At 42.4% G+C, this 144,179-nt stretch overlaps 4 protein-coding genes across 6 annotated transcripts in view; 2 read left to right on the top strand and 2 right to left on the bottom strand.

Moving 5' to 3' along the window:
* Nucleotides 1-354, bottom strand: part of LOC137788813 (OTU domain-containing protein 1) — a 2,112-nt gene extending 1,758 nt beyond the window's left edge. The window contains exon 1 of the mRNA XM_068581921.1: nt 1-354. This exon is cut by the window's left edge and continues 1,758 nt beyond it. Within this exon, the coding sequence (XP_068438022.1) occupies nt 1-120 (120 nt within the window). The 5' untranslated portion in view covers nt 121-354.
* A 3,135-nt stretch (nt 355-3,489) lies between these two features.
* tgif1 (TGFB-induced factor homeobox 1) lies at nt 3,490-8,327 on the top strand. The gene is made up of 3 exons (XM_068581901.1): nt 3,490-3,789; nt 5,615-5,844; nt 6,661-8,327. The coding sequence occupies exons 1-3, from the start codon at nt 3,774-3,776 to the stop codon at nt 7,351-7,353; spliced, it is 939 nt and encodes a 312-aa protein (XP_068438002.1). The 5' UTR covers nt 3,490-3,773; the 3' UTR covers nt 7,354-8,327.
* A 3,237-nt stretch (nt 8,328-11,564) lies between these two features.
* On the bottom strand, nt 11,565-91,600 carry dlgap1b (discs, large (Drosophila) homolog-associated protein 1b). Of its 2 annotated transcripts, none has more exons than XM_068581449.1 (12): nt 91,444-91,600; nt 62,331-62,416; nt 48,384-49,533; nt 46,255-46,469; nt 42,260-42,437; nt 40,015-40,258; nt 19,050-19,435; nt 18,890-18,969; nt 14,877-15,292; nt 13,538-13,629; nt 12,787-12,939; nt 11,565-12,261 (listed from the first exon to the last, which is right to left on the bottom strand). In XM_068581449.1, the coding sequence occupies exons 3-12, from the start codon at nt 49,464-49,466 to the stop codon at nt 12,043-12,045; spliced, it is 3,066 nt and encodes a 1,021-aa protein (XP_068437550.1). In that variant the 5' UTR covers nt 49,467-49,533; nt 62,331-62,416; nt 91,444-91,600; the 3' UTR covers nt 11,565-12,042. The 2 variants fall into 2 exon arrangements, with proteins under 2 accessions (XP_068437550.1, XP_068437551.1); XM_068581450.1 differs by lacking the exon at nt 11,565-12,261 and adding an exon at nt 12,273-12,557.
* Nucleotides 91,601-122,096: 30,496 nt separating this feature from the next.
* On the top strand, nt 122,097-135,257 carry htr5ab (5-hydroxytryptamine (serotonin) receptor 5A, genome duplicate b). 2 transcript variants are annotated; one of them, XM_068581905.1, is made up of 4 exons: nt 122,097-122,228; nt 125,846-126,473; nt 126,561-126,626; nt 132,178-135,257. In XM_068581905.1, exons 2-4 carry the CDS (start codon nt 125,919-125,921, stop codon nt 132,508-132,510), a joined length of 954 nt encoding a protein of 317 aa, XP_068438006.1. In that variant the 5' UTR covers nt 122,097-122,228; nt 125,846-125,918; the 3' UTR covers nt 132,511-135,257. The 2 variants fall into 2 exon arrangements, with proteins under 2 accessions (XP_068438006.1, XP_068438005.1); XM_068581904.1 differs by having other exon boundaries at nt 125,846-126,626.
* The last annotated feature ends 8,922 nt before the right edge of the window (nt 135,258-144,179 follow it).

The following is a 144,179-nucleotide window of genomic DNA, read 5'->3' on the forward strand; positions in this document are numbered from 1 at the left end:
GCGAGCGTCAGAGGAGCTCAGCTGTGTCCCGTTCAAACGCTCGGGTCTGGTCGCTAAAGTTATTGTGACTTTGCGAGACGACCTCGGGTAGTGTGTCAGCACACTGTTGTACAGCTGCATTTTGAAGGAGTCCCTTTATACCGACCTGCGTAGCCGGGCTGTTGCGGAAAGATGATAACAAGGTCTAAAAATACCCGCCATGTCATCAATAAACAGCCAAGTTGTACGGGACGTTTCCATGGCCCTGACTCCGGACACCATGACACCCGGAGACGAGCACACGGCAGGTCTACTTTAGACGGCTCGCGTCATTTGCTGTTGGGGTGCCTCCCTAATTTTAGACTTTACAATGTAACGAGACACTCTGCTTGAACAATGCGAAGTCGGACCGAATGAAACCGATATATGTTTTCCGTTTGAATGCTTTCAAAATAAATGTATGTTCGACGACTATAACATAATTGAGACGTTGGAAAGAAATACAATTTACCTCTGGGAATAAAATTTGGGAATGAGATCTTCTTAAAGCTAACGTTACATACGTTGTGTATCACGTGCTGGGCTGAAACATGTTCAGCAGGTCTAAGTGTATGTTCAATATGTTACATATGCGTTACTGCATTTTTGGTGTACTTTCTTGTTGCTTATGTTTTTTTATTGCCCACTCTTACCCTAATTTTGGTTTTCACTAGCATGTCCAAAACTCTGCATGGAATTCATTAGATTTTACAGAGCCTATAAAAGTCAGTATTTGACCCCCCCACTCCCTCCCCTTTAAGGAGTGTGTGCTTTAAGTGGATTTAACCAGGCTTTTTTGACACTGCTCAGCCGAAAAAAAGGATTACAACATCTAAATGAACTACAAAATATGATATGATGTAAGAGTCCAAACAATACAAAATACATGTTCAGACTCATTCCCTTAAATTATTCAACTTTAATAGGGCACATTGAGATCACCGCTGGTTAGAAGTCACAACGGCTAATTAGTTAAATGGGAAAAACCTGTGTGGGTTATAATTGACTTTTCTTCAGCACCGTAAGGAGATTATGTGCCTGAAACACACTTGTGCACAATTTACTTGCACATCGGCATGTTGAGATTAATCTTTATGTTGACCTTTTGCATAGTTTGTTGGAAATGTTTCTGTACTTACATCAATATTATTATTGTTGTCACAATTACCTAATATAAAGTAACGTGTGCTTGGCAGAAGATGTCTCCTCATGACAATAAGATGAGAAATATTGATTGTGAACATTGGATAACTTGAGGTACAACAATAATTAAGATGTGTTTTTTTTGAAAAACTACTGTTAATAAAATAGAAACGCACAAAACTTTACTCTGATGAATGACTTTTTAAATGTTCAAAATAATGTGTACATAGAAAAACAAACTCTGGCTTTGAGCAGACAAGACCTATGCCAACTAATAAGAAGACAACCAAGATGACTAGTCTTACCGACATAATGACAACTTTATTTTGAAAGTAAGTTAGTTAACGTCCGGTGTGGTTCATGATTGTGGAATGCGTATGGACGCAGCTCCACTTTCAGGTTCTAATAGAAGAAGTGCGTCAGTGTTGAGCAGTCGACAAATGTGAAGGATGAGATGTGTATAAGCGAGGTGATCACGTGTGTGTGACAGCAACGGCATCAGAATGGGCAATTACTCTTTCTCTTTACAAAAAAACCTTACTTTTTGACACGTTTCTCCTTTATAGAGTAGTGTGACTAAAACAAAAGTCAAAGTAAAAAAGGGCACATCTTGGCTTTTATTAATAAGAAAAAACATTAAGAATCTGAATTCGCATACCACCTCTCCTTTGTACTTCCCTGTTCACTATAATTAAAAAGAAATTAGAGCTGGCAGCATCAATACAAAAGTCACCTTGAATTTGAGTTTTTTTAGTTAAATTAATAATTAAATGAATCTTTTAAGAGGCTTGTCAAATCAACACTGTATTTCATTAAGCACAATTAGGTTTTAGATGTAGCCCTTTCATTATTAAAGTGGTGATTATGATACTTATTATCATATTATTGTTTAGATTGAAGGGCGTGACACATCATATTCAATAATGGAGCTAGCTGATAATGAATTCGTGGGGGAGACACCAGGCTCATGTCTCTAATTTGAACACAGTGACTGTTCCAGCTTGTCCGGTTGAAACAGAATCACTGTGTTTAGTGCTTAGTATGGATATGAGCTCAGTGGAGTTAGTTACAGCTGTAACTGCAGCTGTAAAGTAACCTCAGAAATAAAAACTAAAACAAATAATATATTTTTTTTTGTATTTTTGTATTATTATTAGTCACTGTATTTATGTTTGAACCAAAACGTCAGGTTAAGTCGCATAGCAGCCCAACGACCACCAGAGGGAGTCCGAGGATCTTAGTTTTTTTCAAGTGACTTTGCATTGAAGTGAGGTACCACAGACTAACGCGCGGGGGCGACAATGAGCTCCACGCGGACAAAACGACCGCCTGTCTGGAACAAATGCACGCAAAGAGGCGACGCTACAGCAGCTGTCGCAGGGTTGTGCACGGCATACAAATGAGCGCTTCGGTCGTTGTAGTGTTGTCTTTATAGTAACCTGAACTGGTGTACCGACCTCCAGCTGGTACGAGGGGAGCTCAACACCCCCCTTACAACATAGACCTATACTGGTTTTACACATGTTCTCATTCCCGAGAGAAATTGGAACCACAGTCCATTAGATAATGTTAACATTTAAAAAGGAAATTAACAAAAACCACAAGGAGAGAAAAAAAAGTGAATCTGTGGCTTCAGGGATTCAGCACGATGAGCCGCATGGGGACAACGTTGGAGGGAAAAGTGCAGTAAACACAGCATTTTCTAGTATCGCTAAACAGAATATGGGTCACTTGTTGTTATACACAATAATACAGGGATACGACGTGGATTTTCATTTAAATAGCACACACACTTCTTCGCGACGTGTAACGGGCTACACAATCGCTACTGAAGTGACACCAAAAGGAGATTTAAAAAATAAAAAAAATACACAAAACGCGATAATATCAATACCAAATACCACGCGGACACACCACACGTCACAATAAGCCCTCAAAGCATAATCAATAACGTTGTGATAGTTCATCGCGGTTGTTATTTGTGTGTTACCACGAGGTCCGCAGTGCTCTCCAGCAGCCTGTTGTTGTTATTGTTGTTGTCACTCGGGCCGCCCGCCTAAACCACCGCCTTTCTGTGGTTTATCATTTAATACACAAGGTGTTGGTGTTTGTTTGGTTTTGTGTTTTGTGTATGGGGGGGGTCTGCAGCAGTAACAGCCTCGCTAGACTGTATCCATGTCAGTGGAACAAGCCATGCTGATGTCACAGATTTTTTTTTTTTCCCCCCTCTGCCCTCTCCGCGGTGGGAGGATCTCCGTGCGTTGAGTCACGCAGCTGTCAAAGATAGCTGTCACCCAGTCTCAGGATCAAACACACAGTCAATGAGAAAAGGGCTTTGAGCCGAAGGGACGCAGAGATCTCAGGTAACCCCCCCACCCCCTTCCCGTCTCCAAACAAGGACGACCAGAAGAAAAGAAAGACCTCATTTCTTGTTGTTTTTTTTAAAAAAAAAAGGGGGGGAAGAAGAAGCGAGTTTTGATGAATAAGGATTTTTCGGATATTCGGATACACGCGCTGTGGATATCTGGAGAAAAGAGGAAAAGCACCGCACTGACACAAAGGCAATTTTCTTCTGCGCTCGACGAGGAAAAAGTGGGCATTTGCTGGAGGAAATGAAGACGAAAAAGGGTAGGTTGGATGCTTGTGAGAGAAATAAAGTCGAAACGAGTTTAGATACCCAGAGACATTTATCGGAGCGATTTCCGCTCCTAAGCAAACCATGCAGTCTATTGTTTCCTCTCCAGACATGACAGGGGGCTTTTCTGCCATGTGCTGGGCGCGATATCAAAAGTCGATTAAAGCTACGTTCGCTCGTCATTTTGGAGAGGTTTTGGATTCAAGTTTCGGCACAATAACATGCAGACTGTTTCGCCATGCGCATTGTTTTCCTCGTCACGGTGGAATTGGGCTAAAACTTCAGGAGCCTCCAGGAAGAAAGGGAGGTAAAAAAAAAGAAAAAAAGAAAAAGCCGTCCAAAAGTTAATGGGAAGGCGGCTCGCTTTCAGTTTGAGCTCGAGCTCGATGGAGGCACGGCCGCTACATTTGTGTCGAAGTTTAGTGGAAAGTGATGGTTGGAGTCAAAGTTGTGGCTGTTGTTGTGACTTCAAGACTCCGAAAGTGTTGCATTTACGCCACGGCCAAGCTTGTTTTCGTATCTATGGCTAACATGTTGTATCCCTCCGCCGCGTATTTAGTTTAAACACTATATAAAACCTAACAGTGGGCTCATAACCGCCCTGACCCCATTGTGGGAAGTTGCTGTTGCCTTGTTACACTGGCGGACCTCGTGGTGCAGCGCGCACACACACACACACACAATAGAAAACCCCCTTACAAGTTCCTTCAACTTACAAAAACCAGTCCCTTTTTTTTTCGAAGTCTTTTTTTAAAAAAACCTACTCTCCACCCGCTCGGTTTAAACTTCGACATTTCGAAGGGAGCGAAGTTTGTGGCGAACTCGTAGCTTTTTGCGTGTAGAAACTTTTGAATCGCATACAAAGAAGCACGCAGGACTGGATTCTTTTGTTTAGTCTGGAGACGCTGATTTGCAACAGGTCTCCCCTCCCCCTTCCCCTCGCTCCAGCCTACGTAATTACCTCATCCTGTTGGCCGCTCAGACTTGGGAACTTTCTTGCTGCTTTCGCACCAGTTTGCCTCCGAGCAGACTTGGATTAAATGCCCCCTGACTCTCGTTTCTGCAATGTCTTAATGGAGTCTGGGCAGCCGGCGTAGCACCCATGTGTAAACAGTGCACATGGATACTACCAACAGCACAAAAAAAACAACATGTTTCTATTTATATACATGTTCTTTTGATTGAAAACTACACTAAAAACAGACACATTTCTGACCAAAAAAATCAGATCAAAGTTTTGATAGTTCATGAAGCAGATGCATTTCCCTCCCTTTCAATACAAGTCAGAGGCTTAAATCCTGTTTGATCATGACTGACTTTGATGAGACATGCTTAAAACGGCCAACTGTGTATAATCTTTGCAAAAAAAAAACAACAACAACCCACTGCTGCTTTTCTTCAAAACATAATCTCCCTTCATACTGGGATTGTTCTTGTGGTCAGCCCGGTGTGCTTCACTTATCCAAGCATGCAACGTGTGCTCCCAGTGTGCAATAGACCTGGCTTGTATTTGTTGAGGCAGGTTTTATAACTGACACAGCATCAGACCAGCCTTTGTGACGTGCCCCCTCCTCCTCTTCCCCTCTCTCGCTCCCACCTCCTCCTCCCCTCGCTCCTTATATGAATCACATGGCTGAACTTGACAGCTTGCTTCTGACACATCAGCTGCCTCCCAGACAGCTTGTGTTTATGCGAACGGATGCGGCAGAGCGGCTGGGAGACTGGCAACGGGGTGGCTGACATAAGAGGATACATATTCTTTTGTCTCGGTTTTTTTTTTTTTTTTTCACCATGCCACTTGTCTCCCCGCGTGCGCAGGTTTGATGATGCTGTCGGGCAGCGAGACGGACGACGAGGACAGCGTGGACGCCCCCCTGGATCTGTCGTCCAGCTCGGGGAGCAGCGGGAAGAGGAAACGGCGGGGAAATCTGCCCAAGGAGTCTGTTCAGATCCTGAGGGACTGGCTGTACGAGCACCGCTACAACGCTTACCCGTCTGAGCAAGAGAAAGCCCTCCTGTCAAAGCAGACTCAGCTCTCCACACTACAGGTATGGACCTAAAAGGAAGAGAAAAAAAGAAAAGATAAGATTGTCTCAGCTTTTGCCTCCACTGAGCCCTTCGAGCGTAAACACATCACTGTAAAAGTCGAGGGGAAGCAAGTGTCAGCTCGACTGAATCATTTCCTGTCTAGATGACAAACACAAGCACGGCACATCAGTGAATTGAAGGTCATCCAAAGCAGCTTGATGTTGCAACATTAAAGTCTGAGACAACGTGAGTAAACTCACTCCCTGTGTGCTGTGGGCTGAGGCACTTGGACAGGAATTTCCCTCCCTCCAGCCCCTTTCCATCCCAGCTGTCTGGGAACAATGCAGAGTCATTTACATGGTTAGAGCTGAGCTAGTTACGACTAGCCTGGAGAACTGAGGGAAAGAGAAGAGCGATGGCCGTGATTACTGCTATGACAAAGGAGATTACTTTTTATTGAAGAATCTTTTGAGTGCGGGATTACGAATTCCAAACTGGACTTTTTGTTGAAAGTTAATGATTAGCTTCTCATACTTTTGAGTTATCCGCATCTTTGGTCTGATTTTATTTATTCCTGCACTGCTGAAAATGCTAAGGGTGTAAAATATATAGCCTCTGGTATGAAGTAGAGCGGGGTGGGCGGGGGGAGGAGGGTGTTTCATTTTGATTTCCCTTTTGAAAACACAGGTGCAATCTGCACCTGGGGATAAGTGTACCAGCAGATTTTCTCTTTTTTTTAAATTGCATGGCAGAACATAAGTGAGAGATGTGAATGCAACTTTCTCACGGCATTCTCTTTTTTTTGTTTTTTTGTTGTTGTTGGTTGTCTCCTCCAGGTGTGCAACTGGTTCATCAACGCACGGCGGCGACTTCTTCCGGAGATGCTCAGGAAAGACGGCAAAGATCCAAACCAGTTCACCATATCCAGGAAAGGCAGCAAAGCAGGCGACAGCTTCTCCGACAGCTCCCAGTCCCCGAAACACAGCAGCAGCCCGGCAGGCGGTACGGAGGAGAGCTACGACAAACGCGTTCTCCATCCCTCCAGCTTCGAATCCGCTGCGCCCGGCGTCCTGAGGAAGGCGGAGTCTCCCTCCACACCCTCTCCAACCTCTCTGTGCCCCTCCCCGGGGCTCGTGCCCACCCGCCCGTCTGTCATCTGTCACACCACTGTCACCGCCGCAATGCAGGGAAGCCCGACCGCCTCCCACCCGCCGGCGCCGGGAATGAACTGTGACATGGCGGCTGAGCTGTTGCAGGCTGCACAGGTCCAGGCGCTGCTCAGGTGCCAGGATGAAGGGCAGGGCGGCAAGCCTCTCCCCACCTCCACCTCCACCACCACCACCACTACCACAATCCTCGGCGGCACCGGCATGGAGGGCAACCTGAGCCCCCGCAGCGGGCTCTTCAACACCCCTCCCCCCACCCCTCCAGACCTCACGCAAGACTTCAGCGGCTTCCAGCTCCTGGTGGATGTGGCCCTCAAGCGGGCTGCAGAGATGGAGCTGCAAGCCAAACAGCTGGTCTCCTAAAAGTGAAAGAAGAAGAAGAAGAAGAAGAAGAAGAACAGAAGAAGAAGAAGAAGAAGAAGAAGAAGAAGAGGGATTAGAGACTGACTTTGTGTCTCGACTAGGGAACTCCTCAGAGTTCAGTGACTTGTCTGCACGCGACAGAGAACAAATCCACATAAAAGCCTGATCATTTCTATTTTTGGTATACCAATCAAATTGATGAGGATGTTTTTTTATTGAAAAAAAAAACTGTATCGAGGTGCCTTGGCTGTAAGTTCTTTATTCATTTCACATACATGCGTATGTATTTACATGTGTATCTTATTTGCACACAGGGACCAAAAATGTTATCCGAGAAATGCTGCCCGTCTTATGTCTTTCCATTATACTGTATATCATTTTAGAAAGCGGAGAATGAGCTGGAATCGGCCCTCCTTCAGAGACCAATCGCACAGATTGGTCGCATCCACACACGTTTACTCTTTTACATTTCATGATTAGTCTGCCATGTTTGTTTGCACACTAAAGGCAGAGGAAGGTCATCTCAGTGTCTTAAACATATACTTTGTTCTCAGCATCTATGACAAACTTATTCACTACTGTAGTACATGTTATGCGTTTCCATGAGTATAAGTATAGTTTTGATTTTGTAATTTACTTTTAGCTATTTTAAAAGAAAAACCCCTATGCTTTTTTTTTTCTTTCTTTCTTCCCCCACCAAGGGATATTTCAGATGACCAATGTAGCAGGTTCTTAGTCTGAGCCTTCATCCCATCACTCAGCGAAAAAACGACGGCCAGTGGACTGGAAAATTAAACACTACAGATGTCTTTTCTGCAGTTGCTGTTTTACAACCTGACGAAGACAGCAATTTTGAAATCACCAAAAAAGCATTTTTCATGTATAATAGGACCATGTGTATAGTTAATGTGACAGGATGCCCAATGATGTGATTTCTTTTCATACTGTGCAATGTTTGTGGCAAATAGGGGTCACATGGGATTCAAATAAAGTTTTGTTTTTCTACATCTCAGATTTGATCTTTTGGTATCCCGCTCCCCTTCCCTGTGGATCACTCAGATCGAGCACATTCATACAGTTCTTGTAAATCCTCCTGAACTTTGGGGAGATTACTGATTCATCCCTTAAGGATACGGATAGCGTATTAAGTGAGAATGCTCTGTAAATAAAAGAAGCAGAAATAGTATAGTGTTCGTGTCTTTCCACAGGCTACCGTTGGGCATTCAGAGACATTCCTGTGTGTGAGAGGTTTACAACAGCTCTTGCCAATTAGCATAATCCTGCATAAATTAACACGAGCAAATGGCAGACGTCAACAGTTTCTTGCCAAAGGGGCTTTATGTGTGCCTGCATCTCAATAGAGTCAATGTAAGTCAGCTTACAACGGAGTGCGCTGGCTCGTTCAAGGCGAGGAGGACAGCTGTTCCCTCCTGGTCCCGCTAAAGCTTCTCCATTGGCCTCAATAGAATGTGTTGTCTTTTATTACTCTTGAAAGAAAAAGGAACCTTTGCTGAGGTTGTGTTTAGGGTTTAATTAAAAAGACCCCAGGAACTATCAGAAGCTTATTCTCACTTATTAGCAAGCTTATAGTATGTGTTTGGATCCAAAACGGCTATTTTCAAAGTGATATAATTAAAAAAACAACATGTTATACGCGAGTAAGTTCAGCTGGAGCGAGTTTTTCACTGTTCATCAGACGTTGCCTCTGTCAGAAGTGACAGCTCTTGTGGTGGAGGTTGGGTTCAAACGTGGGGATGTAATCACTAATACGGGTTTAAACAGAGCTCCGGGGCCACAGTGGGCAGTTGTAGCCCATCATGGTGGGCCCTCTGAGAGGTAGACTGACCCTGGGCCAAGCTTTACACAAATACGAAACCCATTTCCGTCCCCCCCATTCCCCCTTCTCTTGAACTCTGCCCACTGAGGTCAGGATGCCTCCCATCAGCATGACTGATGTATAAATGACGAATCACCAGAAGCTGCATGTACAGGAGCGTCAGGGCCAAGGCCAAAAGTGCTGTCTAATTATGGGGGCCCGCCCCTGCGGAAGGGGAATGCCCTAAAAACACACCAAGTCGGCCTTGTAATCTGTTTAATTATATTCCAATTGAAAACACATGTGGAGACAGTGAAAGAAACACAACAAAATGATGGCAATGATATATTTTTTTTAATGCTGATAAGAGCTCATACACGTGCCATAACATCAACAGTGTAATAACATGAATTACAAAATGTATATTTGTTTAATAGGTTATTTGTTTGGAGGGTTTTTCTTGACATTTACATAGGGAAACATTCATGTATGTACAAATGTTGATTTGAACGTTTTTCTCTGAATATAACTACATAACAAGCTTCAGGATTGCTGGAGTGTCTTTAGAGTTTAGCAATTAACCACAATCCAACATTCTGGTTTCTATCTCCCTGCTATACCAGGAGCATTATATTGATATGTTAATATCATAAATAGGTAGTCAATCATTTGACAGACAATTCAAATACAAGTTCCAAAGTAAAAAATACTAAAATAACCTTCATCTACATGAAATGGCAATAAGTTTGAATTATTACTACTTGTATGCATCCTCTCTTTACTTTATATCGACCAACTAAAGGAAATACAAATCATACTGAACAGTTACTTCATCACTTGAGTTCCTTCACAAACGTCTCCAGATGAAAACATCAGGTAGATGTTTTACTGGGACAAATAGCAGGAATATATCCATCCCTATAGTTATCCAATGGCACAAAACTTTGTCAGATCAATACAGAGAATCAAATTACACACCAACGTCTGGCTATTCTGTTATCAAAACAAGTATGTGATGGTAAACTGGCTTAGGATTGTCTCCACATTCAAGCAGCTGACATAAACACCTTGTTACGTTAAAGTAATTAGGGCTGAGATGTTCAAAAGGAGCATCGTTCAAAAAGATGGCATGGATACTAATCCCATGTTTACCATCATGGCCGATCCTGGTGACTGGGGTTTTATATACAGTAAGAGACAAAGCCAGGGGTCACATACAGTCACATGAAGTCAGTCACACTCTCTCTCTCTCTCACACACACACACACACACACATACGTACACGTCTTCCCCTGAGACTGCTGTTGTGCTCGACTATCATATTAGAAATTAAGGCTGATCACTGAAACAGAAAAGACAAAAAAAGGTGCCTGTCATGCTAAAGAATCAACATAAATAAAAAAATAAACACAGTATAAGGGCCTTGTTGTCAGTGCATAATAAGTCACAATGTCAATAAACAGTCATTGTACTCCTAATCAATAAATTAAACATGAATACAAAATATTAGAAATTGAATCTTTTTTTTGTATGACCTTCAAATAATTGCTTCATTTGGAGGCAGAGATAGTGCACACACAGTGAGGAGAAAATAGTCCCTTTTCAGTCCTTTAGTCTCACTACTGTCAATAAACCTCTCTTGTCTGAAAATGACGTAATGAAATACAGTACAACTACCAGTGTTGTGCCAAATATCCGTATTTTAGCAATGCCTGTAACACCGAATAGTTTAAAAGCAACATAAGAAAGGATTAAACCTGTTTAAAAATGACAAAAAATATCAGTTATCTTGTGTCTGCATGCGTGCCGCGTCATTATACTGTATGATCTTTATACAAACATGTTTTTGTCATGATGAGACAAGATAGGTGGTTTGTTTACAGTTTGTTGCTACTGCTAGCTTTAATGTTCAATTAAAACTAGGATTTATTAGACCTAGAAAAATAGGAAGCACTTTTGAAATGAACATCTGAATCATACCACACACAGACACTCGCACACAGAGATGAGCTTTGTGGCATTTTCAAAGAGTGATTCTTTCAGTAAATTGCAATATTTGCAGGAACCACAGGCTCATTGGCCACTTCGCCTCACCTGGAGGAGCAAAATCTGACCTCTTGACCTTTGTTACAGGGATTGGCCCGTTTGCAGACGGAGGGCGAATTGTGACACAGTAGATTTCCTTTCCCCATCATCTTATTTCATAATGTTTGCCCTCAATAACAACTCCGATCACGGGGTTTTATACAAATATCAAAACAAAATAGGCATACATAATTGATCTTAAATATGAGTCAATAGGTCAGGTCTGGTCTTACCAATAGATTTGATACATTTGATCTGAGCAGATCAGATACAATTTATCACTCGTTTAATGTGTTTGCATGTATATGCACACACACACACACCCACACACACACACACACACACACACACACACACACACACACACACACACACACACTCCACATGAACATGCATGTTCCTTCCCTGTTTATCTCTGATTTTCAGCACTTGAAACATAATAATGTGAAGCATCACTGCTGTGCTACACTTTTGTAATATCAGGCCACTTAAAAAAGGGATACGATACATATTTGTAAGTGAATAGGGACTGCTACATCAAAGCTGGGAGAAGGAAATGAAGATGGAGGGGGGGGGGGGGGGGTTGATCAATAAATAAATGAATAAATAAATGCTGTAAATGTACATTTCGTTGTTCTTCTTCCATTGTGACTAATCCCACAGTGATCTGGGAAGTCTGCAAAAAATGTGATTATGTTATGTTAGCACCCTAGCCTTACCATTCAGTGCTTTTAGTGTGTATGGAACAGTGTATCGGGCATGTGTGTGGGTACATGCATCTGTGTGTCTCATAGTCTGGTCTGAGCCTCTGGGATATAGATCTCGATACTGTCAGCGCTCTCTGTAGCAGAGCTCTGCCGAACCGACGCGGCACGTTTGGCAGCTAGCAGGCGCTTGCGAGCCTCCAGACGCTGGCGCTCAGAGCTCTCCAGCGAGCGGTCCCTAGCCAGGGAAGGGTGGTGGCCCTTCAGGGGCTTCTTTGGCACAGGAGGCGGCATCCTTCTCTCCTGGACAGGAATGACAAAGTCTTAATGAAAGACCACTGAGTCCTCATGGCCAGCTGCAGCTAAACACAGTGAGGAGCAACACAACTGCAGCCAGCTCGCGTAAGGGTTAGACAGAGCGGCGCAGCTTTTGTCGGCATAATGTGCATGCAACTTTGAATAAGGTTATGGTTCACAGTGGCAGCCATTTGTGTGGGGTAAGCACGGCGGTGGCCATTGTCTGAGGTAAAAGTGACCATTGGAGACGGACAGGCCCCAACGGTGCATGGCAGGTAGTGTGGCTTCTCAAAAGCAGCTCACTGTCGACAACAAGATAAAACAAACACAAATACAAGTGGTGACGTCAGGCAGGCAACGTGACAGTATGCAACACATGTCTGCATGCTACAACAAAGCTTAGCTGTCAATCATCCAGACTTACAATGTAAAGTATACAACAATGACAGCAGATAGCATGCGGGTTAGTAAAGCATTCCAAGACTAAATTTGACACTGGATGGATTTGATATTGGTGATGTGATGTTGCACCTGGATTTCTGGTGGGGTCAGAGGTTTCCAGTTGTTGGCTTTGAGTTGGTGGAGTTCATCAAACTTCAGGCTAATGTTCTCGATAGACAGCTGGAGCATGTCCCAAAAACCTGCCAGGTCCTGGGAGATGGGCCGTGGGTTTGCGTTTGGGTTCTGACACACAAAAATGTAATCTTAAAAAAGAACACACATAGCATACAAACAATAATATGTATATGCTTATCACAGGTTTTTGGAAAGCTACTGTTGCAATCCAACAACTCAGTTTTAGCAAAACTGCACAAATCACAGATTTGGCTTTCAAGTGAATGGATTGCATATTGAGGTAATTTGGCATATCAATTTGTCAGTCTATGTGTTAAATTATCATATTGTAATTATAGTTGTCCACTGCTTTACAAACAGTATGAATACGGACAAATTTCAGTTCACAAATTGTATTTATATTGTTGTTATAATAGATAAATTATGCATCAGAGGTAGTTAAAACATTTAGACATGCAAAAACCTATGCAATAAAAAGATTTTACCATCTTTAATACAGATAGATACACTAGACACACTGTGGTTTCCACACAGCAGGTTCCATGTTTTGTGTGTGAAGGACAGTAAGGGTGTGCAGATGCACACTCTACACTAGTTGCATAGTAAATGAGCTCTGGTTTGTCCTGTCAGGATGATTTGTGCAGGATGATGTCAGTGTTGTGGGGGGAGGGCTGGGGAAGCATGCAGAGGATGAGGTGACACATACCAGATTCTCTTCACACAGCTCCCGGAACTGCTGGAACTTCTGGGACATCAGCAGCTGGGCACTCCCCACTGCACTGCGGATCTTCCCCAGGACTGCAGACAGACACAGACGCACATGCATGCATGCACGCACAAGCACACACATACACAGACACACACACACACACACACGCGCGTGCACACACACACAATTCCCAATGCAATTACTCACAGTACCGCATACTGCAGGCATGTTGCAGCACTAGCAGAGAGGGCGCAATTGTGATGCAACAGAAAAGGATACGCTAGAGTCTTTTTGTCTGTGCGTCTCGGAAACATAAATCCTTCGGAGAAATTAAATAATTACAAAAATGCACTGAAATTCTAAATCCAAAGACGGGTAAAAAAAAGCAATCCCATATGGAAACGCAAAATAAAAATGCCTTTTTTGCGGGACATAATAATTGCTTTCATTGATGCCCTGTGTCAAAAATAATTCAATAGTAATGATAGTTCCGAAAAGAATATACTATTACAATATATTTCTCTCACTGTGCCTGTTCAGCGGACTGCTATTCGAGATAAACAAGATTGTGCTGCATAACCTGACACCATCCGTCCTATTGACTCACATATCCCTGTGGAGAGGACCTGTCAGTGCATACATTAGTGTGCGTGAAGGAAAATGGGATCAGAAACTGAGAGGAGCAGTAATGAATCTGCACTACAGATACACAGTGTTTTACTCCTTCAGGATGGGTGTGTGTGTGTGTGTGTGTGTGTGCACATGGTAGCGTGGGACTTTGGAAAACATAACCTTGAGACAGACTCCCTGTTCAGCATGTTTTGTGAGAGAATATCTTGCCTGAAACCGTAACAGCACCCTAGCTGCATAAACAATGACATTTTCGGTGAGACTGGAAATCAGCTGTGCAGGCCAGGTATAAATACAGTGCCTGCTGCCCGAGGCTTATTTGCTCAGTCCGGTATGTTCAAGTGAGTGTGTATGCATAAAACATATTCACGTGCGTTTGCAGACATACTCGGCCGTGTGCATATTTGTGTTACATCAAGATCAAATAATAGTTGCCTGCAGGGAGGAGCAGAGAGAGAGAACCCCCGTCACTGTGTTTGTGTGAGAGTTCATTATACAGTGTGTCTAAAGGACAGATGTGTGGCTGGGCCCGGCAGCGGCCTATTGATAAGTATGCACGGTATGTCAGTGCAGGCCAGAGGGCCCGAAACAGGAACAAGCAGCTATTGTGGTCCAATATCATGAATATCAGCACCCTCCAAATCAGAGGAGAGGATACAAAATATAATCTCATCATCTTGGCATTAAGCTTCATGAGTCAACTCACTCTCATCAGGCAGCTCATTCTCCATCACATCCTGCTCCATCTGTCGACACCAGCCCTCCATACGCTCCGTCTCGGCCTGCAGCAACTTGAGGAACCAGCGGCCGTCGGGGGGGCACACCGATCGGCCGACGGCCTGCAGCGCCTCCGCCTCTGGCTCCGGCACACTGTCCATCCAGGGGTCCGGAGGGGGCAGGATTGAGGGGTCGAACCCCACCTCCCCGTAGTCGTCGGCGGCACAAGCGTGGTAGTGGTTCCCCGAGCCCTGGATGCTGACTGTGGAAGAGGCGGCGTCGCGGGAAAGCTGCCGTGGCATGGTGGCGAAGTAACGCGGCGGAAGCTCCGGGGCGTCCGATGGGTCGTCGAGGTCGGCCTGCACCGCCGTGGTCACGCTGTTGGAGCGGGTCATCCTGCGGTAACTAGGATGAGGACGCAATACCACATTAGCATCCCCTTTTAGCGGTAATCATGATTGTTTACACGGAGTTCTTGGAGATGCACCCAGTAGTTGAAGTGATCACAGCCATTTCATCGCTGATAGCGATGAATAGCTTTTGTAGTGTGGAACGTCCTTTGTGTGTGTGTGTGTGTGTTTTATCACCTGGCTCATTCAGAAGCAACAGAGTATGCAGTCGTCCGTGGCACCACAAGCCCTGCTCTGGTGCTGATGCACAAACAGCACACACTCCCACACACACACACACACACACACACACACACACACGCACACACACACACACACACACACACACACACACACACACACACCTGGGAACCCTTCCTACAGCTGTGTGTGCCATGTCGTATTTGGCTCAGAGGCTTTGTGCTGCTGTCGGACAGCCTTTGCCAAGTCCCTCCACACTATGTGCAACAACAGACACACACACACACACACATACAAAGATTAAATCAACCCACACAGACAGTGTGCTATGTTCTCTATAGAGTAGCTCGCCACCCCAATAATGAATGGCACACCTAGAGGGACATTGGTGTTGGGGTTAGTGTGGGTCAGACTGGATGGTTTACAACTCAAATTAGTACACGACTCAAATCACATCTTTTATTAACACAAACAAAAATGTGCCAGGGCGCAAACAAGAGATACACTTTGCTCAGCATACATGAGGACCGGGAATCAGAGCGAATAAAAAGAAAAGCAGTCCTCCTATATGTCGTTAAAATCCTGGTTTACGAAGCATTCCTCATCTGACTGTTACCTATACATGTGTAGGTTTGCGTATTTTACTATTTTGCAGTCAATAAACGGGATAAACAATTTTGCCAAGCCAGAAAAAAAAAAAGATTGACTTGCCAGCCTGCGAGCTGTACTCTGATCCGAACCTGCCCACAGTCCTCTCACACGTGAACCTCAGCTTGACCTGCCTGCAGCGCGACAACACACAAACGATCATAGCTCCATCATGTCTGTCTCGACCCGTCTCCGGACGCACACTCCTCCTCGAAGCTACCCATTCATCTCGAACCTCCCCTTTTCTCATTCATCTCTCTTCTTCCGTGAAAAAAAAAACAGAAGAAAAAAGAGAGAGAGAGAGCGAGAACAAGGGAGTGACTTCGGCAGGATCAAACAGTGTGTGTGTGTGTGTGTGTGCTTTGTGTGTACATGCAAGCAGCCCATGAGTGTGAGTGTGTGTGGAGAGCAGTTAAAGAGTAACTCCTCTGAGCAGGTGTTCGGTTCTAATGACCTCAGCCTGCTTTCTATCAGCCTGCTAACAACTTCCTGCAGGGGCAGAGACGGGCAAGGCCAAACACAGCCCAGACAGAAAGACAGACGTATCAATAGACACAAGGCAAAAGAACAAGGAAGTGCATTTAAAGGGAAACGGCCGATGTGAGAGAGGAGACTGTAAAATGTCAAGGAGGTCTGCTGGAAGGAAATAAAAGCACACATAAAAATGCTGAAAGTCCATGTTCTCATTACATTCATGTGGCGAACATGATGGAAAGTTGTAAATCACAACATAGGTGGAGTCTCGCATTCCTCATGCCGCAGCTTTCGGAGAGCCCCGAAAACCTCAAAGTTTTTGTTTTAAATTGAATTTGCTTCCCTCTCAAGTGCACAGAACATGAGAAAATGCTGAAGTCTCCATCAACAAAAACAGCCTGATGTTTTATTTGGGAAAGATGTGCCGGAACAAGCTCAGAGAGATATGTTGGATGATAGAAAACACATTTTTGACATTTAACATCGCATATGAGAGGCTCTTTCCTTGTTTGTTTTCTTCCAGTAATGACAAACCTCCAGTGAGTTAAGATGGAAATAAAAAGACAGGGAGGTCTCGCTGTCCCTTCTGTGGATTTTTCAAGATGGTTGTGCATATGGTTTAGTCGTAGGACCATGAGCAATGTCCCACTTCTCCTGTGACCGCAAAGCCTTTTGGTGATCATTTTTGTACGTCGCAATTTATTCATTGTTATTTGAACTCTTTTTGCATGTTTGTGATCAAATGAAGTTAATCTACACAAACAGAAATATATATATATATTTTTAAAGTTGACTTTTTACATCTTTAAGAGACAAATACGATACGTAAATAGATTTGTTTCAATCTCCCAACATTTCATAATCGAAATAAGTCTGTCTCAAGATAAACATGCTGTTGCTTGTGTTCATCTCTTTAACAGCTCTCTCCCTCTCACTTAATCCTAGTTCAAACAGCGAGGTGAGGTTATGACCTGCGACTGCTGCACATAAAGACTCTCTCTCCCTTCCTCTCTCTCTCTCCCTCTCAAACACACACACACACACACACATACATACACACAAACAGACTCAGACACAAATAAGGCAGTTTGAGCACTGGAGCGAGCCTGTAGGAGTTTGGCACTCTCGCTGTCTGGGAAACTAATGTAGGGGGCAGCATGCCCAGACCTCCCAGGTACACACACACACACACACGCACATGCACGGACCAACACACACACGCACATACAGATGCAAGCGAACAGGTAGACAATCAAAACATGCACTCACAATACCCTCCCACCTACTCCAAACATTAACCAGAGAAATGCACGAGCTGCATTGCTGCATAACATCTAAGCCCCCGCAGACTCGAAGGTGTCTGGGTGAGTTAATATTTGCCTTGGCTACTCTGGGAAGTCAGAGCTTGGTCACTCAGCTGAGACCTCCCCTTTCAGAAAGCCCCTCACATTCCCTGACACTGTGTAAGTGTGTGTGTGTGTGTGTGTGTTATAAAGTGCTGGACTCAGCCCTCACTGTGACCTTTGAATAAAAGGTGATGTCTCTTTGAATTCCCGAAGCATGCCTTGGCTACGGCGGGAAAACCAGTGCCGCGGCTGAGTTTGTCACCGCGCCTCACCAAACAGAACGTCACTGTTTTGACAGCGTAAACGAAAGCAGACAAAGAAACCAAATAAATGCCGGCGTCTCCCACCACCGGAGGCCTCGGTAAGCCTAAAGTGCAACGTGAGCTCATGGAAACAGCATGCACGCGAGGCCGCTTCTCCTCCGACTGGGAACATGTCGCATGAACGAGAGAATGTATAGCGGCCAGCACAGCGGTCTCTCAGTGCGCTCAGAACTAAACAAACCCAATAAAACTCCCTCCCTTTTTTCTCTCTCTCTCCCCCTCTTCCCTCCCTCCCACACATGCGCAAAAAACACACAGCCTCAAAGTAGCCTGAATCACAATGACTGGAGCAACAGATGGCTGTCAACTCACCCCCCCTCCCCCTCCACCTCCCCAGCTCCCTGCACAACATCCTTTGGCCCAGCTGTCACTCGTGGGCCCCTGGCTGAGGGGGCTCTGACGCCAACCTCCCCTGATCTGGGGACAGCTGCTGCAGGAAAGCCAGGGCAGGGGGAATGATGGGGGGGGGGGGTGAGGGGGGCGGGCATAAGCTTCGCAGCACACTACAAACTTCTCCCTGCCTCCAAAGGTCCTCTTCCTGCTCCCGCTGTCTCGGCCTCATCCCTCCCATCAGACTCAAACACATTGACTTTTACAACCTCCTTCTCTCTCTTTACCCACCATCGCTCATCCTCCACCTGAATTCCGATCGACTGGAATTTCGACTGCTCCTCCGTCGGCCCTCCTTCCTCTGGGTCCACCTGAGATGGAGGGGAAGAGACCGTCAAACCGCAAGCCGGAGGTTTTCCCTCCGGAACCGAACACACGCTCGTCCACAAACCTGGATCCCTATGGAGAGGCACTTGCGGAGCGCTTCCCTCTGCGCCTTGCTGTCTGTGGAGACGTGCGTGACGGCAGAGGTGGTGGCGGTGGCAGTGATGGTGATTGTGCTGTTGGTGACATGCTGGCTGGCCGGGCCGTGCACCTGCGCGTTAGCCGCCTCGATGGCCGCCGTCAGGGCCTTCATGCTGTCGATGCTCTCCGTGGAGTTGGACAGGCCCGGCTGGGAGCTGATGCCCGTCCGCGCGCCGGAGCCCCCGTCCATGTAGGCGTCCTGAGCGGACTCGGTGCTGCTCTGCGCCGTGATGGATATGAAGGGTTTGGACGGGGTGGTCCGTGGTGGGACCGGGGGAGGCGTCTTCTTGTAGGTGGTGATGCATGATGACACTGCAGGGAGGAGAGAGAAAGATGAAAAGTATGAATAGAAGTATACATCTCAAAAATGTGTTCAACAAAAGATAAGTGTAACTGTCAACTATTTTCCATTAGAAGTTCAGCTCACTTATCACAGGGAGCGTAAGAGGAGGAGGAGGAGAATAGAGCCTGTTTACATTTTCTTCTGCGGTTCTGGATGAAGCGGTATAAACTCTGGGAAAATAACCCAAATAATGTCATATAGTGACATCATCAGGGTTGTCTCAGATTGGACTTGCAACTTAACAATTTTAACTGAAAACCTGTGTTACAAACTGGGCTTTTCTGAGGCAGGGTTAAGTTGCATTATAAGACATTTAGGATAAAGTGTTTTTAAAATTAGACCCACACTCAAAACTAAAAGTCTGGATATCGCAAGTGCTGCAATTTCAACCAGCTGTCTCTTGTGAGTTCCCCAACTTTATAGATGTGCAATCACTAAATTATGGAAATACGCCTTTAATGATCCTTATTGGTAATTTGGAAAGCAAATAATGGCAATAAAGATAATAATATAATTTAAAGAAAAAGATATTGAGCAAATTCTACATAATAACCGGCAACTACATGGCAGAAGTTAGGATAAATTCGTGAATTAAAGCAGTGTTATGCAACATATTGTAATTAAATAATAGATTTAATATAGATTAATGACCCTAGAGGAAAAATACAGTTGACCACAAGGTCTTAGGTCTCCGTGTTGGAGTCAAAATGGACAGTAGATTAGGGGCAACTTTAACAAATCAGAGCCTCGTCTAGTAATAGGATTAGTATGTCAGCCACTTGACCCACTGATCTAGATGGTTAAGCCCTCTACGCACTTACTGTCCACATCCAGAACAATTTAATGTTGCAGAAAGTAGCTCTGCGTGCTTGTGTGCCTTGCTGTTGCTTGTTTGAACGCATAATTGCACAGAAGTTCAATTCAATTTCTAATAAAGCACAGAAGTTCAATTCAATATCGTAGAATTCCGCGAGAGAGCTAAGTGCACTCCGAAGGCTTTGCATTAGATCCAAGCAAATAGATATTAAAAAGCATCATAGTGCTGCTCAGATACACTCTTCCTCTCAGGTTACAGCTACATGTTCTACATAAACAATGGAGCCTCTCACACACTGATTCAGGAGGCTGGATATAGAAACATGCCAGCAGGCAAAAAAACATAAAGAAAGACAAAAACAGCCACCTTCTGACTACATTATGCTTTGGAATCTCCTTCCTGGCTTGGTGCTGTCATCAAAACTAGGTCTCACTCTCTCTCTCTCTCTCTATCTCTCTCTCTCTGCTCTGCACCAAAAGTAGGACACCGGGTTTCCTGGATCTCATTTTAATCCGTACAAAAGACAAACATCCTACCGCGGAGAGATCGTTGTGTCTCTCTCTGTGTGCGGCAGACAACTGTTGCCAGACACACCCAGCACGAGCAGCCATGTCTCAAACTATTAGCACAGGATGTTGTTTGCCTTGTTTCTCGCCATCTCATTGACAGCTACAGACGGGCCCGAACAATAATAGTGGAGGTGAACAGAGGGCTGACTTCATCCTCGGGGTTTGTCAGAGTCATCCACTGCTCTGCAGCCACCCTCCTCCTGCCTCGCCAGCAGTGATTGGGTGATCTCAGACCAGATTTCTGTCAGGTTTTGACAAGCTGGAAAGTCCTCAGACAGGATGAATGCTGCGCTGAGATGAGATCACAGTTGCTTGTAGGAGTGCCTTTGATGGTGAGGTAGCATACCACAAGAAAGACAAAAGGAGGTGACTTACTGTCTCCTCTTCTACAGCTAAATGTCCTACATTTAGGGAGATACTGTATATGGAGGAATGACGCGCCGCAGACGTCCGAGCATGTCGCCATATGCAGCACTGCTTGAGCTTTTCACAGGTGTCGAGGGAACATGACCGGCATCCAGGGGTAAGCTTCAGAAAGGTCACTGAGTAAAGACCCAGAGGAGGACAAAAAATACACTAGTGAACACACATGCACTCACACAGAGGGAGACGGGGCGAGGTCCTGCCCCTATCAGGCGTGGAGGTTCAAAGGATAGAATGTCAGCCCCCTTTCAGAGCTTCTATCCCCTGAAGTCATCTAAAAGTCACGTTGTGCATCTCTGTGTGTGTGTGTGTGTGGGTGTGTGTGTGGGTGTGTGTTCCCCATCAGGCCCAGAGAAGGGTTGAAGAACAGAGGGTTTTCATCCGCTCAATAAAGCGCTGTATGCAACGGGAGACGACGCGCCGCGTCCCACCTAGCTGTCACTGCGAGAGCCAGACACGCCGAGAATGACAGGGGAGGAGGAGAAGGGGGGGGGGGTTGAACGCCAAAACAGGTTAAGTAAACAAACTCAGGAGTCGGAACATGCCCACACACAAATGTATTTGCACACTGGCCTGCAGACATGCACACGTAGGCACGGAGGAACACAAATAACATTGACACAACCCAGCTCAACGTTTCAAGCTCTCCACATCAAGGGAGACCACAGGCTTCCTGCCACTGATATGCTCTCCATTCATCAGGAGCCGTTGTCAACAGTGACTTGGCTCATGCCTGCGACTTGGATGCAAGTGTGTGTAAAGATGCGTCATCAAACATTGAGCAAAGTAGATGGATTTGAGTTCCTTTGCGAGGCAAAACTACTGTCTGTCTGTCAATAGCGAGGCGAAAGCTGACCAAAACAACTGTCCTGATAAAACAGCAGCCAAGTTTCCAGTTGCCAGAGAAATGATAAGAAAATAGTTTGATCCTCCTGCAGCCATGAACGTATTCGACAGCTACACAGCCTGGACCTCCCACGCACACAGACAGTCAAGGACAAAGTGAAGTAGAAATGTGACGCAGGATCCCAGCAGAGCCTCAAGAAGGAATGTGGAAAACTCTCTGCACCCACCACAAACACACACCGACGAGCACACCAAAAAGTTTTTTCTGTCAATCCATAATATCAGGTTAGTGGCACTTTGATCACGGAAAAAGAAAGACATCATTCATATATCTTGTGAAATGAGAACAACTTCCTCACTCAATGGAATTGTGGAATTTCATCTGTTCCCTCACAGAGGTAGGTGCAGCCTGCTGCGAGCATTGTCATCCCAAAGAGAAGAGTTTGTGAATGACAAAACTCTAGTGGCTCTCTGCCAAATCCCTCTTTTGACAAATACTTCAAAAGTCCCATGCCGACAAGTCGGTGTGAATAGCAGTTCTTCTTGGCAGGGCGCTCCCCCCACCTCTGGGCTTCATAATATCAAAGAAAGCCTCTTCCCTCCCCTGAGACAAAGCAATGGCTTCATTCACTTTGCTTGCCTTCGGAACAAAAACAGATCTGCTTTGCTACCTCTTTTTGGGGTCTGCCGATCACTGAGTCCCATTTGTGTGTCTGCATAGGTGCTTCCTTCACTGAAGCATCGTGTTGGTGTTACTGGACATATTGAAGGGAAGGCAGCTGCCTTGTAATCTCCAATCTGTCGATCTGTGTGATAGGCCACTTCAAAGAGCGGGCGGTTTGGTTTAGGAGGTTAGCTAACAGGAACGGGCTCCCCCGCGCGGGGGCCGAGAGCAAATCCACCACCGTCCAAACAAATACAAAAGGCCCGGAAAGGGGGCGGTCAGTATGGGGGAAGAGGGGGGGGGGGGCATTGACAGCTGAGCCCAGCTGCACTGTGTTTGGGATGAGGGTCTGCCAGAGGGGAGATGGCAGAGAATAGCGAACAGTGAAGAGGAGCTGAACAACACGGAGGAAGAGGAGGAAGAGGAGGAGGAGGAGGAGGAGGAGGAGGACCGTTGGGTAAATCAAGAGAGTTGCTGCCTGGCTCCGTCTGTTTGCTCTCTGTCCATTTGTCCGTCTCTCTCTCTCTCTCTCTCTCTCTCTCTCTCTCTCTCTCTCTCTCTCTCTCTCTCTCTCTCTCTCTCTCTCTCTCTCTCTCTCTCTCTCTCTCTCTCTCTCTCTCTCTCTCTCTCTCTCTCTCTCTCTTTCCCGATCCCTCTGTCACAAGCGCACAGAGAACCAGCTGGAGTCCTTTGTGGTGGCGTCGCCATGGCGACACAGCGCAACGTGAAGTTTACCGGGAGGCTTGGCGCTTTACCAGCGTCAAGCGGAGGGGCTGCTTCTGTCGGCCATTTGTTTACCTTGACAGGCTACACTACAGCTGCACTGACACGCACCCAAACACCAGCCAACAAGGAAAACACAGCAGGAGTAACGGGTCACCGCTAGCGTGAATTAAAAATCAAATAAACACCAGGATAACGGCAGAGTGGGGACCACTGGATGCCACTGTGTTGCAAATGATTTTCCGATAATGTTTTCTGGAACAGAAGCAGGAGCTGAACTTAACTTAACTCTCGCAACAAGTTTGTCTTGGATCCCTGTCAACAATAAAGCTCGTCACTGCGTTTCCATGGCAGTGTCCTGCGATGACAATGAACTGAAAGGTTCACACAAGTTGACGTGACACTGCTGTTGTGAACAACAATGCAGAAATGCAAGGTGCACTCTAAGTGACTCAACATGGCCTCCGGTAGGCTCTTGTGAGTAACTGTAAAAAAAACACACACACACACAAAAGCCTTGAGTCTCAAAGTGTAACCGAAGATAGCAGGTTTGTTGCTCATCACTGCTAATACTGCAGAGACACAACAAACGCTGCACACAGCGGATACAATGGTCCATAAAAAGTCTGTTGACAGCCTTCTGAGTCACCTGAAAGTCTCCCTGAAACCCTCATGTCAGTCTACGCCTCACAGCCACCAGAGGTCAGAGGTCACCAGAGAGGGTTTCTGCTCTCCAGATGCCTGAACTCTCTCAGACACAATAGCTCACTGTGTGCGCCTGTGTGAGCATGTGTGTGCATGTGTGTGCTGAGGGGAAGGTGGCAGTCAAACCAGGGCCTTTTAAAGAAGTATATTTAGCGTGTGTGAGTGGCTGTTGGGGAGGGAATTCTGAGTGGAAATGGTGCCACCAGTGTTGTAAACATCCTGCACTACTGCAGCTTTAAAATTGTGTGTTTTTTTCTTCTTCTTGAGTTAAACATAAGCATGCAAAGCCTATCAGCACGACACATTTGTGAAATATGCCTCCGGTGTCCTCAGACCAACAGTGCTATCAACAAAGCCGTGTGCTCAGCGTGCCCTTTTTGACAGAAACCCGTGTCAACAGCGGGTAACTGCTCTGGCAGGCTGCAGTCTCCTGAATCCTCGGATAACACTGTGTTTACAACTGTCAGCCAACGCTAAATCTGGCAGGCAGCTACTTACTGTTAGGCAATAGATTCACTTCACTTAACCCACTTTTCCCAGCTTCAAGTTCATAGAGAGCCTGGTTACCTGCATTCCTCTGTTATGCCTTGGAGTTCTACTCATAATGTCAGTCAGTGACAGGCAGGGAGAGACATGCTGAGAGTTCAAAAAAAACAACAACAACTAAAAAACATTAAAGATAATGGGGCGGGAAAACAAAAAGCGAGAGTTGACTTTCAAAACACACCTTATTCATATGTAAGATCCATACTGCCTTGAAGATGCCGTGTTTGGAAGTCAACCAATGTGACTGGGAAGTGACATCACTAACTGATTGTTTTATACTGCTCTAAAATCTCAAAATAACTAACAATTACTCTAACAGCAGTGTACTCGTCAACACTGTAAATAGCAACTAGATGACATTTGTCATACTGTTGGGTGTAATCATCTTGGATTTTGTTTAAATATGTGATCCCTAAATTCCTCCATGTACAGTACTGAAGCATGTGAGCTAATCTCCTGAAGACTTTTCTTCTGGTGGTAGTTTACTTATTAGACCTGCTCTGTGACGGCCGTGGGCCTTTTCTAGTGTTGTTCGCTCTTGGCAAGGGCTTTACCCTGACTGTTGCACAACCACGTGAAGAGACACCTTCGTCTTTTGTTTCTGTCCAAAAGATCTGCCTGCAGGGGGTTGAAAGAGCATAGTCACTCAACGTAAGAAGAGAGGGTGAGAGATAAAGCAAAAAACAATAGAGAGAGAGAGAAAAGCGGATGAGGAAGAGAAAAGGGACAGAGGATAGGTTTGCCGTGTGGTTTCCTTCAGTTCCTGTACATTCCAGCTGCTTTGTGGGGCATGAACCTGAGCATTAGCTCCAGCGCTAAAGCTAACACGCCCATACAACTCACGCATGCTTTCACTGCACCTATTTCCCACAGCATTGCTCACCGACTGACTGAGACTAAGAGTAGACTGTGCAGAGTGACACATCGTATGTGCCGACAATGACAGCAGGGGCAACTGGAATAAGCTGTCCGCATACCTATAAACAGAATCATGTAGCTAGCTAGAGATCAGTTAGTCATTTAATTAAACTGGCTTTGTGCTTGAGCATTGACTACGTCTACATAAATCGCGTTAATGTTAAAGAACACAGAGATAAAGATAGAGTAAAAGAAGACGAGAGGACAGAGTCTTAATGGTGGTATTTTGTGTTGCTAAGTGGATAATACAGCCCACTTAGGCCAGTGTCTGCAACACTAAAAATACTCTCAACAACACAGCAATGTTGCCACCACACTGTCTCCAAGTGCTAAACACAGCTCCCTGATAAAACATGACAGACTGTCCACAAGAACGGAACTTCTGTGAATTTACGGACGAGTACAGGAAAACATAACCGCAGGCATGGGCAGTGAAGTATTCTGGGACAAAATAGCAAACACACACAGCTAGATAGACAAAAAGACAAGTGGCTGACACACACACACACACACACACACACACACACACACACACACACACACACACACACACACACACACACACACACACATACAGGAATCAGTCTTAAGTGAGAGGGCTCAAACACAATGCCGATGTCATGTCATTACATGAAGGATCACTGCTTGCTGCAGCTGCTATTTACATATAAATGCAGCAGAATGTGGTTAAAAGTTCACTTCTTCTTTCCATGGTTTATATGCAACAAGCATATAAAGCACATGTGGATTAACTCCAGAGGCAAGAAGGCTCGAACTTGATTCACAAAATGACTAGGCACGAAAAGAAACAGGAAAGCTGGCTGACGCTTTTTACAAGCGTTTGAGTTTACTCTTCCAGGAATGCCGTGAAACATTAGCGTCGGGTGTTGTTTCACAGTCCTGTTTTTTTTCTTCTTCTCCCTCCCCCCCCTCGCATTCCTTCCTCCATTCGTCCTGTTTGACGTTCTTTGTCCTGACCACTTGCACATGGAGGGGAAAGGAGACACTGGCGGGCTTAATCCACCGCCAGAGGCATGCTAAAGCCATCTGGGCCCAAAACCAAATTTTGCGTCTCCTATATGAGAGGAGGAGCGGGGCAGGCGGAGGAGGAGGACGGATGGAGAGAGGGAGGTGGAAAGTTAAACGAGAGAAAGAGGAAAAGTTGAGGAAAAAAAATAGGGGGAGAGAGAGAAAAGGTAGGAGGAACAAGAGGAGCTATGGGGGGGATTTGGAACAAGAACCAGGCTACACTGACGCATACTATCTTTTGTGGTTTCCAGTCCTGACCCTCTGACCCTATACATCCTGTCGAAGGGGTGGAGGAGGGGGGGAGGGGGGGAGAAAGACGAGATGGCAGCTATAGGCACTGGCTGCATTTGTGTGTGTGTGCAGCTGTGTGTCTAAAGTAGCGAGCAATGGAGACAGCTTGTATCAGGGTAAATATGAATATCAGACTAGATGCCACAAAGCTCTATCTGTCCCTCAGGTGTGATTTTTCACACCCCTCTTCCTATGTGTTTACATCCACTCCCCTGCAGAATCTTATGGGGGAGGAACAATAGTCTCTCCAACATTCCCACTCTCCTGCCGAGAGCACTCGTTTGTCTCCTGCATTCCTTTCCCCATTCATCTCTTTCTCTCTCTCCCCTCCTGGATAGAAAAAAAAGAACTTTACATGGGGGGGGGAGGGGGTCTGTGAGTGTGTCTTAAAAACCTCTGAGTGGAGTCAGTACCCCTTGAACACAACCTTTCCCCCTCCTCCCTTTCCTCCCCGTTTTACTTGGGTAGTGAAGCAGCAAAGCTCAAAGAAAGGGAGGAGAAAGAGGAGATGCATTCTTTCTCTCCCTCTCGCTGTCTCTCAGTGTGTACCGGGGGTGAGCTGTGGCTTATTTTTAATGACTGGTTAAAAAAATAAAAAAGAGGGAGGGTTGGGTCTCTTCCCCGTCGGCCGCTTACACACAGACTCACACACACACACACATTACTGTAGCAGAGTCTGGGACTTTCACAGAGAAGTCTTTAATTTGCGCTGGGGCCTGGCCTCCCACACTGCACAGCCCAAACCACCCACTTACAGCCATGCACCATTCCTAAGAGTTACTTCAACATACTCCCTTACCCTGCTGAACAGTGAAAGCAACGTGAACCACACAATTTAGCTGTCAAGTCCAAAAACTTTCAACATCCTGTCAAAGGGAGCAGAGCGAAAAGCATGTTTGTCTTCATGCCTGCTCGGAGGATATTTAACTCCATGGCCTAACCCCTCTTGTGTTTCTCATTCGCCCCGGTGCTTTGAGTTTGCGGGCCCTGCCTTGCCCGGCTTTAGCATGCAGGAGCCATGAGGATCATCCACAGTAAACACAGAGGAAATCCTTTCGGGGCTTTGCGTTTTCCTTTGCTCCTTCTGATGCCAAAACACAGACAGGAAGAGCAAAGAGGGAGGAGTGGGACGGCCCCTACCTGACAGAGCAGCCCCTGTCCACCTGATCAGACACGCCAAACGTGCCGTTTACATCCAGGTAATCCTTGAAGTAAAACCAGCCTTCTGCTGAGCAGGAAGCTGGTGGATGTGCTCTTTCTGCAGAGTGGCGAACAGCAGGGGTCCGATGCCGCAGACATTCTTTGTGTTTGCCGTAGCCCTGTCAGTTCCTCCCTGTGCCCTTGTCTTCTGCCTTTTTTTTTATTTTTCAAACTCAGGAGCGCAGGAATCAATGACATTCCCTTCCTGTGTCAAAAGACAACCAAACGCCACTCTTCCACCCTAAATAGCTAGAATCAAAGCATTCCAGGCCGTAACAAACTGGGACCAATTAAGTCGTAAGTAAACATGGACACCTAACAGCCACCAACAAAAGCTTTGAGCGGATACTTCCTATTGACTCCTATTCTGCTTTAGAGCATGTCAAGGCAGGAAATAACTGTTGACTCAAGGTGTAGAAATGCACACTGATTTCACAATCTTTATACTATATCAATATTTCAATTGTGGCAGATATTCAACAACTTCTTCCAGGTGCAAATCATCTGCACAGGTTACTCAGGATGACATTGCACCAGAGCGTCAAGTTGTAGGCCTTATTCGGGTCCATACTCGACACTTGCAGTTGAGATTTCACAAATCTGACCGGGGGGGAAAGCAGCTGAGGCGAGGACGACATCTAGTGAAAGATTTTGTATTGCAAGTCAAGAATTCTCTCTTTCCCCTTGCTTACGTCTGGATCACAGCTCCATGATTTACTTCAACATAAATTTGACATCAGACACACTAGAATTAAATGACTGCGTTCGGCAATTCAGCGCAAGTGACACATTCAACTGCAACCGTACATACTGGAATAATAGGTAGTAAATCCACAGATCCACAAAATGTTATTGACTAAATTATATCCGTCTGCATCGGTTTATCTGATGACTAACGCCCTGAAACTGACATTGAGCCGTATAAAAGAGACGCTGAGTGTTTTTTTTTTGTTGCCCCGTGTCAATGACAGAGTGCAAGTTCCCACTGGCTCACATTCTCAGACAGCCGTGACAGGATGAAGTAATTAGTGAGTGGCTGACACACCAGCATGGTTGGGATTTATCTCCTCCAGGAAGAGAGATAGCCAAATCACAGTTTACCCACATCGAGGCCCCCAAGTTTCGGAGCTTGATCCCGCAGCTGCAAACAGAGAAGCCATACACAGACACTTTAACACTCTCCAGTCACATGCGTGCACACACGCTCAGAAGCAATCGAGGTATCGGCGCCTGCCGCTGCTGGTGTCCTACTCCTTTTTTCCTTTTTTTTTTTACTCCACATGTACGCAGTGCGTGCGCTAGTGTGTCACCGCATGCCTCGACCGAGCTCTTGCTTCCTGTCAAACACACCTACTTGCAGCATCAAAAGCGGGATGACAGCATCATGCAGGTGTGTGCGTGTGAGAGGGAACAAGAGAGAGAATTGGAGAGACAGATGACACCAGAGTGCTGTTTAATTTACATCCACTCTTTGAATAATAATTCCACCTTAGAGGATGGCAGCTTTGATCCACTGACACACAGGTGTATTTCACATGCAGCGGCATACGCTGCTAAGGCAGGGCTTTATCTGTCCCTGTAATTACCGCCAGAGCATGGAGACCTATCCTGTGTGTGTCTGTGTGTGTGTGTGGGACTGAGGAACAGACATGGCAGGAGGGATTGATGGAGCTCAAAGGAACATTCCTCCTCAATGAACAATGTTTGATCTCCATGTCTCTCAGGCATATGAACATCAAGCAAAGTATGAACGTCAGTCATGATTCACATCTCATTTCCTCTATTTCTGTCTTCTGGACTCAAAAGTGTCACTGAAACTTAAGACCCACTGCGAGTCTAAAATAAGGCCTTACAGCAATACCACAAGATGAAACTTTTGAGTTGCTGCATATTCAGAGACCACATCAGAAGGCAAGCTCGATGTATTGTAAAACTGGAGATGATGCGCCCTCTTGTGGGGATGAACCTAAATTGATTTTTTAAAAATAGGAAAGAATTACTGAAGAAAAGTCAAACATTGAGTGGCATTTATCACTAAACTAAACGTTTACCTCAATGATTTTGAGAGATGATTTTAATTTTGTTTTATATTGTTTTTCGTACTGCGAACCATCTTGTAATACTTCAGTAAGATTAAAAATTAAAAACGGATTTTTAAGATTTGGAATATGGATGATGAAGAAAAAAGGCCGTTATTAGGATTACCTTCAGCTTTTAGCATGTTTGTCTAATTTTCTAGTATTGAAATAATAAATATATTGTTATGATAATAATAATATATTTTGGTTTTGTAAGATGATCAAAAATGTTCTATTTATTCATACGTTTGATTTTGCTGGTTGAAGTGTGCTTTGCAATCTCATGTGGGATGAGTGAAATGTTTGGCACGACATCAAAAGCTAACCGCAAAATTACAAGTGAGTCTCTGAGCATTGCATCAGATATGTACAACAATTTATTTTATTTATGGTGCCGACTGATTTTATGAATCTGGTCGAGACTCTTTTTGAGCTGATACCCCAAAAAATGTTGTATAATCTCAACGCTCTCTTTTAATGCTATTGATCCACAGCGGTAGCCTCGGCTCGCCTCATGAAAGCTACTCATCATTCACAGTTATTTTCTTTTGCACTTGCCTTTGTTTCTTACAAATACTTTATTGATAATATTGAAAAGCTGGGGATTTAGTTCATGCGCTTCATCCGCATTCATTTCCCAAATGATCAACTTTGGTAAAACATTTGATGCAATATTCAGTATTGAGAGCCAGGAGAGAAAACCATGTTGTTAAGCAGTTGGTAAGTAAGGACTGGATCAGCAACACTGAGGCTCAGTGCTTCATAGCTTAGCGTGTAGCTGTTTTAATTAACAACCTTATTTTCACCTGACCTCTTTGTCTTTGTTCTTCTCACTCTGTTCTACTTTTTTAATGTGGATTATGAGAAATCTGGAGTTAACTTTGCCCACAGCACAGAGGAATTAAGAGGCTGATGAAAGAGGGAAGTTAAAAGACTTGAAGTGAGTAAAGAAAAAAGTAAGTGAGAGAGCAAAAAAAACATTAAATATGCAGGAACTTTGGTCCGTTCAGTACCCGTGGAGCCAGAGAGACTGTGTTTTGGAGTTGTCTGTCGCCACATCTCCATCCAAGGTTCCTGTAAATGTGGACACCTGATACCTTCAATGGATGACTCAAGTAAAAGTGTCTGCCTTTCCCTCGGCAAGTACTTCTGAAGCTTAACATGATAATTGCTTCTTAAAAGACAGAAAGGGGCCACCTGTTAACAGGGAGAGTTGCTGGGAAATATATATGACCGGAAAAGGGACAGTACATGATGGAGAAAGTGGGGGAAAGACTCGTGGGAGTGAGATTCAGCAAGACTGTCTCTCTCAAATAAAAGCCCACTGAAGGGAGAGGATGAGACCGAGAGAAGGAATGACACAAATACCAAGAAGAGAAATACTACAAGCTGCGGATACAATGAACCTGAGACCAACATAAAGTACAACTTTACATATTTAGCAGCTTCCACATAGAAGAGCACGAGCAACATAACATGATTACTGGTAATACTTCACCAATGCAACCGCTTTCTCTGATTATTACAAACGTCAAACAATAGTTGGGAAGTTCTGGGATTTCTCATGGAGCAATATAACAGCGATGATTTGTATTTTATGAGGGTCTGCAATACGATTTGTGTCACGTGGTTGTATTGATATATTGAGTAAATTTGAGCTTATAAACTAGTTGTTTTTAAACTTTGCTTTTTGTACAAATTAAACCGAGATGTCCGTCTAAATTTGTGAGCTTTGAATGCGCAGACAGGCAGATTTCTTTTTTTTTTTTTTTACATTTGGACAGAGCCACGGTACCGGTTTTAACCAGTTCACAGTGTTTATGCTGAGCTAACTTTCTCACAGCTGCAGATTCATATATCACGATCAGATATGTGTGTGGAATTAATCTTCTTATGCAAGTCTTGTTGTTTTCTAACATGTGAAACTATTCCTTAAAACTTAGTTCAGTCCAGAAACCACAAATGCAGCACACCTGCTTTTTCCACCTATGAAAGTCAGGCCAGAAGGTTTTAACATATCCCCCTTTTGTACTGAAATACTTCATCAAGCACTGACTTTGCTCTTTTAACAACCTTGCCTGCAGGAAGCAGTTGTTCCTCAAGCCATTTACAGCATTATCCGTTTAAACGCCAATACTTTTAAACACTTCAAAATATGTCTGTGCGACTGTGCCCTCGAGGCAACATTTATTTTCAGCATGGATTTTGAGCCATGGATTGGACCAATTCGTGAATGACACAGAGGGAAACTAATGATCCCTCAGGGTGAAATGGGTTCACTAAAGACAGCAATGTCATTCAGCTGGGAGAAAAAAAAAATGTCTGAGCACCAACCAGAATGTAAAGTAAGCCAAAAATAATAATTACAAACACAGAAAAGCAAATAAATTGAATTAAATGGTGAATTATATAACCCTTAAAGTCCCTTGTGGATTTGAAGCGTATCACAATAATTTGCATCGGTGTTATTTACAACTTGATGATTAAGAGCAAATAAGGCCTTCCTGAATCAAGGCCTCAACAGCTGATCTTTCCCTAACTTACATGATACAAACATAATCCCACATGGCTGTGCCCTGCTTTTATCCCCAGACACACGTGTGTACAGTATGTGCGTGTCCGTGGCATGTTGAGGGTCCTGGAGCCTCGTCCGAAAATAGAAAGCGGTAAGCCGGTAGGTGAGCGGGCGGGCAGCATAGGTGGTGGCATCGGCGGTGAGAATAGCGTGTGCATGACTCACTGAAACACAGATGGTCAGTTGGAGACATGGGCCCACAGACTGGTCATCTGTCACACAGTAGGGTGTCGGGGGCTCTCCATCTACTTTCGCAGCATTCAAACTGGGAAGTGGCACCGGTGATCTCTTTTCCCATAAGGCCCCGTGGCTCAGCATCTCTCGGCCCTGCCCTCTGGCCCCCGCCTGACCCAAATAACTCGACCCTGCAGAGGCATGTGCCGTGATGCTGTGCCAGGAGTTGCACGGCGTGATGTAGGCATGTAGGCCACACCTGCCGTCCTCCCATCAGAGATATCATCCCGAAATAGAGCAGAAATTTGTTCAACATTTTCTGGGAACTGCAAGTGGGGAGGGGGGCGGGGGGAGTAAGCGGCATGGAGGTTATTGCTGAGATTATGTCAGATTTGGAGGGAAAAATATAGTTGAGGGCCTGTGAGGTGAAAGGGCCTTTACTGGATGTGGCCAGTGCTTACCAGTCGACTTTGTAGCCACATATATTTTTTGTTTAAATTAGTCTTTTTTTTAATAAGTCTTTTTGTTTGTCTTCCATGACGGTGTTAATTATAATGCAAGGCCCTGTTATTGGTTGGCTCCATATTTATTAGAATTTAATATGAACAATTTCGTCCATTTTCATGTGAAGCATGAATAAGCAGAAAGAAGCACGGGATGGGCACCGACACTTACAGTGTCAAGCGCTCGACCATAAACACACGACTTCCTGTTACGGCTTTCAAAGTAAAAGCCGGTGACGCATTTTCATTGGTAGCGCTTAACCTTTTTTTTTTGTTGTTTAATCATCTGCAAAAACCTAACGGCGTGAAGTTAACTTCCATGGCTGCTACCTTTATACATGTGCTTCTCTTTAGTAAATGCCGCCACAATGTGTTTTGCGTCCCATCACTGACAAACACTTCCTTTATTTTGAAGGCTTTGCATAACACCTAACTTCCTGGCCCCTGGCTCGTCCTGACGCAGCTCGCCCTCGGGCATGTCTCGCTCTCAAACAACAGAGAAACACAGCAGCGGCGTGTACTCACAAAGGCGGATCCAGGAGTCACGCACGCCGAGCAGCGCGCTGTACAGACACTGAAGCACCGACATGACGGCGGCGCGTCCGCAACACTGAGCCGGGATGCGATGTCAGGAGGAGTCCTCTCCCCCTCTTTTCCTTCTCCACTCTGACGATATTGGATCTTATGTCAGGATGTGGACGCGCCTTGATCGCACCCCCCGCCCCACACACACACACACACACAGACACACACACACTTTATGGCTCTCCCAGCTCTGGGTGGGACAGTCCCGTCCACAGTCATCTCGAGAAAACGTTGCTATGTAACTTTATCTTTCGACTTCTTTAGCGTCTGTGTTGCTTAGTCGTGTAACACATTATATATAACTCTCAATTGAGACTTAGGGGGGTTATGGGCTATTACAATCTATAAAATGTGTCATTTTCTATGTAAAATGTATAATTACTACGATGTTTTTTGTATAAACTGATCGTTTTATGAGTTATGTTATACTTATGTGTAATGCAACAGCTCAACAAATAACACCACTACTCATACGTGGAAACTGAAAAACAGGGGAACATTTAAGTAAACACTTTACATCGAGATCCATAGACGAGGACACATTCATAATGTACCCCTATAGCTTGGCTTACAGCTGGAGTGATTGTGACTTTCACTTTAAACCCCCCCAAAACTATCACACCAAACAGAAGACAGGAGTGTAATGACTGCCCCCTTGTGGTTTGGTAAAGTGTTGAGCATTTTCACACCCAGGAGGCAATAATTCTAATCTATTTAACAATGCCATTGGTGTTTTTTGATTGATGGGGTTATGATTTTCTCACGGAGATCTAGGTGCATTTAGATCTCCATCTATGATGTGTTATCTTGTGTTCACCTAAGTGATCAATCAATCAGCAGATAGATCACACGACCCTGTGCACTAACAACTTGATGGCACAGGAATGGGTAATGTTTACCTTCCTGACCTCGCTCTGAACTCATCCCTCTCTGTAAGCAGACACAACCGGCAAGCAGATGGCCACATCTGCAGTACCTCCCAGCAGCAGCACGGAGCAAAGATCCGTGTTCTCAGGACCGAATGCTGCCACGGGGGCCTTCACCTGAAATCCTCCTCAAACCCACTTTGAGAGGGGACCCCTTTTTTTTTTTTAAAACACGTAGGGAACCCTTGAGCAGCAATTTCCTGTGATTTGATAACATGTGAGTCACCCCGACATGTGAAAAACAAATTGCGGGCTTGCTCTTGGAAATGTGCGTGGGCTGGCGAAGGTGTGGGGGAAGATCTGGACGATATGCTGGACTTCATCGCGATTCCACCGCCAGACCTTCGTCGTCGGTCTCCCTGCCACTTATATTTAGCACTCTGGGAAATCCAAAGATACTTATTCTCACAAGCTCTCGCAGAACACAACTCTTGGGAACGTGCCAGTGATGGCAACGATTGTTGTTAATTGGGTCAGGCTGTCTAGTAGTTTTACATCCACCCACGCACACAGCGACGACTGCAGGAAGACAGAACAGAGGTGCAGTGCTGTGTTACACCGAGCCCCTGGGGGCAGTGTTGGACCGGCTTTATTTGAGCATGTAGCGGCACACTGTACCGAGAATATTCCTGCAGCCGTTACCAACTTGACATTTTGAAGTTGGATTCTTCTTCCCTGTTTCCGAACAGCGTTTCCTGTTGCTCGTGATTCATAGAGGAGATCGTGTTGATCATAGATCATTGTTTTGTTTGCTTTGTTAGGTCATTTAATTTCATATTATTTTAATCTAATCCTATCGGTCCCTCCCCTTGCACGGTCCTTCATATCTTGTATTTACATACACTTTCACATTACACTTTTTCATACACCTACACGACACTTGTTTACAGTGCAGTTATCTGTTTGTCTTTGCACTTAATTACATATTTGTTTCTATTGTAAATTTAATATGTTTCTATTAGTATTGATTGTTGTTGTTTGTCTAATGTAAGCACCACCCGCCAAGACAAATTCCTCGTATGTGTAACATACCTGGCAAATAAATAGTTCTGATTCTGATCTATTTGGTGTGTATACTGTGCATGTCTTTTATTATTCTATCCTATTTCTTGTATATAGTGGGCATTTCTTTGATTTTATTGCTTACCTGTATGTATAAATGGTAAAAAGATTCCCCTTGTGAGATGAATAAAGTAACTTTCTATCTATCTATAAACCTGTTGATGCTTGAAGCAGGAGCCTAGTTGAGGCTCGAATGATAAATGCTATGACGATGCGATAAATACATATTTGACAAAACAAGAGTGTGAAGGCTTTTCTGGTTATTATTCATGCTACACAACAAATATAAAAGTGTGCCTGGAGCCGTGTCAGTGTTTGACAAGACCATCAGCAAAATGAGCCACAAGCATGCCTCAAATGCTTACTTAAGGAATGCTTTATGGAGCGCAACGCCTCTGTTTGAGGCCTTGATACAATTCACAGCCATTAAATTAAACATTGTCTTGTTGCCTATTACAAGAGCTAGGGGAGGAAAGAGGCTCTTTTCGGACAATCCCTCAGCACCTCTGAAAAATACATTCTAGATAATTGACAGCAGGTCAGCGAGGCAGGGAAACTGAGGGTGAGAGGAAGAGAAAACAGAAACACTGGCACATTTCCCAGACTTAAGATCTGAGTGTATACTCTTTCTAATTGAAGGTCAATTCGTCTTCCCCGCGAAACAACAGGTTGATTTACCCGCACACCTAAACGCTGCATGTTGTGAAAAGGCAGAGGATCCAGCTGGAAGAGGCCGAGGAAGGGCAAGACAAAGCGGAGTGAAGAGGTGATGAATATGTTAACTGGAGACGACCCGGGGTGGAGGAGCCAGGGGCTTAGAGGCAGTAAAATCCTCACATTAACCGATTGCTATGGATTTTCCCAGGCTGTAAAAGAGGATCTGCTCCAGATTGTGTTAAACTGATCCAAAGGAACTGAAGTCTAGGCCAACACGTCTGTCCGATACGGTCGTAACAGATGTGTCTGTGTGCGAGGGGTTCGCAAAAGTGTGCGCGTGTGCCAGTTTGAGCGCGCACAGAGGCAGGCAATAGCAGCCACAGCGACTTGACGTTCAAAGAGAAGAGATCAAAGGACAGCCCCTTTACTTCGGTCTCCTTCCTCAGGATTAAAACGGTCATCAATAATAATGGACTGGAGCAGCGCAGTGGGAAAACTGGAGAGGAGCCTGAGCGGAAGCTGATAGGTCTCTCACCTGTCTCTCTCTCTGTGTGTGTGTGTGTATGTATGTGTGTGTGTGTGTGCATGCGTGTGATATCTTGGTGCTTTGCCACAGGGACAAGTGGGAGCAGAGACCATAAGCGTTGGCTGTTTCTCTGGAACTGCAGCCTGAACCATCCTTCTGGAACATCACGCTATATTCACTTCTACATCGGCTTCACTTCTCACTTTGGGCTCCCTGGAGAGTCCCTGTGAAACGCAGGAATGCATGTGCGCTTGTGTGTTTGTGCACGCGAGCGTCTGCATGCGTGCCTCTCCTGCGTCATGATAAACAAACAGAAAAAGTACATCCTTTATGCCCTGTGTTTAGAGAGCAAGAGACAGTTGCAGCCCTGTTTATATTCTTTCCTTTTGGATGAATACGGAATTTGATCTTGCATAATGAAATGTTTCTTCCATATGCAAATTGTATCATAAACAAGACCTTACTTATGCAGAAGAAGAGCCGGACTGTATTCCTTAGCCTAAATTTATAGTTTGCATTAATCTATCGGGGCTTTTTGTTCACAGTTGCGGCCATAATTTGGTGTTCATTAGCTGCCTATTTACACTCACTTACACAGTCTGTGTCGCTTTTGACCTCATTACATAACAAAATAGAAAAAATATTCACATTACAGACAAATAATGAAATAATACGCCTAACATTGGCACCTCTCTACCCCAACCAAAAATTCAAATTTTCAAGGAACATTAGATAATATTGAGTGGGGGTAATGAAAGGGTCCGAGATCACTGATAACTGATAACTCCCACACGATAAACGTCGTCTCATAAACGGTCGTGCACGTGTTCCGAAAGTGAGACCTTCCTCTCCTCATCAATCGGAGCTTTTCCCCAGGAGGGGGAAAAAAAGGAGAGGGAGCTAATTAATTACAGTGACTGACGACTCGGTGGCGAAGATCTAAAGAGGTGATAAATTGTGCAGTCGCACAACTATGACAGTAATCCGAGGCAATCCCCCTACCTCCACTGTACCGACTGCTCGCCACATCGCCTCAGAATATGTCACGCCAACCCACTTTCCCTCTGAACATCTCTTGCAGCCCAGACACAAAAGAGGTTGGCAGGTAAAAAAAGGTCAACGGTCATAAGAAGTCGACAGCCCGTCACAGAGAGCGTTGCAAGCCAGCTCGAGGTTGGCTCTCAATTGGAAGCGGCAGCCTAATGTTGGATTATAAATGACCACGGAGCACTAATATCTCTGCTCTCTACTTCCACAACGGCCATTCATCATGTGACAAACTCAGGTGCCAAAAATGGATGTTCATCAAACGGCCCACAGCTGTGAGGCGGCTCCTGCAAGCGCGTGCGCGTGCGCTACAGCTACACAACACGCCTCTGCTCAGCCGCTTGTTACCTGGGAAGGGATTAAAGGGGTTATCTTTACACTATTAGTAAAAGATTACAGATTAAGATGGTTTCGTCTGCAAAGTGTGTGAGGGACACTAAACAGCTGGAAGTAACGGGCAGAGAGGCTTCCCGTATCATGTGTAGCAGCAGTGTGCGTAGCGGCAGTGTGTGTAGCGCCGCAGAGCAGCTGTCTGGCTTGAAAACCAGAGTTTAGTCTCAGCAACACCTCACCTGATAGATGGTCTTCATTATCTCTTGCTTCCTCCGGAGAAAGCGCTCCGAATGTCCCTCTCTTGATCTTATCAGTCTGCTTTTTTTTTTTTTAGATCAATAACAACCACCGCACAATATACTAATCAACTGAATCTATTGCCTTTAGTTGTGTTGTTATCTGGAATTGTCAATTGATGTGAAAGGATAAAAAATACGGGGATGCAATAGTGCATACTTTGAATATTTCATTAAGTAGAGAAATGAATTATTGCCTTGGAAGAGGTCGATTGCAGCACGTCTTAAACGACATCCAAAAAAAGTGATCTTTCAAGTCCTTTGAATTGATTGAACTAGTTGTGCGATTGTTCCGATTTGCGGCGAAGGCGCTTGATTATCTGACTGTAACCTTGTGGGCTACAGTTTGGGGAAATGCTGTCTTGTAATTGGCATAATTAAAAAAGGAATGGAGAAGAAAGCCAGTGTGCGTCAGGCGACGGTGACTCAACGTGCGCAACGTAAGGGAATGACGTTTGGATTTGCAGTGGGAAACATAGAAGCACCCAGTGCTGGGTGCCAGCACCACTCAGCATCAATACTGCATGCAGTAATGCTGGAAAGCCAAGCGCTCCAGACCATGAGGCACACAAGAGGGCTAAAATAAGATCCAGCAGCCAGTCAGCTTTACAGCTCAAATAAGCTCGGGAAAAACAGTTCTGTATGCATCATATTGTATCTGACAAGAAAACTGGGTCAGATGGATAATAATGTAAAAGGCTTGGCTCTGAAACCACTCAACTAAGTCTTTCCTTTATTAAAAATACTCAGTTCAAAATGTTTCTTCTTTTTTTTTTTTTACAGACGAGAATAAGAAATGAAAGAATTTGATTTGATGGCCTCTTGATCCAGAGTACAATCGTTACACAAGGATAAATCTCTCTTTGCGCTAACTGCAGTAATACATCATTCATTTGAGTTGCTGTTCACTCTAAACACATGCTGCACACAGCACATCTATAAAACATCACTTTCTATGCACACATATCAATTCGTAATGCACAATGGATTATGTATGTTCACACATGGTCATGAGTACATGAGCACGGCTGTGTTGAGTACATGTTCCCACCGACCTGTGCTGCTCTGGATGGTTCTGACGGTGGTGGTACGCGGGGGTGAGTTGGCGCTCCTGACGCCTCCTTCCTCCTCCTCTTCCTGCGAGCAGCCTTTCTCTATGGCACGCACGTAGCTGTGGCTCCGCATGCGGAAGCAGTTGGGTATGGGCAGGTCCAGGGCATCCACCGCCTGCGACTCCATTTCACTGAACACCGACTCACACACGGCCTCGATCTGCCCGTTCACCTCCACCTCACTCACCTGCGAAAGAGGGGACACACACGCAGACATACAGTACGTGCATCGCAAACAACCAGATGGAGACAATAACACACACACACACACACACACACACACACACACACACGGGAGCAGCGTACATGCCCGAGGATAGGGGAAAGTAAACGTGAAAAGCTAAAAATGCACAGGCGCACGCCGTCGTAGTGCAAGACAAAAGGAGAAGGGGCAATTTATCACGGAGGCAAAACCCAGGGAAGCATCTCGCTGCTGCAAGATTTAATGTACAAAGCTATTTCACTGATTACGATTTCAATCAGCAGAGGTTTTAAGAAGAAACACACTTAAATCACAATTTTGGTGCTCCAATTGAAGACAGAGTTCACATCATTTGAGGCAGGCTGATTCCCTGTACTTGCCAAAAATAAATGATGCTGTTTAATATTGATACATCTGTGCTCGCAGAAGAATAACAAACATTTGAGTTGTCTTTTAAACAAGAGCCTGAGGAACCTCCGACTCGAAACCAAAAAGAGAAAGCAATCAAAAGTTTGTCCAAGTTGAACTAACATAAGCTTCAAACCGTAAATAGGTACGTGTACTCCAAAAAAAAGGAAACATATTCTCGCAAAAAAAAATAAAAAAAGGACATTCAAGGAGTGCAGAGGGGGAGGAATCACTGTCAGATACAAAGGGTCGCACAACAGAGTGAAAGACTGGTGCGGTGTTACAGGTGAGCATTAGGAAGTGTCAAAGCTGGGACTACGCGGAGTTGAGATGTGACTCGACGAACTCTAACTACAGCTGCGTCATCATCAGCTTGTGCATTTTGGCTTTCAAAACAGGGTCAAGAGACAAGAACTAAACCCTGTAACTCTTTTAACAGACTTGTGAGATGTGAGATGGGCGTGTTGCACAGATTGGGTTGTGTGAGGGCAGATATTTGTGAGGCTCCATTCCATTCCTTGAAGATGCCCTTGTTCAGCTGAAGAGCATGGACACAGGAATTGGTTTCGCGTGTTTGTCAGTGAAGAGAGTGCACAGTCGGACAAGTGTGAGTATATTCTGTCGAGCTTGGAGTCAGAAAGGTGTAAAGACCTTGATTCAATCCACTGTCCTCCGTTTTGTGCGTCACTTCACACTCTATGCGCACACATGTCAAATATGAGAGTGAGTGAGTGAGATAGAGAGCCTACCAGCACCCCTTTCATTCAGTGGCATTTTTTGTAGATGCCAGGTCCAGTGTGACACTCTTCATGGGCCTGCTCCATGCTAGGACTTGAAGGGGCGTCTCAAGGGTCCATCATTCAGCCGAGGAGGCAAAGTGTTGCCCCTGGGCTTTGCAGGGGAGTACATATCCGCATTACCCCAGGCAAGAAGGTAAGCTACGCTTCCCTGTCACTTCAATAAAGTGAAGCTGTGCTCAAAATCCAAAATGACTAACATCATGTTTTGCAGCAGCCATGATAATAACAGACCTCCAATGTTGAGTGTTTCCTTGCCAATTCTTCAATTTTTTTTTTCCAATAACTATCAAACCAAGGCAAATGTCCATCATCATTTGGAACCAATCCCAATTTCCATGAATCCGAGGCTGCATGTTAATTCTTGTTTTTCATCTCCTACACAGCATATGCCACATTGAAGAGAACATTTTTAGCCTGTCATTTTGCATCGCAAAGTATGCCGTGGCATAAGGAGCATATTAGGGTAAAAGGGGTTTGGGGGGGGCGGGGGGGGTTTCTGCCTGCCATCCTGTTTAATTAGCCAATCTGAACACGGCTGTAATCATCTGAGCTCCAGAAAACCGCACACAGACGTATTCACTAATTGGGAGATGCGTTTTTCTTCCGTACTGTTCATGTTTTGCCGGATGGCGACCTGATTGTTAATTCAGGCCTTTAGGACAGCTACGGATGGGATTTCCCCCCCCCCCCCCCCCTCCCCCTGCGCGACCTTATTGGACATAGCAGCAGAGGTACAGGGCTGACTTTAGGGAGGCACAGGCCCCTGGGTGCCACTAACCTGGCTGATGGTGCTCATGGCTCTCATGTAGCTCTCGTTTCGTGAGCGGAATTTAGGCGAGGCCAGCAGCCCTGCCGGGTCCAAGCTGTCCAGACTTCTATTGATGGAAACCTCACTCACCGCCCGCAGGTAGCTATGACTCCGGATCTGCAGCTTGGGTGAATGCTCTGTGGAAATCCTGCCACAAAATAAGGAACGGGGGAGAGAGAGAGAGAAAAAAAAGGAGGAAGGAGAAAAAAAGTCAAAGCAAAGAAGAAGAAAAAAAGGAGCGTGGTTGAGAAGCGAAATTTGCCGATCAATTCACAGTTGCTTCAGGAGACACGCTTATCTAATCAACAAGCGCAGTCGCTTTCAGAAACGCTAGCAGTAGCTTAGGTCTGTCCTTGAAGCTCCTTGTAAGCTTGTTCTAAAACACTTAGCGGGGAGAACCGAGAACTCTTGCATACATATGTCAGAAGAGGGAAGAAAAACTATGTGTGTGTGTGAAGTATGCTTAATCTAGTGACCTTCACAGATTTCTCATAGACACATAATGAACAGAGAAAATACACACGCACACGCGCGCGCGCACACACACACACACACACACACACACACACACACACACACGCACGCACACAACTCCAGGGAAGATGAATAGGTGTCTCATTAGCTCTCACTTGCCTCCATTCTGATCGCTCAGCATGCATCACGCCTATGTGCATGTGTGTGTGTGTGTATGACGACAAGTGTGTGAGTATGTGTGTGTAGGGTGTGTAGCAGTCGGATGCCAGCAAAATAATTCATTAATCAGGGGAAATGAAACCTAAAAAGCTGACTCGCTCTCCTCTTGATGAACATCGTGGCCTAGTAAACCAACTTCTAGAAAACAAAGTGAGGGGTCTCATCTCAAATCAACTGTGAGGAGTTAGATCCAATATCCCTTTTATTTCACACTTTGTTCCTTATGTTTACTTGTGTGAATATAAAAAGGAATTATACACACACACACACACACACACGCACACACACAGATACTGTACACACAACTCTTTTGACTTTCTGCCTCCAGGTCAGGCCTGCTTTAATTATGTATTTCCTCCCAAAAATAGAGTGTGGTTACTGCAGCAAAGCAAACTGAATTACTCATTCTTGGATGGAAGAATGGAGGGGAGATGACAGTGGAGAGAGCCAGAGTAATAAAAGGACAGATGAGCTATTGAGGTGGGAATAAAAGTGAGGATTTTGGGAAAGCAGTTACTAATCTTAAAATATATCTCGATGTACAAACCATCCTCCCGGGTTTTAACTATTGAGCAGAATATACTGAAAGGTATTGTATCAAGTTACTCGGGCTCATTTCATCAATACAGTACATTCTTTTTAATCTAAGAAGTCAAAAGCATATTTAAGCCAGTGTTGAAGGTTATTTGCTGTTTTCATGCTGGGGCTCCATAATCTATCGGGTCAATTGAGAAATGAGCAAGTACATTATTCAACCGAAGGAAGAAACAAATCTATTTGCGCATCTCAAACCTCAGAGATTGGCATGAATCTTGCGTATCGGCTGCCTGTAGTCTGTGACTGCGCATGGAAGGAAGAATCTATTGCGCACCGTTATCTCCATCCACATCTTCTCTTGATTTCCCTGTGGGGCTGATTATCGGCAGAACCAATGATGTCTTTTGTGGCGACTTGAATGGCAGACCCAGCCTGTAATCAGTACCACCTGAGGGGGGGAAGTTCAGTCTGTCCCTAGGTGTTCCTCTATCGAACAAGTGACATTAATGAACACATGTTCCTCTCTGCCAGTCAAGGATCGCGACCGGCTGAAGCCGTGTGTTGATTTCGACGGCGTTACTGAGTGTTCACGCACTCCTGGATCGGCCTTTTTTTTCTCGTCCAACTTCTTCCCTTTCTTCACGACTTTGTCCCCTTGATTGCTTCACCTCATCTTTCAGGTCAGTTGGTTTCTCCTGTGTCCTCATTTGTGAAGTTTTTTCTCTGTCCAAAATTCTCTCTCTTCCATTTTTTGTATTTATTTATTTATTTTTACCTCTGCTTCTTTCCCCCACCTCACAGTCACTGCCTGAATATTGCTCTTGAGAGTGATTACTGTGGTTGGAGGGATGGGAGGACAGCAAGACGGATATGTGATTATTGCAACCCATTATTCAGCATGTCTGTTCTTGCTGCGATATAAAAAAAAAATAAAGATGATAAAAATCTAGGCCAGGAATAAATGAATTTGCGGCAAAAAGAAAGACGACTGTTAGTGACTGAGGGAGACAAACAAGGATGTCATTTTCTCCTGAACTGGTTTGTCTGCCAGGAATAATCCCAGCCATTTAAATGCAAGCTTTATCTGCGCGCTGTGTGTTTTAATAAAGGGTGAGGTTAACGTTGGGTGAGATTCAACAAATCCCAACACTCCTCAGGAGCAGTTCTTCACTAGTCAAGGACACAGTGGTCACAGAAAGGTCTCTGAAACATTATGGAGCAACAAAGCTGGTTATTTAATTATTGCGGAGTGTAACACGGACGTGTGCCAGCTCCCAAAAGCACAGTGTGAAAACAAGATGTCAGCTGCTCCCGCCTCGTTCTCTATCTCCAATGTGCAGCACTGCAGCTTGGTTTGTTCCATCAGACGATGATGGCATTCCCCGGGCCAAATTCAAGTCATTAGTGGGCCCCAAGCTGCGCCACTTGCACTTACATAAGGTTGTGTGCGCGCGCTTGTGTTTGTGCAACCAGTAACAATGACTGAGCGCCCACTGGTGTTCTTCTCATCTTTGTATATTACACAGCTAATCAGTCACAGCCGCACGCTGCACCATAGCACTTGTGTTCCCGATACTTTCAGTGTTTCAAGTTTTCATGATTAGTCATGTCCACCAATGAAAACAGGAAATATGTCACTGTGATGAATTAAAGAACAATTCAGTTTATATATATATATATATATATATATATATATATATATATATATATATATATATATATATATATATATATACATATATATATATATATATATTTATATAACTTGTGAATGTTAACAATACTCGTATGTAATAAAAACAGAGGAAAATACAAAATGTGTATGAAACCAATATTTACAATTTGTAATACTAAAAAACAAAACAATCAAAAACAATTGAACAATCTATTCCTTCCAAAAGAGATATAAAGTCAAAAAACGTAACCATTGAGCTACTTGTGTTAGCTCGAGTTAACTTGTGTTGACCTAATTAAAGATAATGTTGTTAGCTTGATGCGTTTTAAAACGTTGCTAAGTCAGAAATCTTCTTGATGGATTCTAATATTGCTGTAAAACCTTTTGAACTCACGCTGTCAAAAATAGTCTTCTGAGCTGAGAAGGCCATCTGCGACAAGAAACAACTCAACTAAAACCTTCAAATGATGAAGCTTGGCTTTCAACCTCGGATTGTTTTTTTAAAGATATAAATATCTCTCGCATGTTCTCAACCCACAATGCATTCTTGAAGAGGCTTCAGTACATCAACAGGCATCTTGTCTTTTCAATTAAGGCTCAGTCTGATTATTGTGTTTGTGTCATTGTAGAGATACAGAGGCCAGCTACGTGTCGGAGTTGTAAATACAGAAACAGGTAATTAGGCTGGGAGAGTCAGCGACACACACATAAGCCAGACTGCTGCCAGGCTGCAACCGACTGACTCCAGCTCCTTCTGTTTGTTGACTTTTCTCTTTCCATTTAATTCCCTGTATCTCTGCCGTCTGCTTCACTGATATGGACACAGTGAACTCTCGAACATGGTGTTCAGACACACACAATGTAGACACGCTCGAACATGACATACAGGCAGGCATGTCACACCAAACATAACACACATTGAAATACTGGAACGATCAGTCAATTAAGTGATCAGGTAGATGACAAACAATTCAACAGCAATCGATTAATCATTCTTCATTTTTCAAGCAAAGATGGCAAAAGATTCCGCAAAATTGTATACACACACACACACACTTACTGGAGTGTGGTCATCTCCGTGAGGGACGGCTGTGTGGCCTTCAGGTAGCTGGCTCGCCGGGCCTGGACCTTGGGCGAGGGTTTGGGACTGCAGTCCGAATCGCCGCTGTCTTCTTCCGCCATGGCCCTGATGTAGCTGCCACTGCGCATCCGGCGGCACGGGATCTCGTCATCCTTCCCCAGCGGAGAGAAACTGCTCCAGTCATCCTGAGGCACCTGTAGATGTGAAGTGAGATCCTGTAAAGAAGGAGCGAACACTCGTCCCCTTCCAGACATGAGAGCTCATACAGATGCACTTTCACATGAATAAACGCAACATTTTCGTCCCCTGACCTGACACAAATACCAGTATCAAACAAAGCACTTCATGCCTGAAAAGATTCAACAGTCGTATCAATGCAGAGTTCAGCTTGATCATACCATGAGCGTGTGAGTGCCAGAGGCCTTCTTTTGTCTGTCCTGTGATGTATGCGGCATGTCAAAAGCGTCGAAATTAATTAATTTGACAAAACGCTGCAGTGCCCCGGCCTCGGTTTCGCTCTCCTGACTTTTCACACACACTAATGGAGGTATAAAATAAAAGGGGGCAAAGCTATCTCCCATCTCTAATATAAAAGAGAGAGAGTCAAAGACAGCGGACATGGAGAGCGAGGGAAAACAAAGGGGGTTTTGTTCGGCAGAACCACTGCAGTCCCGATGTGAGTGGCTGTTTGGGCACCGGCTCTGAAGTGAAAGAAATGAGATACAGAGCGAGAATCACTCAACGGACTGGTGCGTAACTAGGAAACCGAGCTGACTTTGATGTTAGAGGGCAACTACCGACTGTGGTAACACCTTGGGAAAGACCGGGATTGTAATAACGTCGAAAGGATTTAAGTCTCTGAGAAAAAGGGAAACAAAATGAAAATAAATAAGCAGAGGCATGCCTTTGAATGTCATTGCCCTCGCAGTATATAGTGCTTTCCTTTCTTAAACGTTCTGTGAATGTTGCAGGCGTTTTGGTTTGGCTTTAATTTAAGTGTGCATGTGAGAATGATCATAAAATACGGATTACGGGATACTGCCCCGGCAGGTGAAGCAAATGGCACGTCTTGTTTTCAGGATTAGAAAAGGGTCTGCAGACTAACTTGTCCTGGCTGCTCTCCTCGAAAGTCTGTTCTTCTCTTCTGTCTCTTTCAAGAAAAAAAAGAGTCAACTGCTCTATTTAGGCTGGGAGAAACGCTGCCGTACTGCAGCGACAACATCCTTCCTTGATCTGCTTGCCCGGTTTTCCAGGTTGTTAAAATGCAAGGCCACACAGAACTTTCTCTCACTCTTTTATGCTCCTTCATTCTGGCTTTCTGCTTCTTACATTCCCCATTCACGCCCTCTTCTGTTGCCCTTACTTACTCTCTTTTGGTCCTTTTCTGACAGCGGGCGCACACACACACACACGCACACACTTCTACCATCCCTGCCTTGTTTCTCCATTTCTTTCCTCTGGCTTATATTTTACACAAGAAAGAAAAATAACTTGATATGTCTGCATGTGTGCTTGTTATCACTTTCTTTGTCTACCTCACTCTACTCTCGCTCATTGAATGAGATATACTCACTCTCACACACAACACTGCTGTGACAACCACCAGCACCTGCAAAAATATTGTCCCATGTTACAATTTGCCACGTATGCCCGAAACACAGAGTACATTAGTGTTTCTGGTCTGCTTTCCTGTTCTGGAGTACTGTGAAAAAATACATGCTGGTTCAGGGGGCTGGTACATGAACCTGACCTGCTAGACAATTAAATTGACATGCTGTGCAGTACAGAAGTCATCATGGCACCACATTACTTCCCATGTAAATATGTCCATGCACATGGAGACAAACACAGAGGAGCTGATGACATGTTATGATTTTACTCAGTGTTTTTTTTTTTTCCTGATAAAGTCAACACGAGACCAATAATGATTGAAGTGAAAGGATGGCCCCTGTCGTCCCCTCTATAAGGCACACATACAAACAAACAGAGACACATGCAGAAATACAGGAGCATGGAGGAGCAGCTGGCACCGCAGGATGCATGAAGCATGAAGCACGAAGCACGGAGCATGAAGCATGCAAGAGGTGGGGCTGTTGTAACTATCCTACCTGTAGGAAGTGGCAGGTGCGTCCCTGCTCGGCTTTCACTAGGGCTTTATCTAGGTTGACTGAGGCCTTCTGGTAGACCTCCCTCGCTCTGCTCACCGTCAGAGTAGAAGACCATGAGCTCTTCTTCAGCTGCACTTGTCCATCCAGAGCTCCCACCAGCGGCATACCTCCGCCGCTGCCCCCAGAGCACGTCGAGCACTTCACGTCGTTGTTGCTGCGCGACGTCTTGAGCGAGTGGGCGCTGATGGTGTTGTAGGACTCCATGAAGTACTGCGACTGGGATTTATCCGGGTGGCGCCCCATGGTCATGACCCCTGTCGGCAGGCCTCCACTGCTCCCCCCGTGGTGGTGATGGTGGTAGAGGCACATCTCTCGGTCGAGCGTGTCGTCTGAGCTCCAGTAGCCGGAGATGGCGGTGCGCATCTTGGGCTCTGACTTGGAGCGGTCTTTGCTCTTACTGCGCTTACTGTGCTTCAGGGTGCCCGAAGAAGAGGGTGGGTCATCAGGACTGGATTTGCTGCCATTCATCCTCCCGCTCCCACCACCACCAGACCCCGACGGCCCCTCCAGGGAGTGGGACTTGGTGAAAAGCTTCTGGACGGAGTGAACCAGGTGGCGTATTCGACCGGGGCTGTCACTCCGTTGGTGCTCCACTGCAGTGCGCTTGTACTGCAGTGTGTGGTAGCCTTCGCGCCGCACCGGTGCCTGCCGATCAAACTGCTCTAGCAGGTTAGAAGGGATGCGATTGTTGTTTCCACCACCTCCTCCACCTCCTCCACCTCCCTTAATGCTCCCTGTTGGCCCTGTATAAGGCACCACAGCGCCACACTCCTCCTTCAGCTCGTGGTGAGAGCTGTAATGTCTGCGAGGGAAGGTGCAGCTGGCCAAGTCGGGGTACGCACTGCACTCAGACTGGAAGGAGTTACGCTGGGTGTAGCAGGGCCGGTCAGTGGGATGACCTTCCCCAGGGTTGAGGAAGTAAGACCGACGGTCTGAGTGCCCCAGGGTCATGGAGTCATAAGAGGGGTCGCAGGTCACCGTGTGGTGGTGACTCCGGCTGCTGGACAGGCCTTTCATTGTCATCGTGGCCGAGTCGACATGCACATCCAACTGCTGCCGTGGGAAGTCTGCACGGGCCCCAAAACCAGCTCTGAAAAGAAAGCAACACACAGCCGTGAGGAAACAGACAAACAAACAAGGAGAGAGAGGGAGAGTCAGAAAACAGAATTATAAATATCTCATATTTGCATACCCATAAAGCGTCTTCTTCTGATTTAATTTGAAGATGCTTTTTGGCACTCCATCACAGATGAGAAAACTTGATGATGTTGATGAGACTTGGACCTATTCTTTTATTTTTGTCCTTCGAAACTTCATGAAGGGGAATCTCTAAATATAGCAGCGACTTGGCATGTGGTCCTGGACCATCCAAATCTGTTATAAAGCATCCTCTACCACCTCTCTGTTGTCTCTGGAAGATTTCAATGAAAAGTGACAGGAGATCGAGGAAACGGAGAAACAAAGGAAGAAGGGGTATCAAGTGGAGTTCAAATCTATTTCTAGTGTATGCTATTTTGTTCGAGGGTACTGTTAGAAATGACAAATGGGTGATGGGAATGCAGACACAAATGGCATCCTCTGTAAAACATGGGGTAGTACTGAAAAAGAGCATTCATTTTGGCTTTACGGTACACCTGATTAGTGTGCACGCATGCACATTCCCCACGCTCACAAACACAACAAATGATCACAGCCGGTTTCTACACTTTTCCTCTATACCTAGCTCTACTCTAAGGGCAAACTAATTGGCCAGTAAAACCCAGCTGACAGCTTGTGGGGCCAGTCGAGGCAAGCGGCAATAAACGACCTTTCCCTTACATGGTGACATGAAAACAATGGCATCCATCAGGGCCCTTAAACTGCCCTCCTTACCCATCTGGGGCTGGATTGCCGCTGAACCCCGCACAGTTTCCAATGGACTGGAGGTGAAGCTAACGAGACGATAATAAGAGCCCACGCACCGCGGTGTAGCACTGTGACAGCAGCGTGGCCGAGTCTGCGCGGGGAATTCATTACTGCGATTTACAATACTCCACCAAAGGCCACTGTGGTAGATAAAAATGAAAATAAAAAAAGAAGGAGGGTAAACTAAGGGAGGAAACATAAGAAGATGCAGAGCAGGGGAATGACATATCATATCAGTTCTTTCCATACTGTAACTAGAGGACAATGTGTAGGATGTATAATGAATACAGAGTGAGTCAGATCTATTATGTTCTTTGACGTGGCTATAAACTGGATGCTAGATTAATTGAAAAATTGGGGAAATTATTCATGCAGTTTCCTTGTAAACCGGGGGATCAAATTACTCCGGGAGAGAATTAAGCCAATATATAACACTTGTATTGTTAAAAGTGTAAATGAAAAGAAATATATAGTGGGCAATACCCAACCCCATCTGCATTATAGTCACTCACTCGCACATTGTGAACCCACACAAAGCAAACGCCACGTACCGCACAGACACACACAGTGTTCGCTTCTTGCAGGGCACTTAAAAAGTGGGCTGTGTCCAACGAAAGGTATTCATTGCAGTTGACAGAGATCCCTTCTGTTGGCCGCTGAAGCACAGAATGTGACCTAAATAAAAGGCCCTCGCGGTGATCCACAGCAGCGTGTTTGTGGCACAGCTGTCTGCAGCACTGCACTAAAGCTGAAAAGCTGAAGTTGGGTCATGCTGGCTTTCTGCCTGCTAGCCACACACACACACACACACACACAAACACACACGCACAAGCGCACCCACACACAAATACATAGTGTATCTGACAGGCTGCATTTTGATGTAGCTGCTAGCTTGTAAAGTGCAGGTTATCAACAAGAAGCAATGGATCTGGTTGTTCTGCCGTGTCTGTCAGGTGTGGCCTGCAGTGACATGAGGAAAGCTCATGGACAGCTGTGGTTATGGATTATGCTCTATGTCCATCGCAGCTGACTGACCCAATTGTGTCTCTACCTGTCTCGCCAAGTCAACCTCAATATGGCACAACAACAACAACTGCACAGGCAAGATTATAACTCTGAAATAGGAATACAATAATTCTGTCAAGACAAGCATTGTAATTGTTTTTTTTTTCCCATGCATGTTGCTGATTGGCTGTTTGCTAAGTCACACCCCTTTATTATGAATCTTAATTGGCACATATTGTGCAGTGATGGCCAGTCATCATCACAAACGAGCCTAATGTTGGTCACACAACACAAACACAATAATGCAGTTTTCAATGACAGCAATTGCAGCAGTCTTTAGAACAAAAGATCATTGAATTCAGAAGGTGTAGACAAAAGCAGGCCTTTCATTTTCAACTGAGAATTTTAGATTTGACTTGATCCAGATCAGCAGCATAACAATTCCACAACACAAAACCAACAATAAAAACCGCAAAACAAGCTCCTTTAATAGCTAGATAGACAACTTTATTAATCCCCAGTGGGGAAACTCATTTGTCACCGTAGACAACAACAGACTCATACAGACAACAACAGACAAGGTTCACAGTGCACAACAGACAAAACACTACAGACAATACTTTGTGTGAACAGCCCCCCGAAAACTACAGGGACTTCATTACATGTAAAGTGATTGTGTGCTGAACAGCAAGGTGTGCAAACAAAGTGCAGGAGTAGATAAAACAAGTCAGGCTATGAATGCCAATGCACATTAACACCTGCACTGCATCAGCACAGCAGGCTGACTTCTATTTAGATGCCATGCTTCTTCGGGCTCAGATGAGAGACATTGAGAATAGACGTTGTTGCTTCTCCATCATCTAATTCAGGAGCAAAACTTAAAGGCAGCCTCACAGTGGTCGAATCTACTCTGAATTTCCTTTACGTCACCCGCAAGCTTTGAGACTTACCAAAACAAATAAAAAAAAGTTGGTCGGAATATGCAAAGCAACATTGACTCACTTACTGCACATTACTGCAGGAATGGGTGAAATCAATCAGCCTGAGTGTGAGAAGCCTGCTGCAGCTTCTCGTGCTGGCAAACTAAAGGGCTGCTTCCTCGTCTACATTCCTCCATCGACATCAAACGCTGGTTTCAAGACGGAAGACGGAGCTCGTGGCTTTCAGGTCTCTTCTTCCCGCTCAAAGAGAAGCAATGATTTCTTCAAAGGTGGAAAACACTACCAGTCTGCTCTCCATGGGGTACGCATCACCCCAGTGGAAGTGGCTGTTCTCATGTGTCCGCATGTGTCTTCATGTTTGTATGGAAGGAGGAAAAGATTACAGCACTTTACCTTCATTTTCTAGGTCAAGTGAAGTATTGCCTTTGATCCTGCAGATGGGTGCAGTTCTGTATTTCCGAGTATACTGCATGATGTTACTTCACAGATTGCACGTAAGGGTGCAGATACACACAATGTTTGTACATATGAGACAGAAAAGGGATATCAGTGGGCCTAGACTGGTTACTGTATTGCACTTGGAAAACTAAAACAATACAGTACTCCAGCATGCTTCATATTTCCCAGTGAAAAGACCAAACGGTTAATTTCCTGACCTGCACAGAATGCTTACATACTTGATTGGTGTAGCCTAAATTCCAAATTTTAAACATGTTGGATGGAAAATGTGTTTTTTTTCTCCATATTGCCATATTTTTTGCATGCAAACATTGTTTCTAAGAATACTCATGCTTTCCCCGCCTTTCTGGGTCAATATTAGTGCACATGTGAACTGGAATGTCCATTCACCCCAGGTGGTATCTACTTATGCAGATAGCTTTGCTTTCATTTCCTCCGGTTTAAAGCTCTACAGTATGTCTCTATGACTTCTGCTGCTGTTATCACACAGCAGAAGTGAGTGTTTGTTTGTTTGTGGTGGCCCAACTATCTGCATGTTCAGATGCCAACAACATGTTTATTACTTTTTGTCATTTCTGTTCACCAACCTAGAAAATATAAAGAGCAAAAAGATAATTGAGCATGTGATGGAATTAACACAAGATACTTAGCAGTATTTATTTTCTGTGGGTCAAGTCAATACAGCAAAGAAAAAAAAAATCTTCCCTGTAAAATACTGAAGCAATAAATGCAGGCATAAATACACATACACAGTATATTCAGTTATTCTGTGGAGGCACTTTAACAGGCACTCTCACAGCAAGTCCACATGCAGGAGAGCTGCAAAGAGAAGCAGTAACAGTGACAGAGAGGATGTACTCATTGTGAATGTGTGAACAGTGCCTTTAAAAAAAATCCCTCGGGAATGATGGTGTGGAACATTTTAAAGACAGCCGGGGGGCAAACAGACGTTGAGGGAACTGGTAATTTTTTGTTTTGTTTCCGGATTATGTAGAAGTGGCTTTTAGGGATGTCAGGAGAGGCTGAGCACCACTGGCCTTAATGTCTTACTGTTAAATTGACTCTTAAATGATAGATGACTGTTTTCCTTGACTGTCCTGTCTGGCTGCAGCGAGGCAATATTTTGAAAGAAAAACTAAAAAATTGCTGCTTTTAGTTTAGATGATGTGCTTTGTAAAATATATGAATGTCTACAAAAGCAATAGAGGACATGATTAAAAAAAAGGTCTATAAAATTGAAAATTGATAGAAGTATATTGCTTTCAGCATTCTCTCTTATTTCATGGAGGGGCGTATTCGCTCTCCACCACTGACAGGTCTAACAAAGGTGCTTCAAAATTGACACCAAGGAAGATAAAAAAGCCACGCCATATATCTTTACCGTATCAATACATGACAGCTTACGCAACATGCTTCCAATCTGATATGCAGGCTTTATCCAAGAATGAAAACAACTTGCATGACATTTTAGCAAAACGTCTTAAATAACCTGATATACAAATACTTGTTTACAGTGCATGTCAAAAGAATATTATCTTGTTGTAGATGCAGTTTCAGACGCGGCCTAATAAGCATGTTTCTGCTCACTGTATCGGCTGCATTATGAAAACACATGCCTCCATGGATGGATTGATGTTCCCGGTTTCCACAAGACAGCTCTTTTGTCACAACCAAACTAATTAGGCTGACTGTCAGGGCTCTCTCTGACAAATGGAGTGACTGCGCTGAGTTATAGCTCAGACCCAGCCAAACACATTCCCGAGACAAATTCCTCAAGTGATGAGGTCTATTTGATCAAGGTAAACAAATTAACAGAGGCATTAAGTCGAGAGAAAGACTGGTGTTGTTTGTCTGCGGGCAGAGCTGTCACTGACGCGAGGGACACTTCGACAACACAGAAAAGAGTGGTCGAAAACGCAGCAATGGAGGCGAACAGAGGTTTGAAAATGCATTTCTGTGTACAGCTCAGCAATAGCATGAAAGGACTTTGTATTAGCCATATCTGGTATGCTTATTTATCTTGTTATTATTATTATTTTCATGTTGTTTCATTTATATTTCCAGGAAAGACCAAAAGGCCATTAATGTATTGGGAATAACTCTTCTAGACATTAGTTGCAATAAAACAGAAGAGAAGTTCAGACGTATTGCTGTGCTGAAAAACCATCTTCCCTTTTCTCATAAAAATGAATGTAGTCAGTCATGAAGACTGGAGTGGATTTAACACTTTGACCCATAACAAAAGGCCATGACTCCACTGAGATTGGTATTATATGGCTTGAGGTTGAATCCATCATGGGCAGACAGTGGGAGTCAAGGATAAAGAAGATAGCCCCTATCATTCACTTTAAAGGTTACAATTTACAGTTAGATATGACAACATTCTTTAGATAGTCTGTCTGTCTCAGAGTATATTTGTAATACTAACATTATATGTATTTACCGAAGCAGCACCATACAACTGTGTATTATTGACATTGTAGACAAAACATTATATTCTGAAGCAAAAAATTCAGACAATTTTTAGACAAAAACCTCAAACCAGTTATTAGTTTTCATCTAAATAGGCCAAATTCATAGCAATAGCTATTCTTTACAGCGTAACCCGATTGTTGATTAGGTCACCTGTAAAGTTTGAGGTATTTTGTGTTTACTACACTATTGATGAAAGAAATCATGGATTAATAAGCAAGTTTTCAAACTTTGTGAATTGCAACTGCCTTACGCTAATGTTAGCTTAAAAGACACAGCCGTTAGTATTCCTGGTGGCAAAACATTAAATCCAGAGATTAAGGATTTACTTTTTTCAGAGTTTAAGGCTATATTTTTTTCACAAAGTACATTTTTCTATTTTCAATTATAGATAAAACAAACTGGATGAAAAGCATCAATAGATACTGAATATGGATGTTAGTTTATTGCCCCGGAGGCAAGTGTTTTAGAGGGTAATAATATTATGAGTTCACTTTGAGTCTTTCCAAATTATCTACTTTCACAAGCTGTCATATTAAACTTGATTAAAAGTTCAACTTAAATCGTCTTGTATACAGTGCATGCATGAATCCCATTTATGAAAAGCATATCAGTGTGAGAAAGTTATTCTATCTCCTCTTATCTCTCTTAAAAAAGTGAAACCATTAGGTAAAGCTGAGAATTTTCATTAGATTGGAACACCTTTCGAACATGTTTTTTTTCTCTCTCATATATCTAAAATGAACAAAAAGCTCATAAAAATGTTGAAAAAAGAGGATATAGTTCAATAAAGCTTTCCATAAAAAGCAGGCAAGGAAACTGGACAAGGGAGGATACATCATCACCATGGAGACAACTGGACTTTCTGGTGGAAAACAATGTGTTTTCACTCCAGCTAATGAGAACTCATATACCAGCCGCTCTGGGATCATACATGTGTGGACAGCAACCAAAGTAGCCATTTCTTATGCTTAATATCTTCATGTATCCTGCAGGTCTGGCAAGGAAATACATAGTAATAAAATAGCCAAACCTAGACTTATCTATTTTTAGAGGATAGAGGATTTGGTAAGACTCAATAAGAAAGATATTAAAAGACACCTATAGACTTATTAGCTCTGATAAAAGTGTTAACGCATTTAGAGTACTGCAGAATTTGCTAAGTTCTCTATATGTTTTACATTTCATTTCCTTGACGCCTTTATTTCATTTTTGCTCTAAACACCGTAGACACAGCGACAATCCTGGGGTTAAGTGTCTTGCTCAGGGAAACATCGACGTGGACTAGCGGAGACGGGGCTCAAACCACCGATCGTCTGATTAAAATGACAATGACAACTGTTTTCTGAACATGAAAGATGCCGTTAAAATGAAGTGCTTCAATTATTTTCTTGAAAATGCATTTTGTCACAATTCCTCAAAAGGTGGGACAGCTTAACAAAGGCTATTCTGGGCCTGTCAACACACACACTGATAAAATGGCCGGTAAAAATGATCTCCAGTTGTTTGGATGGGCATATTTCCATCTGTGCGCCCACAAAATAATAACCATCACGTTTATATTCTCTCTTAATAGCTGTGAAATCTGGGGCGTCTAATCCTGGACTGTGAGGAAGCAGCACAGTGCTGTGACGGTGGTACGTAAATTGAACCCTGTAGCTTAAGACTGTGTGTGTGTGTGTGTGTGTGTGTGTGTGTGTGTTCTGCACAACCCACTGCAGCTTATGATACAACCCATGATACACATGTGAAACAAATTGCTAACGCTGCTAATGTCAGCGCAAGGCTTGCAACTGTTTCCTCGGTTGTGGCATTTCTCCTGTGTCCATGCACTTGTAGCTGATAATGAGACTGCTGCTGCTGCTGCTGCTTCTTCATTACAGCTGCTTTTTCCACTCAAGCAGTTGTTTGTGAGCAGCACAAACTGAACATGGACAATTAAACCTTACAAAACAAACTGTTTGTATATTCATCTGCCTACTAGCTAAAAAAAAATGTAATGCATCATTGCACGCGACTTGCAAAGCATTCATGTTGTTTTATTCAAAAAAACATAGCATTCCCTGCTGGAAGAAGCAGCGTGGCTGTGCGCATGCAGCTTTGTACAGTGTGCACAGTATAGTCACTTGTCACTGCCAGGCTGCATTGGGATCAAACTGCTGCCAGAGGCGTCCAGAGGTGATTTCAAGCAACTGATTCTCCAGTTAATTACATGTCAGGAAACAGAGCTGACCTCACACGCGCGCAGTTAATGTGCTGATGTTCTTTGAGCTGTTGTCATTTTAAAAACCTGAAAAACTACAGTCCGTTGCTAAACTATTTATTTAACGTTTAATATGAGACAATCTGTGCTCCATGAAGACTAAATGTTGTATTTAGTACCGGTGAAACCTATTACTGATCATTTGTGATTTGCATAAAATTCTGATATGAAATAACTCCCTCGAGCTCGGCAAATAACTAAGGCTGTCAACAAAACGGCAAATATATATATATAATTACCACCTGGTAATTGTACACCTATAACAATTTTGTCCCTGCGATCATGAGTGTTTACGAGAATGGGACGGACAGACGGACAACCAGAAAACATTCTGCCTCCAGCAATGGCGAGCGCAGAGGCATAAAAAGCAGATTTAGCTGTTTCTTTTGGGGAAACACATTACATAATGGGCTGACGACCAACTGAAGCCTTTTGATGAGATTACCTCGACTACATCTGTGAGACCAATGCGAGGCTATCTGCTTAACTTCGGAGGGCAGAGGTCCCAGACTGGTTATGGGAGGTACTCGGGTAAACCAATGAGAAAAAAGGGCTGGATGAATTGTTTCTCTCCTTCACTGTGGGTGGCATGTCACATCGAGGACACATCAACAGACGCCTGACAGATCTGGGAGTGAGATCCAACTGAGCAAGAGGGTTAGGGGGAGGGAGTCTAACCCGCTGTCGTCTCGCATGAGTGCGAGTGGACGCATATCCAATGAGACACACAAATACACAAGGAACGCAACCTTAAATACAGATACAACAGCATGCATACACGCACACACATATTGGAAACACAGGCAGCCACACAGAGGCTAGGAGGCATACTTCCAGCTCTCCACTGTGGAGGCTTGAGCCTGAACCAAACACGCTGCCTGCACAGAGAGCAGGTGTCAAACCAGGTGAGCGCTGTGCTCTGACGGCTAGCAGCAGCTAGCTCCCAGCTGACCTCGCGTCACAACTTGGTGACTCGGATAGAGGGCATGAAAATTCCCAACGTAACGGAATCAGCAAGGCTAATGCCATCAAAATGAACTCAATTATGTCTCCCGTCACCTCAGGTTCAGCCAACGTCCATCAAAGACTCAAGACAGGGGCCTCGTTTCCAAACTGACATTACTGAGACTGTTTCCCTTTCGCAGACATTCAGTGGCTATTTCCTGCTACCAGATTGGTAACTGTGGTCACCATGTCATTCAGGGCAGACCATTTAGAGTAAATAGCAATGCATTAAAATGGAAAAGGAGAGTCAATAGAGAAAGGCATCAAGAAAGAGAAACATTGGATGAGATGAGAAATGAACCACAAGGCTAGCGCAGCATAGAGTTGCTTTTTCAGATGCATGTTCATGTTTCTAATAAACTCTGCTTTGTACATAATTCGTTCAGCTGGCCGTAGTTGTAGGAGCCAATATTCTAAAAGCAAAAAAAAAACCCTCTCAGTTTAAGATTTTACATGACATTATTTGTTCATCCGAGGTCCATTAAACCAATATTTGTGTATATAAAAACCTCATCAAGCTGAAAACAATGCATTCACAAATATGCTCAGAATGTTTGGTTCTTTTTTTTTAGGGTCAAACACAAAGTGTGCATGAAAACAGACAATAAAGAGCACTAAAGTGTAAACAGGTTAAGTTAAGTCTTATAATAAGTGTTTAAACAAAGTGACTTGCCTGTTGCGGGAGTGTATGTACTATTTAGCTCAGACAGAAGAAACTTAATGGTTTTGTCTCAAGTGCAAGATAAAACAGTATGCATTTTCAAGGATACTTGAACTTACAAGAATTTATTAAAGTCAATAATATTGCTGAGTTGCAGTGTTTCACAGAGTTGTAAAGAGAACATTATATGTCTTTCCTCTGCTGCCCAAGTACTGTGAAGTGTTGGAATTAGAAACAAAGCACTGAGGATGTAAAGGTGATTTGCTGTTGAGTGTTCCATGAACGACCAAATTAACTGTGAAATGTGCCGCTCATTGAGCAAGTTAAATTAGCTTTCATTTCAGAATTTGCTCAGGTACACACAGATAACAGCCTCCGACTTACTGGTATAGTGAAGTGACACGCGTCACATGAAATAACATTAACTTTTTTGATTATTGGCTGTTACTATGAGCAATTCTCAGGATGTGAACCGCGGTTAAGGAGTCTCATTTCTGCAACAAGGAGATATGTTAAATTAGTCTTTGATAGTTAGGGAAACAATTATTTACATTTAGTTAATAATGAGTTAATGAAGTGCGGAGGAGAAGGGGGGGGGGGGGGCGCTCAAAGATAAGGAGGTTTTAGCTTGGAGTTTCTTTGTGCTCTATATTAAAATATATTAAGGCCTCATTAATAACTCACTCATAAAAACACTGAACCACATACAGAGTTGCTGAAAGCTTGAATGGATTAATACATAGTTGTGATTGGAGCTGACCTTTTGCATGCTTTGTGCTCCACGATCACACCAAACTATTACTCAACAGTGTCTCATCTACTGCAACCTGCTTATGCCAACATGTATTCTCGATAAATCTCATTTTTGGTAGCCTGCAGTGGAAGACATGAATCACAACACCCTGCGCTGAAAGAAATGTGTTTCTTGCACCATGACAACAACAGATTTGCTCAGTCTGGGCAGTTTATTGTTAATCTTTGAGTATCAAGAGTGTATACACACTGTAGTGTGAAAAGAAGCTTTCACACGTCTCCACACGGTCAGTGGATGTGGTGTCCGGCCCAGTTTTGGTCCGCCTTCCCTTTTCCTCCTCTTCGTTGCATCCCAAAACCTTCTCCTTCTCTCCCCCCTCTACCTTACTTACCCCCCTTCTCTAATATGTAATAATTCCTTCTCTATCTTTTCCTTTCCCAACCGCGGGTGTCCGTTCTGTTCTGCTGTGATTGCCAGTATCAGTGCCATGGCTTTCTTCCCACTGGCCAAGATTTACCTCATTGGATCGTCCCTAATTACACACTCATTCGCTGCCTAATCTCCATAAACACACTCCACGGAAAACCACTTCATATTGGGATCCAAAAATGTTGTTTGCACAGGATAACATCAAGATTTCAGTATCGGGGGGGAAAAAAAAGATGTTAAATTGAAGAGTGCTGCTGCACAGTGGGAGTTCTGTACGGCGTCAGTTATCAACCCGTTTATCCCACTGCCTGCCGAACACTTTCCTCCCTCTTCGCACTCCCCTGGTATACACTGGCTTTGAGTCTGTTTGTAGACCACATTACTTCCTCACAAATAGCCTTCAATAAAGAACCGATCCAGTGCAATGATACGTTTTCAAATGGGAAGCTGTGCTCGCTGTAAATCCAGCTTTTTGGCAGTTGCTCCAGGCCTTAGGGTTCAGGGTTGGCTCGTCTACAAGCGTTGAGCCAGAGATGGGATCCCATGCGTGATTATATATTAACCACTCATGGTAATGACGATGCACTGTCTACATTCTAATTAAGCTGATGTCATTATGATGTCTTATGTTTGTTTAGTACTGAAAATGTTGCATTCTGAAGATCAGAATTATTTCCTGCATGTGTAACAACTGTATGCATTACATTATTGCTCAGAGTAAATCAGAACACTAATAAGTCCATTGTCATCTAAAAGGTCAGCCTGATATATTACTATTAGTTAACAGCTTATCACATACTGTACTTTTACAGATCAGATCATATGTAATTACTAATTTATTTTGAAAAGTTATTAAGAAAATGGTTACACTTGGGAAAACGATATTGTCGCATTTCTGAGATATGTAAGCAACCCCAATCACAAAGCAAGTACTCTGCTTTAATTGTTGTGCGACATCTCAATGCTGATTTCTGGGCCTTGATTGCAGAGAAAACTTGGCAAACAGCACGATCAGCCATTAACTCCAGTCGGTGCCTTTTGTGCATTACCATTTCATCTGAGACACGGCAGATTTTCCAAAAAACGTAATATCCAGCAATCTTTGAAAAACACAGAATGCCGCTGAAGAGCTGTTGATGAAGATATTTCCAGAATCCTTAATGACTCTTACAGATGAAAAAAAAGAAAAAGTAAAAATGGAACATTCATGAACAGGATAGATCCGTTGCGTATCACACAGTATCCATCCGCAAATGAAAGTAGTAAAACGATTATCCTAATGTCAGATTATAATATTAGTAATAATGTTTTTATTTGTGTCCTATGACAAAAATAACTCTAAATCCTTTGCCCTCTCTTACTTTTTGCACCATATTGCTGGAGTGCTTTGACTTATGCCTGGCACAGCAAACATGTTCAGCACTTTTACTCGGCATTAAGTACTTTTGCACACTTTTTAAACTGTTTATCTCACCACCATCTGCTCTGTCACCAGTTGTTAATATACAAACAGGAAAAGCATTTAATCCAAACAGCCTCTGTGAAACCTGCTTTTCATTTTGTCTGTTCGTCTCCTCTTTCCATCATCCCCCTTTTTTCCTGCCATTCGCCCCTCTGTCGCTCTCTGCTCAGCGTTTGTGTCTCTTTCGGTCTCATTTTTGCTGCCGTCGATGGTAAGCTGTCAACCTTGACAGATGCGTTTCCACTAATGGTGCACTGAAAGGTTATAGCTTTTAGAGCACCAGGCTGCATTCAAGGGAAGGCTGCGTTTAAAGGGTCAAAGGTGAACTGTAAGTAAGTATGCAGGTGTGAAAATTGACAGCACCCAGAATTAATATTACACACAGAACATCACGTTTTCCTCTATGTCCTGCTCACCTCGGTGAAACCCACATTATAGGCATCAACACAAGTTGCATACATCCTACTCATAGGAGCAACGTAGGCAATAATGAGCCAGTGGAGAAAAATCCTGCAGAGAAGTGTAACTCACCTTCTTTATTGTCTCATCTTCGGCATCTTTTCTCTCCTGTGCTTAATTCCAGGCTCCTCGTCCTCCGTGCGAGCACATTTCTCCACCTTGAAGTGAATAAAGACAGAGTCCATGGTTGAAAAATTCATCACAACATAGCAAAAAACTCCTGTGGTGCCCTGGTGGCTAATGTGCTGGTCCATGTGCCATGTGCTCATGCTGTGATGTAGCTCCCTGCGCCTTTTCCAGACTCACTTCAGTGTTGCAATTACTGGTGAAATGCTTGAGGATGGGAGACAGCACAAATCTTCTGTGGAAGAAACACGAAAAGAAAAATCGTCCTCCTTTTAAATTGACCCCCAGAAAAAGAAAAAAACTAGAAAACTTTGATCTTCATTGACCAGAGAGGGTGGCTTAAAAGACATTAAGATGGCTGTGTATATAATCAGCTAAGCCTTGTTTTGTTTGGTTGTCAAATCATGTGAAAACATGTTGGTTTTGATCCTAAACCCTGTCTTTTGGGAAGCAATATCTCAAGGATACGGCACAAAAGGAGGGAGGGAACATGAAGAATTCATTGAGGCAAGAAAAACACAAAGATGAGAGGAGGAAATTCATTTTAAGCCTATTTGAGCATCTTTAAATCCAGTTTGTTAAGACCTTTAGGTGTTTTGAGGGAGGGTGATTATCTCAGGGCAATGACTCACTCTACTTAACAATAAATCAGATCACCAACTCTCACTCCCATTTCATAAAGCACAAGGCAGTGGCCTGTCATGTTGTTGGATTATTTTTCTCTGTTGAAAAAGACTCAAGTAGAAAACATCCTGCCCTGAAACGTCTCGTAGGTATCAATTGTAATCAACCAGAGCCATAACTATGCTTTTGAGAATCGACTAGAAATGTGCAAATCAGTTCACTGGAAAGCATCCATTTCCTGACATCCTAAGAAGGTGATGAAGAGGAGGTGGCAGGTAGTTCATTGTGGGGGCACAGAACAGATGGTGGTCTGTCCGACGCTCGCCAGGCGGCACTTGGTTCGGACAGGTTGCACACACACAGGTCAGAGGGGGTGCAATGCTCCATGGGAGCTTCAGGCCCTTTTCCTATGACAAGGATGCAGCGATACCAACACAAACAAAGTCTGGCAACGTTAAGTTCATACAAAGTTAGTGCACACTTGTTCCAAAACTATCCACATAAATATAACGATTCTATCTGACCTTTTGTTAAATACAGCAACTTAATCAAGCGCTGTTATCTTCTTGTAGCTTGTTTTCATAATTCGCTGTTATGCTAGACAGCTAGCTTGCTTACACCACTCAAGCTGATGTTTGTTAGCAAGAGGTAGTGTTAGTTATTCATAAGTCAAAGTTAATGTGACAATTCAGAGATGACGGCTAAGGCTTTCATTAAAGGAACATGAGATAAATTCAGTTGTACAGCTGTTGAATTATTGAGTCTTACCAGTGCTAAATGAGTTCCCAGTATTGAAAGGTTTCGGTCTGCAACTCACCAGACTTAGAAAACACAATTTAAAAATGTGCCAGGTATTTGGTATTCAGAATGAGGCAACTCCAATACATGCAGTTTTAATATGTAGCATGTGAACATGGTGAATCTCAATATCTTCAATCAAATCAGCAAGTGAAACTTTAGAATCCCAAATTCACTCACAGATTGAGGAATAGTTACACAGCAGCCTTTACCTTTATGAATATATAGTATTCAAAACATGTGATAATATGGCAATATAAATATAATCAAGAGTAATAAAACCGTCTTCAGCTGAACCCCTTTATAGTTCCAGGTGATAAATGACAACAACTTCAGTAAAAGATGGGATTTCACATCTCATGTGTCCTCTCTATTCTGTCAATCATGTCACCTCTGCAGGGGAGAATTTCAATTTCACACTCTGCTGGGGTGCATAACACACACATCACTTAAACACAGGTACAGAAACGGAGGGTGGGTGGGGAGGGCTGCTCCGTTAAAAAATGGATCAACACAAGTTTTCATGAATGAGTAAACAACCGAGGGATAAACATAAATGAATATTTGAGACACGCCGTTGGCATGCTAATACAGCTTTCACTGCTCTCAGTACAGCGAAGCGAAATAGGCAAAGCAGAGCCAGTGGCCATTCCCAAGCTGTGTCTACTTTCGAATCAACAACAGACACATGCAGGCACACACAAATCAGGAATAGGATTAAACCTGTAATATGATTTGAGTCAGTGATTAGGAAGCCTTTTCATTATGGTGTAACAAAAGGTGTGTCCAGATTTGACTTGAAGTTGTCCAAAGTATCCATCTCCAATAAGCTTCCTGTAAATCAACTGCGGCTCTCAAATTCACTGTATTCACTATCTGCAATCTGAATAATTCATGAGTGAACAATAAATACCCCAAAAAGAAAAAAAAGCTCAGTCAAAGGGAGAAATGACTGTGACCTTCTACGCGAAAGAAGTGAAAGTCAGGAAAGCGATATGCAGAGAAAGATAGGTATAAGACAGGGATGAAGAATGACAGGGGCACAGAAACAATGAAAAGAATGAGAGGGAAATAAAATGAGAGCTGTACAAATGAGAGAAATATTACCACTCTTTTGGAAAAGAAAAAAAAAAAGAAAGAAAACTCCATATGCTGGACTGTGATACGGAAATAGGGCCTTCTGTATTCATGAATCTCTTAGAGCGCAATCAATGGGGTAAGCGATACATAAAAGATGAGGCCAAGTTTGACCTGTGCACTGAGGGGGAGGGGAAGTGTTCGGCAGAGCCTTGACTGGAGGAGATGGCGATTTAGACTCCGTCAGGGCATCCTTTGAAGTTTTGGCAGATGAGGACGGGCTGTGGATCAGCCCGTGGCCCTGCTGCATTAACCCCCCAAGCCCCAGCTATGCCTGCACTGAGTCAGCAGCAGCAGCAGCGGCAGCAGCAGCAGCAGCAGCAGCAGCAGCGGGCTGCCTGCCAACCCAGCATGATGCATAATCTCTACGCTGGTGGAGCACAGATCTATTATACAGAGCCATTATTCAAACTTAAGCAGTGATTATCTCTCTGCTTTATTACATTTCCACAGCAGCGTGACTTCACGACGGTCAGCTGCGGACCTGGTGCTTATTTTGGACACAGATGGATTTTGTTGGGATGGAGCTCACGACATCAATTCAGGCGTCATGCGATTCCTTATCTGCCAGCAGACGGCAAAATAAATACACAAACAGGCAAAGACCTTTATCTGGAAGATCATGATCAGTGCAGATTGAAAGTCAAACTCACCACATGCACACACACGGACTCACTAACGGACTGTTTGCACACTTTTGTCTGATTGTTTGAGGCAAGCGGGCACTAGAGAGGTGATAAATAGAGGTGAGTCACGTAAGAAAGAGGATTAGAGGGGCTGTGAAAAAGCAGAGAATTATTGATGGGAAAGAGGAGGATTTAGATTCAGCACTGCCAGTCAACAGGAGCCTGTAACCCCTTCCATCCACATACAGACACTCACACATGAACTAGTGATGATTCAGTAAGACCGTCTCAGGTCACTTTGGACCGACATTGCTCAGGCAACAATAAATCCAAGCTGTTCCCCGGTCTGACACGACTGTTTCTATTAGGTGTTCTCCCATAACTGCAAACACGGTCAGCTATAAACATACAGTCACATCCTTCAAAATGATGAAGGCCAGACCAGTGTACATCTATAATGAATGATGGAATGCACGGACACAGAGTCAGTAAACTTTTAGACTCTCATCAATCTGCAGAAAAACACTCTAATCCGATTCAAAATACAACCAAATCTCTTTGTGAGTCAAACAATTCCAGATTTTAAATAAATCATGGAGAGGTAATCTTACTAGAGGCCCTTTCCCATGGGATAAAAAAAACAAAAACTTCCCTACTAACATCTGGCTTTTGTGTACAGAGGGAAAGGTTAAAATCGGCATACAATGCAGTGACAATTGACTCTGCTGTGATTACAGGTATTTATCGGCTCCAACGCCAAACAGCAGGGATGGAAACATGACACTTAGAAAAATCAACACAGATTTGAACGATTCCAATGCATAAATGTGCCAAAAAATGTGGTTAAAACTATTTGCACTCCTCAAAATAAGAAAACAATTATGTGAATTGTGTCTGGAAGGGTACTTATAGCGGTGCATGTGAATGTGCAGTTGCATGTTTTAGGGATTTTTACAAGAGCACTGAGATGTGTACAGTGTTTGCAATTGAAATGCACGGTGGGATTCAAAGGCAGGAGGGGGTTGACGGCACCCCACCTGGCTGGTTAGCCTTCCAAAGGGCACACTTAATGAATTCACAGCGCTGTAATGTGAGAACCACACACTGATGACAGTTCGTCATTTTATTAAAAAGCAGGTGTTTTTGTGTATATATGTGTGTACATGTAGAGAGAGAGAGACACACAATTGTTGCAAGACAGATATTTGACTCTATGTTCGATCAGTTATTTTCCAGTAAATGTGTGCGAAGGGGATTGATTTCTTATATTCTGACCTTAAACATGCTGATACTTGCAATGCTGTTGAGCAGCTCTTTTTAATTCGTTCAGGTTATTTTTTCCGCGGCGTTTCGTACCTGACTCAAGGATAAGGGTGCTGTAAGTTATTCAAGTCGGCTAACCTTTGCAAAGAGAAGGAGGATCATACTGAATGCACAAAACGAGAGGTGATACCTTTTGTCGTTGTCTTTCTATGCACATTTGTATTTTTGTCATCATTGTCAGTTTATATTAGGAAATAGGTTTTTATCCTAGAATACATATGAACAGCAGCCAAAACAATCAAATATGAGCTGCAAATTTGGCACCGAGCATAAAGGCCTGTGGTGTGAATGTAGTGGAAGAGTAAAGGCGACATATGGCACATTATGTCTGACTGTGTGAGTGTTCCAGAGTCTGAAAGGGAAATGGATACCAATGTAATATATATAGAATCATTTCAAAAATCAGAAGAATCACAACATCTATTGAGTCAGAATTACAGTCTTACTAAATATATGTTGACGACACAGACAAACAAACCCTTCAACTGGCTGACTCGTGCAGTCTGCTTCCTTTCACGCACCCTCAGGGTATCTGTTGTTGTTTTCGGTGTTAACCAACTATGAAATATGGTTGACCTTGCCAACAGGCAAGATAATGATCATGGAAAACCTGAAGTTGGACTGATATTTTTGCGTAAACCAACTAAAATGACTGCACAAAATTCCCAATCCTTTGGTGTTAATACGGAAAAAGATCAATTCAATTCAATCATGTTGGTGATTATAATTTTGCCAAAAGTCAAAACAATCAATGCTGAATGCTGAAATCTTGAATTGAACATAAGGCAGGTAATTAGTTCCACGCAATATGTGTTCCAATAATATTTCACCCCATGAGCTCCTGTCAGGTTTGAGGTATTTTGACAACCCTGATTGAATTAAAAAATGTAAACAGCCCAGATTGTTTTCTTTATCTCAAATGAAAGTGTGTTTAGTTTGACATTTCTCCTGCGAGAGACAGGTCTGGCAAGGTGAGATTACCCGCCTATAAATGCCCGTCTGCAGTCTGAGCCTATAATCAAATCCAATCATGTTGGTGACTAGATGATACATCCTGCGCAAGTGCACACTCTTACAAACACGTATCACATCAGCACAACCTCTTCTGAGAGATGACGGGTTTTATCACATCGGGAAAATTCAAATCAACGTGAATACGAGCAGAAACATCTTGGCAGCAAGATGTTGCACAATTCCACAGAAAATACAATGGTCTAATAAATTGAATTCTATAGGGACACTTGCCTTCAAGGTCTGAGTTGTGAGAGGCGGAAGCACAGAATTCACTGTTAACAGACATTATTTTCACAGCTCCAGTCCATCTCCACTTCTACGTCTCCCTCTCCATTCACATCGCTCTCCCCTATCTTCTTTCTGCTGCTCCCTTTCCATGCATATTGCTTCTATTGCTCCCACAGCCTTATTTGGGATTTTTTTTTTTTTTCGCTCTACGCCACTTTTTTGTTCTCTCTCATGCATAATCTGTGATTTTTTTTCCTGTCCTCACAGTATTTCCCCTTCGAGACAATCTTTCCCCTGGCTCCTTCCCTCGCTCCATCGCTCTCCGCTGCTCACTCAGAATAACAGCAGCGATCTATCAGAACATTTTCTGTAACCACGGGGCAATTTTCGAGACCTCGCAGAGCGTCAGCCTTTTGCTATACTGTACCAAGACAGTGTAATAATAACACTAAGAAATCTGATTAACACAGTGTAGTTTGTGTGCTGCAGCGGAAGCAGCAGCGAGCGTAAAGCTGCCACAGTCAAGGTCGAGGATTTCATGCAAAGTGAAAGGGTCGCCGTGGAATGTGAGTGAGTGACGTGGGCTGAGGGGAAGTGTGCATGCAAATGGTGGTTCAAAAGAAGGGTGTGCTCAGTGATTAAGTGGAAACACAAGCTCGGGACTCTAATCAGGGCAAATCAATGTGAACTAATCCTGTGCCAATTAAGAAACCGTGTTTCAACGCCCAGGACCTGATTCAATCTCTTTCTGCGTTCTTGCTGTGAAAGGATAGATTGAAAAGCCCTGGACACAAGCCAAACGAAGGAGAGAATGCAGTTATGAGATATTTGTTTCCCATTTCTTTTAACAGACACGGCCGCCGGCATTTCAGGCGACATTGATCATGGGTCAGACATAAAAACGTTTAAATGTACCGGCCCCATTGCTCAATTTCTTCTATCGCTCAATGATAACCTCCCTTTCTCATTTTCCATATTATGATTCATACGGCACATTAAGAAATACACGCACAAACATGTTCTTTGCTCCCCTGCCACATGCACAAATAAATAAACAGTGTACATCATATTCCTGACACAAGCACAGGCACACAGCTCCGGGTGGATGTTTTTTTTTTGTTTTTTTTTCCATGAGCAAGCCAGACAGTGGGGGCAAGACGAGGTGAGGAAGAGATGACAGGTGAGGGAACAGTGTTACCATTCATGAACTCGGTCCTGTTGAATATTTTTCACTGAGTAAGAAAAACTGAACCGATGACATGAAAAGCACTTATTGCTTTTGTATAAAGTTAATTAATTGCTGGTCTTTAAGATACATCTTTAAGGTAAGCAACAGACTGAACATGGACAAAACAAGGAGTTGTTTGTCCCTCACAGGGACCCTTACTACTGAACAGTACCTGTTCAGAAAAAAAAGAAAACATATTTAGAAACTATATATGTATGTATGTTAACTTGCTGTTGCTCCAGAGTGCTGTTATACTGTCCTGATAACATTACTTTAAAATAAAAGCGCGTAATATACTAGTTTTTACTTCATTATTGAATTTGGCGCAGAAAAATCATGCGATTAATCAATTAATTTTTTCAACTTTGCCCATATATATATATATATATATATATATATATATATATATATATATATATATATATATATATATATATATATATATATATATATATATATATATATATACACACATAGATAACTGTTTGCTGCTATCCGGACTTTTAAATACGGCTTCTTTAATTTCCCACACTTAGCTTCCGTTTTACTTTACTGATTGTCAAAAAAGCAATAATAAATTGATATACTATTACTATAAGTATTGTCCGTGTAGCTAAAGCCTGATCTAATTTATTCCTCATGAGCCATGAAGGCCCATTGCTTTATTAATTAAGATTAAGTACAACGCATTAATGAGCCATATCATGGCTGACATTTTCCTTCATTGCAATGAACATGGGCACTGCAGTTTATTTTGAGTCAATATCTTTGACACTTTTCTGCTCCTGTAAATACTCACTAGCTCACCAAATCTACAGATGGAAGTAGACCTCAGCGAATGCACCATTAACTGCTGTTAGAGCAACATTGAACAGTGTCCAGCTGTTTCAGTAAATTACTGAGCCACTGAGCCTTTCATGAACATCAAAGTAGATATTGCTGACCAGTTTTTTACTGGCACTCATGTGCCATAACCAGCTGAGAGATTGACAAATTAATCATTATATTATTGTTCATGGGATTCGTTGATTAAATGTTAATGTTCAATTAAAAACAATTTAAAGAAGAGAAAAAAAGATGAAAAAAGATACATAAAAAGAAAAAAGAATATACATATATGAATATATATATATATAGATGGATAGAGAGAGGGAATACAAACAATCAACAAAGGTCTAATATCAACAATTAACGATCAAAATTAAGAGTTTTGATTCAACATGAAGCATCATTTTGCGTGTCCTACTATGACTTGCCACCAAAGGATGAAGACACAATGATCTTTGATGGATTTGGATGGAGCGCTTCCAGTCTAGAAATCACAGACCAGTGTGTTCATCAATCTGATGTGGAATTGATTCATGGTGCTGTCCAAGTGAAGGAGAGAACTGTCAGTCATCCATTGTACAGCCCACTTCACATGATGTGTGACTCAAGTAAATGCATGTGTGGCCTTGCCAGACCACAAAGAGCAAAGAGGAACATCAGTAACACACCATCAGACAACGGAACGGGTCACACTGACAGAAGTTGCTTATTTAACTTTTTCAAAGTTTTTCATACCACTATTTTTTTTCGTTTGAACCCTAACTAGAATTGAGATGTAGTGGTTATTTAAAAAAAAAAAAACACTGAATCTTTTTAATTATTAAAACTGCTTGCGTAACGGCAACATTCTCCTGGGAAGGATAATTCACAGATATTTTTTCGACTATACATGTTTTTAAGGTTATGTAACTCGAGATTTCAGTGGTTTTGAATAATTAACAGGATTTTGTATGTACCGGTGTAGAATAAAATGCATGTGTACTGAGGAAGAAAAAAGACAGAACTCATACAGCAAACCCATCAATCTGAAGGAAGCAGATATCCTATTACTGAGCCAATAAGTGTGCTAAGCTCTATCAATAGTGCAGGCCAGCAAGCAGCACCCATCATAACACACACAGTTAAACCCTCACATTGAGGGAAGGAGTGCAGAGGGAGAGAACAGCCCTAATGTCACCCACAGCAAATAAAGTGGGACTGAATGAGCAGTACACCACTTGGATGAGTTACGGCTGAGAAACAGATGCATCGTGCGGCTCGTACGACCAACAAAGGAACAAAAAGATTAGGTAAAATGGGGAGGGAAAAAAAAAAGAGAAAACATGTTGGAGACAAAATGAGGATTGTGTAAAAATCTCAGGGGACGTAGTCCAGATTTTCAGACTGACAGGCTGTCTGTAATCTTTAACGGAATGGAAGGAACACAAGATAAATGAGAGAGGAGAATAACAAGTGTTTTTCAAACCCAGGGAATACAACATGCAAGTGTAAGCCCTTTGATTTTAGGTGTCATGAGACGAGAAGGTGGAGAAATTATACCTGAACAAAAGCTCTTACTCTATACCTACAATTTCTTCGCCTCAAGTGCTCAGTAGCATGTAATCGCATTGCTCTGAGACGTCTTCCTGTCACTGGCTGGCTGAATACAGTCTAATAAAGCAGCGCTACCCTCTTATTATCTTTCCCTCTTCACACAGAATTAACCTTCCCAACTCAAACATACTTGAATCACCTGCATAGGAACAAAATACCAGCGCTAGAAAATAGATGTACGGTATTTTTGCACTCTGTCTTACCGCCTAAGACAACAATTCATTATTCTTTTAAAGCCACTGTTGATGTTTATTATTACTTTCGGCATTAGTTTTTTTATTGACAACCCGTTATCAAAACTAAAATAACCAAATTATAGATAAAATAATTAATTCATCATATTTATTGGAATAATCTTGCAAGGACAGACTGTCGATAACCTGTCTCACTTATGAGCTCTAAAACATGACCTGCACCGCTGTAAAATACTATTTAATGTAATATATAGGTTGGGCCATGATGAATAATAACATTATATATACAATAATGTTAACTAATTTGCTCTAATGGCATAATAATAATACAATTTGGGCAATACTGCAGTTAATTGGTTGTTAGGTTACAATAGACCATTTTCATGACAGACGTTAAGACTCATCAAACGATGAATAAAACTCTTAATAGTCAAAAAGAAGCTCAAATGATCCCTAGACAATTAATGAATAAACTAAATGTATGAAGTTACAACATAATTAATCCTGGTCCTCTATACTGTATATTGATGTACCTGTGAAGTCTATAATATTTATGAATTGATTTAATCTTCTCGTAAATGAAATACTAATCAAGTGTAATATTCACTGGATGCGCTGTCTCTGGCTCTTGAAATGTGTTTCGAGCCTTTGTTGAAACACTCCTTCTGAAGTGTGTTTGATGATATGAGATTAATCAGGATGAAGTGACGATGTAATGTATGAAGACATTCGGGAGGCAGAGTGTTGCGGATAGTGAGCGAGCTCAGATGAGGAGGTGTGTTGCCAGTGATAGTCTCACAGATAAACACAAACGGGGAGGGACAACAAGGATTTCTGGATGTGACATCCATCCTGCCTGGGAGGAAAAAAGGTTGAGAAGTGCACAGTGCACCACTGACGTGGAGGCAGCTTAGTAGAACATTGGGTTCTGTCTGTCATGACAACCCTCTGCACACGTCCTTGTAGAGTAGCTCAATTGGCACCATGTTCATGTACCTGCTCCATCGTACTCAGGTAATTAACTTCTTGCATTTCCTTCATCTTATTTGAACCTGACTGTTGTTCTGCTCCCTTACCATCACAGATGTAACTATACGGTGTATTGTTCCGTACTGGTTTTGAATACACACAGGCCATGTATGAGTGTAAAAGTTGTTCTACTGTGACAAAGATAGCTCACAATTTGTGTATGAGAATCATATTTTGCTTTGTTTGCAGATTTGTTTCTTTGAATAGTTCCCAGAATGTCAAGCTATTCTCTTAACAGTGTATTAAAAGTGTTATCCCATATTTAATTGACACAGCTGAACTCTCACAGCCACGTTGCAGCTTTTAAACATCTTTGAGAAAACATACTGCATTAAAATCAAGAAAAAAAAAGTCAATTGAACCCCTGTAAAAGGTTCCTTTTATCCTGTTGTTTTCCAACTGTTTGTCAGTTTGCGGTGTTGTTTTTTATTGTGCCTCTGCACCAAATTCTACTTTTATTTCACACACTGCAGGGCTGTGATAGTTCTACAGAGACTTCAGAAGACATGGGCTATGCTAGTGTAATTCTAATGTTCCACTCCTGCAGAGTCTCATTAGTGTAACACCCCCCCCCCTCCACCCCTTCTTTTGGAAATTCACAGAAGCTACACTGTGTTGACAGCTCCTGAACATTTGTTGCATCTGACAATTTAACCAGATAAATAAAAGATGGCATCCACACAAACATAAAAGAGAATATATAAACATTCATTTGCGTGCAGAGACTCAAACGCCGACCTGCAGACTGAACACTCGCCTCCATCTGGCTGACACGAGCTTGCTCTCTGACGCAACCTCATGGCACATATAAAATAATGAAATCAGTGTGTACACACTACATGCTCTCTCCCATTAACTCATTACTTAGTGTGTAATTGTTCACAAGAGTCTGTGGGTTGTACGTTTAATGCAGTGTGGGATCGCACTTACATAACAACAGGGTCTATTGATAAAAAAAAGCATGACTCATTAGAAAGGACAACGCTTAAGCATCTTAAAGAGATTGATTCCCGTTTATGAGGTTTGTATTACATTCACACGTTTCTGTGATAGAACGATTATACCGCTAGGAGACAATCAATCAAGTGTTTTATATTATTAGTTATTATATGTGAGTGCCTGCACGAATGCAAAACAGATGCATTTATAGTTAGATCATAAGCACCATCTGTTAGTGAATCAAAATGTTTATAGGATGTGACTACATCAAATAATACAGCGCGTGCATTGCATTCTCAGCAGACAAATCCATGGCAGTATCGCTCATGAAACTGGTTTTGTTATCTCGAGCCATGTGTCCCTTCTGTGTCCTGGGGAGAGGAGCAGTCCTTAATCTCCACCTCAGATAATCTGAAGAGAAGGTAGGTATCAGTGGGGAATATAAAGGGATTACACATGCTGAACAAAATAAGGCTTAGACGGAATACTACACAACCTGGTGCATGCACATATAAACTAGCCACATGCAATATAACTGGAATAATGTCCATGGAGGATGGGTTAAAGTCTTTGTCTGAGGGATGATGAAGTAATGCGCAACGTTGCCTTCGGTAGGGAGATAAATATTGCTTTTACTTTGTAGAGCTGCAACGATTGGTCGATCTATAGATTAGTCAATAGAGGAAAAAAAAAGGATGGCAGCTAATTTGTTAACCAATTGTTTCAATCATTTTTTAAGTGAAATATCCCGAATCATTAAACATTTTCCGGTGTCATATTGACCAACCAATTAACCATTTAACAAAGAAAATAATCAGCATTAACCTATCATTTAAACAATTATTGGTTTCTGTCTGCATGAAAGCTGAAATCTAAAGATTTGTAGAGGCTTGAGGGATCTCTCTATAATAGCCCAACAACCTCCTGATGTGTTAGACTGCACTTAAATTGTGATGACTCAGTGTCCAAGTGCTTTCCCTTCTGCACATGCCCGGCTGTGCCAGAGGAGCTGAGAGAGTTAAGAAATTCAAGATAAATCAAGTGTAAGTTATAGTTGGCAGCAAGTGCAGTGGTTACATCACCGGCCAGGATCTACAGTAAGTGCCATCACTTGAGGAGATTCTGGTACGCTTAGGCCAGCAGCCAGCAGCACCACTCCAGACACCACGACTGCCTCCTATAATGACACGTTGATCCGAATCAGAAAACAACACTCACATGCATCCAGCACCATAAATACACACAGCCCTGCAAGCTTATGTGTTCAGGATTACGATGAACGTCAGCGTAATACACATTCATTCATGCACAGAAACACAGAGCCATAAAAAAACAGTAAGCATCCACATAAATGCTGAGTAATGTACGACCACGCAAATGAAACATGCTAAATATATGTTCACATTAAGACCGGGAAGTTGAATTCTGGACAGAACTGTTTGTTCACTGAGTGGCTGCGACATAAACCAAATGCCTTCCTGTGAATGGGCATGAAGGACAAAAAAACTATAAAACGGCTGTGTAAAATGGGGAGTAAGATGGAAGCACAGAGATCATCAGTTACAGTATTTGAGGCAATCTCGCAAACGATAAGTCTTCAAACTGATCTACTGTGTTTTTTGTTTGTTAAATGTTACTTACATTTAAGTATGCATGTACTCACTTCCATCCATTCATCAGCTTCTTATTATCCGAGGCCGGGTCGCACGGCCAGCAGGGTGTTCCAGAAATCCTTCTGGACTCCTTCTTCTCCTTCTGGGGAGCCCCGAGGCGTTCCCAGGCCGGACAAGATATGTAATCTCTCCAGCGTGCTCTGGGTCTACTCAGGGGCCTCTCACCAGTTGGATGTGACTGGAAAACCTCTAAAGGGAGGCGTCCTAATCAGATGGCCGAACCACCTCAGCTGGCTCGACGCGAAGGAGCAGCGGCTCTCCTCCGAGCTCCCCACCCTATCTTTAAGGCCGAGCCCAGCCCGCCTTACAAAGGAAGCTCATTTGAGAACCTTGTGTTACGGCTCAGGCCCCTCTTCCATCAAACTTTCTGAAGATCTAAACCGAGTCTGTACAACAATGTCACCTCAGAGCTCGAAGACGTCACATTATTGTATAAATGTTACCCTGAGAGATGACAAGGTGTAGCAAAAACAACACTTTTGTCGCCCAAAACGGGTCCACCCTCTTTCCTATATCATACACAGCAGTCAGTTAATCATTTTTCATTGACTTTGGCTCTGGGGCAATCAGAGGCTGTTGATGCATCACTACGGTCTGGTCTAGTTTGTTTTGGGCCTGTGCATAGATCAATAGACACCCATTGATTGGAAGCGATCCTATTACATAGCTTCAGGCTGAGTTTTCACAGGTCACTGTAAAAACACAAGTGATGGAAGATTTTTGGATGAGTGCAATTATTATACGAAGATGACAAAAACTGTCTTAATCACTATAAAAACCTTGGTGTCTTCATTTGCTGTGTAAATATTAAACTACTTTATTAAACTTTGGACTATCCTGAGAATACATCTGACAAATTAATCAGAATTCATGTTTGGCAATGAGTAAAAGCTTAATAAGATGTCTAAATGTCTGCTGTAATTTTTTCAGGATTTGTTCCAACAATTTATTGTGTGGCGTGCGACCAAGAGCAAATGTTTTTCATCAAACTGTGTAGTGATGATGCTTTCAAATTGTCTGGCATTTGGAAACATGAGAGATTGCGAAAGTAATGCCAACGTTTAAAGGCCGAGTACATTCAAAATTACTGAATGACTGAGTTTAGGCCCGAAGGAAATCTGCCATTTATCACAGCTGGGTGTAAACGCGACAAGTAAATTACAGCGTTTACCAAACTCAACTGCACATGAGCAGAAAATATCTTCTGAAATAAGAACGATCTTCTATTTTCTTATCTTTTCTTTGTCCCATTTCCTGCTCATGTTCCTGTTCAGATCAACCCAACATAAATGACTAATGGCATAACGGTGCACATGGAGCAGAAGCACTTTGTTTTAATTCAAGTGACTGCATAAATTACAACAACACAAGGTATAATGACTCATGCTTCAGTACATTTTGTTTCGTTGGAACCTTCATATGAAGCAAATGAGCAAGAGAATTGCGCCTGCTAGGTGACACTCCCCACTACGCAGGAACACACACACACACATACACACAATCCTCTATTCCCCGTACCTCCCCTCCTACACAACAAATCATTATGACAGTGACTGCTCATCCCGCTGGCTGCCTTCTCGTCAACGCTGGCCCAGATTCCATCAGATTATACAAATGACATCATCAAGTGTGTGTTTTTGAGCGGGTGCATCCATGGTGGCATTTTGTCAGTGCAGCATCTATTGCTCTGTGTACCCAAAATGGGCATTTGCTTACATTTTGTGCATTTTAAATGTCTAAAAAAAAATAGGTATCAGAAAAGCATCCTTATATCAGAAACAGAACAGACTCCTGAGCGTGACAAACTCTCAGCAAGGTTGAACTGAGAAGGTCCGACTGGGTTTCATCACACTGAACAAATGCACAGTGACTTTAGAGAGGGTCGCGTGTCTGTCAACACAGGAAGTACATCTGTTGTTCTGTGGGCCAGTGAACTTCAACCGCAATATGTGCCTAAATGCATCTCCAGTGACAAGACTCATCTCGCGGAGAGCATCCAGGCACTTTGACACGCAAAGAATAACCCCACTGTGCCGCAGTAAACAAAGATATCGTGACATGGTTTAGCTTCAGCCATACTGAGCTACCTTGCCCCCTGCTGTGGCGTTTCATATATGATGGAAAACAACACTCAATGAGGATTTATTAATACTTTTTAGAGGGTTGCAGCCATATACACATATAATATGGATTCGACAGTGTCTAATGGGATACACAATGAATCAGGACAATTCTGTTCAACAACTGTATACAGCAGTATTTAAGAGTGAGAAACACATGATGAAGCATCTCAACTGAAAGAACCTTACATGTACCGTCACACTGAAAGTTGTTAGCTTATCGATGTGCGGCAGCTAACTCGCTAACTAGCTTTGTAGCCTGAAAAATTATGTTAGCAAAGTGTTAGTAGCTCAATATGAACAAGATGTATGTCCACACTTGTACACATGAAGGACATGAGATAGAAAGCTAATTTGGGTATAACGTCTGTGGCTCTTTTTGTGTCATTTTGCAGTCAGTTATTTGGTCATTGTCAGCCAATAAAAGAACGTTAAAGCTTTTAATGTACACGGATAATCTACAGCAAATCTACAGACAGGGGGCGACGTAAAAAAAATAACCAAACTTTTATTTTCTCAAAAGTGTTCACAGGAGATGAAATTTAATTTAATTTGGACACACAACATGTCCTGCTACTGTCGCTATGTCCACGCTTATATTGCATAGGTGTCATATAAAAACTACAATCTGAACCCTTCCATAAAATGTATGATAATTATGGCTGATAAAGACCGTGAGAAAAGTGTTTGTTGGCATCGTAGCGTCAAGATCTTTTCTCACTTAGCTTATTGGAGCCTGAGAAAATGCCCTGGCTTGTCACAGCAATCCAAAGCTATTGGCTAGTGATGACCCTGACTAAGCCATTTTCTGCTGCCTGTGCACTCCCCTCTCTCTCTCTGCCAGAACCGCCAAGGAGATTTGGGTGTCCTCACAGATGCCAGTATTTCATGCTTTCGACACGCAGGCTTTCACTCTCTGTCTGCCTGGCAGTGTGGAAAGCATTTAGGGAGCAAAAAAAAAAAAACCCCAGCATCCTCTTCTCGACAACTTGCTAATTGCGTTACAAAGGCTTGCTTGCTGTCCATAATGCATTAGATACATCTCATTCCAAAAAGGGACAATGGCATTAATTGATTTGCTTTCTGATCTTAAATTAGTGAGTAAATAGGTGCCGGTTTGCATTTTCCACTCGTTCTTCTTTTTCGCTGTGGCAAATACGAAGGCAAGACAAGAATTTCTGAGAGAGACCAAACTTTTCAAAGCATAATCCAGGCCAGAACCGTTTTATCCAGACTATATAGTTCAATGAAACGGCTGTCTGAATGGAGTCAGGGAAGTTAGTGAAATGGAAATGAATATTCAATTAGAGTTGGGATGAAACAACGTTAAGTCCCCACCTCCTCCGAGTGTTGTCAGGTGGGAGAATGGTTCGATTGTCATTTTCGCGATGCCGTGTTGGACAATACTTCAAAAGGAGTGGATGGTGAACATCACACTCACTCATCCAGGCATCCTTTTGAACAAAAACTAGAGGTTGAAGGGAGACAAAAGCCTTTTCATAACAAGGGTCATGAAGCGGTAGAGGTTGAGGAATGACCGTTTCAAACTGACACTTCAGATAATATCTATATACTACTGGAAACATACATTTTAGAATGTGTAAATGATTAAATAATGTGGCATTTCTTGCACAAATATTGCAACAAAAAAGAATCATGTATACAAGGCTTGTGTCAGTTTTCGCTCCAAATATTTTTCTGTAAATTTTTTATGTGTCAAAGCCAGCTGTGGAAGGAAGCAGATAAAACAACAGGTAATGCTAAATTAAGCTCAGTTCCTTTCGCAAGCTGGGAACTTGTGTTTGCTGAGCTTATCACAGAAACTTGCTCCACAGCCAAGCTCATTAATTTATAAACGTACGTTTGCTTTTGAATCTGTGTGTGTGTGAGTGTGTGTGTGTGTGTGCATGTGTGTGTGACTGTGTGGGAACAGATGGAGTGCTGCAATACAGATAAAAGAGCAATATGATATGCATGAAGCATGAGGTGCTGTCCGTGGTGCTGAAGTTATCCTGCAAGCATTAACTTGCTCTCAGGGACATTCATTCATCTTTCTCACCCTGTTTCATCCACACACACGCGCACACACACACTCACACACACACTCACACACATGCACACACACTCACACACACACTTAGTTTCAGTCAAAAACATATTTGAGTCCTGAATTGAATCCAAAACAACTTTTATTATGTATATCTAGATTATCTATGCTAAAAATGGCGTGTCCCTGAAAAGGCTCAGAGAGAATACAGGCATAAGTGGTGACCTGAAAAAGTGGGGACCAATAACTGGAAGAGAAGCCAGCTAATTCAACAGCAGAGCCATCACTCAGCCCACAGGGGCAGACTGATGTCTGACCTCCAGCTGTCTGTCTATTTTGTGCTCAATTAGCAAAGAACGCTCTCTATCGCACATGTGCAGAGATCTCAGCGCTGACCTTTTTGTTCCTCGTTAATTAAATTACTAATAAATCCAGACACTAAATTTCTCTGTCACAAACGAGTGGGTGTGGAGGTCAAGAGATGAGAAGAGCCAAAATGAAGACGACATCGACGGTGGGGTCTGCTGATTCATTCCCCTGCTGAACCCTGTGCAGGTCCGAAGCAATATTAACTGTTACGCGGTTGCTCGGATAATCTGAGTTTGAAAAGAGCCACAAGAGGAATTAGAAGGAGAAAAAAAAGATACTTTAGCGAAAGTGCAGGTATCACACTTTGAGGATAGACTTACAAAAAAAGTCAATCTCTGGAGAGGAAAGACAACGTGAGCTTTGCCAACGGCAAGTCAGCAAAAAACGAAGCGTAAGATGGACTCAAATTTCTCTTTTCATCAATAACATAATTTCAAATCATGTCTAACATTTCTATCTGCCATCATGTTTAACGAGATCTGACCAACTGTGTCTTTTTCCTGTGGGTGTCAAATGACTAACAGTGAGCTACTGTGCATGATGCATTCACACCAGAATAACAGTGACGGACTTCCTGTTGACGATCGTGTCGTTTGAGCTATTTTCAAGTCTGTAAGGAAGTATTTTCAAATTATAAGACATCAAGCCCAACGGTACTGACATGAAATAGAGGAGCAAAGTAGATGATTAGTCATACGTAGGCCCTCTGTCCGTCACTGTCGATGCATGCGGTTTATTAGTTTGAGAAGATGTTTTCTACCTCCCACCTCATACGTGCCTGCCACCTTGGCATCCGTCGTGTTTTGGCTTTATACCACAGTTTCATGCCCTCCCTCCTCTGCCTCCGCTCTCCCCCTTTTTTCCACCCTGCAGCCAAAACGCAACATGGTGATTTATGGACGAACTTAAAAACACCACACAAGGATCTGCGTTTATTATATACCAATGTTTTTGACATATTTTACAGATTTGTGTTCCGCGTGTAAATCATTAAAAAAAAAGGGGTTGTTAGCTGGCTTCTGTAATCCGTAGAGACATAATTTGACAAATGATTGTGTCTATAAACCAAGAGATAATCCAGGAATTAATGCAAACATGACATTTGGTTTAGTTCCATTTGAATTATTGTTTGGGATGAATTAGTACTCATGTGACTGATTTGGGAGCCTTAAATCCAGCTCAATTGAATTTAGATATTTGTCTAAAACTACCATTTGTGGAAAATATTGAAACGTCTTTTGACATGGATAAAAACACTTTCCAAATAGGTCATTAAATATACTACAATATTTACACTGACAATATTGAAGCAAGCGATTCGGAGGAATAATCCTCCAAACTGTAAAATTGAATATGTACATAATGAAATGTAAATATTGAAATCACATTACTGTAAAAACCAGCCTGCCTCATGAAGGAGTAAAAGTAAAACAGGCAACAATTTCAAGGCCCTGTTACCATCAATATACCGAGTTGAATCTGTCATTCGTTCACTTGTTTCTCTGCAAAAACAACCTTGAGTACCAGCACCAAGCATTCACTCATTCACACACTGACACACACATTCAGTCACCATCTGTCATGCTGTAACCTCCCCGAGCTCGCTTTCCCTCACCGTCCTGCCGGGACACATGCTCACTAATGATTCCATAACTTTGTTACCACCTCATTAAGGCAGTTAGTAAGCGGCATAGCTAGATTTACCACTTTGTCATGGACTAGCAGTGTGGACTCATCTGCTCGACGGCCGTATTGATTCACTGCACCATGACGAACAGGCCAGTTGAGACTGTGTGGTGGCAATACTGACCTCCACCTGCTCTCCATCTACTGCCGTCATTACGTCCATCTGCCTCTTCCCCTTCTACAGCTGATTATATTGCAGGGACAGTTATGGCTCAACAATTTTTTTTATTTTTTTTATAAATATGTTGTGAATTAAACACAAATGTTGCAGACAATGAAAGGCTGCCACGTACAACTCCACAGCTTTCTCAGTTGAACAGGCTCCCAGTACACACTGAGTGATGTGTTTCCACACACGGCTCTATAGTTTCACACCACCTGGGAACAAATATCATAGCAAAGTGACTTGCCAGGGAAGAAAAACAAAAACAAAAGCCAGGATGTGAAGACCGAAAGGAGCAGGAAATTTGTGCCAACTGGCTCAACAGAAGAATACTCTCAGATGATAAAGCACGAGGAGATGATACCCAAGTTGTCCTGTGCAGTTATTATATAAGCCAAATGGGCATTGTCTTTGGACAATTTCAGGAGCTTAGTGGAAGACCTGTGAAAGCAGTCTGTAATGGTTTCAGAGGAAGAAGCATTCCTCTACTGCCAAAGGGTTTTCCTTTAAATGCCGCCAGAAACAGTTCAGCATTTGCAGCTGCTCTGCATGTTTATTTCAACCTGCTGGGAAACCTCTCAGGGGGAGTGCCATCAACAAGAAAAGAGCCGATATGGAGCTCGGTACGCACTAAACTACTCCTGTTGGGCTGAGGTGAAGCAGCTACTAGAGAGGTTGAGAGGCCCAATCAGATTACAGTGAGCATGGACAGGAGGGGTTAACGAGCCTTTAAACTAGCCTGATGACCTTTTGGTTAGGAGATGACCAGTTGGACTTTGTAGCAGATAATCCCTGAAAAGCTGGTTTTACTGACAGAACAATGGTCTCCTCCCCCCCACCCACCCACCCACACACACACACCCACACACACACACACACACACACACACACACACACACACTCACAGACAGTCAACACCACTGCGGCTCATATAATACAATGTGTCTGTATAATGGAGTTTGTCTAAATTAACTGTATTAATATGTTTGCTGGAGTTTATGGCTTTGCATATTTGCTGCACAAAGCAGCCATAATCATTTGCAAAGGTCAGGACAGAAGCTGCATGTACCATCTTAGCGATAATACAGACAAAAATGATAAATTATCACTGCATAATTCATATATTTCACATACTGCAATGCATGTTCGTCTGGAGAGAAGTCCTTCTACGAAAGATGACTGCGATGTGATACAGTCCTGTTAACATAAACCCATGTGTTCTGTGTGCATCTTCTGCACAGCACATTAGCCATCTCCTCCTTGTTCTCCCACTCACATTGCCTCCCCATTCATTGGCCCTTGTGCCTGATTTAGCCAGTGCCTTGGGCCTGCGGCAACTGGCGGTCGTATAGACGGCCATGTAAATGTCACCGTCTCAGAGGCTGTGCTCTGCAGAGCGTGAAATGAAATCTGGCAGAGTTTTAAGGCCTCGCCTTTCCTCACATGGACATTCCACTGTACATGGGCCCTATATAAAACTCAAGCACATGTTAGGATCACATCTGGACCCCCCCGTCTCTTTTCTTTATCAATTATTCAAGTGTCAGGTCAAAAGTGTTGCCGGCTTTTCCATGTAGGGAATACATATTTTCCCAACACAATTAATAGGTTATTAGTTCAAAAACAGATTATTATTGCTGTCTTGTGAAATTGGATAGCTCCGTTAATCCTAAATAATCCTATGGATCATGCAGCCGTATCACTATTACTGCATGTTTCATGCATTTACTTCATAAACATGAGAGAACACTCACACTACATATCAAAGTGACATATTTCACAATTTAAATGTCAATCACATGATGTATGTTTCTAAAAGAATAATGGCTGAGGCTCTCTCGTAACAGGAGGAGACAGAAAAGCTGCAAGCGCTGTACGCTGGCGCAGAAGGACGATGAGTAGTTCAACTGCAGGAAATGTTCCCTGTAGGGTTTTTCTTCTACTGGGAAGATTGGCAGCACGCTTGAGGGGCTCTCTCTCAATTAAAATCAAGAACACGAAAGGGGCTTTCCGCCTGAGCTGACGCCATTTTGGATCCAAAACAACTGTGTCAAACCTCACTACTTATAAGTTCTGCCTCAGACCAGCTCTTGTGGGTTCTCATTGTCAAGATGGGATTCATGTGGCTCGCTCTATTGAGCATATTGGGCCCAATACAAACTTCAGCTATTAAAGTTGTATCATAATTCCTGCTCTGACATTCAAGCCACACGGGCCATTTTTTAAAACTATTGCTTTACAGTTATTACAATAAAACTGCTATATTCACAAGTGGTGAGATAAATTAAAGACTGTCGTCACAAAATATATACCTTTTAAAACACCCATTGTTGAAATGATCCTCTCTTGCTTATCGCCGCTATTCATCTCCCAGTCAGGCGCTTAACCCTGACACTTGTGAACATTTACAAATTGGATCATTTATTCCATTTAGAGCTGTACCTTTTGCAGCTTATCTTGTGTAACGAGCTCTTAAATAAATCTCCTAGCTTTAAATAAACAGAAGCTGAGCTTTCCTTGATGTCGGGTCACATGACTCACCCTAACCCAACCTAACCTGCAACGTGGACTCTGACTGACTTGCCTGCTAATGCCAACAACTCTCTATACAATGCTTAAGGGAGAGGCTGTTCTAAAACATGAATATTAATTGATGGGGCACCAATAAATAGGTTAATGGAATTCTGATGACTTTCAATAAAACAATATTATAAACAAACAAAGGCAAATACTCCCCCGCCCCCCCCACTCCCCCAAAGACATGGAAACTCTGGCCTTGTGGATCAGTCATGTGCGCCAGCTTCGCGGACCCACACTCGCCTACGAGCTTTAAAATGGCTGAATGTAAACTGTGATCACACACTCTCGTGTCGTGTGAAAGTGCCCGGCGACTCAGAGAGAGATATGTCAGCGCTGGGGAGATCTTCGTCATGCCCCCTGATTCATCGTCGTCCTCCTTTCTCCTGTCACAGCCACTGAGAGGCAGCGAGGCCAGCTGCCACAGGGCAGCGCAGAAAGCTGTGGCGTGGAGGAATGCTGGCAGGTCAAAACAAGCCCCCTCACTGCGCCTCGAAGCCAGCCCTCACCACATCGACACTGTGAGCAACAAGCTGCTTCAAAGTCTAAGGGAGGAATACCATGCGAGGAAAAGATGGATGGATACTGGAAGAAAGTGGGATTTTGTTTGGATTCTAGAGACGTTCATAATATAAAAGACCATTTTTAATAGGGTTTATGGTTGGTATTTTTTTTCTGCAACTGCCATATCTCTAGTATTTATCAGCCTAGTTGTTTACTTTCCCAATCGGAGCTGCATAAAGTTATAACTAATGCAGACCAACATTTCACACTGCTGCTGTTGTTTTACAATTAAAGTGTTCAACTGGTGACTTTTATTGTGAAGCAAGTATTGCTCACTGAGGTTAACAATGACCACGAAAGATCATCAAATATGCATCCATGAAATATGATTATCATCATCCTCATTTGACAGTGGATGAGTTTTTAATATTGCAGGAAGTGATGGAACAAGATGGACCCGTATTTCAGATGGATTGCAAAAGTGTCAGGGAATGGTGAAAATGTCACATTCATTTTTTAATATAGGATGTGACACTTATGCTGTGTCGAGGTTAAATAGGTTGACACAACACAGATTTTGGGCCATCCGTGTTCCACCCATCAGCCCATCCAGACGGCTGAGGTTTGACAATCTCTGTGAAAATACTCTGCCCTATGATAATTTATTTATCGAGTAAGAAACCTTTTTTAAAATGCTGGAACGATAACAGAATCCATTATTCTGTCTAGACAATCCTCAGAGCATTAAAAAAGCACGAGTATCTATCTGTTCAATAACAAGCAAATTATGTTATCACATGCTTTCATCTGGCACTGTTTGGATACAACAACATGGCCCGTCATTTGGTCAGAAAACGGCTAAATAAAAATGTGGTTTCAAATTGTTTCTCTGGAGTTAAATTATAACGTGGTAGAGAACATACAAAGTATTACTTTACATTGGTTCATGAATATCAAAACTCCTCTCAAATGAGGCATCAGCCCTCTCTCTTGCTCTCATCACTGTCAGTCTGGTGGACAGGCCATCGGGACTCTCCTGAAGCATCAGTCTGCATGCAAATTATTCTCTCCATTTACTGGGGACACATGTGAACAGACTGCGGTACAAAGAAATACACATTAGGTCTTCCACTGGCCTTCCAGATCTATGATTTAGCTATGGAATGATGCTTTGAAATATAGGAAAAATTGTTTAGAAATATGCTTAAAGTTTGTAAAAACATAGCCATTTCTGAGGCGTGATTGCTTTATAATGGATATGTAAGCTCTGTATTATGAAAATATTTATTTATTTAAATTATTCCAACAAGAAATATGTCTACTCCCACCAAATATATAATTGTATGTGGGAAAAGTGAATATATATACATTTTGTGGTCAATTGTTTTGACGGCATGACTGCTGTTTGACTTTTAAAGGTATTTGACAGTCTGATGTGGTGAGAAATAGATGTGGAATATACCGTAGTCAGCTCCTTCTGGGTCAATGGTTTGGATGTCCTTGGTGGACGGTTCAGTGCAGCAATTCTTTTGACTCCTGATCTCAAACACAAAATATATCAAAGTGAATAAAATAATTAAAAGATGAAACAATTCGCAATGGTCATTTTACCATGTGTATTCAATTAGTTCTCCCATATACCTACACGAGGGTGTACAAACTAAGCTGTGTATTGCAATGGAAAACATACAGCGTGCAGCTTGCACAACAGATAACTCGCTGATCGGGCAGCCGAAACCAGGTTGAGCTTCCTTCAGGTGTCTGTTTTATGTGTATAAGTGTGTGTTGGTTTGCATGTGTATACGTAGTCTGAGTGCGAGAACATATCTACAATATACTACGACAACATATCTGTCTTCATGATGATGATTATGAAAATAATGTCTATACTTATTAGATTCCAAGCAATCTGCTACTAAAGCATAAGTCTGTATAATCCATTTTGAGCTCTCCAATAGCAAATTCGGACACAATATAGTTGGTATCAGCTCAGCAGGTGACCAGACACACCATCATACTTTATTTAAACCATCCACGCAGAGTTATCTCTGGAATTACCTTTTCCCAGAGGAGGTATTTGTTTGTCTATATTTCTCCATTCAGCCCCGCGCCAACAGTGAAGCAAAGCAGAATATATATATATATATATATATATATATATATATATATATATATATATATATATATATATATATATATATATATATATATAGATACCGCTCTCAATAAGACTGTTTAAACAAGCTGTCAGCGAGCAGAGAGTTTGTGTTTGGAATGGCAACAATAAGTGGATGTGTACACTTTCGCCCCACACACAGGTTCAGTAACAGTTGAAAATTGCTCAGCATTCAGCAGCTGATTCCTGCACAGAAAGGGATACGCATCTGTACTGAGACAGGGAGGATGGGGGGGGGGGTACAGGCAGTCCTCCCCAGTGTCTGGCCGAAGTCCTCCCTGGTGGATTATGTTACCTAACAATGGCAGTGGCCTTTCACAGTCGGAGCATGCTCCGATAGCTGGAAGGCATACAACCATGCCTCTGCCCCTTTCCCCTCAATCTCCCACCAGAATTGGCATTGTCCCCTGTCGAATGCAGGCCTACAGTATGTCTTCATATCAACAAATGAGCACCCCCGGTTTCTGCTGATAGGCAAACGAAAAGCAGGCTATCAAGCGTCACAACATCGCATGCTGTGGCATGAATGCCATCACACATGCAAAGGGACCTGGTGTCACTGCATGTTTGTAGAGTAAAAGGAGAAGGTGCACGGCTGTGTTGGCATGTCCCCACTAATGAAATACAGACAAGACAGAAGGCTTGACAGTGACAGAACTGTGGAGCGATAAAGATGTGATACGACGTGCTGGAAGCGATTGTCTGTTTGAAATGCGTGTAGACAAACACACACTATCAGAGAGAACGCCTGAGGCATAGACGGTACAAGTCCTGCAGGCATGAGCAGGCATGAAGGGAAGCTGTAATGGTAAACAATGCTCTTCGTCAGACATTCAATATCTGTGACTTAAAAGCTGCTGCCGCACACACAGTACTCCCTCATACTGTATACTATACAGCAAGGTGACCTCATCAGTAAGTGTACTGTACTTTGCCTCATGCCTCAGCACAATATAAGGCTAATCGCTTCGACCTCCAAAGGAATTACATTTGTATATTCAGTGAATGGGGCCAGCTAAATGAACATGTTACGGCTAATTTTAGGAATAAATCCTGCAGGAGCAGAGAGTGAAATTTCTTTTTTTTTTCAGGATAAAACTCCTCAAAAGGCAGATAATCTCAGAGGAGTTGGATTAATACACTTATTTGAGCTCTGAATAGTGTGAGTACCAATCTGCCGGGTACAGAGAGGCCTGTTTTCTCGAGCAGATAGACCTGTATTCTTCGGTGAATACAGGCTTCATAAAAAAAAAAGTTCAGCTCTCTCTAAACCTCTCAGTTGGAGCACACATATAAAGGTTCTCCACTGGTTTCCCCCAAGGTATCACACAGCTTGTTCTTCTTACTTTTACCAAAAAAAATAAAATAAAATCCACAGGACAAGAGATGAAAAAAATGGATTTGGCCAGCTGACGGCTCCCGATCTCAAAAGCAAAGTGCAGCGGAAAGTGCTCAGGCGGAGATTAGTGCCGGGGTGCTTGAAGAGTCCTCTTAAGATAAGCTAGTAATTCTTACTGGTGGAAGGGAAAAGACTCAGCCACGGAGAGTGTCCTGCTCTCACAGGTGAACCACCGAGAAGCAACAAGACGTCGTGGCGCCTGACGGGCTGTGCTCAGGAGAACAGTGCAGCGGGATTCAAATTCAACAAAGAAAAAGAACACAGCCTGGAACTACACAGCGCATCAGAGTGTATACTGCTATAGCTGACTCGTCATTGCTGCCATCAACAACCACCATTACAACACGATTGTGACTTCTGGCCTTCCCTAATAAAACCTGAGGGGGACAAGTCATGAGTAACAGCTATGTCATCACCGTGCGTTGCACAATCTTCTTTGCTGTCATCATCCCTTATGTTATTGTAAAGCCTTGGGGCGTTAGAAAGCAATATTTGTGGCACTACTAGTCTTAGCATCCTCCTGCCCCTCGGTCTGCTCAAACCTGATGGTCCTTTTATAATTTCATTTTAATTTCAGGGTTCCATGGCTTCGAAGACTATCTCAAAACGGAGCAACAAACACACAAACGAGGCTATTTGGATGACACATTAACATCCGGAAAGCATTATCTGCATAATTACATGGAAAGGCCGGGCTTGCTGGGTATGGTAGAAGTGTACAAAATATACAGAGATTTTTTAAATATTCAACAGCTCTTATCTCCCCTTGAAAGCATCCTTAATATTCCACAGGCGGCATGTGGAAAGCAAGCAGCTGAAGCAGTGTTTACAGGTATTTTGTAGCAGAGCATATCTCATCGTGTTTTAAACCTAGCGCAGCTTAGTTCACCTGCAGCACAACACAGACAGGAGCGGGATAAGCGCTCCTCTAATTGACACGGGGAATAATACCAGGAAGTCATCAAAAAAAACCAACAATAATCTTCAAATCTATGAATTCTTCTCCCTCATATCAGGTAAATAAGATATATGAAAATGATACGGGAGGGAAGCCACTACAGCTGATAACAGCATCAAGACAAAAAAAGGAGGCTAATGAAGCACAGAGACAAGGTTCAGAGTTCAGCACAGAGTGCATAATGAACTGTCGAGCAAAGAGGAAAGGCAGCTCATCATCACTCCAACACTCACGTCCCCACGGTCACATGAAGCCGCTGCAGTCAGTCATACGAGTGAAATGCAGTGGGTCTCTGATGGGTGGAGGGGGGTGGGGGGTAGGATGGAAAAGGGGGGCAGATGCTGATGCCTGGGCCTTGTGTTTAACAAGGTAAGCGCGCGCATTAACAGTTTAAGGAAGGGGCACGGGCACAGAGGGAACATCAACAGATTGCGGGACTCTTCGCGCTTTCTTTGAGATAAAAGATTGAGCTTAAATGTCCACCTTGCAATGCCGTTCACTTGGCTTATACAGGCAAGAAAAAGGAGATAAAGAGAGAGAAGAGGGGAGGAGGAGGGCATTAAATGTGCCTCTTATCCTGCACGTTACCTCAAATCTGGAGGATCTGTGTGGCCTGCTGCTTTCAGTCAATATTTCTGTTCCTGTATTATTTAGACACTTAATTAAGTAGGGTGCTAATAGCTTCTTTATACTTGATTGACCTCTTAGCCTTGATCCCTTTCAATTATTGCTCCACCTCTGCTGGAGTCAGAATAACAATTGCTTTTTACCCCATTTGGCTCAGTGCCCCTTGACACACACACACACGACAATAATTACAGTCTATCCTCATGGCATAGCACGTTTATACACCAGGAGCCATTACCACAGCTGTATTAGAGACTAACGTGTGCATTTACATGAGACAAGTGCTCCATTCATATCACAACTGCAGTTATTCGAGGGGGTAATTTACAGATGTAATGTTGTTTGTTCATGCTGGCTGAATTTCAGAAGCCACTACTGCACTTGTGGCAGTGTTTTAATGACTGGAATCACACATTAAGTCTGGAGCAATGCTGTCTGTGCAGAGCATATGCCACACAAAACCAATGTCCAAGGGGACAAGCGGAAAGGGGGAGGGGGGGGGGGGGGGCAGAATGAACACACCGAGCAGACTGACATGGCTCGAGGAAGGGAGGCAGCGTGCATCAGAAGCCATCACTGGAGTGTCTGCAGCTTCAGAGAGGAGGATGTGGTCAGATGAACACCTCAAAGCTTTGGGCACAGTGGGATTTGGTGGCACAGGTTCCGCTGACCATGACTGTATCCTGGTCCCACAAGTGGTGGCGATCTGTTCAGCCTCAACCTCGCAAAATGATCAACATCATGCATCTAATCCTCATAATAAAAATGCCCCCCCCCCCCCCCCCCCAAAAAAGGACGCAATTGCAGACGCGGTTGTTCCGTCCAGGCTCCCGGGAGGATAATGGCTGGATATTTTACCCGCGCATCATTATCACTTACGGCAAGTGGTAAGGACGGCTGTCACTGTGTCACAGGCGGGGATGCAGTCTAACAACTTTGACACAAATAATTATCTCATTTCTTTCAGTATCCGCGTTTACAAGAAAGTTGTGAGAGGAAAAAAAAAAAACACAATCAATGCATGGACCCGCGCGAGCGTGACGCTCTGGGCTGCACGCACGGGAACATTAAAAAAGTGGCTGCCGAACCATGTTTTCATAACAGAGATGCGTCTCTTGTAAGTCATGACAAGTGCAAACAAATTCCCAGTGCAGAATGAATAAAAGCAGACTAACAATTTGCGCATTTTTGCCCCCTACCTTATCAACACAGGCCGTCCGAGGACCGCCTCCAGAGTAATCCCTTGAATTCCGCTGAAATTGCTTCTTTGCCTTGAGAATGTAACAAGTCGGGATTTATCATACGGGACGTCACTTGGATGTTAAGGTCCCAAACACTGGAGTATCTTCCTGTATCGCTCCGTCTGTGGGCTGCAGAAGCATCACTGAATGTATGAAACAGCGCTTCACAGGGACGGAGAGAGGGAAAGCCCGACATGGAGTCTCCTGCTGGGACGCAGAAGAATCCAAGCTCATCCAGGACCATTAGAGATAGTTTATTGCTGGAACTTTGAATTAATAGTAGACTATGCGAATAATAAGCAGCCTATTATTACCCTAGCCCTTCGTAATATTATATCAATGTAATATGTATGTATTGTATTATAGAATAAAAAGGATATATAAAACAGTAATTTGAACGTTCAAAAGTCAGACAAAACCATCTGCTGTTGAGCAGTTTTTTAGATTAAGAAAAGGCCTATTTCTTCTTTTCCCCACTGCCACCACCCAATAAGTAGCATAAGTGTTTTTGTACTTTTATAGTGTTTATTATATTTCAGATTTGGGCAAATGTTCAAATGTAATTGTCATGTCTTGTAGTTCTAAATGGGCTGCAAATAATGTGCAATGGAACATCGTGACATTTGGTTTATGGAGTATGAGATCCTTCGTTGCAGTTTCTGTCACCTAAATCTCTTGCGCGCGCTCACACACACACACACACACACACACACACACACACACACAGACATAATGACAGAGACAGTCGTGTTGCACATTGCACAGAGGCACATCACACACACACTTCTCCCATCACTCGGTGTCTCTCTCTCGAGCAGTGATACTGATGAATGACTGGAGGCTACTCTGCTGGGAGCGAGCTCTGTGCCTGCCAGGCGGCCTGGATCTAATAACAAAGTTGCATAGCCTACTTCAATGGCATAACCCTGGCAACAGCATCAGCAGCAAAGATCGCATTTACTGTAGGCATCGGTGTGTGTCAGTATGGACTTTGGGTGCTTATGCATTAAACCAATCGGCTACGTGATCCTGCTTTAACAAAAATTATGCATTGAGACATTATCGGGGGGATTTATTGAAGCCTGAAGCCTTTTCATCAACCAGCAATCAACAATTTACTGTTGGCAGACAGTCAATAAAAGCATTCCCTGGAAGTGTCAGTGAAATCAATATCCCCGTGTTGTGAAGGCACCGAGAGAGACGGAGAGCGAGACAAAAAGAAATAAGCAGAGGTAATGAGTGGCCACACTTGCACTGTATGCAAATGAGATGGATTGACTGTGTTGCCAGTGGGGCCGAATTAACTATGACCTGGAGTTGTACAATTTCCTTCTCATGAATTACTGGGATCATTTTGACAATGTTCTGCCTTTCATTCCCCTTTGACTTTAATTGTCAACGGTAATGGTTTCTTTCCAGCTGATGGAGGGGAGGGGGGCAGATTTTTGTTGAACGGTCACTGACTGCAGTACATCTTTAAGAGCTGTTCTTAAAGAACAGCGCTCTCCATATGCTTGAACAAGGACTGTGTGTGTGTGTGTGTGTGTGTGTGTGTGTGTGTGTGTGTGTGTGTGTGTGTGTGTGTGTGTGTGTGTGTGTGTGTGTGTGTGTTTGTGCAGGTTAGTTATGGACAAATTCATGATTGTGTTCTGTGTGTGGTGTCTTTAAGGGAACTTGCTCTGGTGCTGTGAGTCTCTCAGGAGGCATGTGTGATCTTATTTGCGTCACAGCATCTTGCAAGTACAGTACATCCATGATGCTGGCCTCCACATCAAAGGGTGTGAAATAGCTTGGCTCTATCAAAATGTGTCTCGAGGCTGAGAAACACAAATATGCACATTGGGAATAAACAAAATCCTCTCATCCCCGAGGCTTGTCAACAAAGCAATTCAAGAAGATTTCAACTTAATATGTTTATTTTTGTTTGAAAAGTGGCACTGGAAAAAAAAAAAGGACACACTACATATTTCAAATTCATGACAGCAGCAGTGTGAGAACACATTGTATATTTCAGCTGACGCGCGAGCGGCTGCCGCTGGATGCGTTTCGTCAGACCAGTTGAAGATCCTGTCTGTGCACATCCAGTCCATATTTTACACCTCTCTCTGGCTCAGCATGCAACAGCCAGCTATTTATCAATAATTCATACCAAAGGAGGTAGTTGCAAACATACAAAAGATGACAGAGTGTAAAGTAACTGTTCGATTTCTTTTTTGGCACAATTATAATAAATCCCACTTTGACAGTTTGTCAGAGCTTAAGACGTCTAAGCTCTCGTTCAAAGAACCCCAATAAGAGAATATTATAATATAGTTATTACTTGCTACATACATTTCTACAAGTTAATGTCAGCACTAACACATTTTCAGTGTGCTTTACATGCATCAACACAGCAATATTGTGGTTTATAATTACAATGCAATAGATGTGATACACATTCAGGATGCTGTTAGATATACCACGGGCCATATTAATGTAAATCATTCATGATTCGACATCATTCTACATTCTGCTGATGCTGCCATGGCAGTGACAGCCCTGGAACAGTGACAAGCCTCATGTGTATGTTTAACCAAAACATCAAATACCACGAGAAACACTTTTTTTTTGTACTGGTGGAGATGAATGTTACTGGTAGAATGTTGAGTGAATAGTGAAAGGAATCTGAATTGCATAACATCTCAAAGAAGAACTGAATCATAGTTTTATTTGTGCGGCAGCAGATGTCGCCTATAGTTTCAGCTTTACCTCCCCATCTATTCCTTAACTGCCACTCATCCTTCTCCTGCTGCTTCTCTCAGAACAATTACAGACTTGAGAGATTAGCAGATCTCAGCAACCGTGGCCGGCTGGATGAAAACTGTTTCACTGGATGGGAGACCGTAAGCACGCTCCCGCGAGGCATTTTGGATCAATGCAATGAAACGGCCCAGAGGGACGTCTGCAAACCTTTGATGTTCCCTTGAAGACTCTATTGCTTTTTAGACTTGATTTAATTCAGGCCTCTTTGTCTTGGAGCAAATTCATTCCAGCCTGTAACGTGAGTTGTAAACATCATCATTTCCACCTCGCAGTATGGATGTGTGGCTGTATGGATGCACATTTGAAAGCAAAGAGCAGATGGTGTGAACATGAAGGTCTGAAGTTAAGGAACATCAAACATGTTGCATTGTATAATTGCCCAATTAATGTTGCACATCGTTTTCGCCCAAGAAAATCAGGACTCATTACATGTGCTCATGCACATATCTGAACGTCCTCAGCCACAGCGTTCACATGAAAGAGCTGAGCTAATGAACGGAGCTGTAAGATTTGCTCATATTCTGTCGGCATTATGCAACGCATACAGTACGCTACTTATGTTGTTCACTGCATACGTAGGGTTCTTCTGCAGCCAACCAAACACCACAAGAAGTACTAAGAATAGAAATGGCATTGAAGCTGAATAATTCAGACGCAGGGGGTGGAATACACAAGATTTTCTATGACGCCTCAAAAAAAAAAAGGAAAAAGCCTTCGACATGCTGTTATCACAACAGCATATTGCCCTCGCTGAGGAATGTCTCTGTGTGTTAGTATACAGATACATTGATTTGTTAAGTATGTGAGCGTGTGTGGGTGAGAGAACTGGATGAACTAATCCCAGTCCCCTATGGGTCCAGTTCATTCAAACAAATTGAATCATTTTATATCTGAATAACTGATCAGTGCTGAAGTCTCAGAAATTCACATCACACATCAGTAAACACTTACAATTGATAAAAGCTGTTTCAGCTCATTCATGAGTCTACAAGGTCGTCTTTCCATTAGCTTTACATTCATGTAAAAGCCTGCGGAAACATCTCTGTTCCCGCGTTTGTTTCATTTATTCATTTTTTTTAATCTATGCCTTCATCTCCCTGAACAGAACACTTTCTATTCCCCACAGTCATACGCTTGCCTTCCTCCATCCTTCTATGGGACTTGTGCTTTTCACACTTCCCTAAACTTTACAAAAGAAATTCACTGTGAAGTATTAAATATTGAACGGCACGAAGTGAGAATGTTACAGCGGTCGTCTGTCAGTGCAGCCGGTGAGCAAGTTGGAACAAGAATGTGTGGGCCGGCGCTACGTGATGTTAACGTGCTATACAGCAGGAGCTCTCGCCCTTTTTTGTTTAACTTAAGGCCCACTTTTGATCGTTAACGTTTTTTTTATTTATTTGGAAAGGACCACCTTTCCAGGTACATTTGAAAAAAAAATTAAAAATACACTAATTAAACTGTAAATATGTGTTATGCAACAGATAATTAGCCTCACCCGATGATTGCTTGCCTTTATAATTTAATACTCTGTGAAATAGTCACAACATTTAAATTGTATCATGTTTTTGTGTGTCTTTTAACTTTTAAACAAATGTATTTAGATTCCGCAGCAAAACAAAGTTTGGTTTAGGCAACAAAACCACTTCAATATAGGTTTAGGAAAAACCTCAAGGTTGGGCTTAGGGTTAGCGTTAGCTTCCTATTTAGCTTACAGACATGAAGGGGATATTTATCTTCTTAACTCCAGACATCATATTGATCAAAAACTCAACAATTCTTTTTTAGTCAATATACAATGCTGTCATTCGGCATTGAGCCAACCAAAAGAAGTAATCTCAGTGCAGCATTCAGCGCAGACGAACACACTGAAGCTCTGACCCCGGACGTTTTTAATAATAAGCAACATGCAACCTTGACTAAGCGCTTTATACATTCCAGCCGGATGTTATAACATCAGAGCCTTAAATTTGTGTGAAAGACCTCCTTCACTGGGAAAGAGTTGTTTATATTGGCACGACGAGAATGTGTTGGTACTTTCTGTCATGCGGTTGTCATTCTGCGCTGTAGCTGCCATGTCCTTATGGTAGAGACAGGCAGGAGCAATTTCTGCCTGAACTGTTCACTGGCAGGCAGAAGGTGCTGAGAGAACCAAACAGCGACTGCATTATCTTTGCTTCACTGCACTGCTTTCTCTACGCTTTTCTTGGCCTTTGACCTCTCCCGCTCGCTCTCTCTCTCTCTCTCTCTCTTCGTCGTCTCCGACTGTCTCTTTCTCTGGACCCTTAATTCACTGGAACCCAACTGAAGTGACAGAAGTCAGAAGGGCTCCTCTCGTATTCGCTAAAGAGTGTCACCTTGGAAGACAGTCAGCGCGCGTCACTTTGATCACGACATCGTTCTCCTCTCAATACTCTCAAAAAAAGACGAAGTGAGAGTCTTTACCATGTTAACTCCAGTGCAGCTCTTACACTGTGTGGGTTCAAATGTGAGGTGAAATAGACATTTCGTCACATTATTAAGTATAATAAGGTAATGATGTGGTTGGGTTACAAAATGCTGTCACATTGTTCTAGCTACGAACCAGTGTCAATTACTTTCAAATGTGCGGAATAAATTGAAGAAATGTGTCTGAAAACCATTATGTAAGAGATGGAGACTGCTTTACTGGCTTTAATGGCTTTACTGACAGTAGCTTCAATGGACCACAATACACTGCAGCCACACAATACATGCACATTACTGGAAAAATGGGTTTGTAGTGGAAAATGTGTTGAATCATTAGAATTAAACATGGCTTCTTCATGACAAATTAACACAAATTGATGCTACAACATAAGAATGGGATTTTCTTCAAGGTAAAAAAAAAGTCTTTGTAAGAAACAAAACCATGCAAACCTTACCTGAAACCATGCAATTACACATTTGAGACAGTCCAACAATGCCACTAAACCACCATGTATTCTGCTGCTGGGAGTTTACGGCTCTGACACCATTGCATTCAGAGATGAAAGAGCGAGGGTGGGGGGATATGAAAGTAAATCATGGAGGACGGAAAGAGAGAAAGCTGAGTGAATGAGCGACGAGCTGCTGCGGGCAGACGTGCCCTTAAATGTTGTTTTGCTGAAGGAAAGCTCTGTGGCCGGGATAACAGGGAGGGATCATTACTCTATATCTACCGCCAACAGTAACCACAGCTACAGCATGTGTACCTTAATGAGATACATCCCCTTGTAATAGCATAATTAATCATTTCACAGATCAGAGGAGCCAGGTTACGGCAAGGCACACCTTAGTCGTATTTCTCTTGACATGAGACATTTATACAGTTTGTGCTCCCCATACCAAGCTGAACATGATGGATGATGCAGCGTGAGTTTCAGATTGACAACATGTGAGAACTGAGAGTGGAACGGAGTGACGGGGATGGAATTTCTTTAAATCAGCCGTGTCTGTGAACAAAAGTGCACACAAACAGCAAGGTGACAAATAAAAGGAAAAGCCAACATAAAGTGCAAGAGCAGCTTCAGTGCTCCTTGGCAGAGATTCAAGTCGCCGAAAATCGATTCGAGGGATGAACACTATTGCTCTGAAAGATATTCCCTAATTTGGTGTTCTGATGATGGAGAGCGTTGTCGAACACAGTGGTGTAGAATTTCTTGGCTTGTGACCCCTAAAGAATAAAACTTAAATGTCTACTTGCAACCCAAAACATTACGAACAAACACGACTGCTGGACCAAAGGCTGTGCTGAGGTAAACCCAAAAGCATCAAATTCTTAATTTAGCAGCTTAATGCAGCTGACGTAATATAGCATACAGCATTTTCCACACAGGGCGTGATGGATTGGGGCGGATCAGTCAAACAAACAAGACTTTGGTCCGAGAGACCACTGTGTGTGTCCAACGCAAAACTAAAAGTAAACATTCCCATTGCCCACATGTCTTTACTATCCCCCTCATGTACCTCATGTAGATCAATCACTGTGTTATCTGTATGCGTTGTGTGTATTTATGCAAACATCCAACATCCACATCTCGAGCCCTCATTGGCTGTAACTCTCAGTCAGATCTGGAAAGTGTCTGTCGTGAACCGACAAGTGTCTGGGCACGTGTCTTTGAACAGTTAACACGTAGCACCAGAGCACCGATGTGCAAGCGTCTAATCAATGCGAATCTGCCTCTGATCTGAGCTTTTGTCCGTTGGAGCTCCAAAAACTGTGTGCGAGCGAGACATTTGAGCTAATGTTGTGTATTATGAACGAGGCATTCGGCACACTGCTGCTTTCACGTAATTGCTAAAGTCAGCATGATAACATGCCTGCAATATGGTTGTATCAGAATCGTAACCAAAACCGCAATCAGAGCATTTTCATGTGCGATCTGTTATTTTAATACAGCAGCAATACTGAGTCTAGTTCACAAGTTGACTTTGGGGCCTTCAAATCCCCACAATTGGATTTAGTCCTACATCACCTGGCTTGTCTGAAGGGTCCCGTGATCCCCCACCTCCAGGCTTCACACTCCACTCGGAGCGCCCAGGGTTTGAGTGACAAGGAGGTATAGAGAAAGGTTGTGCAGCCTGTGCACAAGCTAAGTTCTAAAAAGAAAAGAAAAAAAAATCCTGCGCTGTGTCTAAACTTGATGTTCGGCGATAACATAGCCCAGCAGAAGACAGCGGTGGTTACCAGGGTCGTTTGGAGAAATGAAAATATTATTTTGACAGCTTACAGACCAAAGTGGTTCCATATGTGAAGATTTATCGCTTGTGATGAAGCAAAGAGGTGCAGGGACAGGAAGGAGTAAGATTGGATGTGATCCCTGTTGAAACTTTCATCAAAACTGAAAATATGGTGTCTACCGCTGGTCAAAGGCGGTGATTTATTCTTATTTTCTTCCTTACTCGCTATTTTTGTTCAGTATTGCCAGAGCAAGAACATTTTTGGAGCTTAAAAAGTCTTCTTTTATCCTGAGGAATTAAAATGAGGTATTCTTCAGACATGACCGTTTTATCCCTTTCCTATTAATGTCTAAATGATGGCTCTGGGACTCACAGTACGCCTTGATGTCATTCAGAGGCTAAATCACCTCATCCACTCACCTTTGTTGTCCTTTGCCTTCCTCATTTGTAATCTAGCTGGCACAGCCGCCACTGTTGGTCATGGCAGCCTAAGTGTGACATTAAAGCCGGATCTGGAGGGATCCGCAAATGTCGTCCGTAAATGCAGTGTGAAAGTCACATAGCACGGGGCCGCGAGGAGATAAAAACTCCAAATACACAGAGCTTGTTAATCATGGCACCCCAATTAAGGAGTGGTTCATGTTAGAATGTCCCAATTGTCCAATCTAGTCTGCACAGAAACGATTGGCAAGGAAGACGCCGCCATGCATAACTATTTGTAGATCTTTCCAAATTACTGTTATATTATTCTTCAGATCAAGATTTGCATGCCACAAACTGTTTTGTGTTTATCCGGTTGCCTGTCAGTTCAAGGTAATTGCTTTTCTTGCTGGCATCCCGTCAAAAGAATGTTGATTTTTTCGCCGTTTGAAAGTTTGGACGTAATCGCTGTGCGGTGCGCAAATCCTGTGAGGATTCACTGTCGCCGAGACCTACATGAGTCATAAAGTGAATCATAATGTGTTACCAAAGTGACAGTGATCCTTTATAATACCCATCATGCACATATCTCTCATCATGTAAGTGATCAAAGATGGCGGGCATGTAATTGGATATGATTCCCGTTATTAGATGATGAGCAGCCGACAAATTGGGCCTCGTCCTCTGCCAGCAGTGCGGGTCACGGCAGTCAGTAAACTTGAAAGAGTCATCCAGACACAATGTGGGATTACTACAGATCCGAAACGAAGCCAAATACTGTTCTGTGCGTTTCTGTGAAGTCAACAGCAGTGTGAAGTGTTCTTTTGGTAAATTTAGTCTCATCCACTGGGAAGCGCTCGTTGACTCGATGGGCCTGAATAACTGCTGTTCATGAGCATCAATACAGAGCTGTTATTTTCTCCCACATGTGTCAGGCGTTATGACTCAACTCTATGATTTGTGTGTGTTTGAGCTGTTTGTGTGTGCAAGTGAGTGCATACCTGTGTATATGACTGCTCATTTGGGTGCAAGGCTCCATAAAAACCATTAAGCTCTCCTCAGGAGCTCTGCATTAATTATTGCAGAGCGTTAAATACAATACACCACAAGGCAACATCTGGTGCCTGGGTGAGGGAACCAGCAGGAGAGGTTTGCTGGGTCGAGCGCTCGCTTTACAAAGGTCGAGCTTCAGCTGTGCTGCTGCGTCACAGCCTGCCTGCCCACTAACTCAGTCCTCAGAGGCAGTATAATTGGATCATATGAATAATTGCACAAATGGACTCAATATACCTGTTTCTATGTCCGACTGGAGATGGGGAAAGACCGACTGATCGATTTGAAATTGTTTAAAATGCATGAAATCGTGCATCAAAGTCAAACTAGTACGAGGTCGCGAAGTCCTCTTTACGTGGAAAAAAGTTGCAAAACCAGTGTAGACATATAAATAAAAGTCTATATACTATTCTTATATACTTACAAAAGTAAAAGTTCAATGAATTTAAACGTGAATCAAGCTGATACCATGAACTCTCATGAGACCGCAGTGCCACACAATCACGCAATGGTGCCACTGTGTGGAACAAAGCTGCACACACAAGACCTGCAGTGACTTTACGTAACGGACACACACCACCAACCAGGTTTCATTCCAACACATTCACTTCAGCCCTGTCATGCAAACATAGAAGGTACATCAAAGTCCATTTAGAGCTTCAAGACACTACTTTCATCATCATTAAAGCAGAGTAAAGCGTAAGACATCATTTGATGACGTTGATAGTCCACCTGAGCCTAACATATAGATGCCCTATGATTCTTTAGTCGGAGCTAACACTGTAGATAGAGTGTAAGGAATGAACGAGTTCTTTTCAACCAGGCTGCAACTCTCTACAAATCTCTTTTAATATGAATACAGCATCAAATTAAATCAAGTATATAGAGGATATGGCATTAGCAGTCCTGGAAATCATTACTTTAAACAACAGAGTGTTTACGACAGGGAGAGATAACGGATGATCAGTGCAGGGGCAATAAAAAAGGATGACACAATATCGAGTATATCATGCCAAGACAAGTTATGGCAGGTGCTTTCATTCCCACACCTACGGATCCCACACTTCATTTGCCGTGGAAGAACTATAAAGACAGTACATACGTGGATATAGAAAGAGGTGGGTTTTGGAATTCAGATATTTATATACCGAGAAAATATATACTGTGCGTTTGTTGGTTTTTTTTTCTTTGTCGAAAGTGTCACTTAAAACCTTTGTGGACTTTTGCCCTCAGACCATCACCATGGTGAGAAGCAGCCCAGCCCGCGTTGTGCTCATGTTTGTTGGATTATTTGTCTTCTTAGTCTCAATCACGCTCAATACTCTATCAGCATTCGGCGCAAAATCAGGTGAAGATTTATCTTATAAATCAAATCAGTTGACGGTTTTGCAAAGGCGTAAGTAATAAACTTTGTTTATCTCACTCCAGGTGTTTTTAAGCAAAGCACAGAGGATGTGACACTCAAGTATACAACACCCATAACTCCTGCAGAGTGGGCTCTGTTTGTCTGGGATTTCCTATATTTTTGGGTCTTCGCCATGTTTTTATACTTTTTAGCGGGACTCTGTCGAAGGTAGTACCATTTGGCATACTTCCATGCATAATTTACAAAAAGACAAGAATGCTTGATGGCGCAATCATACTGCATAACTCGGCCTATTTCTTAATACTTTTATCGTATCCTGTTGTATTATTGCATGCAGCAAATCACTCCACTAAGTCCACAGGTAATTTAGTCTTCCTCTGGGCAGTCGTTTGCTCTTCAATGTTGCAGATTGCTCTGGCTTTATATGAAAGAGTCTGATTATTTCCCCCGGGGCATAATTTGTTTGCTGTGGTGTGTTTTTTCTCTCACAAGTAAAACAACGCAATCCTTGCTCTCCGCAGGAGTGCTTACGACTGGATGTACACCTCGCCTGCAGTGCTGCCCTATGGATTTCATGTCTCTTTAATCATCAATATTTGCTTGAACATTGCCTGGTTGTTTCTGTTTGACAGAGAGTAAGTGTGCGGGTTCCAGTTGGCCACCCAAATATGTTCCTTTATTTCTTAAAACATGATTAACAACCGTATTATTTGTTGGTTTTGTTTGTGTGTATAGGTGGTTGCTGTCAATCTTGGTCATCTCCACACTCATGACGCTCACCGATTACATGATTTTGTTTTTCTCCTGTCATGGGCTGAAGGTCTATGGAGCCTGGTTGAACAAATATTACAAAGCAGACCTCTGGATCCTCAGAATATTGGTAAAATGATGTTATAAGCCTTTTTTTTCTGTGTATTGACTTTGAAACCAATTATTTTTTATACATCTCCACTTGGCTTCAAAGGGAATAACAAGTTTAAGAGGTAGGAAGTCTTTGGTTTACAGACACTATCATTAAAATGCTTGTAAAAGCTAATAAATTCACTCATTCTGTGAACAAATGTGCCCTTTGGAGTGATTAAGAAGACATATTTGTCGAACAGTTACACAGAGTATGTGTTTTAGGAGTGGCCTCCATCAAGGTACATTTTAATTGCACTATGATAGAAAACATTATCCATATTTTCAAGCATAAAAATGACCTGTGAGATGTAACCTTGAGAGCAACTTTAATTGTGAACTTTTTACATGCAGCCATACGCTGTCTCTGTTCACTGAAAAGCTTTATCTCTAAATTTGGTGATTTCGATTTTTTTGTGAAACAGAAGGATTACGTATTAACCTATGGTTTGAGAAAAGTCCCTTACTTCTTCATTTAAATAAGATATTTAAAAACTCATGGCGGTCTTTATGCGTAGATAAGCTTGGTACTGTACAGTCATGAAAGTGGTAGCGATTCTTTAATTTAATTCTCTGCAAAAAAGCGACAACGAGTTTCTCTGAAAATGTCCAACTTTTCCTTTAATAACACATTTTTATCATTTTATGTAGCTTTCCATTTGTTAAATCCCACTGCAAACTGCTGACACACTAGAAAAGGTTAAAGAAGTCAGTCACGGCTCCATCACCCATATCTACAGAGTGAATTCTTGCCAAAATGCCCAGTCCAACTGGCTGTGCAAAGTCTGTGCACGAGTCGACTGTGGCCGGAGATTAGGAGGTGAGAAGCAGCCAAGCTGGGCTGTATCAGAAACCTCGAGATTGGTTTCCAGTCCCTCCTTGCCGTGCGCTTAACATTAAAGAGGCGGCAGATAAAGTGCCGTGACTGACCAGCAGTTTAAAGCTGCGAGAAAATCTGCCAAATACTTCAGGGCGAGAATATTGCCTGCTGCCATAGGAGCCGGTCATAGCTTTACATGCTTTATGAACTCTCCTTTCATTGTGTTGAATCAGGTGCAAAATGGAGTCGCGGTATATGCGACGTGGGGGACTCTCTCCGCACTCCTGAACCTGACGATATACTTGCAGCATCAGACTGAAACCCTTCGATGTGACTGTGCAATGCTGGCACTGTTGCTGCTTCTGATGGAGCTGGTATCTTGGTGAGTCTCACGCCCCCGCTGCGATCTGTCATTTAGCTGTCTCAGTTTGTTCTCCCCCCCTTGAGAGACGCTACACGAGCAACGGGACCGTTCTCCGTTCGCCCCCAGGTTTCTGCTGGAGAACTTCTACCTTGATGAGTACGTGCGTTACATCGTGACCATCTACCCTGTCGTAATCCTGTGGTTGACTGGCAGCCTGAGCAACACCGACTCAACTGAAAGTTCCGTTTACATCTTTGAAGGTATTGTTTGATATTTGAGGGATAGTGACAGCACACACATTCTCCGATAATCTTCGTTGATTCACACTTTATCTCTTTTTTTCAGCTTTTATCTTGGCTCTTTCCTGCATCATCTTCATAACGCGCATTGCCCTGGTCACATGGAGGCATCACAAACGACCGCTATACAGTGACAGTAGGCCCAGTTTGTCACCAGTGGAAATAGCCTTGACACAAAGTAAACTCTTTCTATGAATATGAGCGAAGACTGACTGAATGTAATGTAACAATACATACGATGTGAAAATACTGCAAAAATATTCTTTTTTTTTAAACAAAACACTTGAAACATTACACACATCCTGTTAAAGAAATGGCTTCTTGAACGAATAAAGACAATGAAGACAAAGTGGAAGATAAACAGAAATAAAGAATTGGGTTGTAGTTTTTTTTAAGGATTTTTAACTGTGTTTTTCATCAAAAATAAATAACATTACACTGAACAAATGATGGTGCTATGAGAATATTAAGAAAGAGTTCATGCAATAGAGGTACATGTTTTGATGCACAAGGATATAAAACAATATATTTGTAAAGCCAAACTGTTGCAAAGAGATTTATTCCAAATAAAAAATAAATTCATGCACACACTTATCACCATGTATCAAAGTTGACTTTTTTCAAGACATTTAGTGATTTTGATTCAGTTTTTCCGATGCTTTAATAAAAAAAATCCAAAACATCCACAATAGTAAAGACATAAAAAAAGGTACAATAGAAACAAACATTTAGGTAATAAAACCAAAAATGATTCTTCATAACCAATTAAACCAAATAATCAAAGAAAATGTGCACCTTCAAACTACTTACAAAACAAAAGTACAAGATACAGAAATATTACATTTACAATCATATAGTATAACAAACACAGAAAAGCACCAACACTTGAGAAGCTGACATCTTTGCTTAACACAATAGTATTATACTATTAAACAATTAATCAGTTATCCGAATTTATTAGAGCATTTTTTAGAGCACACACACACACACCCACACACACACATACACACACACACACACATCTTACAAAAACATTGCGTCAAATAAACTCTTCAAAACATGCTTTGTTTTCATTGAGCAAGTTTTTAATAGCACATATATAAAAAGAAAGCTTTTCAGTCATCTCTCTCACACACACACACACACACACACACACACACACACACACACACACACACACACACACACCAATCACGCAATTAAGTGGACCATAAAATATAACAGCATATGCAGTCACCCAAAGTCCAAGACATCAGATTGTGATGACAAATATTGTGTCTCACAGTGTTCTGACTCTGAGCTGTAGTCACACATCATGGTGAGGTTCCAGATGTCTCCCCTCTCCGTGAGGGACGGCAAACAGGTGATACACGCTGGGAGCGTTGTACTGGCTGTCATTGCTCAGCTGATCTCAGACATCTTCTGTTACCTGGCGAAGGACGGCAACGTGCCCAACGGTGAGCGACTCCGCGTCTACTGAATATTTCATTGTTGAATATTTCATGTCCAGAGCTTGAAAATGTGAGAATTGTTGTTTTAAAAGTAACGTGTTGTGTCTCTGTTTTCAAAATAAGAAGCCCTCCCCCCCCAAAAAAATCAGATGTTACAAAAGAAAACAAACTCAACACTTTAAAGTGTGTGTGTGTGTGAGTGTGTGTGTGTGTGTGTGTGTGTGTGTGTGTGTGTGTGTGTGTGTGTGTCGACGGTTATGTCACATACTTTAGTTGATCGATCACAATGATATTGCAGTTTGTGTGTAAAATGTGGGATGAATAATACCTAAAGAGGTTTATTTAATCAAGAATAGTTTGTGTAATTATTGTAATGTAACGTTTTCTCGCTGAGAGGCCTTTGCCCTTGCGGTCATGTTCAGCTAATTTTAGCTAGCTATTGACCTAAATGGAGGGCAATGAAACTAACGAGGCCATATAAACACACACTCACACACACGTCGCTATCTGGACTGATAGCCTGTAACATAAAACATGATGGGTTTTGTTTCACAGTGCTTTTTCAGGAGCGCGTATGCTTGAAGTGAACATCACGAGAAGGTCCCACACGGTGTGTCACCGCGTGGGACCTTCTCATGTATCTTAACCAGATTCAAGTGATTGCTGATTTCTCTCTTGGTCTTCAGCTCTGTTTCGGACCTCCTCCAGGAATGTGACTGAGACCTTCCCCCTGGAGGTGACGATGGACTGGTGGTCTGACAGCTGCTGGCTCGTCGTTGACTTGTGGTCCAAGTCCTGGCTCTTGTATGCAGTGATCAACCTTTCTAAAAGGTATAGCATGAGGCGTGTCTTTAATCAATGCACGAACATAATGGAGATTACCGGAACTTCTGTTGTAATTCTTAAGATTTAATACTACAGGTCCCAGAATTCTCGGGGCAGCGAACCCTTTTTACTCTTATACTATACGATCAGAAATGCAATATAATGGTAACTCGGTAACTCCAAGGCGTGAATGACGGACTCCGCCACTGTAATGCAAAATACCATAAAGACAAATAAAGTATGTAAATACATTGAATGACTTTTGCAGAAAAGGTTCTGACTGTAAATAGACTCAACAGTTGGGTTTGGTTTTCTGAAAAGCTCAAGGATTACAACTTTGAAGTGCTGCATGTGGTCATAGTTTAGTGATATTTGCATTTGCAGAAATGCCATTGGTCCTGACCTCCACCCCCCAGTATTTTATCTGATGTGGACCGTGATTAACATCACAAGGATGTGCAGAATGTCTCTCTGGGACAGCCAGTAAGTAGAGCCAATTATCTTATAATGCCGCTCCCACAACTACAGCAACAAGAAATGTGTGTGCGCACAGGCAATAAAAGCTGCTGTTGCTTTCTGCAGCGATATACTTGGAGCCGTTATACTTGGTTGGATCCTCCCAGTCCTCAGCTTCCCCATGCTCTACATGTCCTACTCTAACCTCAACAAGCATAAGGCCTGGTTATCCATTAACAACCCCCGTGTGATCTCGTGGACACGTTACATGGTGAAGGCGCTCATTTACTAAAGGACATGTACAAAATAAAAGTTAAATTGCCAAATCTATTTGGAATGCTTGAGCAAATTTGACATTTCATCACCATTACTTTTTTTTTTCTTCCTATTATCATGTGAGGCAGACCCAGAATGGTTTGGCAGTGTTTGCGTGGTGGTCTTTCCTGAACGCTGTGGTGGGGCTTGGCGTTGTGCTCAAGTACAAAGAGTGTGTGCCGGACCCACAGATGAGCACCATTGTCCTCAACACCATCTCCGTGTGCTCTATGATATGGTAAGGGCTGACCAACTAGGGATTCCCTTATATCTAATTTAGCCTTTTGTTTGTAATTAATACATATTTTATTTGAACTAAATGATTGGAAATGTTGCAGGTTCGTCCTGCAGAGCTGTCTGCTAGCCAAATACATGCGCTACACATTCAGCGTTTACGCCATTCTCATCCTGGGCCTGGGTGCAATGTTCACCAGGAGCTATCGTTTCCATGATCTCGCCGCAAACACCATCTACTGTGGTAAGACGATGTCCCTTTAGGGTGCAGATGCACATTCAACAACCAGATCTGTCATTTCATTTGAGGGGTTTACTGTCCTCTCTTATTCGCAGGTGTCCTGATGCTCCTGATGACCGCCATGAGTTTGATCCACTTAATCTCCGCATGTTTGCGCACGGAGGAATCGAGCATACCTGCTGCCGAGGGCCGTGAGACAGTGTGGCACACTGACCTCAGAAGCGACAACGTCAAGAACGGCGTCCGCAAAATCTGAGTTCACGTGGGAAAAGGAAACAATCAAAGGAATCAACTTACATTGTGCAAGTGTGCACTTTACATTAATCACCAACAGGGGGCAGCCTATACTCGCGTCACATTGAGAATATGATGTGACTGTCGCTCTGTTGCACCAGAAGATGGCACAGTGGTTCAAGCTTGTAGGGAGAAAGTCTCCATATTGAGCACATGATACAAAAACCCTATATCATTGATTGAAAAAATCCAAAGAAATAGAACGATATTATCCAGTGTGATTCATACTACGTTTGTTTTTTGGGGCCACATTTGCTGTTGTTTGGGAAATAAATTCATATAATAAACCAATGAACACTTGAGCTCTGAGTAACAATTGAAACAAGGACAAAAAACGAAAACATAATTGCTTCGGTGTTTCTTTTCCCCACGACGATGACTTTTTCTGGATCGGTGAACCAACAAAGTTCATTAAAGCCCTTCATGACCTCTCGCACTCCCTCGCTGCGTCTGTGACGTGACACAGAAGAGATAATCACGCGCCCAAGTTTACAAGTGGCCTCTAGCTCGATGCGGCTTTAAAAAACGGAATATCAAACATGTCCGATGGCTGTGAGCACGACCTTTGATGAGGATGCCGAGCTGAATAGAACCCAACCTCAGATGAAAGCAGTGGAGGGAGGAAAAAAAAAAAAGACAACGTACAATTAATGCCTCTATGGTCGGACATGGTGAGCGCACAGGCCAGGTCTTTTCACTGGGAAAAATAAAGAAATGTAATGCAACATGGTCTTTTTGCCCTTATTTCAAACTAGTATAGTTAGATTCAGACACATAATATACACATGTATATATACATATTTTATTATTTGAATTGAGAACCATAGATACATTTATTGTTGTTTTTTTGCTGCTGTTGGTGACATGTTATGGTGTGTATTATTGGATTACAAAAGTGCCCCTTGTTGTGGGTGGTTATCTGTGACCTGGATGATAAACTCACACTGCCTCTTTATTTGACTGCCCCATTTGGGGGAAACTGCAGAATGTTATTATCCTCATTAGGCTTCATAATGCAGAGCTGATTCGCTTTCAGGGTCGTCGCAGAAAAAGACCGTGATGGAGCACCCAGAAGTGGAAAATCACTGATTAAGAATCAGATAACTGTAATTTCGTTTTGTGTACATGTTTGAGGAAGTAATTCCGCTTCCAGAAACATTGATTTTGATGCAATATTACACTCTGCAGTAGATTTGGAATTACAGAGCCGCCTGCAGCGATGAGATTGTGGCTCAAGAAGGAGGATTTTTCATTCAAGTTTGATTTAAACATATTTTCCAAATGATAGGTTGCTTGGTTTTATATTTGAACATTATTCTTTTTTTTTTTTTGTATGAGCACACTAAATGGTTTTGGAGATTTCTAGCCACAATAATCACCTGAAACTATGAATTATTCTGTTTACGCTGGCTTCAAATTGGCCCTATGTATCTACACAGAGAGCTAGCTCCAGAGGCTGCCATGTTGAAACTTTCTACAGTAACCCAAAATGGACAAACACTGGGTTACCTGAAGGCCCCTCTAGTTCTCTGACATCCTTGGAAAGGAACATTAACCAGAGAGGCGTCAAGTTGAATGCAATTTGCAACCTCACCTCTAGATAAATCTTAATTTCAGGTTTTTAAGCACAAATTCTTGTTTTCTTGGTTTTCTATCTTAGGAAACCAGATTGGTTTGAGTGTTGGACTGAATTGTGATAATAAATGAACAGTTACGGTACATTTAAAGCTGTTCTGGCTCATCGTATGGGAATATTTCCTGTCTTTCTCTGTCTTTGAAGTAAGTAAACTGAGTATTTTGGGTGTTTGAACTATTTGCTGGACAAAACAAGACATTGTAAGACGTCACCTTTGGGCTCTAGGCAACTCTAATGGGGACCTTTTTTTTCTTCCATTTCCTGGTTAGTTGCAGCATCACCTTGGAAAGCATCACTGAATCAAAAATGGAAAGGGAATTATTGGAGAGTGCACTCGCACTCAAGTTATTACAGTTAAGCAGCTACATTTTCCCTTTGTGGCGAAATATAATAACTGTTATTCAGAGTAAACTCTGATTTTTTTCTAAACTTCCAGCAGAAAGCCAATTCCAGTTGAGTCAGATATAGTAGTATTTACTCCCCTAACAACATAATGCATCAGCTTTGATTAAATATAGCTATACGGCTTTGTACACTGCTTGCTCAGTGCTGTTACGATGCAGCAGGGAGACTTTCTCAGGCGAGAGCAGAAGATTACAGTCCTCCCAAACCATTCACCACCCAGTATCAGATCAGGTCAAACATTTCATTGAGAACTTAATTCCAACTATTCCCCCCCTGACAAAACAAATAGTTCCATTTTTATAAATACCAACAACTGTTAAAAGTAATTTAAAGATGTCCGGTGATAGCGTGTGTTAAGGGTGGCTGCCAAGTCCATTAAATTGCTTCCGGGATGTGACTCCTGCAATGTGGCGTTATCACAGTTTTCCACCAGAGAACTGAGGCCAAATCCTCCCTGGAGTAAAACACTGTGGGGAAAAGGCAGACAGAGGTGTTTTACTGTCTGGCGAGCTTTTAATTGTTTCCATACTCTCCAAAGACCTTTTACTCCAAAAGAGAAATAACCTAGATATGCAAATGTGCATCAATTAATTTATTTCATATAATTATGCAAAGAAAAGAGATTGGTTTGAGAAAAATAAGTCCTACCTTGTGCCAAGTTGTCTTCCGTGGTTAAGCCCCCTCACTCTGCAGGGTACAGCTACATTTAAATATTGAAGCATGCTCTGCAACGCAGATGAGCATCAATTATCTCTGACATTTTTGTGAGTGGTCTTAAGCCTTTTGGGATCAACAAACAGTGAGTTTGTGGAAGTTATTAATACAAGTAGGTTTAAACGTAGTGAATAAATGCATAAACATGACCTTATGACCCCACTTACAGCGCTTTTTATGCTTTAATTAGAAAAACAGCTTAACATTGGCCTTTATGTTTGAACTTGTGGTTTGAAGTTTTGTTTGAAGTCTCCATGAGCAGCATTTATGCCTCATCAGCTGCACTGAAGTGCTGTTTCATTTGAAGTTATTTTAAAACTTAGATTATATTATTTGTGAGCGACATCAATGATTCTTTATTTTCGACACATTTTCAGAAGAAATGGTATCAAAATGTCTTCTAAGAATCCCAATCGGCATGATGAGATTACAATTGAGGGGAATTGTAATGTTTCCATTTTCAAAATATAAAAAAAATAAAATGCCACCAGGAATTATGAAAATTATCACCATCTTATATCATTTTGTATCATTATTCATTATAAAGTAACTAAATCCACTCGCTCGAGAGAGAGTTTGATTCTTAAATTATAATTTGTAAATTTGTGCATGAATATACACACAAAGCATAAAAGAGATGTCAATCAATTTTTAATCATCATTAAAACAAATCTTCTATGACTAACTACTTTGGTCATAATTATTCCAACCATTGTTGTATCTGTTATGTAAAATGTAGGTAATAAATTGGTTAATTTCTCAGGAGTGGTTTCAGGTGCCTGACAACGTTCATTACAACAGTTTCAGTTTGCCTCTGACCTAAACCAAGACTGTGATGAACAGGTTTGAACTATTGGTATTCACAAAGTGTTTAACGGGGTGTATGTGTTTCCAAAAAGCTGATCGGGCAACAACAACAAGCGTAAGGTTGACATATTGGCTTGTGAGGGAAGCAAACAAACTTCAACAATCCTCAGTATTACAACTGAGGCACAACTGTGGAAAGACAATTAGAATATATGTAAATGCTTTGAATTAATTAATCCCATGGCACAGTAACATTAATTAGCTGCTAATCCCTGACTCCTATCGCTCCATATTTAAGACAAACCCACTCAGTCCAGATGTGAGGACAGCAGACACCAAAGAGTGAAATCTGTAGGAATAATTATTACTTTAAATTGATGCTTTTTTTTCAAAGATGAGAATTGATATAGTCTTCTAGGACACAAACCAAAAAGGAACTTGATGTTAATCAAAAGATATAGTTTTTAATTAACAGTTGTAATGAAGGGAGTAATAATTAGAGATAACATAATGCTTTAGTGGTCTGTAAAATACTTTAAAAAGATAAAAACACAATTCAGTGTCACATATTTAGAGCTGAACAGCTGACAACTAATCAAAACTATCATGTCTAGAGATTTTTCTTTGATTTCTACATTGCTTCTTATATCTTTAGTAACTTACATCCCTGGATAATTATTGAACTGCACTTGTTTATGTTCATTCGACTTGGTTCCGTCGCTCTTCTTTACATTCAATGTGACTTGTGTGCACTAAGTTTGTCATTTGTGTATTGTATAACTGTCGCAATAATGCGTCAACACAAATTAACGAAGCCTGTTTCCTTTCACTGCCATTGTACACGGTGAACAAAGTCCTTCTGACTCTGAAATGGTGGAAAAAGAACACACACACACACACACACCCAGAGGTTTATGAGCGGCGTGTCAACAAGATGCAGAACAAAAGCGCCTGCAGACAAAGCACTGAAGAAGGCTTGTGCTTGAAATGCTGCAAAAATAAAATAAAAAGTGCAGCCTAGTTTCCTACTTGATTCTGCAATATTTAGATGATGTCAAAATAGAAGGACTCTTCATGCACAACACCAAGAAGTGTTGTGACTTTTGTGTGTGTGTGTGTGTGAGTGTTTATAACAAACTAGCAGACTTCTTGCTGCCATGATGATTGAAGGCCAATAGGAAAGATAATCTTAACGCCTTCTGTCACTATTATCTAATTTGTCCTGGACTAAGTAAAGAACCGTGTCTATGACCAAAGTTATATATATAGTCCTGGCAACCGCACTGTGATGTCAAGCCAAGAAATACTCCAGCAACCTCCCATTAAATCACGGTTGGCACATTTCTACACTCAGAGATGAAAAGAACAAGATATGAAGGGACAATTAGTGCGCTAAAGAGGTGCTACGTGGCGGATTTATTTACTTTCTGATGGTGCTATAGGCTTCCTGTTTCCAGTCGCTGTGTTATGCTAAGCTAACTATCGCCTGGCTTTAGCTTGATATGTTGTCTACATATATGAGAGTGGTATCAGTTTTATTTTCTAACTCTCTGCAAGAAGATGAATAATGTTCTTCCTTAAAATGTCCAACGGCTATTTTGAATAAAGATGGATAAATCTAAACCTATATGGTAGCCCTAGCCCCTAATCTTATTTATTGTTTGAGTTGTGTTTAGAGGTTATACATGGGGATTATAAAGTATTTTAGCCCTGATTTCTATGTTTAATTTGATACTTTTTTTTTTTTTAATAACATGTTTTTTTCTTGATTTGTACCTTGTGACCTGATATAAAAAGGTCGCCATTTTAACTGGAACTTGCATATACACATTGTAAGTCACAAACCTTCTTGAAGCAAACAGTCTCTTCTAATAAGATTTTAGCAAGATGATCAAACAGATGACCATCAGAAGGAGGAGCCGATGGCAGCAGCAGCATAAAACACCAAACAGCCACTCAAAGGCTCAGATGTATTATCATAATATGAAGAACAGTGAAAGCAAGCTGCCCCATAAACACACCGCATTGAGTTTAAATATTTATTGATTTTTTTTTCGCTGAATAAGAAGTTTGTGGAGAAAATGTGACTGTGACTATCAGTGCATTGTGATGAGTTTCCATTAGGAAGCCATTCTTACAGGAAATTAACGATCCAAAAGAGCTGCGTGCACAATGCAATCATGTTTACATCCCTAAAGTATAATTCTACTCTGTCAGCAATCCCTAAAATACATCTTTCTTTATTTCTTTCCAGCACTGTGTAACATACATTTAACTGCATAATGGTCAATCTCAGGCCATTTATTGATTTTAAAAAAATAAAAAGATTTCAAAATGCAGTAAAAGTAAAAAGGCTGAGTTTTAGCATAGAAGATACATGAAATGTAGCCACATGAAATCAGTGTCACTAGATTAGGAACACAAAAGCACCGTCAAGGGGCTCACCAAAACTATCTTAGAGCCAAAAAAAACACATTTTCAAGACAAGTTAGGTAAGAGGAAGGTATGTTGAGGTTGACATTCTCATTCATACTTAAAATATGATCAAAAATACCGAGAATAGGGGAAAGGATAGAGAGAGATAACGTACTTTTGGTCTTCCCATGGCCTCCACGAGGCTCAAATGATGCTACTTCCGGTTGATTGTGTGACTTTTATTATATTAATTTGTTAGAAGAAGGTGAATGTGTAAATTAACAGAATTAAGAGAAAACCTAGGGACATGATTCAAAAGTTTAATTTAACTAACATGTAAAACATTCCCAATGAAAAAATGTATTATAATACAATAATAGAAAAAGTAAATATTTTGGAAAGATTCTAATTATTAAGGTGTAGTGTTTTTAGTGGGGAAAAGCTATAATTTTTAAGAAAAGAGAATATTCTTCATAGAAAAATCTGTTTCTATGAAGGTTTTACATGATGTATCTTCAAAATGTAATCAGGACAAAGGGCAGGACACTTTTCTTGATGATGACATGTATTATGCAGATACCATTCATGCATATTTATGCGAGTGATGTCCTGGGGCCAGGAAAGGCACAGACTCGGCAGAATGGCCCCAAAACACTCACGATACTCCAACATGAGTATTCATATTTCACCACTTGGCAAATCAACAGCAGAAGGGAATCAGAATTCACGCGCCATCAACCAAAGAAAAGGACGCGCAGCAAAAACAAATCAAGACAGAATGAAGGGAAGTTAGCAGAAAATTAGCAGCCAGAATATGTGGGCCACAAACAGATTCAACAGAGGGCAATTTAACAACCAGCAACATCATGTTGGGCAATGAACCAACACAAGCACTGACTTCACACAGGAGATCCAGATGGTTCTCACCTTGTGAAGCAGAGAGAGGCAATACAACTCAACTCCACAATAATAGGACTTTTCCTTACAAAGCCCTCCTGAAGCATCATTATTGGACTGTTATATTATCAGCGCAACTGCAGAAGCAATATCAACAAGTGTTTGTAGCTGTTTCACAAAAGAGTCGGCAGCAGCAGCCCTGCAGCTCTGGGATGGCTGCCCAGCACCAACTCCCTCCGCAGGTTGGTGAGACCAAAGCAGAGCTGGAAAAGAAGTGAATATTTGACTTACATTCCCAATGGAGGGCAGAAAACACGACTCCATGAACGCTCAGGTTGCTCCGTGTCTGCTAGACGTGCAACGTGGTGCCATGATCGCCACATCCGCTTTCTAAATGATCTGTTTTTAAATCGTGATGAGAATATCTCACCCTGAGCTGCATATTCTATGAGTGAAATGCATTTCATTTCCACTAAACGCTTAATATGTTTTTAAAATGTTCAAAAGTGAATTTTAACATCAGGGGGGGATATTACTACAGCTGGAGGGAAGTGGAATCTGTTTGCGAGATAAAGAATATGGTAAATAGCACTTTGTATACGCAGATGTTCTTTTTGAAATAGTGCTGCAAGCTGTGTCAGTGTGGCTTGGTGTTTAATTTAATATTCTATGTTATGTTAGATCAGATGAGGATAACAATAAAGCAAGGGGTGATGAAAACATAGAGAGCTACAGTCATTTCCAGGATCAAACCCTCAGCTCCAGTGTAGAACTCAGACTGAGAAAGAGATGCAAAGAGCTGCACAATTAATGAAAACCTTATTGAAATTGTACAGCGGCCGATTGTAATTTGAATGAAATTGAACAAAGACAGGACTCTCCCCTAGGATACAGTGTCAAGGCCAGTGTGTGTGTCTCAAAGTGTTGTTGAGTTATTTTGAACTGATGTTTGAGACGTGTTTTCCATACTTATGTTATGTTCTCTATATTTACTTAATTTACATACTTATTGTAGTTTCCCCTGAGGCACTAAGTTGGCTGCTCGCTTGATGTTTGTTCCTGACACGTTTAATTAATGACAATGTCCACTTGTAACGTCCATCATGTTTATTCTAGCAAAACAAAATAAAAATCTCATCGGCAGAACTTAGTTGTGTATATTCAAATCATAAACTAAAGCAGAAACATTTGCCTCTCTATCTGGGATATCAATGTCACATAAAACTGTCAAAAAAACAGTTTGCATGCCCCTCATGCCACGCCTAATGGCCGACTCAGTCGAAGTCGGCCTGACACCACCCAGTGGTGGGAGGTCCAACATAAATCAAACGCCACAAAATAGCTCTTCCACTTATTTTCACTCCAACCATGATGTTTTTCTCGAAACACAAGTGGTTTAGCTCCCTAAGATGTTCCCCCGAGATCCGGCTGGAAGAAGACACCTTCCTAAATTATATGTGTCATCTCCGACTTCATATCAGGCCTACCAACAGAGAAACACAAGGACAGTTATATCATCATTGTTTGGTGTCTGGCATGGGATCAATTTCAAGTATCTGACTCATTGCACCGCAAAGGTCCAGGGTCTCTGATTGCAGCAAATTACAGACTAAAAGGCCCTTCATATTGTTGCACAAGTGCTCCCGGCACACTGGCTGGTGTCTGAGATGACATGTGAATCATAGAGTTGGGATGTGTGTGTGTCTGTGTGTGTGTGTGTGTGTGTTGTCAGGGGCCAGCAGGCTCTATTGCTTTTCCCCGCACTATTTATTTTTAACTGAGTGAGGTGAGAGGAGATTTGCAGGAACGCAGCCAAGGCCCAAGACACAGGAAAAGGAGGGAAATCAACATGCCCTGACAGCAGACTATACGAGCATGTGTACCCGCCACTGAACACAAAGATAACGGAGAGATGATTGAACCTTATGGTGTAAAGTCAAAGGGCCACCGCGCTGCAGTAGAGCAATATTAGGTGAGTTATTGTAATTCTAAACCACACTTCTCCATTGTTGTACTTGGAAATGCTAATGTCATTTTAAAGAAATATGAAGCCTCCGCCTGTTTTACCTTGGCCGGTCCCTAGAAGCAGTAGATGGATGGCTCTTCTAAGAGTTTCCTGGCACATGACCTTGAGTGCTTTATTCATTTTCTTATTTTTAGGGCAATACCTCAGGCTATTCACTTAAAAGATGAGTCAGGGGATCACTTGAGGCATAACATCTGAAATTAGACAATTTCCAGTCAAAAAGACTCCAACAGTTCATTAACTATTTAAATTAAAAATTCTTGTTGAAGAATAATTAAATTAAAATGATCAAATTAGCTTTTGTTACATGTGTAAGCTACTCTTTTCAATTATTCAAAAGATTGAAGTTATTTAAGGTATTTGGTGACAGGAGACAGTCAAAAGACACCAGAACTGATTTCAAATTAAAGATGGCCAACGATGCATCCATTCCACTGCAAGTGAGAAAACGCCGCACTTTAAAGAGAAAAATGCAGAATAGATTATCATCCAGAATAATTCTAATGGTGAAGTCGAGAAAAAGTCTCTGAAAAGTGATACTAAATGCCCTTTAACCACTTACATTAAAATCCTTATTTATAAGGATGGTATACTCATTAGGAACAGTTAGATTCTCCCGGGAGAGTGTGAATTATGGACTGGATCCATTTTTATGATAAAATGGAAGTGGATTCATGTTTTGACTGACAACCGTAATGCCTTTCACTTTGGGAATTAAGTGACCGAAGATTCACAATTCACGCACTGACTCATTGTGTTTGGAAATGCATTGCACTCAATGTGTCATCTCTGGAAGGGTGCGAAGACTGAATACATCATCTGCATTGTGGTCACCCAAAATGAAAGAAGAGAGAGAGAGAGAGAGAGGGGCAAGAAAATCCCTGCCTGACTAATATGCTACATGCACTTATTTAATCTTACCTTTAAATACATACCTTTAAAGGTATCAGGGGGAATATTTAAAAACCTATTATTCCCTCGAAAATTCCTGAAGGTGTTGTATACAGATGTCGACAGCAACACATGATATAGTGTTGCCCTAACAATCTATCCAACCTTCTTATATTACTATGAAAAGAGTCTCTGGAGGAAAGACAACAAAAGCCTCATTCTGTCATTTACAGCTTCTTGAAATTCTTCCAACGTAACCGGCCACTGAAGTATTTCCAGTCTTGGCGAGTTCACAGCGCCACATGGGGTCAGAGCAATTTATCAAGATGATTGCTGTACAATAAGGGAACCTCTGTCTCTCACATTATGTGCAACGCCTGAAAAAACGCCAGACGTTTTAGGGAAGATGGATTGGAAGTCTGTATGTGTTAACAACTTAAGATAGGAAATAAAATGTCATTGTTTTGTATTTGCTCACAAGCCAAAGTACTGACAGATTAGCTTTGTGACGTGATGGTGTCTCTACATGAAAAGTTAATCCATCACCAAAGTGATAACAGTCCATGTGAATGTGTGTACTAAAATGCATCGCGATCCATGCCATAATTATCAACATCTTTCCCTAAAAACATTTTCATTACGACAACGAAAGAGAAATGTGCAAATGCGAAGCTGCAATTCACAATGTGAAAACGCTACCATCAAGAAATGAAAGTGTGTCCTTAATAAACTGACATACATGCAGGGGAGGGAGGTTGTAATTGAAAAGAACAACACCATCACACTGCAGCCTCTATAATTACCACGCATGCCAAAGATTTGCTGCGGCCGCTGGCATGCACACAGCGTCTGAGGTCATTGTCACATTGCGGCAACCTTGACAAATATTTTTGGAGCATAGTACAAGTTGTGAGCATCGTTTATGTGCAGGAACTGCTGCTGCCGATGTACTCCGCCGACAGAACATCATTGAAGACCTCCCCTGCTCCGTCATTGCAATTTATTGAATCCCTCCTTCTTTCCCTTCATCTGCGGGCCCGGTGCTGCTTGCCTCAGCACATCACAGCCTAACACCTTGCCTGTCTGAACCTACTCCTGCCTCGCCAGCTCCTGACACACACTGACGATCTCATTAGGTGTGGGTGGCACCGAGAGCAACCAGATATCATTAACTGTCAGCGGCGTGTGACAGTAGAGCTCAACATTATCAAGCTTGGTGGGAGAATTTTCCATTCATTCAAATTCAAAAGCTTTATCTTCTTTGGCACATATAACCTGTCACATTTTATGATGTCAGTTTGTTGTTTGGATCAAATCCCAATGAAAAGACAAAAATAATACAACATCTTAAACAGGAGCTTTCCTACAGCAGCAAACGCTTACAAAATGGCATGTACAAATGATAAATGTGAACGTAAGATCCAAAAAAAGAATGAAAATGCTGTAACAGCGCAGTTTAGGTTGTACAAAATGTTCCCATGTGACCTTGTAATCACAGAGCAAACAGAGTGTGCGCTAATAGGGAATCCCATGATTCTCTGTGCTTAACATTCAATCACTCATGGCATAAATGTGAAGGTCAGACACACTGCAAAATCAATCGTGGCATGTTTACCAGCAAAGTCTCCGATCCAGGACAACATCATATTTCTCTCTCTCATAATTTTGTAGGACCTACAATGTGTAGTTGTAGTTGCTGACAGAGTCAAATTCTGCTACTAACAGGAATAATTGATGACTGGCTATATATGGGGATGGGACCATCTTGGCGGGACAAGGTCAGAGATGTGATTTACTGCAATGTGCCAAGAGAAAATGTTAATAAAAAGACTCTTTGGCCACAGACAAGGGTGCAGAACAAAGGAAGTGTGATGTTTGCATTTAGTATGAGTAAGCTGCTCCAAACAGGACACATTGAACTTTTTTCTGGTGAAACAGAGGTAATTGTTAAGCTTAATTAATGCTCATACATTTAACTTCTTGTTTTCCTGTGTTTTCATCTGAGTCTGCTGCAGCATACTCTCATCACTAAACAGCTAAACACCTGGAAGTACAAGTATGTTATCTGTCTTAATAAAGAGCACTCTGCGCTGACACTTTAAGTGGGTTACATTAATGCCTTCATAGTCCTATAATTAGCGAGAAACAATTTCACAAAGCAGGTTATTCGGCAGTGAATGCACAAGCTACTGCTAAGCTGATTTGATTTTGTGCTTCAGCATCACCTGTATGAGGGAGTTAAGTGGGAGGAGATATAGCAGGAGAAGTAAGGATGCAGGGAAGGTCCCTACAGCTACTCCAATGTTTCCCTTGAGCAGAGGGTGATGTGATAAACGTCAAGTGTGCCTATACATGTGTGCAACTGCATATTTCATGGTTAGTTAGCGAAGCACACTCATCCTCTTTCCGCAGATGTTTCAAACAAATCCCATGGATTTGGAGGAAGTGAGTGTTGGCATTGCACAAGTGGCAATTAGATAAACACTCATTGTACTCTCCAAGGTTGCTGGAGTAAAGAAAGTAGACGGTGTGCAATGGGACATTCACACTGCAGTAGCGGCTATGAAGCCGAGCACACTCAGAGTTTCAACATGGGATTTAATGCAGGCTGTGCTGGCACAAACTGTTTTTTTGTTGTTGTTGTAATGAACAAGTCTCCCATGCCGCTGGCAATGGCATTCCTCAGTATGTTGCTTTATAAGCACCACTGGATGTTCATTACCTTGACAGTCAGTCAGTGATTGACTGGGGAAAACGCTGCAAAAGTGTCCTCTTGGGTGCCCCGATGGTACATAAAATGGCCAATGCAATGGCCCAATGTGCATGAAAACATGATGCAGTGCACTGATGTGCAAAGTGTCCTTAAAATGGAGAAAATTAAATGCAGTGCCCGCAGTGTTGCCATTGAACAATTCGGATTGTACGGTCATTTTGCCCTGGGTACAATCAATAATGCAAAACGTTATAAAATATATTATCAGTGTTGTGATGCTTATAATTAGTAGTTGATTTTAGTCTGCCCTGTCTCATTTTAATTACTTTACAGATTGCATGATATGGATCATAAGTCTGGATCCATCTCTTCTCACGTCCTCCCTCCAGTCATGCTTGGTACAGGCCATGATGTTGATGAATGTGACTCGCTAGCCCGCTAGCTGATGTTTCCTCTCCCGCCGCTGGAGGAGAGTTTGAGAGAGACGGCTAAACTGCTGCATCCATGAAATAATGGTAGAATTTAGGTAATGGCCTGAATTGTGTTTTTTATAAAGAACATAAACAGACTTTGAGTCGCCAAGTTCATTTGGCAACACTGCCTGTGCCATATATCCTACTTAAATATGCAAAGTGAACTAGTGAACAAGAAAATCATAGGCTATATTTAAAAGTCATACTTAAAATAGAAATAGACACATAAAAATGTTAATCTTAACACGGGTTTGCAGCTGTTTCAACATAAAGGTACCACGACTTTTTGCACTCTGTTGCCTTTTTATGTTGCTTTTTTTTATGTCCGCCGCAGTTCAGTGGCAGCCTGACAAAATGAAGTCATCATAATCATAAATGTTTACTCGGACCAGCCTCTGTTGTGTACACTGCTTGTATTTGAACAGCATATGAAGGTAATTACCATTAAAAAGCAAGATAGTTTTGGCCTTCAGGCTGAAAGCACCATCAGACAGATTCTTAATGGATATGGTTTGTCACAGTGGTCTGTTATTGCAGGAAGCAACCAGTGCAAACTATGATGATTTAATAAATCACCCTATGGAGGTTTTCTTAGGAGAAAAGACTTTGCACTGTAAATCCCGAATTAAGCCCAATCGGGAGAAACTTAATTTCAAGTTTTTACAGAGCCGCGGTGCTGGCAACACGAGATATGATTTAAACTACTTTTCGTAATGCGCATTAATCTGCGGGACATAGGACAAACACCACGGGGGGGTGGGGGGTTGTTACAAGGATGGTCGCGTGGAAGTATAATCCATCATAAAGCAGCAGGATTCCTGTCCTCGAACAACCTACCTCTGATGACTGCATAATACGACTAATTAAAAGGAGGGAATGTTCATTAAGCAGCACGCGCAGTCTGGCAAGGCGGAGGCATCTTATTCCTCCGCCTCGCGAGCCTCCGACAAGGCAGCTGTTGCTCGCGCGAGGTGCACACCAAAAACACACGCGCGAGTCTCCCACATGCCTCGAAACAGCAGTGTTTATCGTCTGAATTGGACTCGGTTCCCCCTGCCGACCGCTGTATGGTTCATTCCAGAGGCTCCGTGTCCTCAGCGTGAGGTGTGTATCTGTCGTCTTCCTCGCAGAGCCAGGCGGTTCAATCACTCCGCCGACAAGCCCGCGAAGTGCATTTCGATGGAGAGGTTCACGCCGAGCAGAGAGCTCCTCGTGCGGGACTGTTTTGTGCCGAACTGTTAAAGGGGTGAGTTATTTCCGGATGTGATTCGTTGCCGCCGAGTTATATTCTCTAACCAGGAATTAGCTGTCTTTCTTTTTTTCTTTTTTTTTTTTTTGTTCGAGTGAAAAGTGAGGCTGTGTTGTTGAGATGTTGTGTAACAAGTGTCTCGGTTGATAATCATATATAACCGGAAACAAGTCCCCTAACGTGAGCTCCACAGGGGATTCTTAATGTGTGCACGGTAAAGTTATTATTCTGGAGAATAAGTGTCAGAAACTGTAGATTTTCAATAAATAATGCACGTGTGAATGTGTTTATTTCCACTAGGGAATATTGGCCTGCTTTTTAATGACTTACATTAGGCTGAATCGGTTTGGAATCATATTCCACTCAACCAAAAAGAAAGTGCGGAATACACAGCAGGACTATCACTGATGGTTTCACAATGACCCGAGTCAGGACACATCTGTATACCTTCCAGCTGCAAATGTCAGCTCTGAAGCCTCAGGTGAGAAGCGTGTAACGACTGAGCATACAAGCTTTTCACAATGAAGAGCTCTGCACAAAGAGAATGACATTCACACTCGTGCTGTTTTAATCAGCTTGTGACAGTGTGCTGAGACAGGATGCAATGGAATTGAGATGTCAAAAGTCCTTTTTTTCACCACAATCTGCAGCTGACAGCCTTCCATGCTCTAAATTGTTTTTTTACCCGCAGGCTGATTGCAATGAAGGGGCGGAAAGTAAAAAAATCATGAATAAGAAACAGAAAAGGAAAACATATGTGAGACTATTATTTCGACAAGAAAAATTACACTCGCATTAGTTTGGTGGCCGGAAAAAACTATTGGAGAAGAATAATTAATTCATGAATAAACAAAAGCAAAACAGATTAATCTAAGTTTGCCACTGCATTGTGCACAATGTTGCTTTCTTGCAAAACATTGTGAAGCTCAGATAAGGTTGTATTTACTGAATGATTTGCTCTTTTTTAAATTAGAATTAAATATATGTGTCTAGAAATATCTCTCTGCTGCAGGTCTGTGATCAACATGAAATTATTTTCTATTAGAGGTATCACTTCCACCTTTTTCCTCCTACGTGCATTCAAAAGTAAAAGCATACGGCCTTATGGTAATTGGATGCTAATCACTCTCTGTCCCCGTTTAATTTATCATGGTGAGCTAAACCCCCACAAGGCTCTCGAGCAAGTACGGCCAGTGAACCCGCTGACGCTAGCAAGTCTCAAGACGGTGACTGATCTGAAGTGACACTTTACCCACCTAGCTGTCTAAAAAACAGTCCTAAGTATAGACCTAAATGTATTCAGTTATTGTCCTTTGACGCCAGTGAGTGTCACTCCTGTCTTACTACCTGTCAGTGTACCCCCCCCCCCCCCAACTCTTTTCACATATGCACATATACATTTGCATGTGTTGTTCTGCCTCGTGTCTCTGTTTTTCACAGAGTGAGTGACAGCCGCTGTTTGAGGGAGGGAAGCACGCATGTTTGATTGCCTGTTTCCTTCAAAACGGTTGTCCAATTTCATGGCTATTGGGCTTCTTAATAGATGTGGGGAGAAGAAGGAGCAGAGGGCTTATTGATGTGCTTATTTGGACCCTTTCATTAGAAGGCATGGTTTGTGATGCTAAGAGACAGTGTCACATGTCACATGAATATACCGGCTAACAGGGACATGGCTCGTACTATTACTCCTCGGGCCTTTGATGAGTGATTGATAACAAGCAGATTCCTCTGATACAACCCACTGGGTGTAAAAACATATACGTGCTATGAGAGCACCCCCTGAGGCCCAAGTACCCTTTCTTGCAATGTTAGCGTATCCGCCCTGTGAGGTGGATCCAGTCCAAAATCTAATGAGTTTTTCTTTGTCCCGTGTGTCACCTTTCCACCAAGTTTCATAAAAATCGGCCCAGAAGTTTTTCCGTTATCCTGCTAATAAACAAACATACAAATTGAAAACATAACCTCGATGGTGGAAGTAATAAAGCATTTCATGAAGAACTCTGCTGCATTTAAATCTTTTGCAGAAAAATCAACATGTCCTTGGAAATTCAAGGAACTTCTCATTGATTTATATATCAAGTTAATGCTTCAGTAATACAGCCCAAAGTAATGTTATTAGAAGCCAAACAGCCACAAGAATATAATGCTGTTGATTAGATCCTGTAATTCAAATAATAATCAATTGGAGACAATTATTTCAATGATATGCATTAGCTACACTCATTATGGACACTTAGTCTTGGGATCAACCTGAGGACATCATTTAGATCCCATGATTACAATGTCACAAGGAGAAGACATGCAATATTAATAATTGTATTAATATTCAAGATTGTGGTTAAGGTTCTCACAGTCGATGTGGTGAATAATACAGTGGGTCAAGGTAAGACACTGTGATCTGTATTTTTTAAAAGCCTGTGAGGATAGTTTGAAGCGAGAGCAATTCGTAGGCATAGGTTAAAGCAGGAGGAGTCATTTAAACTGATTTAGAAATAAGAAATTATAATTGATTACAATTAACTTCTTATGATATTGTTAGATGAGGCACATCTGAATATATTTTCCAAGACACGATGCATGAAATCATTATTGCTCCAGTGATGCTGCTGAAAATGATGCTTCTGTGAGTCAGATGCCTCAAAGTTATCGCAAGAATATTCTGAACCAAAATGATGGATTTACAATGTCAGATAAATCCTTCTGTGAACTTTCACTTGAAGGTTTATTCGCTAGTCAGTTTTTCTGTAATCATGCAATTAATGGTTAAGTTGGTCTCTTACATTATACAATATATAGCAGTTGTAAGCTGTAAAGATCAATATTATACTTAACAACATCCAGCTGTCTGAAAGGATTCTTGGTCAGGGATTATAAATTCATTGTTTCTGCACCTTTGGACATTGTGTAGTGTTGAGTTTGAGACGAGCCTCTCCTGTGAATGTATTGATAGAGCTGCCATGTCAAATCTTTTCTTTTGTGAATCTGAAATGGAGACAATCCTATGTTATTACGGAGTGTCTCTTCCACAGTCTCGCTTACTTAAAGGGAAAGCAGATGCTGCTCTCTAAACCACTTAAAACATACAACTCCACCATGTTGAACGGAGGGATCTCTCTCTCTCTCTCTGTTGGAATATGAAAGAGAAATATCCCCAAATTAGTTTACAACAAAGACTTCACTTAAAACTGCTCATTTTGCAACAGAGGTCTCACTTTGATGCAAATGAAAGGATAGCAGTGGGATGATGAAACTGAATATGTATGGTCTCTTACAGAAGTCGAGTTGTCCCGGAGTACTTTTGAGCCTTTTTAATAGCAGATGAAATTGCACTTGAAAGTTGGAGGCAGGTTGCTTGACAACTGTTAAAAGCTCAAGTGCCTTTTACTATTGTGAGCAAATCACCTACTTTTACCTCTCTTGGGAACGAAACAGTGATGTACACTAGTGCATTTACGCAATGGTGCAAAGCCAAACGTAAAAGCTACTGTTTTTGTGAGAATTGCATCTTTTAGCATATATTGTTGAATTTCTATTCATTCAAAAGGTTTCAGATGTGACATAGTTACAACAATCACATATCCATTGTTTCTCCCTCTTTTCTCTCCCAACTGCAGAATGCATCGACTGTCTGCAGAAACTGTCTCTGAATCCTCGTGGCTCTCGGCTGTGGGGCCGTGAGCAGCGACCATGACCTATCCCAACACCAGCATATTGACAGCCAACTTCAGTGGACCTTTGGACGGCCATGACTCCGGGGGAAACATCTACCGGCCTTTTTCTGTGTTCAGCGTGCTCACTCTTACATTGCTGGCAATGCTGGTGGTGGCCACCTTTGTGTGGAACTTGTTGGTGCTGGTTACCATCCTGAGGGTGAGGACATTCCACCGGGTGCCCCACAACCTCGTGGCTTCCATGGCCATCTCCGACGTGATGGTGGCCGCCCTGGTCATGCCGCTCAGCCTCGTCCACGAGCTGAACGGCAGGCTGTGGAAGCTGGGCCGCGTGCTTTGCCAGGTGTGGATCTCCTTCGACGTGCTCTGCTGCACAGCCAGCATCTGGAACGTAACGGCCATCGCTCTGGACCGCTACTGGTCCATCACCAGACACCTGGAGTACACGCTCAAGACGCGCAAAAAGATCTCCAACGTGATGATCGCACTCACGTGGCTGCTGTCCTCCATCATTTCCCTGTCGCCTCTTTTCGGCTGGGGGGAGACCTACACAGAGGGGATGAAGTGCCAGGTGAGCCAGGAGCCGTCCTACACCATCTTCTCCACGTTCGGGGCATTTTACCTGCCACTTTGTGTGGTTCTCTTTGTTTATTGGAAGATCTACAAGGCCGCCAAGTTTCGGATTGGATCCCGCAAGACCAACACAATAACACCCATGGCTGAGGTGATTATTAAATTTCCTTTGTTCAAATTCTGCATTAATCCCTCTTTAAATCCCCTTGTCATGGTATTGGGTATTACATATAGATACTCTTTGAAACCAATCAGTCTGTAAGATTTGGTTGACAGCACTTGGTTTAATGCTTATGTTGAGATGCTGTTGTGGAGGAAATATACCACATGTTTTGAGTACAAATAAACTGTGACGGCCAACTGTTTTCTTGACAAGAGGACAGAAGTGAGAGAAACTCGCTGTTATGGCAAGGTCAGTGTGCCAGGAAACTTTCCTTTTCAGCGGCAGAGAGACAAGCCTTCCTGGAGACAGAAGTTCACCCAGTATAGGTTGACTGCAAAGTCGGGGAGGGGGGAAAATACATTGAAATCCAAGTTAGCACACTTTACGCATTGGTCTACAAAGTCAACAATAATTTGATTTCATAACTTCGACAACTACAGCTCATGTCCCGTCCTACATTGGAAACTGCCGTGCAGATGGTACGATACGGACAGGGTGCCGCACAGCAGATAAGCCAGCGGGAGCAAAAGGCAGCATTCAGCATGCAAAAGGTTATACACTGGCAACCATGGAAGATAGGTGGGAGACAGCCAGCCAAGGAGAGAAGCGATGGAGGATAGCAAAGCCCACTTGGGGGAGTGTGCTGATGCGGAAAGGAGAAGCATAATGCCCCAGGCAAATGCCCAGCATTAGAATCTGAGTGTAGCAAATGTGGGGAAAAGGGCCGTTGGGAGAGAAAAATGTTTGTAAGAGAAGTCACTTTTGGTAAAGAAACTGAGGACAACTTTTACCGAGGAGCAGCAAATGAGGGAAACCAGTGCAATGCAGAGTATTACACAGAATACATAAATATGAGTTCAGAAACCTTATCACACCCAGTTGTTGCATTGTAATTCCACAGTCGACGAGACATATTAATTAGGGTGCATATACATGACAGACACCGAGGCCTGTCAAAATGCAGAGAACGGGGAAAAGAAACTGCTTAGTGGCCTAAAATAACTGCAGATCGTGAACGCATACCTGCCACCTCTGCCAGGAAAACAAGCACAGCTCAAAGAGCCACTACAACCTTCACCTCTGCCAGAAAAATTGTGGTAACTGAGAGCCACAGACAAATGCCTATGAGTATAGAGGAAATCCCTACTGTGTGACATCAGCGACTGCCTACAGCCACAACAAAAACTTGTATTAAGTCACTAAAATCTACATAAATCAAGATGGCATTCATAAGCAGATAACAAATACAGCCTTCAGGACACAAGTTAGACCTGGGTATGGTTTTGCATACAGTACAACATTGTACATGCCACATTATGAGGTGGTACTCACTCACTAACCCACTATTAGCATGTATGTGATACTACAGGGAACCATTGAAGACTGGTGCAGGTGTAAGCCCGGCAGAACTGCACATAGGACGAAGCATCAGATCCACACTCCATGCACTTGAATAATAATCTGCTCCCTAAGTGGCCCTCATCAGACGCAGAGATTGGAAGACATAGAGAGGACCAGCATCCATCATCGGGGGGAGGAAGCTACAACTGGGAACGCTGAGACTACGAAAGCGATACTCAGAGCCAGCAGGAATTGAAACCCAGTATCAGCTCTAGCTCAGACCGAAACGCAGCAGCACTGACAGTAACGCGGTGTTGTAGCGTTCGCATGTGAAGGCGTATTGGAAATGTTCTGATCGGAGGGAAAAGAGCAGAACAATCAGAACGTGTCAGAATCTTGACACAGTTGTTGACGACTAGCCTGCCAGTTCTGTGGGGTGATGGATTGAGGTGTCAGGGCAAAGGTGACGCCGACAAGTATGTTACAAATCTGTATTAACAGAGTTATTTGTGAGTAAGGCAAGGTGTCAGGTGATAGACGGACACTCCATGAAACTAATCAGAGAGCTTTGATGAGCAGACGCACTGTGACAAGCTGCATGTGAGTCGCAAGTTTGTTGACAGGACTTTGTGTGTGTGTCGAGATTTTGAGAAATCATCTGTTTCCGATTTACAAATAAGATGTGTTGACCGGCAGTTTATATGACACCAAATCTACGATGAAAATATCTCCCTTTCACTGACGCCCTAAACCCACAAATATGAGTCGCTGTGCATTTATTTATCATTCTGGCAGATGAGATATTCAAGAGCAATCAGGAAAACATAATAATCTGATGAATGAGGACAAATAATTGCAGCAATCCTGCTCATCACCACCAGCCTGTTAATGTGCGTAGGCAGAAGGTAGAAGGCTATAAATACCACCTCCAGCTTCTTTAATGGGCCACTGCTCCTTCCTGGCATTGTCGTTTCTCTAATCAGCAGACACAAAAGCTCTAGATCTATTCCGCAAGCGTTAGCAAACACCTAATCAGGCAAATTTTCCACTTTTCACCTACCCTTATGGTGGGTAATGTAATTTGAAAAGCCCCAAAAGCCCCTCAGTGACAGAGATTACGCCACTTTTAGATATCTCAGAGCAGAGACCTCCTTTCACCTATGAAAGGCTTCTAATGAAAATCATTCGTCTGAACATTCAGAAGCCTTTTTTTTTTCTTTTTAATTTTCGTCAACGACGTCCTTTAAAACTTTTTGCCAGTCCTCAAGATACCACTTAATTATACACCCAATTGTTGAATAAATTAGCCTTGTCTTTTTTTTTTGGTAAGCTAACTTTATGTCAAGTTTCATTACGCAGGCAATCAATCTTGTAGCTATGGCAATTAAATTGAATATGTTGAATTAGTCATTCTGCTTTCCACAGATACACCCGCTGCTTATAGTTGTATTAGTTGTGTCTCGTTACCCAGCCAAAGTTTATTGTCATCATTCCCCAGTGCACATCGAAGGGTAGAGGCACCGAGCCCCGCAGTGCTTCTGCACGGAGTTGTAATGTGAGCGATGGCTTCCACATGCAAGATAATAAACCTACAGCACTCATCCATAACAACACCCACTCAGACACATACGTACACACTAGAAATGGAGTCTATAGATGAGCACAGATTCTGCATAAACTCATAAATAATTCAACAATCCAGTACCAAAAGCCATAAAATGTGCAGTTTCAGAAAATGCATAACGTCACCACAAATATGAAAGCTGTCTAATGTGCTGTGACTTTAACTTCTAATCTTTACATTATATATTTCATCAAACCTCAAGACATTCTACCTTGACTGAATAACCTGACCTTCAACAGTAGCCTACGCTTGAGTTTGTTCCTTCAACAGTTGTATCCTTTTAAAATATGAAAGAAGCAAATGAGAGTTTCTTGACAAGATAGACAGCCAGGTGGTCGACAGTTCTGAAGTCTGCAATAGCCAGATCTTCACAGCTGTCACTGACGAAATGAAAACAATGCTTAAAAGCCCGGCTGTACACATTATCATTCTGGTATTGGGGAAAGGAGATCTTGAAAACAATCACAATAGACTTGGGCGGCGCTAAGCACAGGATGCAGCGACGGTGTCATTTATAGAAAGCACAGATAGCTGAAGGGGAAAAGCAGCAGCAGCTTCAACTCAAAGTCTACTCCTGGGATGGCTGGGTTATCGTTTTAAAAGATACCAACACCACCCCTCCCCCACCACCCACCCCTCCTCGGTAATGCCGATAGCAATAGAGCACGGCGACCACACTCGCAGGCAGGCAGTCCCATCTGTGTGGGTTGTTGCTGCTGCAGCAGTGGGCCAGTCACACGTCATATGAAATAAAAGAACGCTCGCGGACATTTTCGTTCCTCCCTCACCCTGAAAGCCACCGCACCCATTGCCAAAGGTTTTGGGGGTTTTGTTGCATTCAAAGCTTCTGTTGATGCTTTCAGATTAAAACCTTAAAATATCTGAAGTCATATTTTATGACATAAAAAAAAAAGATCCTCAACCAAAATTCTCAATTTGAATAAAGGTATTGAATTGAGTGAGCCAGTCAATAAATAGTACGTCCAGCATGAAACTCGCCATAAAATCCCAAAATGTAATTTTTACATTTCAGCTTTTGTGCAGATAAAACAAAATGTAAATGTATTTTTGTTAAGTGCAAGCAATCATGTATGGTAATTTCACAAAGTATTTCAATAAGTGCCTGATGAAGGGCTACTTGTTGAACTGTAGCGGCTTTGGATGGAGCCACTGCTTCCAGTTTTTGTGCTAACCATCTCCTTTGTTTAGCTTCATATTTATGTTGATCTTTTGGTTTGCCAACACTTTGTTGGCTTCGTAAAAAGGAAGGATAAGCTCTCTATATATCTAATGACTGAAACCAGATTTACTTTCACCTACTTTGAGTCTATAACCTCATCACTGTAAAAAAAGATCGTCAGTTGTTTTAGCTCCTGCACAATCTAATGTTGAAGAGTCTAAAACCATCCACAGAATATAAAACCTTCCCAAGCTTTTAACCTCTAACCTCTGCTGTAGAAAGATTTGCTTCAGCCATCTTATCAGTTTTAGGCCCCGCTGACCCGTATTGATTCAACTGCATTTACTCCAGAGTGAACACGTTTCTCCATCTCCAGGTCCCTGTCTTCAATGTTGAAAAGTGTATAGTGTTAGTCGGCTTTATTTCAGACACATTTCGAAGGTCTTTATGAAGGCTGTTTGGCTGCGCAACTTCACCTGATGAACCAAAAATAAAGTCAGCCTTGAACTGTGCTAAGCAACAAATAGGAGAATGTCTGCAGATTATTGTTGACATTTCTTTTTTTCTTCTCCCAGCTATGCAGTACGTTTGTGAAATGGGCTTCTGGAAAATGCAGATTAAGACACTGCTTTAGGGGTGTGTGTGTGTGTGTGTGTGTGTGTGTGTGTGTGTGTGTGCGCGTGAGAGTGTGAGAGAGATGAAAGAAGGTTTTGGCTTGTTGATCCACCTGTTGAGTTACATTTATTTTCAGCCAATAATCCATCTTTTGTTGAGCAGCTAAAATGCCCTACATTGTTGAAGATATTGCTTTTCTATTTGTAAAGGCTTTTACAAACTGGGGGCGTGGTGAATAAACAACACAAAACTATTCATACTTGCAGATTTGCAACACTTTTTTAATTAAAAGTGCCAATAGATTGACGCAGGCAGAGGACCAACGAGATATCCTCTTGACCCAGAGCAGCATCTGTCAGTCCGTCTGTCTTAAGTGTGGCCTAAACTACTGGAAGCTATTTTATTGAGTTTCCTTTCAGCAAAATGCTCTAAGGGATTCTTCTAAATGGTTACACAGTGTATATGTCTAATGCTTTTATTATGAAAGGTAAGAATGGTAGAAGTGGATCTGGTATGCCCCGCCTTTGTCAAAGTTGGAGGGAGTAATAAAGCATCTTGGCTTGGATTATGGGCCCTCCATGTTGTTGTAATGTACTAGAATGTTCGTTATGAATATGTCCTTTTTGCATAACGTGATCGGTTAATGTCTTTGCAGAAGAAAAAAAAACACCAATTAAAAAAGAAATGCTGAGGGGAGAAAAAAACACCCCAGGTGTGTAAAAGCTTGTTTAATGAATCAATGATGTAACTGCTTTATTCTCTGATCGCTTCCCTCCCAGGTAAAGGACGAAACGCATCAACCGCAGATGGTGTTCACTGTGCGCCACGCCACCGTGACCTTCCAGACAGATGGGGACACATGGCGCGAGCAGAAGGAGAAGAAAGCGGCGCTGATGGTCGGCATTTTGATCGGCGTGTTTGTGCTCTGCTGGATCCCCTTCTTCATCACCGAGCTCATCGTCCCACTGTGCTCCTGCGACATCCCGCCCATCTGGAAGAGCATCTTCCTGTGGCTGGGCTACTCCAACTCCTTCTTTAACCCGCTCATATACACCGCCTTTAATAAGAACTACAACAATGCCCTGAAAAACCTCTTCTCCCGGCAGCGCTGAGCCACTCGGCACGCTGGGCGGACACACTACACCAGCATCCACTCCACAGTGTTACTCCTGCGGGCAGAGAAGAACTGACCTGTCTGTATCTGTCACTCAATCATCCTTCAGATGGATGATCACCAGAGACCGTCTCGAAAAAACTGTCTTTAAAAATCTGTGTTTTTATGTATGTTTTGTTTTGTTTATTACCCTGCTGAGATAACCTCACAGCTGGACTGAAACGGGTGTCTGTGCTGCTACAAAAAGAGGAATAAATTGGTTGTGTTGCAGGCAGCAGTAGTGGTTACAGTACTGTCTACAAGTGTGTTTCCTTCTGCCAATTCAGGCTTATTAGGGAGGAAGCCATGTTAACTCCCTGGTAAACTGTTTCATCATATGTGGAGCTGCTGGGAATCATTTCAAAGTAAAACTGGAAGAAATATTGAAGAAACATCTTTTAGAACTGCACAAAGGAATCTGATAAACAATAAACCAGGAACAAATTGTTTATTATTTTCTCAACTAAACGCAACAAAATGCTCCTCATTTTAGATGATGAAGAAACAAAGGATTTGATTTTAGAAAAGAAGGATTATGTGGAAATCCCTTCAGTGAAGAAACCACCTTATAGCAGAGTACACATGAACTCCCTGGCGTCACATGTAATTTATTCATACAGACTTGTAGATAAAAGTACAATCCCTCCTCTGATGCTGGATATCTATACACCAATTCTCTTTGCGCATACAGCCACACACTCCATTGACTTTTATAAAGCAGGAAAATAGCATTACAAGTTCTCATTCACATTATCTCTGAATAGATGCATTGTTGAGGAGCTGCAGCCACGAATCACTCCAGATAAGTAATGTAACCAGATACAGAGGACGTGCGGACCGCTGTACAGCTTTTCAAAGCATTATCGCAACTACGGATGTGGTCGATAGAAATTAGATCGGCAAATACAAAAATGGTTTTGCATTATTGTATAGTGAAGCTTAAGTGCTGAGACAATGCATGTTTAAAAGAATGATGTGTGATGTTATATTACAGTATGCGGTTATGGGAGTAAAATAAGATAATGTTAACCAATACTAATATCCCTAATGGGTCCAGTACACAAAACTTATGCCTCAGTCAGTCTAATGATGTTTTTTTTTTTTTTATGACACCCTTGTTTCTTGCACAAATTGCCTCTTTCTACTTAAAGTATTCGACACTGTAGAAGCAGTAAGTGAGTCTTTATTTTGGTGTGTAATATACTGTAATGTGAGGAATCACGCATGAGAAATTGATATTCAGCAAATAGTTGTGCTACGTGTACGTAATTGAGCTCCGGTTGGAGAGCAACATCAAAGTATCACAAATCCAATGAGATTTAGTCATCTAACGTCAAAGTCAAGTGAAAACCATGTATCTCCAAATCTGGTGATTTTGAATTATTCCGCTCAACGGAAGGATTCCGCGTCAAAGATGGTTGAAGATGATTCTCCTCTGTTTAGACGAAACAAACAGTTAACAAGATTAAGCGCCTACATGGTAACGTTAGCACGGTAACATGCGCAGAATGACAATGCTAACATGCTCATTTTTAGCTTTCTTAAGTGTCTTCTCATGCTAACATTAGCTAATTAGCACGAAATACAAAGTGCAGCTGATGCAGGTATTTGATGATAAACAGCAAATGAAAGCTTTGACTTAATGGCGCTAGATGAAAAGTTAGAGTATCACTAATATCATCTTGAGAGGGACTTTAACGTACATGTGCCTGTTCCATGGCAAGTCCCTTTTAGACATCTCACTGAAAACACAAATGGTGCTAGAGAAAAAGACAGAGGATCACCAGTCATCAGGATTCATCATAACAATCCATCCGGTAGTTTTTGAGATCGCCATCCTTAAAGCAACGACAGTAGCGAGGCTAAATAAAACATTGTGATATAAAAATGTTTCAAAGCTGAAAACGGGTGTTTTAGCTCACAAAACGTTTATTTTTCAGAGATACATAGTTTTCACATGACTTAAGAGCTATAACAGAATATTAAATGATCTTTTTTCTACAAGTTCTTTTGGACACAAAGTTAGACGATCTGTAAAACACGACTGCACCTTTTACCTTAATTTATACGTACAGACCTCAGATGACATGGATTATAAATCAGAGTAGTTTATAATCTCATACACACATTTATGTATATACATATACACACACACAAACACATACCAAATAGCCTCAACTATAAATACAATCACAATAGTAATGTAGACTACTTTACATTAAGTTAAACAGAGTAATATATAATGAGAAAGAAAATACGCTCACTAACAGTAATGGTGGTTTTAGTGAGAACATTATTCCGTGCTGAATATTGAAATGCATGGAATATAAACAGAAGCAGAGATCCTAGATATGGTGAAAAAAAAGAAGAAAAAAAACAGAAGAAGAAGAAAAAAAGACAGTGCTGAAAATGGATCTCTCTTAGCTCTCCTTATATGTATTAATCGCATGACTTGCTGGTTGACTTGGAGCAAATGGTGCCCTTCAGGATTAACTTTTTTTCAAATGACATCTCACTGCTCTCCAGATTGCCCGAGGATGGTGGATTAAACACCCTTTGCCCTCTTAGGTTTTGTTGTGTGGTGACCCAGCTCAGGAAAAGCAAATGTTGCAGATATGTGTTGTTTACCATTCATCTCCGTTCCCAAGTTTCATGTTCAAAAGAAAAATATTTAAAAAACATGAGAATAAAAAATGTGTACAATTACCTCCTTCGGGTGCACTTTTTTGGAAATCCATACTTGTTTTCCTGAAAGCAGACACAAAAGAAGTAGAAATCTGATGTGTTATTGTGTCAGTGTGTTTTCAATGTGCGCATGTTTTCTTCCACAGAAGCCTTTGGCTAATGAAATGGACAATAAAAAAGCCCTTGATTTGTGATACACAGCGTCAAGCCTGGCACTTTGGCATGAAAGCTTATGGAAGTAAGAGCTGTTCAGGTTGAGCCACGAGGCGTACGGCCAGATATTTGCCAACAGTTGGCTCCAAACACACACTCACACGTCTGCGTATCAAATAAAAGGTGAGGGGGGAGGGTCGGGAGAAAGAATTCAGCGTACTAGTTTTGATAATTCCCTTTTATTATCATCACTGCCCAACATACTGGAAGTCGTTTTATGAACGGGCATGAGCTCGTCCCATCTCTCCACGGAGCTGCTGCCAGCGTGAGCCAGGAGTGAGCCTGCTTCTGTTCAAAGGAGCACATCCATCCATGTTTTCAGGGAAGACAGGATGCATAAAAATGGGTTCTTGGCTAAACTGACTTAGGATTAGAACCAGATGCCTCAGGCAAGCAAACCTGTGCTTCACAGCTGCTGCATTTTACAGGACAAGCAGCAATGAACAAACGCATACGACAACAAATGGAATATGTAGGCAAATAGAGACACATGAGGATTTAATACATTAAACATGCATCAAATATGTTTCACCACTATAAACAGCACTGGTTGTATGCATATATATTCCGTACATCTTTTGTAATGTCCCAGTTAGTTTACATGTAAACGATATATCTGTAATTCGCCAATACAAGCTTATGGTAATAATAGTAAATGCTTCAAGGTATGGGTGAAGGGCATTAAAGTAGAGGGGGGGGGGCATGTAATGTAGAATGACCAGACAGGACCAGATGTCCCGCATTGCCTCGTCTCTCTTATCTTCACAACAAAGTGGGCTCAGTCTCTTCCTGTCTGAGGTGTCGGTGTGACTTTGTTGTTGTTCCACTTGTTATTCTGCGACAGCTCAGTTTTATCCAAATAGAAGCTGCGCAGCAGGACTGTGGAGCAGAGGATTGTAGTAAGCGTCTGTATATGTGATCTGAATGAGCACATGGCTTTCTCTTTCTTAACCTCCGCTCGGCTGCTTGGCTTTTAATTCAGGTTCTCGGGGCAAAAACAGAAGTGATTGTAGGAGAGAGAAACATTGGAAAATCCTTAACACTCCAGAGGAGATACAAGATGATACACCTTTATTGGCCGCGGGACAGAACCGGGATGGACAGCGCTTGCTGGATATTTAAAGTTTCTTACTTCATACTTTAATTCATGAGCTCTGCTGAAGTGTTGGGTATAACTCTTACTTTTCTTTTCTCTAAATATCAGTATGTAAGATATCCAGATCAGTAATCAAAACATTGAATTGATAGACATGATTACTTTTGAATTTCCTGATTTGATTTATTTGACAAGTCAGCTGTCTTAAGAAGAACTTCTTGTGAAAGTCCAAAGGTTGTTTTTTTTTCCTCTTTTCTCTTTTCCTGTCGCTGGTTTTGTATTTTCACAAGATATGAAAAAGTGAATGTACAGTGTAATATATACATTAAAGCACAAAAACATGATTATTATATTACCAACTGTATTTCCAACCACGTTTTTCAGAGATATTAAAAAAGCAAAGAAAGAATGAAAACATGACAATCATTTTAAATGCTGTACGGTTGATCGTAAAACTTTATGAGACAGGGTCTCAAGCTTCTAACATGTGAAGATAAATCACCACTCCTTCAGTTTCCTTTTAGCCTCCAAAGGAAAGAAAACGAGAGGATTTCTAACTCAAGGCAAACACTGTCCTCAAGAGCTTAAGCACCGCCAACTGTCATCAGTCTCTTCTTGGAGGTTGTAGCATTAATGTCGTCTGTTTGCTCTAAACACTGATCCATTGTTAATGTTTTCGCATTTTTCTCCTACTACTCTCTTCTGACCCCTGTGCTGTCATTCACTGTAATAACTCACTCTGCCAGGCCATGAATAGTTAATACAATGTAGGTGGGAAGAATATCAAACAGATTCAGCAGATGCTGCTGTTCCACAGTCCCCCTGATGAATTAGGATAAGCCTATGACATTTTAGATGGAAGCGCTTCAGAGAACCTACTTCTTCCTCTAAAGCCTTTTTAAGTTGTTAAGCATCCTTTTTCAGGAAACAGTGGCATGCTTTACGGTACGTATTCACACAATTTGTTTCTAAAGATCCCGGACAGGCAGTCGCTCAACAAAAAATATGATATTTATTGAGTTGTGGTGGACTGGAAGGAAAAGATATTTTGCATCGTCTGACTGTCTGCATTTCAGTTTTGCACAACAGTTGTCTGAAACCAATGCAGACCGGAGAGAGAAGTTGTTCAAAGAGCACAGACAGATAAGTCTAAATGCCGTTTCGAGGGGCCTGGCCCCCGGTGAGAATGGGCAGGTGGCGCTTTAATTTCGAGATTGCATGATATCACGAGCAAACTCATTCAGGATGTGATTGCGCCGAGTGGGTATGTAATAAACGATGGGAAGTCTCACCATATGTTCATCAGGGAGGCACAAACACGGTCATACACAAACACAAAGACAAAGCGGTTACAGTGTTGGCGCCCATTCCATTTTAGTCATTTGTAGTCCATTCATTCAGAGCAGAGACAGGTTTGCCTGGGTCCAGATCCCGCCAGCAGGGGGACTAACAATTAGCCAATCAGTGGCCTGGCACAGCTTGTCAAGTTGTTGTCAAGCTGTTGTCAGCTGTGCGCCAGAACCTAGGAGTAAACAAAAACAACAATGGAGATTGTCAATTTGTGCAACCGTAGCATTAAGCACCAACTGCCACCTTTTTACAACACATTGTGAATCTTCAACAATCTAAGACATGTACACAAATTCTACCACACTCAACGCCGGGTTTATATGGGGAAATTACTCCGACATTCATGACTCGTTTATTCATCGGCCTCATGTTTGGGCTGCTCAATAAACCTTAAGGTTTCTTCCTTTTTTCCCCATAAAAGTTTATTTTCTATTTTTTGGGAGTTTTTTTCTGATCAGATGTGCGGTCCCAGAACAAGATTGTAAAGCCAAATGTATTATTTGTGATTTTAGGCTATACAAAATGAACTGAATTGAATTGAATAATAGTTTAGAATGTTTATATAATCCCCTTGACGAACAAATACATTTTTACATATACGTTTCTTTATCGCCTGACATTGTCGGCTAAAACTTTCTCTTTTACCTGGCTTCGCTCCACTCTTAAAACACCCGCACAAAGTATGTTCTCGCTGCAACTCATCACCCGTCGACTTAAAATGACATTCAGACGGATCCGTTGGTCTCCAGCGATTGAATGGCGAACATTGAACCCCCCCCCATGGAAATCGATTAGAGCGAAGGCAATGTCAGACTGAAGATGGAAACAGAGTAAAACGAGTTGACAAGTCTGTCTGATGTGAGGCGAGACACAGGTGAGTCCCCTGTTCCCTTAATCCTGTAAAGGTACACCAATACAGCCTCATACTCTGTTGCTATGGCACCAAGACAGTGAAAGAAAGCTCTGCACACGTCTGTGAAGAGTCTCAGTCACCCAGGAGAGGACGTCTACGTTAAGTTAAAGGAAAGAAAGTGGAGGGGTTGACTGTTCTTTCCATAAGATTAAAAAAGTCCTGGAACATCCTCAACAAGTCTGCTCGCCTTTTGACTCACCACTTTTACCAGTGAGGAGAAAAAGCGAAGAAAAAAAATAGATCTTATTGACAACCGGCTAGATATCGAGACTTGTGCGTGCCTCAGTGCCTTTGTGCAATCAACTCAGGTTGAAATCAGGCTTGAAAAGCTTGCTTCCGATCGCATACAAAAGTCCAGTAAAGTTCACGGAAACTGCAACGTTATGCCTGAGTGAAGGCACTTGGCTTGGCAAGCGAGCCCGCCTGAGGGTAGGATTGAGCGGGGGGGGTGATGTCATGCTTGGCAGAACTTTGTGGTACTTTGGTAAAGAACAGCATATCTATTGTTATTATTTCAGCTGATTTAGCCCACGGCGATGCCCTTCACCTCAATCAGCTCAGAAGATGTTTGCACGCGCCACTTTGATGTCTGGCGATGTGCAAGGCGGGACCCTTTTATCACGGCTCACATTGAACAACCCAAATGTGAGAGCTTCTGGTTTGAATTCCCTTGAAGAAACATTTCAATATGAATGAGCCCTGTTGCAGGGGAACAAAGGTTGGCTGATTACCCTGCCTGATGATCAGAACGACGGCACAAACAGCATGACCATGAGCTTCAGGATTTTATGGCAAGCATCCCTTGGATTGTTTTCCCTTGCAAGATTTAGAGCTGCCTTAGAAATCATGTTGACCCAAACCTCTGCAACTGGAACAAGAGCCCGCATTACAGCTCATATGTTAGCACCACGGGTCCCAGGGGCAGGAACAGGCTTTGTTTTGCATCCCATTGTTGCAGTGAATTCATATTCAGGAGATGCTTGTGGCACATTGGCAGGCACTAAACCAACTACATGGCCCTAAACACCCCATTACCTCATTTTCAGACAGTGAAAACATTACCTTTTTGGTGTTTTCCCAAGATGAGCATCATTGGGAAACAGAATACCATAGCAACAAGCTGGACACAATAATTCAGTGGAAGGAATATATCTGTACAGCTTTAACTGGTGCGTGTTCTGTTATGCAAGCTGTATTAACATCAGTAAATCCTTGTTTGAGATCAGGACTAAATATGACGCCCTGTTCACTCTGGCTTTTTTTAATTAGATAAAAGAAAGTCTTATCATAATTGGATTTATTTTATTGTATCCACACCAGAGCTGAATCCAGAGCAGTATCCGCAAGATGCAAAAACATCTCTGTGTGCTATTATAGCATTTTCATTAGAGTTTTTGACAAATCGTGCATTGCTGAACTGCGGCAATGCTAACCCTTATTTGCCCGCTGATTGCCTGTTAGTTTCCACTGCTGTCGCTGTTTTTGAGAGATTCAAACTGCATAAGGAAAAGGTTGAATTAGCATATAATTGCTGTCTGATAAGAAGCACATTATTAAAATGTTGAGTCTCAGTTAACGTAGATGAATGGTAGATATGTAAATGCTAAATAAAATATGGAAAGCAAGAAAATGTATATTATTAGGATTTTATCGTGGTGTCCTTATGTTACATCCAGCATACTGAACCAGAAATTCCATGAGAATAATATGTGGATCGTGTTTATCGTGATTATCTGTGATTAATAATAATTCAGATACATAATGCAACAGTTGTTTGGGACATTTTGACTGCTAGGAACTGCAAGACAGTTTGTATTTAGCACTATTCTCTACCCCTGCCTTAAGTTTTTTATAGCAGTTTGTCCACGCAAACTCCACTCCACACAGCCCACTTCTCACTTAAAATGTCCTCTTGGGCTGCAGCACTTAGCAACATGTTCTCTCTGCAAGCCCAGGAAGGCTCAATACCATTCTGAATCACGGAGGAGATACCAGATGAACTGGAAAATAATTGCAAATTCTTAACAGGACACGCAAAATGAATGCAATGTAAGTGAATGGGGAACATTCCCCTTAAAAGGTTTGATCATTTTAAAACCAGCTGGCTTTAAATTTGAATAACTCCCCTGAAAACTGAATTAAAAGTGAGATAACAATAGAGACAATGAGTGGCTGAATGACTCCCAAGGGAACCATAATCAAGAAAAGTGTCTTATCATACTACGATATGGTTGGTCAATCACCATCCAAAGATCTCTCTGAGTGTATTCATAGCTATTGTTTCAGTGGTTTGTAAATGCAGACTGCAGTGTTCTTTCGATTATTGATTATCCAATGTGGCAGATCACAATGTGCTGAGTGGGCAGATTCAAGAGGAGCAAGCCATTAGCTAAATCATGTTGACTGTGATCATTGAAATAAGTGTTGCGCGGGTGGTTGATCAGAATACTAAAAGCAGGTGTGATTATTAATAGAAATGTACAGTGGAGTCTTTCATGTGTGTTGGAAAATAAACCTATAGGATAGGAAATGTTTTACAACCATCAGCTGTGTTCATGAAGTCCACACAATGTCGTCGTGCATCTTTTCACCTGTAACCCCACAAACGTATTTACTGCTGAAAGTAGTGAGCTAGTTATCAAGATATGCTAACAATTGCAGCCTACACTAGAACAGACACTGTTAAAAACATTCCTTATACATCTGTTCTTCTATTTTTGGTTTTGGTTTTGTAAAAGCCAAAAAATGCTTTCCTTTTGAAGACGAAATGCATGTCTCCACAACATAAATAATACATTTTCGGTTGAAGATTTTCGGGTTAGGGTTAAGCAAGTAGCGGTTATTGTCAATGTCATGTCCTCTTTAGAAAGGTGTATGTGTGTGTGTGTGTGTGTGTGTGTGTGTGTGTGTGCGCGCGTGTGCGTGCATGTCTGTCCATGCGTCACTTGTCCTCATCAAGCCAGGAAGGAGCTGCCAGACTGAGGTCAATTACACCTTCATCACAGGCCTCTGATTCACAGGAAACGTATGCACAAAGCAACAAAGCATGGACAAGCACACGCTAATCTTCAAAGCGGAGTGGTCATCATCAGTCTGCTTGAATCGGGCGCATCGACAACCGTCTGTTGACACCAGTTCAATCCACATGCAGGGGCTCCAGAGAGAAATAGGCTAAACCTCCCAGCACGCATTATCGCTTTGGCACAGTATCAGCCTTTGGTACTTGTGAATATAAGATGAACCCCTCTGATGAACATGATGCTCATTTTTCCAATCATGAGTTTATGACCATGACTAGTCTCAAATACTACTTATCTCATATAGATATATTAGTACTACTTTTATGTAAATAAGCTATATTAAGATGTTGACATTGCAGGCCTAATTACCATTAATGCAGAGATAAATTTGCATTTTCACTTCCGAGCCGTGTTGGATGGCAGTTTCCATTGACAGTGTTGACAGCGTTACAAGAATAACAAGAGAAGCCGCATACTGCATGTCTTATTCTTTACCCTTAATAAGCTTGTACGTGTATAGGAGCATTTGAAAGGAATTCCCAGAGAAGCCAATACTTCATGTGTGTTGCAGATAATGCGGCTGTCCCCATGAGAGCCACATAAAAGCAAAAACCCTCCAACGCTCCTTCCCCCAACATGCTATCATGCACAAAACACCTTCCACTTTGAAAGACTCCACTTCACTGACCGATTACCGTTAATGTATCACTGCAGAAATGTAAATTTCTCAGGCTTCGCTCGATGCTGCGCCCCAAAAAGGTTAAATAAGTGCAGCATGGTGTGCTGCATGGCTAAAACACCCCAGCTGTGTAGCTTAATTGAGATTCACAATGAAATGTAGAGCACCATATGTGCATTCATGCGTTTGCCTCCAGATTGCAGCTCTATCACTCACAGGCATCGGTGTGTGTCTGTGTAATTGTAAGACTCATCATTATTTATCAGTATCGATTTATTTCTTTAAGGTTGCAAGACAAATTTGATTCCCCGCTGTGCATTGTTGGATGTTAAAAATGGTGAGACAAGGTCAAGAAAATCCGTTTGAGGAATAGATGCAGTAATTCTCATTCTAATGAGAGAGATATGAGATAAGAGGAATAGATAGAGATACATATAAATAGAACCGTTTTTGCAGGTATCACAAATTGTGAACAAGGTGAATTGGCATGTCACTGATATCATTTTGTGAATGGGTTTGTTTCACCCTTACTTCATTTCAAGATAATGGTTTCCACTTTGCTACCTTCTGTGTAGCCAGCAATCTTAATTAGCACCCGATTGCTCCATTTTCCCGCCAATGAAATCCACTTAGATCCCAAACTCAATCTCATCTGTTCCAATTCTGTTTACACCTCACGATGGGGTTGGTATTAGTGAAAATATTTTAATGTGTGAAATGCTAAAGGAGATTTGAGCGCTTTATGCTATCAGAAGCGCATGACTTAAGTGAAATGCTTAGTTGTATTAGATTCAAAATACATTTATAACAATGATATTTGTTCTGTGAGCTCTGAGCTAAAGGATTTGAAAGACTCCAAAATATTTTTTGCAAGAAAATGTACTGTACAAGTCAAATGATATGTATATTACTTAAAGCAACACTATCAAGATGTTATGTAACCAGACAGTCATTGTGCCACTTTGGTCCAGACTGAAATTCCTCAAGATCTACGTAATGCATTGTCACAAGCTCTACCACTTTGTCAAATTTCTGCATTCATTGTGCATTCAGTTCTGATCGCAATTTTAACATTTAATTCAAAGCACAGTTTAGCCAAAAAATAGCCTGGTGGATTATTATTCTTTGTCAATAACTGTATCAAATGTTCCAGTGTGCCTTAAATCAACTATTGTGGGCGGCAGAGTGTCACCCAGTGGGCAGCGGCGGTACTGCCAAATGAATACATTTATAATTGCATTTTGGGTTTTTTTATAATGCTAGTTATTTCTTATATCTTAATGTGCTCAAGAATCCACAAACGTGATAATACATCAAAACTAAATGCAAAACTTCAATGACCAGCTACGTTTGAACATCACCGCGTCAATAAGACCAACAAGAAGGAGTTTTCACAACGTTAGCTCGCTAACAATCTCTCAGATGTGAGCTAACCTGCCCCAGTAAAAGCTCCAGTCATGAGGAAATATGAACCTGAATGCATACAATTTGGCTTCAATTCAATGGATTTGGGTCATGACAGCTGCCAGCTAAATGTTATTATATTTTTTTAAATCATATTTATTCAGGAAGGTGATCGTTGGAAACATTATTTTACAATCAAAAGTTGGCTTTAAGTAACCAAAGGTTGAGAGACCCTGCCTATGATGATTGTAAAGGGGTTTGCTTCAAT

The sequence above is a fragment of the Clinocottus analis genome, unplaced genomic scaffold, assembly GCF_023055335.1.
Source record: "Clinocottus analis isolate CAN_PGR_092001 unplaced genomic scaffold, fCliAna1.0.p SCAF_18, whole genome shotgun sequence".
Classification (NCBI taxonomy): Eukaryota; Metazoa; Chordata; class Actinopteri; order Perciformes; family Cottidae; genus Clinocottus; species Clinocottus analis.

Excerpts from the sequence above, each read along its gene's own strand:
- tgif1 (XM_068581901.1), top strand. Across the intron at positions 5,845-6,660 it reads CTCAGCTCTCCACACTACAG|GTGTGCAACTGGTTCATCAA; the intron begins GTATGGACCTAA and ends TGTCTCCTCCAG.
- dlgap1b (XM_068581449.1), bottom strand. The coding sequence starts at position 49,466 with ATGACAATGAAAGGCCTGTCCAGCAGCCGGAGTCACCACCACACGGTG. Across the intron at positions 42,438-46,254 it reads ACGGAGATGACCACACTCCA|GATTTCCACAGAGCATTCAC; the intron begins GTAAGTGTGTGT and ends ATTTTGTGGCAG. Across the intron at positions 13,630-14,876 it reads GAATGAGCTGCCTGATGAGA|TCCTGGGGAAGATCCGCAGT; the intron begins GTGAGTTGACTC and ends GTCTGTCTGCAG.
- htr5ab (XM_068581904.1), top strand. The coding sequence starts at position 125,919 with ATGACCTATCCCAACACCAGCATATTGACAGCCAACTTCAGTGGACCT. Across the intron at positions 126,627-132,177 it reads CAATAACACCCATGGCTGAG|GTAAAGGACGAAACGCATCA; the intron begins GTGATTATTAAA and ends CTTCCCTCCCAG.